This window comes from Numida meleagris, chromosome 21, assembly GCF_002078875.1.
Source record: "Numida meleagris isolate 19003 breed g44 Domestic line chromosome 21, NumMel1.0, whole genome shotgun sequence".
In the NCBI taxonomy this organism is placed as follows: domain Eukaryota; kingdom Metazoa; phylum Chordata; class Aves; order Galliformes; family Numididae; genus Numida; species Numida meleagris.
Window position 1 is genome coordinate 2669627 of NC_034429.1, and position 102385 is coordinate 2772011.

General features: G+C 49.9%; 2 protein-coding genes and 1 long non-coding RNA gene across 7 annotated transcripts; all 3 read right to left on the reverse strand.

The window, feature by feature from the left end:
* Positions 17057–20300, reverse strand: LOC110387219. The gene is made up of 3 exons (XR_002432443.1): positions 20228–20300; positions 19759–19975; positions 17057–19624 (listed from the first exon to the last, which is right to left on the reverse strand). It is a non-coding gene; the product is annotated as an uncharacterized LOC110387219 (long non-coding RNA).
* ZMAT4 (zinc finger matrin-type 4) lies at positions 20613–65475 on the reverse strand. 5 transcript variants are annotated; one of them, XR_002432418.1, is made up of 8 exons: positions 65283–65475; positions 54209–54310; positions 45794–45883; positions 41805–41961; positions 37189–37413; positions 33872–33968; positions 29410–29601; positions 20613–29059 (listed from the first exon to the last, which is right to left on the reverse strand). XR_002432418.1 is itself a non-coding variant. In XM_021375032.1 (7 exons), exons 2-7 carry the CDS (start codon positions 54308–54310, stop codon positions 29586–29588), a joined length of 687 nt encoding a protein of 228 aa, XP_021230707.1. In that variant the 5' UTR covers positions 65283–65475; the 3' UTR covers positions 20613–29585. The 5 variants fall into 5 exon arrangements, 1 of the variants encoding a protein (XP_021230707.1); XR_002432417.1 differs by having other exon boundaries at positions 20613–26202; positions 26819–29601; XR_002432416.1 differs by having other exon boundaries at positions 20613–21157; positions 26009–29601.
* Positions 84650–94014, reverse strand: SFRP1 (secreted frizzled related protein 1). Its single transcript, XM_021375069.1, has 3 exons — positions 93272–94014; positions 90046–90123; positions 84650–86557 (listed from the first exon to the last, which is right to left on the reverse strand). Exons 1-3 carry the CDS (start codon positions 93792–93794, stop codon positions 86235–86237), a joined length of 924 nt encoding a protein of 307 aa, XP_021230744.1. The 5' UTR covers positions 93795–94014; the 3' UTR covers positions 84650–86234.

Genomic DNA, 102385 nt, shown 5'->3' on the forward strand with positions numbered 1-102385 from the left:
TGCTACAGTGCCATTTTGGAGTGATAGATGGAGGCTGTTTAGGAGAAGAAAAGCCTCCAAATGACTGTAGCCAACAGGGGATGGCACGGTTGCCATCTATCTCTGCTAAAAATTAAAAGGAAAACTATGATCAGAATCTTCATATAGGGGATGTCTTTCTGAGACACCATCTTTCCGAAGCAAAGGTGCTTTTATGCCTCAAGGAAGCAGACAAACTGGCATACAAATGTTGTACAGTACTTGACAGAACACAGGGTACCTTCCCAGCCCGCTTGGTTTCTGCTCTGACATTGTGATGTCTATACCAAGGGACCAAGCACTGAATATATGTACTTGAACTGACTAGCATAATCCAAAGGAAAGTAAAAAAAACTGCCAATGCAACATGCTTGTGCATATTCTCCAGCTGGGCCTCCATTCAAAAGTCTCCTGCCATTCCAAATGATAACAAAGTTCGGACCCAGACAGTTCCCCCTCTCCCAAACTGCAGAGCACACGACACCATTTGTCACTCCACAAAGTGCTGGCGAGCCACCTCTCCCTGCCCCTCTGTCAGAGTTTTGGGGAGGCTCTGAATTACACCAACCCCCCCTCGCCTGTGCTGAAGCCCATGTGCAGAATGGCTGCAGGGGGAGGAGAGAGTTCAAGGACAGAGCCAGGACACAAAGCTGTGTCAGAATTCTGCCCTGAGCAAGGGCTGCGGGGCATCAGCCCAGAGAGCTGGAGTTTGTACAGAGGCAAAACCTTGCATGCATTCTGCAGGAAGTGCCACCAAACACACACTGCTTTTACCCCAGTTCCATCAACAAGCCTCTTCCCAAAGCGTTGTCCATTCCAGCTGCAGCAGAAATGCTTCGTGATATTGGAGAGATTTATCAAAGCTAAGAAGCATATTTCCCCAGCTAACTGGCCAGGAAATAAAATAGCTTTTTAATGCTTTGTGTTTGCTTTATCTACCTTGCAAAATTAATTACCTGTGGATCAGATTAAAAAAAAAAAAGTAACCTACACCTCCCCCCCACCATCCACAGGCATTCCTTAGAGACAACAACGTGCAGAGAACATTCTGCTTGCTGTAGCATTCCAGTGTCTTTTAGGGCACGTGTTTTTTGTTTGTTTGTTTGTTTGTTTAATATGGAAAATAGAAAAAGTTATATAAAGCAGCTTGGTAAAAGCGAGGTCTGAAGCCTGCTTGCAGAGCAATCTGAAAGCTCATTGATGATTTACACCTGGAGAAACTGTGTTTGCTGCAAGGTGTGCAGCTGGGAGGAAGCGTACACTGAGCAGAGCGGGGCTGCAGCTCCGGCTCGTGGCTGCACTGCAGCTGCAGGGATGCATGGAGATGTGCAGGGATGCCAAGATGTACAGGAATGCACAGGGATACAGGAGCAGCTCCCCCAGACAAGCCCATGGACACCTTATCTCCCTGCACTCCAAGGTATGGATCACAAAGCATCTGCAATGGGGCTTGAGCCTCAGCATCAGAACATGCGTGTTCACCACGCGGGTGCGTGGCCCAGCAGGAAGGATTGCTTAAGCCATTTGTTCTCTCCAAAGAGAATCCCTCATGCCCAAGAGTACACCGCTGTCTGCCTCCTCAAATCCCTCATTGCAATGGCAGGAAGCAACAGAGCCACGTTCAGAGCTCTGCAAACCTGCACAGCCTCTCTCTAGTTCAGAGAGGCTGCATGCACACCGCTGCATTGCAGATAAACCCTCCCTGCTCCTGCCAGGACATTCCTTACCCTGCTCCCCGCATCACCCCCTCTGTTTTGCTGCACCTACAGCCTCGTGTCACACACCTCTGCACAGCTGATGGGAGGGCTCGAGGTCTGCCATAAGAAAATAAATTAGGTGTAATTTGATATTTAATTGCAAGAACCACTGTTCTGTACGTTACAGCTTCTCAGGTGAGCGCCCAGTAATTGAGCTCAGCGAGGTGCCCGTTAATCCTCAGAACGCAGCGTGGCTCTGCGTGCAGCACACAGTGCACGGGGGGACCCCCACCTCTGCCTTCCCCCACCCAGCACGGGACCACCCCCATCCAAAGGAGGGAGCGCTTCCCCGTGCCCAAATCACTGCCCAGGCGCTGACCTCTTGGAGCGCCGTGTAACAGGTTTCGTCGCTACAATGAGACATTCTCATCCCTTTGTCTCGGGGGAAGCGCTCCCCTCGGCTCTGTTTGTTTTGCTCTCTGTTGCACCACCCTTCTCAGCAGCCCTTGTGCAATCTGCATGCTTGAGCCCTTCTTCGGAAACAGCTCGAACAGGCCCTCAAACCGATTGCTCAAAGTGTCATCCTGTGGGAACCGCGTTTGCAACACGAGCTCTTCCCACACAGCTGCAGATAAAGGACCCGATACCAATGGCAGAGGAAAGCTAGTAAAATAACACCCACTGATTTGGGGGGGATCCCAAGTCCGCACTTGTTTCTCAGGACCTAACTCTCAGGAGCTCAGTCTGACTGCTCCCAGGTTGGCTGTGCACCCATCCTTTGTTCAGCACGCAGGGGTTGCTCGGAAGGACGGGGAGCGATGGGAGCCTGGTCCGGGGTGACAGAGCTTTGACTCAGCAAAGCGGAGTCATCCTTAGCGATCTGAAACTCCCCTGAGCCTGCCCCAGCCCAGCCTTACCCTTACCCAGGCAAAATCCCATTTACCTGAGCCAGAACTCAGGTTACACAGCAGCTGAGCACCGGGTGCTGCAGAGCACAGGAGCAATTGCCCATTTTTGTGCCATTTACACTTTGCATGAGTTCCTCTAAGCCCATGTCTGCGCGCTCCCTCTGCCAGGGCATCCTCGAGCCCTCTCCCAGCACCAGCACTGCTGCACTGCAGAGCACTCAGCAGCCACTCAAACAAGACCCGGTTTTCTATTTCAATTGCTTCTCAAGCTGCTGTAAACACACAGCAAAACAGCCAGCAATGTAAATCTTTCCCTCTCCACAAGAGATTTGATACTGAAAATACTGTTTGCATACGAATGGTGCATTAAGGCAGAGGTCCCGTGTCCCTGCAGTAACTGTGGTCACGGAGAGGTCCCAGGAACAGCCTGTAAATCACTCTGCTTCCCAGCTCCTCCAGCCTTCCTAGCACAGAGTTCCTGCTCTGCTGCAAACTTCGTGACCTTTTGGCCTTCCTTTGATACTCAAAAACTGATTTAGGGGAATAAATCTGGGTTTGAAAGCTCAATTTCCCTCTGCCTCTGGAAGCCGCGCTCAGCGCAGCCCACGCAGCCTACTGAGGGGAGGAAGCGCTGGAAACCTCTCCTGCTTTGCGGTTAGAACTGCTCTGCTGGTAAAGTGAAGTCACCTTGGGACAAACCAAAAAAACCTTTGCAATGAGTTTCCAGAGCACTTGTAGGGGAGTTTTAATATTTTAACAAGAGCTCAACCTGAGCTGCAGATGCTGCGCTGTTTGCAAGCCGTGGTGGCTGTGCACGCAGCTTGCTGTACGCTGCAGACCCCGCTCACAGCACCGCGCTGCTTCGCATCGCTTCGCGTTGCCTGGTGGCATGAGGCAAAGGGGCTGCGTTTGGCACAAGGAGAGCCGACTGTTTTCAGTTCATTTAGGAATCAATTAATTCCCTCCTCTCCTGGGCCTGCCTGACAGCATTACTGTGCTCAGCATCTCGTGCCAGCGCTGTGAAATTTCAGCAGCAGCCCCAAATGCAGCAGCAGAAGCCAGAGTGTGGGGCCAGAAAGCAATCAGCTGCTTTTGGCAATGCGTTTTGGAAGTGCCTCCTGCGTAAAGCAGCCCGTACACGCATACCAAGTGCTCCGGGCAGGTGTTAAAGATCCCGCCCCCCTTCCTTCCTTTTAAGCAGTTTTGTTTTCTACCGAACGCAGCAGTCTGGGCGAGCTGGGAAAGCACTTTTACCGCCCTCCTGTGGTTGCAACACTGATGGAGTTGTAATAAAATCAGCTACAAATGAGATGTGGTAAATTCGCGTTTCTGGCCTCAGCTTTGCTCTGGTCCTGCTGGAGCTCCCAGCTGGCACCTGCACTGCAGCAGCTCAAGGAAGCAGCCTCCAAATGAGAGGTTCCATGCACCACGCGTGCTGAGGACCGCGCTCGCTGCTTGGCTTTGTGTTGCCATAGCAGAAGTTGTGTTCAAGCAAAAACAAACTGTGATTTCCAGCCCTGAGAGAAGAGTTTTTCCAGGCCTCCCTCGTGCAGAAGCAGCCCCCAGCATTGGCAGTTCCTTGTGCTCAGACCACACGCACCCAGGACACTGCTCCTCCCGGCCCCGCGCAGGTCACGCACAGCGCGGGGTTTGCAGGGGAAGGGGATCTGGGACAAATGCTTCACTGAGGTGACTCACCCACATCCGCGGTGCATCCCGGGTTTCCCAGCTGTGCTATGACAACAGCCAGGACAACACATTTTTGTGGGGTGTTTCATGCCGTAACCTTTTGCCAAAGTCGAACTGCTAAGAAACCACGTGGAGCATCACATAGCCAGCACGCAGCAAGGCGATGCACACAGCTAACGGCGCCTTGGGAAACAGCAGAAGGCCACTTTGGTGCAGAGCAGCCAGCAAGGTGTGCTGCCAAACTGCTGCCCCTCCGCGTGCAAAACAGCAGATTTGAACCTGAAGCAAACTCATCTTGGTCGAGAAGGTTTTGACCAAATCTCTGTGGCTCATTTCTTGGCCAGAGAACAGACATTCTGCCACCGTAAAGATTTTGGTACAGCCCAAACTAATTTTGTTTCTGCTGCTGGCTGACTTCAAGCAGAACGCCACTCAGCAAAGGAAAACCAAACATTCACAAATCATACAGCATCAAGTATTCATCTGATCTATGAATCCTTTGTACTGAGAAGGACTAAGCAGAGAGGTGACTTTGTTCGGTAAGAACTGAGCCCCGAGTTTTGCAGAACACTCACACAGCTCTGTGGGCATGCAGCCATCAGAAGTGGGATTCCAGGCAGAGGGAGCTGCTTCATGGCTGCTATCTCAGCTTGTGTTTGTTACCTTTAATGCCAGCAGGGAGTTTATAATCACCCAGGAGCAAAGATGTCTATTTGTTTTCATGCTAGCTTTACTTTTTCCACTTTCAGAAACAAGATTTGTCAAAACAGTACAAAAAACTGGAAAGCATCTGAGCTAACACAGCACTTGGTGGGACCAGGGGGAGGACTTGCTAACACCTGCAGTGCCCACATTCTGCAACAGAGCTGAGAACACCCAGCACTGCCCGATTGCTCTGTGGGTGCTGGTGGAGCTCAGCTAAGGGACTGCCCTGGGTCACCGTGCTGTGCTGCACCAGCACCCAACGCCCAGCAGCATTCCACACTAGGTCAGCATGTGCATGCACACACCATAAACACGCTTCATTAGCCAGCACAGGCCAAGGACTGGCAGCTTCGCAGCTGGAAGCAGCAAGGATTATGCAGCAGCTCTCCAGGAGCATGAGTGCTTTATGGGTATTGTGAGTTGCAAGGGAATTGTGCTGCATCAACACAATCCTGCATGGATTTGGGATTAAAAGCGCACTTGATTCACTTAAAGGGACATGTCAAAGCCTCCCTTAATTGTGATAAATCCCTCTCTTTCATTTGAGAAGGTGACATTTCATGGTAAATAAACCCAAGAAATTGGCTGGAACAAGGAAGAGCTTCCTGTTTTGTGATTCCCTGCAATGAACAAAGCACAGCATGAAAGCAGCAGGCTGCATGCCTGCTGCTGAGGGTTTCTGGAGTCTTTGTTGATCCAGCCCAAGAAGCAAACCAGGGACCAACCCCCCCAGGGAGCCTCCAACCAGAGGGACCAAAGCAATCCCTGGTGCTCTGGGAACAGAGCAGAGCAGGCACCTACCTCAGAGCTGCTCCTCCTCCTGCAGAGGGGATGAATTCTTCATCATTTACCAACCCCAGCACATTCCCACACAGAGGAAAGCGCACTACCCCAATTATTCCCTGCCATTTGTCTGACATTTTCATTATCCCTGATGCAGTACCCATCAAATATCGTCTCGTACCAAAAACCATTTCTGTCAAATTAAGTTGAAAGGAAGGAGCAGGAAACTAAAAGCTCCACATCTAATCCTACCACCTGGAAAATCAGCAGAGAAATATAATTTTGTAGTCTTTCAAATTAAATCAGATTCTGGGCCCTCTACTGATGAGTTAATCCAATGCTGCGTGGAATAGCTCCACTCAACCATGACCAGCCTGAGACACGTCCAATGCACAGCAAAGCAGTGCCAGCTCGGAGACACTGCTTTTATTTGTGTTCTCAAGCTATTTCTTTTAATTTTATAATTTGCCTCAGCTGCTCCCAGTTAAGAAGCCATCAGCAGGAGGTGGCCTTTAATTGCAGAGCTGTGTACTCCCTGAGCCCTGCAGTGGGCTCAGCTGTTGCTGAGCCATCCCTGGGCAATGCTGTACCCAACCCCGGGCCTGGATCCATGGTGGGACCACGAGTCCTAGCTGGAACCAGCTCTGGAGTAGGGCTGGCTCACTTTTACGAGTAGGAAATGTTTATTATTTTCCATTTTTACATTATTTTTCAAGAGTTGCCTCTTGCGACAAGTGTCCATCAGGCTCCTGACTGGAATATTATGAGGATTTACAGCTGCTAGCTAGAGGAACTCAATATTTATCAAGCACGGGGCTTTCAAATTCTGCCTCAAGTTGGAACAATTTGATGGTTGTGCCATTCCTTCTGCTGCAGGGCAGAGCCTGGGGGGACAGCGTGCACCGTGGGGCTGTGACTCAGAGAAGAGAGCTTTTCCCCCAGCACTGCACGGGTTCCTCACTCAGGCCTGAGCGTGCACACAGGGCACGCTGACAGCCCCATTATTTCTGTGGGGCTCCCTGGGTGGCTGTGCTGTGAAATTGCTCTCGGGCTGCTGCTCCCCGGTGCTGTTCCCTCTGTGAGCAGCAGCTCCCACCTCTATTTGATGTTTTATGTAGAATTGACCCGCACACAGTTCTGTGTCGCTTTATTCTCCTTTAAATGTGTGAAGTATAACCAGGAGTCTCTCTCATGCTTTATTTTATTCTAATTTTTTCCCCGTTTAGAAGCCTAGAATGTCACATCTGATCTCTCCTGCAGCTCTTTGGGGAAATCTGATACCAGCTGTTTCAGAAGCAGAAAAATAATTGAAAGTGCCACAGTGCTGAATGTTTAACCAGAGCCTCCCTTCCCCAAAATACAGACTTTGAATTGAGTGCTCTCCTGTCTGTGCCCTGGGGTGGGCACCGTGTCCTGGCGCCGGGCTGCAAAGGTATTCACGAGAAAGCAGAAATGAAGAATTCCTTCAGTTATTAGAAGGGGGAGCATGAATGAACTGGTTCGTTCTGAGTTTTTCTGGTACCAAGAGAGTTAATCCCAGCACAATATGGTGTTTTGGTTTGGTTTCTATTTTGTTTTCTTAATTTACAATGTGTTTTAGCGTCTACGCAAAATATCCCTCAGGCTGCCAATGGCAACAGGACACAGAGCGGTGATCTTATGTAAGAGGAGTCATTTCCATACACCGCATACCCCATGTACCCAAACCCCTCTGCACTGAGGGGTTAAAGCCCTTCCAGATGGGTGCCAACCATCACAGCCATACCTGCACCACGGGAAGCAAGGTGCAGGGAGCAGCCTGACTCAATGGAGGTGGCAGGGGGCGAAGGGGGGGGGCTGAGCACCGCTCCCTTGACCCGAGCCTGAGCTTTTTTCATGTGCAGGGAAAACAGTTTGCGCTGCAGCCCCCCCCTGCAATCACAGAGGCTGCTCGGGAATGGGATGAAGAATTTATCTTCTCCTCTGGGCAGGCGGTGATAGATCATGGCTGGGGCTGTGGAATTTCCCCAGCCCCGATGCAAAATCAATCTCCTGGAAATGTTGTGCTGGCCATACAGAGGGCTATTTGGAAACCGCTGGGTCCTCCAGCGTATGGCTCTACCTGCAATCATCTGGGCTGCAGCGTTTTAATTTGTTTCCTTTAAAGAGACCCAAGGGTACCATCGAGAGACAGTTTCCAAGATTCAAAGGAGACGGCGGAATTTGATCTCTTTCCATGGCCTTGTATGTAATTACTGGAGAGAATGAGGGAGGCAATACAGAAGCAGAGGCTCAGAGAGGTGAAAAGAAGTTACTCAGAGCCAGCAGACGGAAGCATACCTGCCTGGTTTGGTGCGGGCATGCTGGCACTGCTGAGCAGAGAGCAGGGCCAGGGCTGATCACAGCAGTTTTGCGCACTCCCATGGTTGGAAGCATGTTCCTTGGGAGCTGGAAAGGAGCACGTTACTGCCTTCCACCTGCAGCAAGCACAGCCCAAGGCACAGCTCCGTTCATGGCCATGTTTCACTTCCCCCACCCCTCACAAGGCTTTGTAAGGTGTTTCTTCATGCCATATAATTATAGAAGCTATGCAACTTTGGGCACTTGCAATACTCCAAAGCAGTTCATTTCTCTCCTATTGTAATTGTACCTTACATCAGGGCATGACCTTCAGCTAAAAACCCTTGCAGGCTCTTGGCAATGCCAATCTCATCCGTCTGACTGCACAGCTCTGTACTTTAACAGCCTCAGCACTCCTCAGCACCACCACTTTCAGAGAATTTCTTATGTGTCATCTAGTTTTAGTGCCATTCTATTTCATTTGCTACCTTAGCTTAATCATTTTTTAACACTCCTTCAGTTTGCTTTTCTATCTCTTTTCATCATCATCTGTTCCTGAGATTTTATTTTTCCAATAAACTGCGTAATTTAATGGCCCTAATCCCAAGTCTCCTATTTAGAGCAGGGATGTGGAGCTGTGAAAGGAATCCCAATTTAAATCTGTCACTCAAGTGTAATTTAATCCATCTCTTTACATCTAAAACTGCTTCTTGAGATGAAAAGCATGGCTGGCATTCTGTTTACCTTTCAGACATCCAGCTTTACAGCTTCCTAGTGCTCGCTTTCTTACGCGTGGGCTATTAGAAAATGACGAACCCACAGAGGCTTTGCGCAACAGGAAGTCATAACGATTCAGGTCCAGAGGCAATTCCGTGGGTGTTCAAGTGTCCAAGGACACATCCACCTCGGCGTCTGCCAAAAATACCATCTTAGAGTGCTTCTTTACATTTGTTTCAGCATTTGGGTGCCGTGAGGGCAGCCAGAACTCAGCACATGGAACACCATTGGGTTCTCCCCTCTCTCAGCTCCTTCTCGCCCTTCCAGCAGTGCTCAGCCCCGGGCCTTGTGCTCTGCCTGCAGCCCAACCTGCAGCGAGCAGCGTGCCCACGGCTGCTGCTGCTCCTTAATTACCCTTCTGCTCAAGGCCCATCCTAGCAGCGGTATCAGGCAGCAACAGAAAATGTTCAACAAGGCTCTCTGCGCAAGAAGTGAGCCTCTGCAATCAATCTGTGTGAGACAAAGCCGCTAATTACCATGCAGGCATGCGCTGCACCTCTCAGCCCAGGCTCCCACATGCCTTGCAGCTGCCAACACGGGAAGGCTTTTAGGCAGCTCCAGCACTTGGCTTTGGGTTTGTCCTGACCCACGTAAAGGAAAACCCCCCGTCTTCTTCCACTGATGGGTTCAGTGGGTGGGAAGAAGGCTCAGTGAGGAGAGAACCTCTTTCCCCAAAGCACCGAGCGCTGAACAACTGCACTGCGCCCACGAGATGAGCCATGTAACTGAGATGTCACTCACCATGCATAATGAAAAATATTTCATCAAAGTTTTACCAGCAGCTGGATGCTCAGTGAGGGCTGCGCGCTGCCTCCAGAGCTGGCAGCTGAACAGCATAAGGCACAACACAAACAAAAGCGCAGGGCATGCCTCCAAGCACCCCAGAGTCTTGGTGCCATTGGCTCCAAGGATGCACAGTGGATGTTTGGTTCTTCCCCTTTGCTCCACCTTGAAATACAACCATAAATCTCAGGTCCGCATTCTAGCTTCCTGCAGTAATATCTTCCCCATAAATATCTCCTAAATAGCCCCACCCTCAAACATACAGCTAATAAAAGCACTTTTTATGGTTATTAGACAAGTGAAATGTCCCCGGACTGAGCAATTACCTTCAAATATCTGCTCAGAACTGGCTGGGAGTGGAAATCAGTTTTTCTTCCCTAGGTACAAATCCATAATAAGGATTTATTTCTGAAGCGGTGGGAATTAGGTAATCTTTCTCCTTCTTAGAGTGAGATAGGGAGCAAAAAAAACAGAAATAAAGTGATAGAAGTTTATATTGAAGCACCTGGAAAAGCAAATGATTTGCAGGAATACAGGGCAGGAGAGAAGAAATCGTATCACCCGGGAATAGAAAATGTCACCTTCTCTCTGTTCCCCAGCAAAGCTACAGCACATTTGTAGAAGAGCCCTATGGAAATGCAGTGGTTTAAGAAATAGCACAGATTAGGATAAAGGTGGGCATTTATGGGAAACAATTGAGCAAAATGCCCTTTTGTTCTCCTGGGATTTCTGCTCTGTGTTTGCTGATCAGCTCTGCTTGCTTCCAAACCCCTTGGCAGCTCTGTGGTGGGCAGAAGGGGAATTTGTTGATGCTTCAGAAAATGAAGTCCTGCACAGCAGTCAATAGAGAATAATGGATATCAATTACACAGCTGGAACTGCTGACTTGATCAAATTTTATCCGTCTTTACTCTGGGAGTCTTTTTAATAAATCCATGGAGAGAAGTGTCATATCTTTTACAGCAATGTGTTCCCACGTTTTATTTTCTATGAAGAACAACTGGCAGTTTTACAAAACGCTCCTTGGAGTCTCTATGAAGGTATCATAGGTGATGGAAGATGGACACGAGCGATTTGTTCTCTAATGCAGGAACCAGTTCACCATAATGTGAAGAAATCACTGCTGGAAAGCAGATGGATTCCCTTCCTCCTGTTCCAGTCCTGCTCACAGCACCAGGGTAGCACCCTGCGAGTGATTTAGGGGGAACCTTGTAGCAAGGTGCTGAGCAATCTGGTCACCTGAAAGCAAATCACCCACTGAGGAATAGCTCTGGTTTTGCTGCAGTCTGAAAGCAGCACTGCGCCACAGCTGTGCAAGCAGCTGCCCAGAGCAGGGGTAAAACAACACAGCTATCCAAACCAGAATGGAAATTGCATCCAACAGGGAAGATGAATTCACCCTGTGTATCACTCACAGACTTCTATCTGCATTTTTATTTAATCCAGTCCCCATCTCAAGCACAGGAATCTGGAATGCAACCTTCTTGCATGGCATCTTCCCTATGGTAAATCTAATTAAAGAGCCATTAAAATGTGTGTTAGCTTGATGTTATCAAGGTGACCTGGAGCTCCTGCTAAATGTTAATAACAGCATTCCTCGCTCACTGGCATTCAGCAGGCTGTGCCAATTCTATTGATGTTGCCTTCAGACGAGTTATTAAAGCGCTCTGTGTACCAGAGATTCCCAAATAAAAGTGTATCTCATTTCGTGGCAGCTGAAGTGCTCCACGTGCCCTTCGCCCTCCCAGCAATGATGGCATGCTGCTGACTGGTTCCCAGCCATCCCCTGGAGTGACCTCCCTGCTCCCCCCCCGGCTGGACCTGTGGCAGAGGTTCTTCTCATCCTCCCTTCCCAGAATCACATTCATGTGTGCAAAACTCCACAGACTGATCTCCATCTCCTCATCCAGCGCAAGATCTGCTAATGACCAACAACGAAATGTCCTTCTGCAAGCAGGCAGTTTACCCTGTGAAGGTAAATGATCACACAATGCTAATGATCAGAGGGAGAGCTGAGAGCAGTGCCTGCCCACGGCCGCAGTTTTCTATCGTGCACTCCAAGAAGTGTCATCATGTCGAAGAAAATCTTCGCCGTGCAATCAGTCAGAGATCTGCATCTTAAAAACGCCTTCCTCTGGTGGTTACCTCACGTTTGACTTCTACAAGTTCATCCCTTCAGCTGCAGCTGCAGTTCAAAATAGGAAACATCCCACCATGCTGCAAAATAGCTGAACAGGTGGGAAAAGTCTCACCTCCCCCTTGCACATTTCAGCAGAGAGGATTTGGGCATTTGGGCGACATGACTGCATGCAAACCCCTCCTGTCAACAATTAGCAAAGACAGAACTAATTTACAGTCATCTCCAGCCACTTCATGGCATCAGACATGGGGCTCAGAGAGAGACAGTGACAGCTCCTAAAGCATGGCAGGACAGGGGGCCCCGCCTCGGGTCCTGCAGTCTGGGGGTTCCACTCTGTGCTGGAGCCAGGGGTGACATCGTCGTGCAGGGATGCAGCTTCGTTCCGTGGTGGCAATTAAGTTTGAGTCTTACGGCTTCCGGAAGGAACAGAAATCACTTTGCATGATTATGCAAACAATCACCCATGCTAACAGCTGAAAAGACAAACAAATAACCGAGATCAATGCTGAAGGATGGGACGTGGCGCTAATGAACCGGGCTGAGTTCCAGGGTTGTAATGGTGAGCGCCACACAACCATTCCTGCAAGGAAACCTGTGCACAGCTCTGCTTTGCAGGACGGCCAGCAGCACCGCCAGGCGAGTGAAAACAGAGGGATGATGAACCTTAATTGGGTGCAGTGATACAGAAATTAAATAGCGCTAAAAACCAACAAGTAGAAGAGGCAGGCTGTAACACAGAGAGCTGCTGTTCCTCTGGCTTTGGCAGCCCCCGTAGAGGGAAGTGCCTCTTCCAGTGCTCTTTTCACATTTCCTTTTGCGTTTATCCAAAATAGGTTTGCTGCGAGCGCTTTTAGAGTGGTCAGATGTTAAACTGTGCTCAGAAAATGATAAATGCACTTGAACAAAGGATGGCGTGCACCAATTTAACGATAATTCCGCAGTCATCGCTGCAGTCAGTGCGTGCCTCTCCAAGGCAGCTTGTTGAACGCCCTTCCAATGTCAGTGGTCCTCAGGCTGCTGCTGGAGGATTAAGCGGCGTTATCTGCGTCAGAGCGGAGGTTCTGGACGAGGAGTAATCCCAGGGCTCACTTTTAGCCTTCTGAGGCTCACTTTTATCAGGAGCACCATGTGTCCATTGCACTGCAACTTCAGCTTGACCGTTGTAAAAATTTGTGTGTTTCCAGATTTTTGTTGTTCTCTTTCGAGTTGGCGTTTCAATTTTACGCACAAAATTCACTTCACTTTTAAAGCATGCCTTTGTATTAATCCTTCTGCTGTTAAGATAGATCTCTGCTGAGTATGGAGGGTGCAGCAAAACTAATTAAATAGCACCCCATACTCTCAGCACTCCCATTTATTACTATTACAGCAATACATTAAGCTGCAAGATGCTGCTCTTGAAGACTGCCAGCAAAGGGTGCACAGCTCATTTACCACGTGACTGCTGCTTGTGCAGGGGCTGTGGGAAGAGAGTGGGGGCCCAAGGGTGCAGACCTGGACAGCACAGCCACCAAGTGCAGGAAAATACCCATACGTGCAGGGGAGCAATGAGGAGAAGGGAAGGAGGAGAGATGGGATGGGTGTGGAGGATTGCTGTTGAAAGGGACACATGGGAGCTTAACAATCAATTCTATGTGGGAATCCACCAAATTTCACAGGGGTAATGAATTAAATGAAGTGGAAAGCGTAGTGCGAACTGGAGATTTGCTGCAGTGACTAATGTAATTAACCTCTATTGAAATAATTAAGCCTTCCAATTTGTGCTGCACGACCAGCACAACCCAAAGGGCAGGTGGGAGCTGACAGCGAGCAGGGGACACGGGGGAGGGATCACGCTATCTCAGCGTACCCATTCCTGCTCATCCCACCCCACGCCATGCCCAGAGGCCTCAGGTCCCTCTCTCTGTGCTCCTACTCATAGAAGCAGAGGCTCCCCACGTGCAAGCCCAAAGCACAGACTGATGGGCTCCAAATGTGCTGCTCCTCAGCAGGATGTTACTTACAGCTGTGCCACCACAGTAATAAACCACACAGGTTTAGGAGAAAAGACAGCACAGCCCTTTCCCCTTGGGCCTGACCTGTTTGCTCGTAAACTGACGCACTCTCCTTCCCTCAGCAAAGCATTGCTTTATGCTGGCCTGCAAAGTGGGCTTTTGTTGTCTCTAGTTATTAATTTACTTTTATTGGCTGCAGTGCCTTTCCCTGTTTTATTACCAAATAGCTCGCAGTAGCAGAATGACTGTTCTCATAGGTTATCCATAAAGAGTGACTTTCCCAAACAGGCGCCAAGGAGAGGTAAAAGCTTCCCCACCTCCGTGCACACACAGCTCTGCACCCATCACCATTCCCCGCTCAAGGCATGGGATAAAAAGAAGTGTAAGGTTGAGACTGATTCCTTTTCTGTCCTAAATGCACGCTCCCAAGCACTGCCACTGTCAAAGCGTTGCCCTCTGTGGTAAGGAATATTTTTCCTCCACAGCAATTATTTTGAATACTGCTGTTAGATTGAGTGTGCAAACTTGATGGCATCGTGTAAGGTGCTGTGGGTGGGAACTGCGTGGTTGGGAGCTTGGCCACCTCCACGGCCATCCAGCCAACACTCCTCACCCTGCCTGCATCTCCAGGCAGCCCAGGCTGTGCACAGCTCCCATCCTACCCGTGTTCTGCAGCTCTCTATCTTCCATATATTTATTTCGGTTCTTTCTCCGCTCGGGTCTGCAGCCCTGCGATAAGGCATCGTCCCGTCCTTACAGTCTGGATTTTATTGCTTCTGCTTTTCCTCATGGACTTAATTGCCACCTTTTTCAAAGAGGATCTTTTTGCTGATGGCTTTGTGCCACTGTTTGTTTTCTTATAAATATCACTTTTTTGTAAATCATGATATGGGAAGGGCTCCCGGGCAGGGAGATATTATTGATGCAAATATGGCAGCAAGGGGTTTGGAAAAGCAAGCAGCAAATTGCAGATTTCAGGACAGTAAAATACAGCTCAGCCAAAAGAGAAGTTTATAATCGAGATGCGTAGCACTAAGGAGGTTATTTGCATTTAACCTGGACAAGAACATATCACTGAATTTACTACAACGGTTCTCCTGAGATGCAGTGTGCACAGCAGCTCTTCATCTTTGCCTTTGCTGAACTGGGCTGCTACGACAGATGCAGCAGCCGGGCTGATTAGGGTCATTAGCATTCATAGACACTAAGTGGCAAATTAGCATATTCTCAGGGGCCGTGGGGATGGGATGGATGGTCCATCCCGAGGACTGCCGGCACTTGCAAGCAAATGCAAGGGAGCAGTTCTGCTGTGTAATTCCTTCCCTATGGATCACACAGCCGTCATTTTCCTGAGCATTGTTAACAACGAGCATTCACATAACTCATTTCTGTGAGGACGAAGGAGGACATTATTGACGTTTTGTTTCCCCTCACGCGTGTCAGGTATTTTTTGAATGCAAACTTGAATAAGTAGGTGCCACCCAGACACCTCAAGCAGTATTTCACTGTAAACAAAGCACAGGTGCTGCTGTACTCAGAGTAATTTCACAGCATTAAACCCATCAATTGCATATAAATAACGAGGCGGGAGGGATGGGCACCCATTCACAATTAGCAGCGACCCATCCCCAGCTGTGATGTTGGGATGCATCTGCCCCACACAAACCATTCCTGGCAGTTCTGATCTCCCTGGTACTGCACATATTAGGATAATACTAAAGAGTTTTTTTTTTTTTTTTTAAATCTCATTTTCCCCTCTTGGCTTTCTGTTTAAGACTTTTTGGGATGCTTTCCTCCCCAAAACAGACACAAGCCCCGCTGATAACAGCACAGACATGCTCTGCTGTGCTCCCTGCACAGTGCTGGAAGCATTGTCACAGCTGCTCAGTGTGTTTGGAGGACAGCACGCTAAGTGCTGCGAACACACACGTGTGTTTCTCCCATCACCAACAGCCAAGCGCTGCCCACCATGGGAAGTCATCTGTTAGGAGCAACAGGAGGAGCTGTGCTGCCTGGTACAGGAATGCACACACCTGTACCTCAGTGCTTCGCAGGCTCAGTGCAGACCTTGGAGGTTTTATTTCAGGTCTTAAGCAATGCAAGGAATGAGATTTGCTTCCAACTTTGTCTCTTCTGACAGAGCACTTTACTCCACAGCAATATAAACCATCCTGGGAAGCTGCTCTGGTCTTCCTATACCAAATTCTAAAGTTTTTCCTCTCTAAACTGTACTCTTAGAAGAATTTTGGTGTTTTGTTACTGGGGTGTCTTTCTTAAACGCTGTTCTCTGGAATTTACTTCTGTTTGCCCTACGGGGAAATAGGAAGGTGGAGAAGCAATCCACTTAACAGGCAGCGACAACACTCAGCGCAATCCTTAGATCTCAGTAAGTCATTAATTAAGAAATGCAATGGCACGGACTGCAGGAGCAGGGGGGCCTGGCACCAGCAGAATGGACAGGGAAATTCATTAATAACTTAATATCTTTCCCGCAGCCTGCAGACAGCTGGCATTTTAGAAACACAGTATTATTAATCTATTTAAGCATTCTTTAAATGTGGCAAATTTTAAGTAAAAAGGGATATCTAATAAACATGGGAAAACCTTGCTAAACATATTTTAAGGAAGATAAAGGCATACACTTGGAATCAGTAGCACCTCAAATTAATATTGCCATTCCAGGTGACTCCATGGCAGTTGTTTGGGCAGGCTTTGCTTTTACCATGTTCTTTGCTGCTCAGCTCGCCAAATCGTGCCTCAGACGTGTATTCAGTGGGCTGGTAAATGGCACAGTTCATTAGTTCCTGCAGTGCTGCCTTTCACCTGCACCACTCTTCTGCAGACAAAGCAGCACTGGTGTGGTACAGATCTCACACACATACATGGAGACCTCCTTGAGCATTCCCCAGGCAAAGAGGGTCAGGTGGGGGCTGCCCAGCCAACCTCAGCAGCACTTAAACTGTGCTTTGAAAGGTCTCGAGATATGAAGGCTATAAAAGCTCTTGAAAATTGCTCTCATTAAACCTTTTCATAACCTAGAGGAATTAGAAAACGAGAGCGTGAATGCAAGGACTGGCATTTAGCTCCAAGCAGCAGCACACCCTGGGCAGCAGCTCCTTCAGCTGCTCCTGAGCCTCTGTAGCACACCAGTGCTCAACCAACAGGCAGAGCACCAGCCCCAACTCACGCTGCAGGAAACCTTCCCACTGGATCTTGTGCATCTCAGTAAGCAAGGGCTGGATGCAGTAACTCAAGAGTACTTTTTCCAGCACTCGCTGAGCTTTTATTCCTCTCTAACCATTATTTAAATGTGCCCTACCCTTTCACACTTTTCTCATAGGCACACATGATTTCAGTTGAAGGCAGCCATGCTTTTCTCACTTTCTGCAGTGACAAACTGCCAGACTGAGTCATAACGGGAGAGTACACGATTCCTTGGATAAATCACTAATGCATGCAGACACCCTTATAGAATCATTCTGGTGCGGTTGCTCAGAGGTTACAGAGCCCGAGATGCGATCAGCAGCGCTGACACGCGGCCCATTTGTTACATGGGAGAAATGGAACATTTGGTGTAAATCCAGGAGGTGGAGTGCAGTAACGGATGAGCTCAGCCTGCAGAAGAGCCCTCTGGGCAAGGCAGCATATTGATTTCAACATGATGAGGAAATGAAGAAGGATGATATGCTTCGTATCATTGATCCTATCTATTAGCAATAGCAGCGGGTCACTCCATCCTCCCTGCTGCCCTCAGCTACAAGGGAGCGAGGTCTGCATGGAAAAGGGCAGGTAGCCCTGGAGGGGTTTATTCTAAGGCCCTGGGAGGGATTTATTCTAAAGGACACCCAGCTCACATCGTTTCCACAAACTGCATTCAGAGCTGGACCCCTGTACAGCACACCTGTGTTTCCCCCTAGATAAGGGACACAAATACATTCACTCTATTTCCTCCCAGTCCTCTGCAATTTGCTCTCATTTGTTCTGATCATGAGAACCAAGATTTGGAATTGTAACGGACCACAGATCAGAAAACAAGCAAATTGCAGATGGCAAGGTGATTTTTTTTTTTATTTATATACAAGTTACAGTCCATGCACTACAGCTTAATTGCATTTGCCCTCCAGCCTTTCAATTAAAAATAAAACAGAAAATAGCACTTAAAGGATGGAAGTGAGAATGAGAACAAATTCTCCTAAAGAGAAAAGCACTACGTTTGGAGGGGAAGAATAATTACTGCTAATGATATAATGAAGAGGGAAGGTGCATCCTTTGCTTTCGTACCCAGGGGCCAAAAGGGTTTTCCAAACGAGGCCGCACCACAACTGGATGCAGAGAGGAAGGCTGCAGATTGCTGCAGAGCTCGTGGGTCTGCATCATTGTGCCTGAAATCCTGAGACCCAGTGGTGCTTTGGCCACTGACTTCAAGAGCAAAGAGGAAATGAAGCAGCAGCCAAGGAGGCCTCTGTTTGGGGTGCCTCTGCCCTGGGCAGCTTTGCAAGCCAAGAGAGGAGTTCTTGGCAGGGAAAGACATTGACTCAGGGCTCTTTGCTCCTCCGCTGTCTGACAGAGGCTTGCCCACACTGCTTCTTAAGACAAACTGACTCTGTTTCCACTCATGACATGGAACATTCGTTAAATCACACATATTTCCTTCACCCCTGACCTCCTACCAGCAGGGCAGCTGCTCTGCCAGCACCCAGATGGCATTCGTTTCAGACCACTTATCTGTAAAGGAGACACCAGGCTGGGTAAGAGGAAAACAAAAGGGAGCAGCTTTCTGCACAGCAGGATGAATGCGTTTGGGAGTTAAGGGAGACGGGGAGCATTAGTTATAATGGATGGCAGGGGCATGGAACAAAGCACGCTGCAGAACCTCATTGTGCTGCTTGGACAAGATTGGGGCAGATTTGCAAATTTCGATGCCTAGAAACCAGTAAGCATTACTGGGGCTTTCCTATAGCCCAGCACAATTGAAATGAGAATGAAACCAGCAACTCTCAGCTCATTCCTCTAATCTAATCCATATTCTAATTTCACATAGCATTAGAGACCTTATCTACAAGATGGGGGGGTGGGGGGGAAGGCATTTTAAATGTGGTGCCAAAAGCAAAAGCCCCTGCTACTGCAGAGCAGCAAGCAGTATGTGTTAGCAAACAGCTCCATCTCCAAAGCAAAACAAACGAGGTAATTTAGCAAGCATTAAAGACATCTCAGCAAAGCACTTCTAATTGCAGAGGAGAGGCCTGAAGGGGAAACAAACACGGAAAAAACTAGCTGCAAGGAGGATACATTAAAATTCTTAGGTTTGCCACTTAAGATGCTTTTTCCATACAAAATACACATGCACCTGCAGACACTGCATTGCAATGCAGCATTGGACCTTTCCAGCTCATGGTGTCACCAGCAGAGCTCAGGCTGCTGCAGGGGCACCCAGGGCAGAACAGGGGCGAGAAGCAACCAGGTCTTCTGCCTCCTCCTGTGGTAGGGCTTTCTGACCAATTACACAATTCATCCTTAATTAACTTATGATGCTATCAACTCCACCCTCCTAACTGAGCCCCAGTGACCATCTGAGGTTCCACAGTCATTTACTGATGGCAGAGAATGACAAATTAATAAATTCTCCACGCAGGAGTTTCCAAAGTGTTTGTTCGTAGTAGTTCCAGCACAAGCCCAGCAGAACTGCGGGTACCACTAACTGCCTGGAAGACAATCTGTTGTGCAGCTCAGGGGAGATAAGGCAGTTAATGAGCATTTCTTCTCGCAGCCACAGGCATTGCAGCAGTCTCCAGCGAGCCCCAGGCCTTCCTCCTGGGTAATGGGAGCAGAAACTGATGTTATAGAACTGCTGCTTAAAATATTTCTGGCAGAGATTTGGGCTGATTGGGATTGTAAGTACTATTGCAACTATTATAGCAATGCTGAACATGCAAAATAAGCCTCACTTTTCTAAAGCAAAAGCTTTTGAGCTGCTTCCATACAGCACTGAGGAGGGTCACAGCCAGCAGAGCAGGGCAGGAGATCTTTGCTTCTGATCCAGGGTTTACTCCTTGGCAACTCCATCACTCCACAGCATTGGTGCAGAACTCGGCACATCCCTGCTGCACCACTTGAGCATTCAAGGCAACCTCCTTCCAAACAGTGCAGAGCTCCCAGACCCTACTGAAAGCACAGCTCTGCAAACTGCAGCAGCATGGGGTACCCCAGCCCATGCTAATCCAGGGTTGGCCCAACCATCAACCCATCACCGCCATGCCCACCAAACCACATCGCTCAGTGCCACCCATAAACTTGAGCAAACGTTGCTGAGAAATTCCAAATTGTAATCAGAACAGCTCAAGCACAAGGTGCTCACAGACATTAGAGCAACAAGAAAACCAGCAAAACAAACAAACAATAATTCCAGCCACTTACCAGACCTCAACTGCCCAAGTGCATCAACACCACCACCAAGCTTCCCCTGCAAAGAGCCATACTAACACCCCCCAGCAGCTGCACAGCATTGCTGCTAATGAGCCCAGTGCAGCAGCCACCTGCACTCACAGGTGCAGTGATGCCTCATCGGGACAAGGACAACGAGTGGCTCTGCAGGAGCCACAAACACAGCAATGGGGAATTGCAGGAAGAAGCAAGGGTAAGACTGAGGCTGTAGGACAGCAGAGTGAAACAGCTGAGCAGTGCATCATGCACAAAGCCCATCCCACAGCCAGACCTGAGCATCACCACGCTGAATTTCCACCACGCCAAGCACTCCATCCCCTAAGGAAATCCATCTTCCCCAAAAAGAGAAATCCAATCATTCAGTATGAATTTCAAATTATTTATTTTTAACATTCCTTTTGAAATACAATCTCGGATTGTGCTTGCTTCAGAAATGGGACATACACAAATATCCTGTTCTCGGAACAGAAGTGACCGGGTTGGGCATTGCCACGTACAAACGACACGCTGAACAACAACGGAATGCGTTGTACAAAACCCCCACGGGCGGATCACAACGTGTGCAACCCACATCTGCCAAGTGACAGTTCCAATTTGTTTGTCCCTTGCAAAACAATAAATGTATTTTAAATACTGGGAAATTGGGTGGTGGTTGTAACAGGATTTAAATACCCCAGATTTGAAATAATACACAAGGTTTATAACAGCTAATTTTACAGGAGCTTACTGGTATATTTTCCTCCTAACTCTCTAATTTGTTGCCACAATTATGTTAAACTGAAGCTGAATTTTTTCCCAGCCTGAATCTTGCTTGAAGCTTTTTGTTTCTGTTTCAGACCCAGAGAAGTCCTTTGGGGCCTCTTTGCCCTAAAGCTTGTCCATTTCTCAACTGTATTGGATGCTCTAATAAAAAAAAAAAAAAAAAAAAAAGAAGCTGTGCATTTCACTATAAATTCTGTTTTTTACTATAAACCTTAATTTGCCTATATTCTTAGATTACCATCACTACAACTAACACTAATTTACACAGAGCTGATGATGAAGGTGAAAGTCAGCAGGAACTCCCCCAGTCCCTGTTCCCATTATCACAGTCAGAAAGCCTGCAGGTAGAACCCTGCATCCCAGCGGCCCCAGAGCCCGCGTTCCTGGTGTATGAGGCCCCAAAGAAATGCTCAGCACCTGCCAGCCATGCTCCTGCTGATTTTGCCTTCTGGCTTTCAGGACTTGTAGGCACTTATTGTTAAGCGGCCACCAATGTGATGCTGAGGACAACATTCAAAATAAAGATGAGTTTTACCAAAATGTTGGTTTCTACCGGTAAAGAAGGGCTTGACTGCTCGTCTTGTGCACATGATGTAATAGCTTGATGGAGCTTTCTGGGTCACATCAGTGCAGCTGGGATGTATTGGACACTTTGCTGATTTATACCGCCCTGCTGATCATCTGTGCCTCACTGCCACTGAGTAAATTCACTAGGAAAGAGCATGTCATCATCTGGCTCTTCAGCTCTGTTCTGTAAGGATTTATCTCAGTGGTGGCTTTGGTCTCCCCGACAAGTTGCTTTGCTTTAGTTCTTGCATACTTATCCTCCATTTCCATTTGACTTTTCCTCTTTGACTCCATGGAATAACATCCTGTGATCGCCATTTCCCCAACTCATCAGTGTTAAAGCAAAACCTTATGTCATTCAGTTACTGCTTGGTCTTGTTCCATGCAACAGACCCCAAAGCTGGGGCATCACCAGCACAAATGCAATCCTTGGAGCTTGGTGTAGGACTGCACAGTACATGCCAATGCACCCCCCCCCCCCCAAAGCCACTGCCCCCAGCACAATCCATCGCTTCCAGTTGCTCCCCAGTGTCTCTGCAGGAGCCCAGCAGCTGTGTGTCTGCACCAGGCTCCCTTTGGGACCCAGACACGATTTTGAAGAAAATTGGAGCTTCCCTCTGTCTGATTCAAAGACAGAAATGAACCTGAGGAACTGGGGCACGGAGTGGGTGGAGAATGGGGGCTGCTTTTATCAGCGTTGCCATTTTACCGAGGTTCATTTTAATGCATCTCTGCATTAATGATCTAAAAGTGTCTTTGGAAGTGACTCATAGCAGGGCGGGGGGAGGCAGCTGTGGCAGTGGTGGTACAGAGGCATCACCTCAGCTGGGCTTGGGCCAGACCTTGCCAAAGGTGCACACTGCTGAAACCTACAGAAGTGACCGAAGGCATAGATGCGAGCGATCTGCCTCAAGGGCAAGCCGAGGGAAGAGAGCCCCATGGCACCAACAAAAGCAGGAGCCCCCTCCCAGCAGCGGAATCGAAGCACCCAGCAGCACGGGCATCTCCATCCTTCTGCTCTGCAAGGATGAACACACAGCACATCCTTGCAGTGTCCATCCGAGGGCCCCCTCGTCCCCAGCAGGGCACTGTCCATGCACCTGGCTCTGGCTGAGTCGCTTGTTCATTATTTAACGCTGTGCATCTGCTGCATCCTACATTTCCCAACAAAGAAAATAACGCTCTCATTAAGAGAAGCATTGTTATCAATAGCACAAAGCTATAACGGAATTGAGGCCATTCTCCTGTTAAGACCAGCACCAGCCTCATTAAAAGTGTGCACAAGTGGGATATCACGGACAGCACTATTTTGAAGCCACTTTTTACTATTTCTTGCTTTTGGATGGAAGTGCTGCTCTGATCTATTTCTGAATGCAGCTGTCTCCAGACCTTTGAAAGCCCCTCCAGCCCCACAGTTCCAATCTCACCTCACTTTCGGCTGCCACAGCCCTCTGCAAAGAGCCCTGGGACCACCACAGTGGGGTCTGTCCTGCTCTGCCCTGGCTGCAGGGACGCAGCATCCATCCGGCACAGAGCAGAAACCGCACAGGGTGAAGCCCCCACATGACCCCAACCAGGGCAGCAGCTGCTGGGATACACACGTGCTAATTAGGGAGGCTGCTGCTTCGCATGGGGAGACGGACTGTGGCTCTGATGCCCATCTTGGATGCTACTGAAGGTTGAGGGCCAGCACATCCGATAGAAAACAAATTAAGGTCATCCTGGTTATTTGTTGCCGTGGGCTGACAAGGTGCAAAGCAGCCTTTTTGTATTCTCATGATACCATTATTGCTATTATTCCAGCTATGGCAATGCAGCAAAGGGCAAGCTGCCAAACTGCCACATACTTTGATTCAAGCAATTGATTAAAACATGGACTTGTAAGAGGCTTTATGCTTTGGAGAGCAAGAAAAATCACAGAGTATGTTCCTACCTAAATGCCTAAAGGGCTGTTGAAAACACTGTGGGTCTATCTGATGAAATGAAGCAATTCTCCAAGAATTCAGTGTGTACTCACAAAGAATCAGCGTCGTCAAACACTAAATTTGAACTCAATCAGTTATTTACATTTACTGCGATAACAACTGTGATTATATAAATGGATTGAAGCTCTGGAGTGAAACATCCGTCCCACGCCTTTGCTTGGTCTCATTACTCCAGCCACTTTCTCTGCAGCAAACGCTCACGGGGATTTCTCCCACCTCGCAGTACTTTGTCCCGCACGGCAGTGGGTGTCTGCAGGATTCAGCCTCGTTTCAGAGCAGCAGCTGCGCTTCTTTTCTCGTGGAGCCGCCGTGATTGAAAACCCCTAATTCTGCGCTGCCTCCCATCTCGCAGAGAGGTTCCTCTTTCAAAATATTGTCACTCAATATTTACACGGCGCGTGTGTGAGCAGCTCCTGCTCCGCTCCGCAGTTGTGCGCCTGATGCTGCCGCTCTGCACAGCACAGGGGATGCCCCCAGGGGCTCTCCCTGAGCTCTGCTCCTGGCAGGAGGGGCAGGGACCCGCTCCCAGAAGCCGGTGGGATCCAGGACCCCGTGCTGGGCGCTGCTCAGCAAGAACAGCTTTGTTGGCAGAGGGGAACGGATGGAAAACGGAGCTCTGTTCTCCCTCCAAATGCCTTCTGCTGACTGTGTGCTTTGATCTCGGATTAGGAGAGCATGTTGGAAGTTTAGTGATGCTAAAAGCGGACTGGGCTGAACGCTGCTGCTCACTCCCAGCAGCACACAGCAGGCTCCTCGGCACCCAGCCCATGCTGGCCAAAACATTTGCTTTTTCTCCACCTGCCGGGGAGCTCCAATAGCAATTAGAAGGGTCAGGCTGCTGGGGATGCGCTTTTTCCTCTGGATTTTTTTCCTCTGTTTCCAACTTCCTTCATTTCTCTTTTAAATTTCACTCCTTTAACTCTTGGCTTTTTGCCCTCGGGCCGTTTTCCTGCTGAGCCAAGTGGGAAGGGAAGTGAAGAGCAAAACCAACATGCAGAAACTCACCCTCCAAACTCCAGAGCCCTGACAGCATCAGCGTCATCTGACACAGCAGGGGAAGAGCTGAGAAAGGGGATAGGGAAAACAGAAAGAAATCAAGCTTTTGCCATTTTGCAAGTCAAAAATGTCCAGTAGAAATGTGGTATTTAGGCTGGCTTGGAGCTGTCACAACAGCCACAAAATCCTTTTAAATTATGCTTGCTCATAGGGGAAAAAGAAAACAGAAAAAAAAAAAGAACACACCCATCCGAGCTCTTAATGAAAATGAAAGGCAGAGATAAATAGAGACAGAGAATGGTAGATCCTAAAACATGTGCAATTGCACCTCTTATACAATAGATGTGATTTCTTTCTCTCCTCAGCTTGAAGGCTGGGCATGACAGCCGTCTCATCAACAGCACTGTACAATAACATCTCTTTGCTATTAATATGCAAATCGAAATGCACACACTGATTAAAAACATATTAGACAAAAGCTATTGTCAGAGATGTATGAGCACACCGCGAGGCTCTATTAGCAAGCAGTGGACCACGGAGGGACAAGTCTTGCAATAAGCTCAGCGCAGTAATGTAAGTGGGGGACACACACGGATGTTAATGCCTGCTTGCTCTTTCTTCCCTTAGGTCACGAATATTTAACAACCAAATTGGGTCCTCTCTGCCTCTCGCTGCACCAAACGTGGAGGTTCCAACCAGCTCTCACAGTGGGAGAGGACCTTAAGCTGCACGCTCAGGAGCTCAGAAGGACCCAGAGAACCATGGCGAGCTGCTGGCACAGCCTGGAGGAGGGATTTCACCCGCACAACTTGAAGAGTATGGAAGGTGGATCTAAAGGTCAGGGCTAGCTAATGAGGCTGATGCAAGAGGAACTTAACAAAGAAAGTACCGTTTACACACGAGGAGCATTCTTCTCCCATGATTAATTTCTTCGTATTAAGTGGTGTGCCTCAGGGCAGAGTCACTGTACAGACTGTTGCCATAGAGCTCTATTGCCTTAACACAGGAAGCCAGTCAAGAAAACATGCATTATTTGTGCTGTAATGTGTCTGAGCATAGAATGCCACAGGAAAGCAGCTTCTGGCCTTCTGAGACATCACCTGCTGGCTTTGCATCACAGCCCGAGGAACGGTATTGGTGTGTGCTGCAAAACTTGAGCAAAACACATCTACAGGATCACAGCTCTGGTGCTGGAATCACACCTCCAGCCACCAGCAGTGCTCCCGTTAACGCTGCTCCTCAGGAATGCGCATGCATGACGCAGCCAGACTGACAGTTATTATCTTTACAGACTCCTTTATGCAGAATTTTAAGCTGCGAAAATGTTTGAGCGGAACGAAATTACCTCCTGTAACGTATAGCTGTGCTGCGTGAAAAATGCAGCCCCTGTAGTTTTAATGAAGAAATTATAAGCAAAAGTCTTCACCTTTCCATTTAAACTAACCTCAAGGGATGCAAGGGTTTCACTGCATCCATTTCCAAAGATCCCAGATGTATCTGCACAGCATTTAAGCTTGGGATGCTGTACCCGTCTCAACATCAGAGCAAAGCGCGCAGTCTGGAGGCAGATCTGCAGGGATCGCTGACTTCCCACCAGGAGATTTGTCTTTTTATGTCTTGCTTTGAGGGCCTGATGAACTTCAGAAAAGCAAGAGATTAGAAGGATTTAGGGACCAAAGCCCGCAGCCACTGCTTCTGAGCAGGCAGGCAGCACAGCTGGGGAGGACCCGGGCTGCAGGCTGTGTGCTCAGCCCAGCGCACTGCAGCAAGAGCAGAGCTCTCTGCACACCTGCCCGGGAAAAGAAATTGTGTTTGTGCTGTAATTAATTTGCTGCAATTAGCTCATAGCGATTACCTGAGCACACAAGTTAGGCAATTCTTCTTCCTCTTGGCAACATCACCTCTGCAGCACCCTGAGCGCAAGCTGGAAGGAGGAGCAGGGCTGCGGGAGTCTGGGGGGAAGGAGCTCAGAAATTCCGCACCCGCCTGAGTGGTGTGCTCTATTTCTGTGCCACATTCTCTCTGTAAAGAGGCAGTTTACTTTCAGAAACACTGCCTTGCTTTATCACCCAGAACGTGACAAACGAAAGAGCCCCATAGCTATGGAACCCAAGGAGATGCTTACTCATCTGCAAACAGCCCGTCCTCCTGCACACATGAAAGGCATTGATGCAAGAGCACAAATTAATCACATAGAGCTGCTTTAGTACTTTTACTGACCCCAGAGAGTAAACAATTACATTCTGCAGCGTACCCAACCTTTCCCTCTGCACAGCTGAAGGCAGAAGTGCAGCAGCAGTCAGGGAAGAGGACACAGCACCAAGGGGACACGCTGTAACGATGTGCTCGCTGTCCTCCTCAGCAGTGCAGTCATTTTCCTCCACCATGTGAATTTTGTTTCTGTGCCTCCCACTTGTCACAGCTGAAAAAGGGGAGTGGGAGACTTTCCCCCATGTTCTTTGTAATCTCTATGATCAAACACGACGATATTCATCTTTATTCCATCAGCCGTGAGGATGAACAATGGTTTGTCCTGTTTGGTCAAGCAATCAGCCCAGCTCTTGTACGGATGTAGCATGTCCCTTTGATTAAATGCCAAATGAAAATAAAGCACTGATCATTGCCCATTATTTGCCAATAGATTTCATATGACAAAAACAAACGAGCAAAACAAAAAACACACACACACAAGAAACCCGCAATGCAAAACCACAGAGGCCTCATTTATTCTTCGACTGGTGGGGGTCTATTGAGTTTCATTGCTGGCAGGCAAAATAAACACGGCCTTCTGCGGAGCAACATGTATTATTGATCTTCCTCCTGATTTAGGAGAATTATTTCTCTTCTCTCCCAAAGATTTGCAAAGAGTCCTTTAAAAATACATCTGGTGAGTCTGGGCTTTTAATTGCCTTCTCAAGGTAAAATAATCGTTTTCGCCGACAAAAAAAAAAAGGGGTTGTTTTCATCAAACAGGTGACCCTGGTAGCGAGGTAGTGAGGGATTTCAGAGTCCCAGGTGAGACAGTAAATAAAACCAGTGGCACAGCATTGCCAGCAGTGAGGGGAGCCGAGCCCTTTGCTTGCTCCTGCAGCGCCCGTCGGGTGCAGCAGCACGGCCCCGCAGCGAGCACCCCAGGGCAGGAGAGGCACAAAGAGCTTGCAGCTGTCAGACTGTTTTCTGTTCCTCCACGAGCAAGCAGTGCCCACAGCATCCTCTGCTACCGAGCTCGCTGACTTACCAGCAACCATGGTACAGACATACAGTGACAGCAGTGATGCTGTGAACAGATCAAATGACATTTGCACCACAGCCGCAGGTTTCCAGGGGATGTGCCCAACTGCCCCTCATCTGAAGGACAATGCTGCTCCACACCAAAATGCAGAGCAGCACGTTCTTCCTTTGCTTTGATTTATCAGCGTGCAGAGAAGCAGATGGAGGACTCAGATTAATCACCTACGGAAGGTTTGTTCACGTGGCAGAGAATTCACAAACCTGCAGGCCCTCGTGGCAAGCTGGGGGTTAAATTCAGAGTTTCCCAACGCAGAGCCAGCAGCAGTGGGGCACTGCTCTCTTCAAGATGCTGCATTTCTGGTAAATGAACTGATGGAGCTGTAGACATCACCACTCCCTTCCAAAGACACCAGACAGCCTCTAGTTGAGCGTGCTCAAAGAGGAAATGTCAGAGCCTGTTATTTCAGAGACGCAGAAGCAGGGAAATGGCCGGTCTCAGAAGGATTGTGCTACGACAGATACATAAACCAGCCAGATTGCTCTGGAAGAGGTGGTGCTTAATCTCTATCAACATTCGCAAGACAGGTTCGCTGCATGCAAAGTGCACTAAACGAGCTGGTAGAACACAGGGCACAGCAAGGGTTGTTCTGCATTGGTTGTAGGAGATACTTGAAATTTGATCTTGGTTATCACAGTTCTTCGCATTGCAGCAGGCGAGGCAAGAAATCTGGTCTCTCTCTGCTGACTGCAGCAGAAAGCCTAACACCACTGCAAGCCCCCTCATTTCCAGTGGGTAGGTACTCACATCTCACCTCACCCCAGCAGCGGTGAGCAATTCACACCTTGCAGACGAGCTGCAGATGGGGACCCAGCCTGGATCCACACAGCACACCTCTTGGACATCCGAGGGCGTTGCACTGTTTTCTTTCCAAACCTTCGAGGCTTTTTCCTCCCTGTTAGCAAGGACCCAGTCCCTGCCACAGCTGCGCAGCCCTCAGGTTGGACCAGGGGGCTCTCCAGAGCAGCCAGCACTGGGAAGTGTTCCAGCAGGGGTCCTGCCTCCACGTCCTGGAAGCAGCCTCCATGGCAGCATCCCCACCCTGCACCCACCTCCCTGCTGCAGAGCGAGGGGCATTGGGCATCGGTGTGAGTCCAAAGTCAGCAGAGCAGACAGCTCCCGTCCAGCCCTCAGCAGTCCTACCAGCAGGAAAAGGATCCTACGCTTTCATTTTAGCTTTCTCCGCTCAGTGAACCATTTGTTTCTCTGAAGACAAAGAGGAAAGGAAAACATTCATCCGTTATTCAATCCCTGCGATTCACTTTGGGCTGTCAACGTGTCGACACAAACCATGCTGGAGAAGGTGAAGAAAGTATGTTTATTTCTGGTTGAAGACTGATTACATCACTACCGTGGATAATGTAATAGAATATTTTTATGCTCTCGGAAGAAATCTAAGAATAAATATGAAAAAGTAAAATATTTTGTTTCCTCTGTCTCTGACGATGAGTGATGATTAAGCGCCGTATTTACACGATAGTTATCATTCTCTAGACTGTGCTGAATAAATATTATCTTGAAAGGGTAAAAAAATCCATTGAAATATTTTAACTCACCACAAAATTAAAAAAAAATATATATATCCATGTATCTGTCCAAAGCGAGGGTTAGTTACGTGTTAGTCATCGACTCTGCACGGGATCATTGTCCAGGACAGCATCCTTCCTCCCGCCCAGCAGCTGCTCCTGCAGCAGAGCTCTCGGTGCTTTTCCTCGCTCCAGCCCATGTGCTGCTACTGGTTCTTCAGGCTGCAACACAGAAACAGAGCGGGGTCACCCCCAGCCCTGGTATTCCTGGTTCGGGACGCAGGGCCCTGCTGGGTTTTCCTTGGCTGAGGGGTTAACGAGAGCAATGAGGATGGCTCAGTTTAAAAAAAAAAATGTTTTATATTTTAAGCATAGAGCTGGGTTTGGGGAAAGGAAAAGGGCACTTTCCCTGGATCCTCAGTTTAAATGTATGAGACCAGCATCACCTGCAAAACTCACCAGCGGGGCAGCTGTGGCCAACGAGGAGTTCCTCGTTCAGCCCTGGGTGATATCAGACTGATACCAGCAGAAATTGGGCTGTTTATGCTTTGCATTAAAACAATTAATCTATATACCCGGCATCACAAAACCAAGCTGCACCATTCCGGGGCTTTCAAATTATGATCAAAACAGCAGATATCAGAGATACCTTCATTTTCTCTTACTTTAAAGGGAAGGGAGACAATTTAATCCTGTAATGAGAGAAAGTATTACTTGCTGCTCTTTATAGGCAGTGTAATTATTCAACTGATCTCTGGAACCGCTGAAATAATGACAAATTAGAATGCCTTTCAGTTCCATCTACCTTTTATAACTATTCATCCTCTGGAGTTATTAGCACTCCAAAGGCTTCTTCATATTTTAGGCAGTAGCCACCATACATCACAGAAAACACACGGAAAACATTTCTGCTGCCAATGAAAGTTGTCGTCAGTCACAACAGGCTGCAAATATTTGCTTACGCTTTCTGAAATAGACTGAAAAAGATATGGAAATGCAATCACGGTGAAGAGTGACATTTGTCCAGGCACGATATTTACAATATTTTGATTAGCTGCGATTGCTGAATAGCCAAGCAGCTTATGTTAATAAATGCCCCGTTCCAATTAGACATCTGTGTTCTGAATCAGGAAAAAAAAAAAAAGAAATGAGCCCTCGCCAGCACGAAGCCTGCTGTCACTGCTCCTGAACAGCCCATCAGTCAGCTGGGCTTTCCAGCAGCCATGGGAAGGGCTGGCAGGGACCATCCTCAGAGCAGTTCTTCCAACGTGGGCACACCATGCTCAGCCTCAGGTCCCTCTTTCTGGCCCAGGCTTCCTCCTGAACCAATCCTACAGCAGCTCTTTGCACTTTACGTCAAACCACAAAGCATGATGAATCCAGTTCTTTCAACCCACTGCAAGCAGGAAGGAGCAAGGCCAGCACACGGTTTTCTCCCAGTGTTTTGGAGGTGATGTGACCTCGTTCTGCAGTTTCTCACAACCCCACCTTTTGGTTGCCACCACTCCCCATAGAAGTGGAGCACTGGCCACGGCCAGCTGAGCCATGCAATGCTGGGTTTGGGGGAAGGAGGAAGGGAGAAGGGCAGATTTAAAAAACCGCATCTATTTCTGGAAAGTAAGTCGAACAATGACTCAATCACCACTGCACAGTTCATAAATCCCTAATTAAAGGTTTAGAGCTCCTCCCCGCTGCAGATGTTCCAGAGTCCGGCCCCACTGCCTGCACACCATGCCCGCGCACGGCAGCGCCCAGCAGCACAGGGCTGAGCACCACTGATGTTGGCAGAATGGGGACCTTGAAAGAAACATTCTTCTCTATCTGCCTCAAGGGCCAGATTCCTCGCTTTGTTAAAAGATGCGTTTTTGCTTCATTTTCAAATATACAACTTAAAGCATCTGCACCCTGGAGAAAAAGTGGGAACTAGTACTCATGACCTCGCTGTGTAAAATCTTTGATCGGAGGGATAAGGACAAGTTCAATACCAGCTGCCTCCTCCTACATTTGTCATTCAGCACCAAAACACCAACCAAGGCACTTCCAGCTACTTTTTCTCCAGCATCGCGTGAGATGCAAAGGGAGGGCCGAGCCCCACCTCCTGCAGAGCACCGCCTGAGAGCTGCTGTGTGTTGGGTTATTTAAAGCAGCTCCAGCAATGGCCTGGATGTACGGTGCCCTCTGGAGAGCTCTGGAGCTATAATAATATCTGCTCCTCGTCTCAGCCCTCATAAACATTCCCCTCTGCCAAAGCAGCTCTTCAGAGAACTCATCTCCCTGGCACATTATGGGTGCTCCCAGCTTCCAGCCCGCAGTCACCACACTGCCTGTCCCAAGCTAAGCCTCTTCCCTTACAACTCCCTTTTTACGATGTTAAGTATGAGAGCTACATAAAATGTTTTGTTGCCTTGGCAACTGCAAGGCACCAGCTTCAATCTGGGTTATGAGGAAGAGGACAGCCTTGACACTAACCCACAGTAATGAGAACGGCATGAACCAGTGGGCAAGATGCTGGACCAGGCACCGGGAGGAAGGGCCCCCACCGCGCACAGTGCTTTGCTTCCCCGTGCCCATACAGAGGACAATGAAGCTACAAAAATGCCTTTAAACAAAGAGAGCAAAATCTGGTTACGCACTAATTGTAGGGTGGGAAGAGCTTTTGTTTTGCACGAACCCAAGCTGCTGAGCCATTGTCTCCCATTCTTCTGCACTTCCCTACGGTTGTGCAGTGCTTGGATCCTTAGGCTCAAAGATGATTGTATAAGGATGAACAATGGACAGAGGAAATGGAATAATCAGAGCAATTTCCCATAGAAATTGGTCAGACGAATGTCTCTAATTGGCATTCCATTATTACATTTGTAACACACTTTCTTATGAATTTATTACTTTGTTTTTCTTTGTACTGAATGCCCACGAAAATCTCTGGGGACGAGATTCAAATCATTAGCAATGAGCGATAAGAAACTAAATTTAGAAAGATGGATAAGAATATTAATTTGTAAAAGGGGAGGTCCTTGAGAGGAGAGTGGAAGTCCTGCAGCCTTGGAGCTGCTCCCGTGCTCCTTCTGCCCTGACTTTCACTTCAAGCCAAGCATAACAACCCAGCACCCTGCAGCAAACACACTCCGTTAGGCTCCAAATTCAGCTAAGGGAAAAGGAGGAAGCAAAGTGCCTTTGAAGTTTTTGTCAGTTGGAAAGAAACTTTCAGAAAAGCAACAGATGAAAAAGGAATCCTCTTTCTGCAGGAATTGTGTTAAGGCTGGAGATGGGACTCTGCTACCTGCAGGTGACTGGAAAACAAAGCAGAAGGTGTGGGCACCGAACAGGGAATGCAAGGCATTCACTCACTCCATGCTGAACAAAAGTAGTGCATCTTTTCTGCACGTCGTTATTTCCTGTCCATGGGGCTGCTTTGATTTGAAATGAACTCCTTTTTCCTTTGCAATAACAACAGCAGCAATGACAGCAATAATAACACAAACACTGAAAGCCTGGCAGGGGAAGGATAAATTACAGCTCCGTGCCCCAGCAGCACATCGCAGCTGCTCCCACCTCGGGTTTCCAACAGGACGAGCTGTCAGCTCTGCTCTTCAGCAATGGTACTGACACTGATCCATCGGCACCGTCCCTGTGCATAACCCAAAGGGGCAGAGCTGCATCGCACACACTGAGGAGCAGGGAGATAGGGGTGGGGGCTGCCTGGGGCTCCCCATTCCCTGCGCAGCCACCGTGGGCACCCCACAGCTGCCTCCCACGTCCCCCCCCACCCACTCGTGGCAAGGAGCAGGAGGTCGAGCCGCACCACATCGCACCACGCAACATCACCACTTCCTCCCACTAATTAAATGTAAGTCCAGGAAGGGCAGTGTTTGGAATGGTCTGTGAATGAACAGAGTGAATGGCGCAGAGTATCTTTGGAGGTCTAACATCAGCAAGGGAAGGGCTGCACTTGTCTTTTGGTGAGGAGACATTGGTACTTATTGCTGGATCATCACTTAGACCGCCCTTAAAGCTGCCTCAGGTACTTCAGTAACTAATGACATCTTTATGTCCCTCCTCTAATCTGGGCGGCCCTTGGTCCTCCAGCCTGCAACAGTTCCCAAAGCTCACATGTAAGTGTATTAAGAGAGATTAGTTCATTAATCTACTCCTTGGTACCGTGTCTCTTTATCACTTCATTTTAATAATTTGCACTAATTGACAGAGCAGATTCCCTCCTAAACTCAGGAACTTGGCCAGAACATTTGCTGTAAATCACAGCACAATTTCACTTGGAAACGCCTGGTCCTGTCCACCCCCAGTGCCTCTGCTGGGGCTCAGCACGGCAAAGGGCTCCCAGCATGGTGCAACCATGGGTGCCCGCAGCACCCCAATGCACACACAGAGCACCAGCAGCCCCCAGTGAGAAGCATGAAGCAGTGCTTCCTATAGTGCCTCATCACCCAGGTAGGCACAGACGGGCAGAGGGCCCCCGGAGCGCGGCGGTACCCACTTGGTCTGGTGCTTGGAGCCCTTCAGGTGCGCGTGGTACTGCTCTATGGAGTTCAGTGTGACGTTGCAGATGTTGCACGTGTAGCTGCGCTTCAGGCCTGCAAAGAGAAGCCAGGTTTGTTAGTTGTGTACCGGCTGAGCTTGCTGCTGCAGGCTGAGGGCTGTGCAGGGAGAAAAAGCATCTCCGTGCTGCAGGAAACAGCCTGTGCCTGTGCCACACGCTGCCCGGAGTCAACGCAGCAGATGGAGGGTGCCAACATGTGAGTACGGCTGCAGAACCAGAGAAAAGAAAGCATAACCCTTGCCCCTTGCAAGCTTCTAATTAATCAGAAGGCACTCAGATCTCGCGCCTCATTCCCAGCTTCCTAGACTTTTCTCCTTACAGTAACCTCTCTATGTACTTTTCCAGTCTGGGGAACCAAGCGCTGCTGAAGCCTACAGGAGTATTTGCAAAGGCACAGAACCATGCAGGGCTCAGAGGCAGCTGCCCAGGGGCACTGCTGTCCCCACCGCTCTGCCATGGCTCTCACAAAGCATAATTCTGCTCCGAATAATGAGGACCGTGGCCCTACATATTCCCCTGCTTTCTGGTAGCGTGCTCAGGTCGGAGCCGTTCCTCGTTGCGTTCAGAGGCCACACCACCTGGGAGCTTTTTTTTCCAAGAGCACCAACACCTCTATTCAGCTGAGGTCAGCTCCATGGCAGGGGCAGGAGAACCACGCGATGCCGCTGGACCCCGAGGAGCGCGGCAGAGACAGCTCTGCACACAGCCCTGCCAGAACGAAGGGCAGAGCAAAAGCAATTGCTGGTTTCTATAAACGGAGCAAACCTGGCAACAAGACACAGAGGGTCGGTACAACTCGCAGCGCGAGAGTCCCGGGAAAGGACAAGGCTCTCCTCTTTGCAGAGCGCATACAATTTAACTTCGTTATTCTTTCACCTTGGGAAAAGAGTACAGTGGTTGCAAAGAAGAATTACAGAAACAGGCACTCCTGTGCCTCACCTCGCATGTTTGCACTGCAAAGACAGAGTGTGGCTGAATGTGCATTAAACGCCCATTTCCCTCCTGGACACCCTTGAAACAGAGAGGTGGCAATCAGAGCGTTCTGACTGCTGCTATGTAGGGCGAGGCTTGACATAAATTAAGCACATAAATGCAGACCTAAATGTTCCCAATCCCCGATTCTGTTGTCTCTCTTAATAGTCTGCATGTAAGAGACTGGTTTCTGCTCTCCTCCTCTCTTTTGTATTTAACATCCCAAGAATTCCCTGGGCATCATGGGCGGTATTAGCATTGCTGCGTTAAACACACATCAGCATTACAGTAAACCATTGATGCTCAAGTAATTCCGTCCCGTTCTCGTAGAAAATAAAAGGGAATTGTAAATTCCAGAGTCAGGTTTCTGCTTCGCACTGATTCACTTCCATGAAGATCTGAACAGAGCGTTTCAAGCTTAATTGAAGGGCTCAACTTGAAAACACAGAGGTGTGGGATTCCTACCACAGGCTGCACTACACTGTAGGAACAATTTTAATGTGTCCTGTGTGTGTCTTGCTGGCTTTCCACGGCGTTATTTCTGCACTGGTCTCAGCCAGAGCAGGCTGTTAGGAAATTCTGTCCTGTCCATATTCACATTTACTTTGGTGTCCTCGTGACACATCAGCATTCCCTCCCCTGAATCGTGACACGCATTCATGTAAAATTGAATGCACTCATATCCATTCAATAAAATATTAAAGAGTGAAGTCATTAATGTCATTCTGCATAAAATGCATTAAAACACATTCCAGGAGAGCACTTGTTAAATCACATTTTACTAACCAAAATTGACAGCACAGAATGAAAAGTATTTATAAGGCATACGAGGAAATTATGAGCCAGGAAGGAAAATTAAACTCATCTCCTTGCCTGATTTTGCACGATAGCGCCCGCACCTCTGGCAATTCGTCTGCGCACGGAGAATACAAAGGCTCTGGGTGGTGGCATCCCATGCAGCCACTGATTCTGCCCCAGTGCACCTCAGCCCCACACTGTCACCGCTCCTGCTCACCCCGAACAGCCCTCAGGCACTGGGACCGAGCACTCATGGATTGCAGCTACACCGCGTACAGGCGGGAGAAATGGCACTGCTACTGAGGCTCCCTTCTCCTTCCCCCCCACCCCTTTCTCATTTCAAAACAAGACTTCAAAACTGCAGGATGAGCGCTTGGCAAGAAGAATCAATGCTTTTGTTTCCTATAAATATCAGTTGTCCAAAAATATATCTCTATTCTTATTTCTTGAATACACATTCTTATTTATCAATAAATATTTTATTACAGCCATTATCAAAACATCAAAGGCTGCTGAAATGTTGTGCTTCGACTGACACTGCTTGTCCCGGGCTTACATAACGCATCAAATGTTCATCTCCCACAGCAGTCAAAATAGAATTAATATTTCAGTTGTGATGGGAAAGCTGGGGATACATGGAGAGGAAATGAGTTTGCATTCTAGCGAACACTGAGGCTGCAAAATGAGTAGAGGGAGCAGACAGCATGCGGCCATGACCCGACCCTGCAGTGCAGGACACCTGCAGCACTGCCCAAACTGCCAGCACAGCCTAGCTGCCACGGGGCATCCCTGCACACTGCTCTGGGAGCAATGCGCGGCCCCATCTGCCATGCGGAGCCGTCTGCTTGGAAGCACAGATCCTGTCCTGGGCAGGGCACTGTCCTCGGACTGAAGCTCTCCTAAGCAGGAGCCCAGCGATTTGTTTGCGTCACCGTAGGTTTGTTTGCAGCTAATGACATCCCCCGCCACTCCCAGGCTTGGCACTTCCATGTCCCCACGTATTTCCGCACAGCGGTGACTCAGCCACATGAATCATTTACGGCATTTGAGTCACCTCGAGCAGCACCCAGTGGGTCTGGGTAACAGAGCAAGAGATGGAGAAATGCACAGCATACTGCACGGCCATTGGCATTTGTAGGAAAATTGTTTCATTTAGCAAGGAAAAAAAAAGTTGCTTAAAAATGTTAACGCAAGGTGGGCACGCCAGGCTTCTCTCATGCGGTGCTGAAAATCAAACCTGCACTTTGTGCTCAGCACATTTTAGTCAAATACATTCGTGTGCATGCTGGATTGTAATTGGAGACCGCAGAGAACGCTCTTTCAGGAGGCCCTTCCCTCTCCCCCAGTAATTACATCCCTGCACTAAAAAGCAGTTTTGTTCAGCGCTCGGGATGAGGCCACATCCTCAGGTAGCTCAAAGCAGCACATCCCATCCGGGTACACCCGCGGGGCCACGTGAGCCCTATGCAGCCCCATGCTCTCACCTCGCAGCTCACCCAGGTCCAGTGTCTTCCCCAGCTGCTCCAGCAGCTCAGCCCTGGCCGCATTCTTCTTGTGCTTCTTGCCATCGTAGTGCTGCTGGGCCATGACGGGGTTGTTGAACCACGCGGCGCACAGCTGGCAGTAGCGGTCCGAGTCCCTGCGCGGCTGCGGTGGGGATGCTGCCGGGGGCCGGTCCGCGCGGGGCTGCTTCAGGGAGCCCAGGGTCTCTGCAGGAAGAAACATGTGGGCATCAGTGCTGCGCTGCACGAGGGTACCAGACCCCAAGGCAGAGCCCGTGTTGGACACAGCCAGGAATGAGCAGCAGTTATTTCATAGAACAGCTCGGGTTGGAAATGCAGTTACGGCAATGCCATCAGCTGCTCGGGATAGAGAGACAGATTTATGACTATCTCAGGATTATTACTTTTCAATGTGTTTGGTCTTGGAAAGAACACGGAAAGCTGACACAATTTTAGTGTCACAGGTGAAAAAACTGCTCAGTAGTCATTCTGCTCACTCAAACGTCGCATTATGGGTTGACAAGTGCAGGGATGACCTAAATTTGGTCCCATTTCCCTTCAGATTCACTACGAGGCCGTCTGGGATCACAAACGTGACCTGAATAACTCCAAGAGGAAGAAAGGTGATGGGTCCTCACACCACGGAGCAGCCCCTTGCTTGCTGCTGGATTCCTGCTATCTACAACAGAAATCACAAAGCCTTGGAAAAACAGTCTGAAGTACAATATAATGTAGATAACATTGGGATACAAAAATGCACAGCTGGCAATTAATTATCACACCTCATTCAAAAATGCCTTTTTTTGGTACTAAGTTCTTTCCAGATGAGATGTCCAATATCTAAATAATTCACCGCAATCACTCCTTGCTGAGAAGGGCCAACTTCAAGGCTGTGAGCACTGCATTCACCGTCCGCGTGGTTCCAGAGAGTTCACCTTGCTGCAAATCTTCTGCTGACCTGCCTGGAATGCACGTCTATTAACTTTCCTGAAAGAAATAGTATCTTCCATCTAATGTTACTTACAACCTTATCTATTTCCAGGGCTTTATGAGCTTCTATTGTCCTGATGACAGCCACTGGGGTGTCAGGTGCTCACTGCCCGGAGTGCTGCTCATGGTCCTCCTGTCCAGGTCTGCTTTGGAGGAACACCAGGAGGAGAATTTTCTCACTTCCACCAACGTGCCCTGTGGTGCACACAGTGCTGGCAAAATGAACTCTTTGGGCTGTTTGTTAATAAGAAGACTGCCGTAATTGACTCCTGCTGGTGATGTTTGTTCTCCTCGTTCTACCATCCAGCCAACCGCCCACTCACTGCCTTTGGATTTATTTCACCCCCCAAGAGGATTCCTATCCAATCCTCACATGGTGTCTGCGTAACACTGCTCTGCACTGAGAGGTTTCCCTGCTCCGTCACTGCCTTTGGAGCAGCACAGCAGCAGTCATGCAGTGGTCTCAGAGCAATGTGCTCACCATGCTGCTTCCAGCCCTGGGCCATGAAGTTAAATCTGATGGATCCTTTGCTCAGCTTTCTCCCTGTTTGTACGTTAGCTGCCGCCAGAGGGGAACCACGGAGGCTTAACTCCGCAGAGCTGGTGGTGTCGGCAGGAGTTACATCTCCTGCTCGGTAAGGAGACCCAACGGCAGCATCTCCGCTGTGGGCAGCTGCAGGGCTCAGCAGTGCCCCCACCCAGAGCCCCCAGCCCCACACCCACCCAGTGCCGGGGGTCTCCTCTCAGCTCCCACAACACAAAGCATTTTCTCCTCAAGCCACGTTCCTCAGGGCCAGTTTACAGCCCTAAGGGGTGCTGAACCCATCCTGACAGCCACCAGAAACACCCTGCGTGTTCCAAATCCTCCTGCAGACAAACAGATGAAAGCTGACTTCCCACAAAAGTGGATTTATCATTCTGATATCTGGTACATAACAAGAACAGAACAGGAAACATCACCATTCCCCGAGCCGCAACATGAACATTAATAATAAACACTCCCAAGACGTCTAACGTTAAAAATGTTGCTCTGTCCTAACACACAAACATAAAAGCTGTGAGTTTGACTATTTCAAGTATTTCAAATGCTAAACAGCTCACGACAGTCTGCCTTACATTCCCCTGTACTGTGGGAGGGAAGCGAGAAGCCTTACTTTGCTGCATGAAGCAAAATGCAAAGTTAGAAACACTTAGCACTCCGGTGATGAACTAATGTTTGACTTTTTGCATGTACAGTTTTTTATTCATAGCTGTGCGTAAATGGTGCGCAACCTGTCATCACTGCCACTCTCCAAGAACTAAAGGAGAAGGAGAAAGCGGCTGAGCTCCAGCCAAGGGCACTGCATGCTCTGCACGGGGAGGAACAAAGGCAGCAGCTCTTTTCCCCCACAGTCCTCTATAACTCATCCTGGTGCCTGGATGCAAGCTGACGGGTGTCGGACATGGCTGCAGAAATTCATCAGAAATAGCAGTGACATAAAGCCTATGAGGGCTACAACCTCGTACAGGAGCAGCAATGGAAAATCATCACCAGTATTCCCCTGTAGTGATGAGACACTGCCTTCCCATTGTGAGAGCCCTTACGGTTCGGGCCCTCCTCCCTCCTCTGAACGCACCAGCAGAGAAATTGGAGATCTGTGTTTCATCAGGATGATAAAATAGACAGGGAAGGTGTAGCCCCGTAAAGAGGCTGAGAATAAATCTAATTTTCTATGAGATTGATGAGACAAAAACCAGAATATTAAAGAGGGATTTTCTCAGCAGCAGACTGCAGCCATCAGCGTGTGTGCTGAGCATCTGCAGAGCAGAGCTGCAGACCCAGCGGGAGGAATCTCCAGTGCAAGGGCTGGGACAGGGCCCCTGGGGTGTCTGCTGGAGCCTGGGGTCCTGCTGCCTCCAGGAACTTGGTACCGGGAATGGAATTCCAGCCGCAGAAATTTTTCAAATGTTTCGCTTTTGTTGAGTGTATTACCTATTTTTCATTGCACTTTCTTTACTGGAGAACACTGCTCCTCAAAGAGCTCCAGAATTCTGTCTGACTTTCCCTGCAGCTCCAACTGCATTCATTAGTCTTCATTTTGTCCCCTCAGCTCATTCCACTGCCGTGCACCACAGAGACATCTGTACACCCGCGTGGATGAGACGGCTTCCAGAAATACAGATGTGCCAAGAATTTCACAGATTCACTCCTCCCTTTACAATCAGACCGCTCCATTAAGCAAGCGGTCAATCCAGAGTTCTCCAGTGATGTAGGGTAGCAGTGTGCAGGGCCCTGCAAAACTATAAACCAGGCGCTGCCATCTGGAGATTGTTTCCCATTTTGGTGCACTCAGCACCGCCGGGACGGAGCAGGACATGTCCCAGTGGAAACGCATTGTGTCCAATGGGCACATTCCTGAGAACGGCTGGAGAGCAAGAAGGTGCCTATTAGCGTATTCCTGCATCTCAGCTTCATCAGATCAAGTGTCTGGAAGACTTGATGAGTCCTTGAGTTATTCCTTCCCAGTGATTACTGCAGCTGAAGAGCCCATTACTTACAGAGCATGTGGTGCAGCTCACTTACTGCCTCTGTGAGGCTGATTCAGATGATTAGAAAATTAAATGAAAACACAATGCGAAGCTGCAGCTCCCAGAAGCCCCTGCCTCGGGACAGGAGGACTTGCTGCAGTCTGACCATCACCCGTGCATGCGCTTTTCTGCCTGCACTCACTCACTGCAGCCTGGGACCCCCAGATCCACACCTGCGGGCCCAAGAGCCAGCACAGCTCCCAGGTGCACCCCAGGGAACTGCCACACCTGCCCTTAATGAGCCTTCCCAGAGTGTCCTCGTTACTGGGAAGCAGCAAGCCACCCACTAACACAACCCCTGCATCCCCCAGGGAAAGGCCATAGCTCCCCTCAAGCCAATCTTGACAAAGGACAAACGATGCTTTATGCATCAGCATCATCAGTCTGCAAAGTTAAAAACAGCAACAACAAAAGCACACGGATAAATAAAAACCCCTTACATCACCATTTCTGGGATTTCTGCAAACCTCATTAGGCTGGATGTAAAACACACAGCAACATTTATATCCTGCTCCAAACCAAGAGCAGCAATGGAGCACAGAGCTCAGTCTGCAGGACAGTGCAGTGATCCCAGGGCAGGTCCTGCTCGCAGTGTGCTGCTGTTGTGGTCAGGCGCACTCCAGCATGGCCGGGTTATCTGACTGCAACATTTGACTTTTTAAATGTGAAAGTTAATAGGCTCGCATCATTGGAACCACCGCGGAGGAAAGCGTGAATGCCCATCTGGGCGAAAATCAAAAAGTGATCGATCCAAAACGTTTTTAAAGACTGCATTTCCCTCTGAGGTAAAAGCAAATGGGATTCTGCTCCGTGCAGTAACAGGAAAGGTTTATTACATGTATTAGCTGAGCTGTCAAATAACTTCTGATAGTTACAGTGAGGCTGAGCCACTTGCGCCCGGCAGAGCTGCTGCCTTTGAGGGAGCAATTCATAAACACGGAGACAGAGATGGGCAGGAGGGAGGAGGCAGCAGCGATGAGCACCCACCTGCCTGAGCCTAGCAGACAAAGCAGCAGTGTCCCCCCACCACCCCCACCTACCTGTGGCCTTCAGCGCCGGCGGCTCACCTAGCAACAGCTTTAACCTTTTGGCATGGATTTTCCCTTGGTAATGCGATTCAGCCACCACTGCTGAGGTAAAGGACATGTTACATAGTGTGCAGCATTTGTTCTTATCCACCGAGTCACCGTCGCTGCCCTGGAAGGAGACAGAAAACAGGAGAAAGAGGTGCGTCATCCCCAGGCAGCACAGAAAGGGAGGAGGGGGACCTGGGTTAGGTCAGGGTTGTGCTTCCCAAGGGTCCTGCCACCCACACGCTTCTCCCCATACTCACTCCCATACAGCCTGATGGCTGCAGCTTTATTTTTACCAATAAATCCTGGTTTAATGAGAACACTGTCTCCATCAGTCCCTACAGCTACCCAGCAGGAGAAAGAGGTGCATCTACCTACCACAATTATTCAAACCATTCCACAAGAGAAATAGGAATCACCCTTGGGGCCACATGTACGTGGCCTCGCTGTTCAGATCTCAGCATGTCACGGAGCTGCCGACCGCAGTTTCTGAGCGATGGTTTCTGGGAGCACTGCTCTGTGCAGAGCCCTTCCCAGGCTGGGGATGGTGCAGCAGCCATGGCTGTGTGTGCAGCAGTGCTGCCCCAGGGGTGAGCAGGATGGAGGCAGCCGTGCGCTCCTCTCCTTTGTTTTAAACCAGACATTCTTCCAGCTGCTGGCGTATTGTCAGAGCAGCAGATAGTCTGCTTGAGAAGCTGCTATCTTCATTTCACAGCAGCTCCACAAGCAGCTGGCAAATCCCTTCTGCAGTTTGCCCAAATGCAGAGATAGAAGACGACCCAGGCACCGCGGTTGGCCCAGTGCTGGCCACCCAGCAAAGATGCTCTCAAGCACTGGTTCCCTTTGGCAAACCACGGCACCTGAGCCAGCAGCATGGTGACACGGAGCCATGCTCCAGGGCAGTCCCTGAGCCCCAGCAGCCATGGAACCGGGTGGAGGCACTGAGTGGGGACAGCAAGCTGAATGCTGAACCTGCAGCCTAACCTGACCCATATTCAGGGTCATCTTTCCCTAAGAAAGAAGCACAATTAGAAGGACTGATTTTCATCGCTTTTTTGTTGCTGTTATTAACTATAAATCAACTTAAACCTTAGGGAGAAATCTCAAGAGGTGATAAGTACCATTCCGAGCACAATTTGCAGCTCTTTTAAGCAGGATTCTCTCAAGATATTTTACGTCTTCAAAGAGAAATCACTTGAAAGTTAAGAGCAGAGTAAAAAAATTCCCAGCCTCTATTGATCATCAGCAGTGGTAACAAGTACAGAGCCTCCAAAACATCGTTTGAAAACCTGATACACTTCAGTGTGCAGCAATAGTGTCTCTCCTCTTGTTCTGCTCTTTGGCAATGATTCTTTCTTTCCAATCCCATTTCATAGATAGGCTACAGTTAAAAAAAAAGTTATGAAACCTTCAAACAACCCTCGGACCCCTCACCTAGAGCCCAGCTTCACAGCTACACCAACCCAACTTCACTGATGCTTCTGGGAGAGCATTTCAGGGCACGGGTGGGATCTCACCACCAGACGGGAGATGCTGGGAGCATCCCCAGGCACCCACCCCAGCAGCACCTGCACAGCTCCCTGCCCTGCCCCAGCCCTAAAGGGTAATTATGCCTCGGTGCTTTGTCAGCGGCTGTTTTACCTGTAACCAGATGGGCTGGGGGGAACCTGACCCGGTGTCTTTTGTCACCCGCTGAGTGACGCCTCGCTGATGGGATTGTGCAGCCAAGCGGTAAAACAACATCACTTGTCAACCAGGGCACCGAGCCCGGCAGCTCCCCATGGCCTGTGTGCTGGGGGTTCCCTGCAGCTCCCCTCACCCCACTCAGCCCAAAGCACAGCAATCAGGCACCAGCATCTCCATTTAGTCCTGTAGCACCCACAGCAGCCACTGCACACTGCACAAGCTGAGTCCATGTGCAAGGGCTTTTCTTCCTACCATCTGCTACTGTAGCTTTCTCCAGGCAATCCCTCCTCTCCAACCTTTGCAAAGTTGGAGCAGTGATGGGGTAACAACCTCCATCAGCCGCAGCGCAGCACAACACACACAGCCCCAGGAATCAAGTGTCTGCTTCCCAGCACTGACTGCTCTGCAGCGGTGCAGGCCAGCCCAGTGTGCAGGGGCTTCTCTTTGTAACATTACAAACTTCAAAGCAAATCTCGTACATCCAACAGAATTAGCTTCAGCTATTCAGCTGCCTGTTAACAGCTGCTAAAAGGCATAATCCTCACACAGGGCCAGGCAGCGGCAGTGCTTTGCTGGATGTTCCCTAAGAAATCCTCAAGAAAAGTATGGATTTTTAATCTGTAGATACGAATCTGCTGTCTGCATTTCCTAGGTTTTACTGAGAAGAAAAGATTATAGAAACCCTTGAAATACAGCAGTATAAAACATGGCACTCGAGGCGCTGCAAAGTGTCTTACATTTGTGTTAATTTTCTGTACATGAAGAAGGTTCTGCTGCAAACGTGCGAGCAGGAGTGCAGGATATTTTTATACTCCCCAAAAAATAGCAAGTAGAACTCTTCACGCCACTGAGAGGTCAGGTAGCAAGCACTGGAACTCTCTAAGCCTTTTTCATGGAGCATCTACAGCTGCAGAAACCTTTTTTACTGCAATTTGTGGAAGAAAACCAAAGTATTTCAGTTTCGTGGCCTAAAGGATACAACAGAAATGGTCTGCAGCTCTATAGGAGTACAGCACTTGGTGAAAGCAGGCTAATGTTCCCCTTTTAGTGGCAGAAATTCACTTGGTTTGCAAGGATTATTTCTAACATTCATTAAAGTCAGTATGTCATGGCTTGGCTAATATTGGTAGACATCTGAGCTGGGCAATGCAGCTGCATTCTGCAAGCAGTAACGATGTTACCCTGCTGCCTCAGAGATGTCCTAAATATTTCTGTTCCCTTTGCATGCAGAATCTTGGATAAAGCTGATAAGCAGCGGGGCTACTTTGCAAACGCTGAGCTGTAAACATTGGCAGATTTTCCCTTCTACATTTTTATGATATTAATAACTTCAGAACGTAGGTCTCATGCAGCATATCATCCACCTGGTTCATAAGGACTCGCTCAGTTCGGCCCCCATTAAGGGCTGCCCTTGGCACAATCAAGCACTGGGGAACACTGAATTACCTTACTTCTCGCTGTGCCTTTTCATAAAAGAAATGGGAACTCATTCAGCTTTGACTTACTTAAGGCCTATTTGCTTCTGTACTCGCCATCTCCATGTGCTGAGGTGTGTGTGCGGGTCCAGGGTTCGTTACATGTAAAGGAGCTCGTTAAAGAATTATGTTCCAAGTCTATATGTGCATGTCCATTCTATCTTTCACATCCTGTAATTAATCACTCAGTAAAAATAGCGCGAGATCCTGTTGTTATGGGGCAGGCTGCATCTGCAATTACCCTGTGTGCAACATAAAAGTTCTGCTAAAATTTTAATTACTGCGTGAAGGAGCTTTCAGATCCCTTTGGCAACTCTTGCAGGCTTCTGCCTTTAATTAGAAGAAATCTCGCTAAATATTGATAGCACGAAGCCACACGTGGATGCTATCTGCTGGAATCCCAGCAGCAGCTCTCACACAGCCCAGCACACAGGGAGGGACGGATGCATCGTGCACCGATGGCAGCCACACTCCAACCTGTGCCCAGCAGCACACCAGCACACCGAGACCTGGCCGCTGCAGGGCGCTTGGTCTTTGTTAAACTGCATAAATGTCAGATGTTGGCTGCCAACGTATGTTTTTTCCAATGAAAGAGCATTGAAATAACTAAAAATGCAATTACAGCTGCTGATGCACATCATATTTCTTGTACAGTTTACCGAGAATTATTTCCAGTTACTTTGCATTGTGGCTAATCTAAACGTTACCTCTGGGGACCTGATTATCTGCGGCAGTTACAAAAAAGATGCAGAGGCAATGGTTCATGGAGCAAGGAGGGACTGAAGGTATACCCACGTTTTCTGAGCGGAGCTTTTTAGCTGGGCAGCCTCCATCGATGGGGTGAAGCATGTAATAGAGGCGAACTTTGCTGGCGTGTTTCCGACTCTGGAAAATAAAAATGAAAAAGGAAGAAATGAGGTTTCAAAAAGCAAAAGGCTCTACCGCACACAAAACCAAACAGCAGTGACATTTCACATCCCATGAGACGAGAAGGGGGAGAAGACCCAGGTGAAGAACACCCACATCTCACAGAGGTGTCATGGAGCTCTCCCTGAGCCGAACTCACCGTGGGCTCAGGGCACCTGCTGCCTGCAGGAGGAACGTCCACCAGCACTTACAGCTCTGTGCTGCCTGCAGCCCCTGGACAGGGGGAAATACAAGAGGCGAGAGGAGAGAGGTGTTTGTTATCAGCCCATTTCCATTCCAGGAGAGACCGAAGAGGTCAGGAGGAGGTGGGACGGTATCACCAGAGATAAGGTGCATGCACGCAGGCAGAAGCCCACAGTTCCTTCACTTCCAGCAGGATAAAATACATAAAGGGAATAAAATCTCACTCTAGGAAATAAGCCAACCGATACCTGCCAAAGGTTTGAAAGAAATTTCCCCCGCGGGTAAATTACCAGATAATTGTGCATTATGTGAAACCTCCTGCTCTGCTGGGAAGCAGCTGGTGCTGGCCCCATGTCACCCTGCAGCACAGCAGAGCCAGGACCAGGTCCAGCTGCAGCCACAACACGGTGCTGGGGTGCTCTGCGTGCATGGGGCAGGGGATGGGTGCTGCAGGGCGAGCACGGGCACCTCCTGAGCAATAACTCCATCAGAGAGAGCAGCCTGCAGACACTGAATGTGTGCATCCAGGGCCCAGGCGTGCACGGCAGCTATTATTATGCAAATGTTTCTCCCAATCTCCATTTCTGATTGCCTCGCAGAACAACGGCCCCATAATATTATAATTTCAGATCAGAGATTTGCAATTTTAAAATATTAAATTATCATTAGCATGTACTGGAACATTCTTTTTCCTGCAGTGTGAACTTGGAGCTAAATTTGCACAGAGCTAAATTTGAATACATAAATGTGACTACGCGATAATTTTTTTTTAATGGAGCAAATCAGTCAAGATAAATAATGACAAATATCGCTCCCCAACTCCTCTTCCCGCATGCATTTAGGAAACGTCGTTTTTCCCTGGCAGATCTCAGCGCTAAGCCTGCTGCTCTCAGAGCAGGGCACAGGAAACCCCAAAAGCTCCACCTCCCAGTGATTAGCAGCCTGGATGGCAGTGGCATAATTAAGAGATGGCAACAGAAATGTTTGGGAGCTAAGGGACAGGTGTATGCTGACTGTGTGCAGCCACAGACGCTGAACTCACTGGTGGCAAAGTTCTTCTATGTTTTGCTCTGTGTATAAAATGCTTCTCATTTTATTTATGCATTTGTTTGGACTTAAGAATGCCAAGGAAAAGGAATAACTTATGTTTGGCATCATTGTAAACGACATGCTCCTTATGCAGCCTTATTATCCTACGGTTATAAAAGCAGAGCTTAAAATCATCCCTGGCTTTTGCCAGTAAGCACTGAGTATCTCATTCCTTCCGAGGAAGCAGAGGTAGCAGAGCCCATTTGTCAGCCCGCGTTATCTCTGGCCTCCCCTACATTTACATGTGTGTTTATCATTCTAACACCACAGTGAGAGCGAAGCAATGACTCTTGGTGTGCTGCTCGCCAGCAGCCCTGCTGTCTTCTGCTCCCCTCCACAGAGCCACCAAACCCACCGTAGCAATGCTCCACCACAGCGATGCTCCACAGCCACAACCCGAGCTGTGTGGGTTCCTGCCCTGGAGAACAGCTGGGAAGAGCAGCGCTGCTGGTCCAAGGGATGCTCGCCACCCACCCAAGTGCAGGTACCAAAGGAGCAGCCATACAGGAAACACCAGATCGGGATGGGTGGGATCAGGGTTCACAGAGATCCCATTTTCATCCCTCTCACAGCATGCACGAGCCTTAGAAAAGAAAAAACTTTGACACAGACATAAATCCTTGGTCTTCAACGAGAGCATTGCCTTTGAACATGTCTGCTCGTTCATCAATAGGCACCACAACTTCATCTTAAGGGTTTCTGCGCTTCTCAGTGTTCCTTTTGTAGATCTACAAAGCGTTACGCCAAAGGCATTTTCACTTCAATTCTCTGTCTCCAGTGTCTGCAAACTGCTCCTGTAACAGGGAAGTCTATCTCAGCGCTATATGCCTCAAAACCAGCCCTCTCTGTGTGGGGTGGGGGAGCTCAGGATTGAGCTATTTTCACATAGCAACTGCAAGCTTCTGCTCTGCAAGCTCATCTATTGTTGGAAGGCTCATCAATAAAATTAGGCAAATGGATCATTTATATCTATATCAAATCTATTCTAATCCCAAGGACTGTGGCAGAGGCAGCAGCATCCCAGCGATGCAACCTCAACAAACGAAAAGGCAAAGCCCTAAGTTACACTGGGAAATGCAATCTGATTTTGCATAAATCAAGTTTTGCAGCACAGCTCTGTCCTGAGCACGCAGCAGGAGCAGACAATGGGGACTCTGTGGGCAGACAACAGCTGAGGACCCGTGGCTGCAGATGAGCCCTGGGATGGAGTAATGATTTCTGCTTTTGCAGTCAGGACAGGAAGGGATGAGGGGTGAGAGCCTGGGCTTACGGCGGATTTGCTCCCTTGCTGCAGTAACTGAACAGATTTTTGTGTATTTACCAGCAGCAGTGTCCTTGGAAAGGATCTCAGCAGGGTAGGGAGCCTCTGACAGAGACTTTGGCTCAGGGTTTGCTGGGCTGCAGCCCGCAGCAGCCCCAGGGTCTGTTCCCACCCAGCACCACTGACATGAGACAACCTGACAGCCAGAGATATTTCACCAGCTTAGTCCCAGCCACCACACCAGGTTCAAACCGACTGCTCCGCTGCCTTCCTCGAGCTGCGATTGTTTCTGATCCACTTTCTCCAGTCCCACAGTTCACTCACTGCCTGCTCTGCACCCGCTGCTCACAGCCCCGTGCTGTCGGCAGACCCCGGGCACGGACAGGGACAGGAGCAGGAAATGAGAGCAGGAGCTGTGATGGCAGCACTAATGGCTGTGGCATCGCTTCACCTGCAATAAATTCTTCCCCAGAAGCCTGCTGGTTGGCTTTTAATCCTTTTAGTGTGCACCTTTTTTGTATGCTGTCTGCTTCTTAATTAAATCATCACGAAACATGCGGTCATACAATTACATCAACTCTATTATCTGTAAGTGCCCTTCTTGTGACCTCCTCAAAAGAGATGAAGGTCAGCTCCCCAGACCTCATGCAGAATGCCAGCCACGGTGTCCCCATGGAATGGCCCCACAGAGCCCCTCCTGGAGCAGTGCTACCCCCAGGGACCCCTTCCACTGGTCAAGGCCTGGCAGTGGCAGCACTGAGCATGGGGACAGCCCTTTCTGGTCAACTGGGCTGCAAACGACTGGACCAGCTGACTCGGTAATGCAATAGTCTAGATTTCAAAATCTATTTAACAAACCTTCAAATTTCTACTGGAATGGAACCAGCTTCTCCCTCTTTCTGTGATATAACAACATCCTCTGCTTTTTTTAAATAGAGGGCAGAAGTATTTTCAGAAAACTCCTTCCTTTTTTGCCTCCCCTGCCCACACAACAAGTAAACACTATTGTCAGATCCCTGTTGGTCACAGAGACAAACTCCGTCTGTTATTCCAGACGCTGCTGGGTGCCAATGTCCTTTTTCTCTCTTTGTAATTTTTGCAAAGCCTCATTTATAATTGATGGTCATTTCTATCCACTTCCCCTTCTTCCTCCGTGAGTTAATTTTTTAAAATGTGTCTGTTCATACTTGTGACTTTGTAGGCACACAGAGACGTGTCCGAAATTCCCAATTGCATACAACTGAATTTCCACCACCAGGAAATGCTTCCTTATAGCAACAGGTGGACACGCTGCCAGCCTGGACATTAATCTGCTCACACAAAGGCAATTAACTGGTGATCTATTCAACACTTGCTCAGCACATATTCTCTACATTCATGGCCTGCCTGTCAAATCCCGAGCACTCCCTGCTCCTGAGCCCCCCAAGAGCAGCCCTGCTGGGTGCTGTGGGAACCCTCTATGGGTTAACTCCACTGCCAGCACACAGCGATGGTCCTGGCAGCGGGCAGGAAGCAGCACCAGAAGGGTTAACACAACCACAGCATCTCCACACGGAGCTCGCCCAGCACAGTGCTGCGAGCAGCAAACAGCGGCATCGCATCCCCACGTGCTTGAAACAAATCACTTTTAAAGCATGTCAGTGCAAATCGCTGCTCTGCCCCCGTGCAGTACGTGGGCGGACTTTGTCACAACACAGAGACAACTGAAGGCTCTGCTTTCAAACACCTGGAACCCAAATCCAAACATGGCTTGTGAGTTTAAAATATTAAAGAAAAGCAGGAATCGATACCTGGTACAGAGCAATGCCTCCCTGCGCACCATCAGCACAAAGCGACATAGCATCGCCTCCGGCCCAGAGCCACTCCAGCTGCTGGGGATGTCCCTTGGGCTGCTCCGTGACCCCTGCCCCATGAGACCACCCCCCCAGTGCATTTTACTTCTGAGCAACCCAATGAACCTGGGCTGTTTTTAGCCAGAAATGGGACATGCGCAGAGGAGCCATGGAAGGGAGCTGTGTGAGAAGGCTTTATCTGTGTTGCTGCTATTTAGCAATAGATTTGGACACTGGGAGTGCATTAAAAATAATGTTTGGCCATTAATGTTGACAACAGCACAGTAACACAGAGCCTCATAAAGCACCAGCTTAAGCTAAAGAGGTTTCCTGAAGCAGCTCACACTGCACTGGCGAGAACGTACTCATTGCGTGCAGGAAAGGGAAGAGGCATCACAGTGGCCTCGCCATAAATGCTGACACCCGTGCACACCTCCCACGGACACTGCCAGGCCACACGCACCTCACTGTGCCTCCCTCGCTGCTGGCACATGGCACAGAGCGGGGCAGGTGCTGAGGCAATCTGCAGAAGGTCTCTGTGCGCACATACAGGAACAGAACAACACCTACAGCATCTTTGCACCCAAGCCACACAAAAATTCCTTCTTTAGTCTCTTTGTAAAGTTGGAGCAGCCACTAAAAACTATGTCATATACATCCACCTCAGCAAAGCCAATTCTCTGCAGTTGTGGGGAAGGACATAGGTACAATGTTGGGTGCATTCTCTCCTCCTCCAGCCTCTATGAAATCAAAGGATGCTCTCCCGAACGCAAACCCAAGCTTTGCAGTAGGTGCAGGGGCAAGCAGCAATGCTAGCACTATTAGCATTCCCTCACCAGCACACAGCCAGCACCAGCAGGCACCAGTGTGTCTTTTCTGACCCCTCACCCTGGAAATGCCTACAGCATCCCCTGTATGGAGCTCCACCAAGCATAGGACATCCCTGCTCCTGGCTTTCTGCTGCAGCATGTATTTTGTTAACAGGAATACGTGCTCTTAGGTTAATATGTGCGCTGTGTTCATATTTCAGATACAGGATTGGCTTTCTGAGCACACACATCTTGATCCTTAAAGCATCGACGTGCCAACGGTAAACAATGTTTATTATTCCTCCAGACAAGCCATCATTCTATGCAAAGTGTCCTGGAGCAGGACAGCCCCGTGGAAGCAGATTAACTCGGGCACCACGCAGACCAGCAGTATTGACGGGGCTGTCAATACCGCCCGCCCGCTCTGCTCACCGTGACAGGGTGAGAAATTCCAAAGAGCGCTGGGCTCCCGGAGATGAGCCAAAGGGCACGGCTCTGTGTTTGTTCTCTGAGTTTGCTCTGCATTTGAATTTTAATACACCTTGCCTCTGCCCTCCCCCTGCCTCCACAGCAAGCGTCGAAGCAGCGCTCCTTCATTTCACAAGGTGAACCAATAACAGCACATCCACGTGACACGTTCCTGGGCATCTCTTCCTGCCAGCCTGGTGTATTTCTTCATTTTAAATGAAAAAGTGAAGTACCGTCTGAACACCTGAAGCAATAAAGATTACAATGAAGGAAAGTGTTATAGCAGCTTAAGGAGCACTGTAGTGATGAGTATGCAGCTCAAGGTGGAATCTGAGAGCAACTTTGCATATTTGGTAATTTTCCTGCAAGATTTTCAAGGAGAGACTTGAAATTAAATGGTAACATCTTTCTAATGGCTGTGAACACTTCTACGCAGCAATGAGGACTCGGAGCTAACTAAGGAAGCTTATCTTTCTAATTTACAGAGCAGCACACCGGAGGGACTGCTGCAGCCCTCTCTCAAAGACAGAACTGGAAGGAAGTGTTAAATTATGGGTGATTGGATCCAGAAGCACAGAAATCCTCTCTGGAGTAAAGGATTTCAGTCCAGTTACAGCAAATGAACTACATTTCTTCCTCCCTCTACTTGGCACGTTCCACGGCACAGGGCGCTTCCAACGTTACTGCTGTCCTCTGATTTCTCCTACACATGGCACGGCAGCTTCAGAGATGGAAAGGTGAGCAAAGGTGCCACAGATGTATCAGAGAAAGCCAGAGACAGGGCTGCACAAAGCACATAAAATAGGACAGGATTTTGCTATATGTCAGGTTGGAAGCAAAAATATGCTGCAAACACACTGATTCTTTTGTCATTTTTTCCACTACACTTGCCCTTGGAAATAATACCGCTTAATATTGCACGACTGACATCAAATTATTTCTTATTCCTGGCAATGTAGTGCAGCAGAAAAGAAGAGTTATTGGTTGATGACTTGGAGAAGGAGATGAGACAGCGATTGGAACTGACTATTCCTGTATGGCAAGATAAAACATCCCCCTTTCATGGACTGTTTTCCTCTATTTTCTTACAGAGAAATGTCTTATTCTGCACACACAAAGGAGCCAAGATTCCAACGCCTGGCACAAAGGCTGCAGATCTGGGCTGTGCTGGAGAGCCAAGGGCTGAGCTCCCCTTCTCCCTGAGCTCAGTGGGGGTAAGGGCACTGCTGATCAACCCAAACCAACCACGCAGGAGAACGCTCCACAGCCCAGCAGGCAGCACAGGATCGTGGCACTGCTGTGCTGAGCGCCTGCTTGGAAGTCACAGGAGATGACACACAAACACAACACCTCAGACTGGAAATACATAGCAGAAAACCATGTTGTTTTCCATGGTTTGAAAACATCTGCTAGGAATTAACGATTCGGCTCGTACCTACAATTACAGGCACAGAAGAAAAGCGATTGGCTGAGCACCCCACGGTTCGCGCGTCGCTACCGCTGTTCCTGCAGCAATGCTTCTGCCTCCGGTAGAGCAGAACTTGGCAGCTGCTCGCCCGTTGGCCTGGAGCTGGAAGGTGTCCCTGAGCTGCGGCCCTCCTGGCTGCCAGGCTCCGTGCTGCAGAGTGCAGCCAAGGGAGCACTTACAGGAAATGTCTCCAGGAGTTTGCCAAAGCAGATGCATAAAGTGCCTTATAAATAAACGTGCATTATTGTTGTTGTTTACTAATGCAGCAGAGCATCCTTGGACCCTGTGCACCGATTCAGCTTTCCTGCACGTCTCCTGTGGCCGCACGGAGACAAGTGTTTCTTCATTGCTAAACACTCACAGCAAAACTCCGGGGAAACTCCATCTCCAGGGCCTCGTATGACATAGCCTGATTCTGCTGAATTGCTGCAGACACCCTCACTTCAGTACATGCAAAAGCAGGGGCAAGGCGCAGCCCAGCCACTCCACCCCTGCAAATACAGAGACCCTTACCCCCAGGCCCCCCGTGTGTGAGGCTGCAGGGGGGCTCAGACTCACAGCCCCAAGAAGCAGTGTTGTCAGGCAGCAGTTTCCTTTCTTGACGGATGTCACAGCAGCATGCCTTTCAGTAATTTCCTCCCTCATTTAATAGGAATTTATTTAATTTCGTTTTGAAGATATGCAGTGCCGTTAATTGCTGTTCTAACATGTCTCTAATGATATATCCCTTCTAATTGTTTATTGCTTGCCTACCTCTTAAGTGCTTGAATGCATTCACAAATACTAATCTGTTCTCTGCACAATCAGCGATCCCACTCAGCAAAGTACAGTGAAGCACATTTAATACAAAGACTTGCATTTGTTTTGCTGAACTCTACAACAGCCTTCTTGCTAGCTACTTTTCTTTGCAAACTGTCTTTTAGCAGAGGACAGATTGTAGCCTGACTTTGCAGATTTAGGCAGGAAAAAAAGTATGAAGCAAGCAATATTGCAAGTGACATCATTTACATTCATTTGCACCGCCAATGAAAACAGTCTTTTGAATTTTGACTTTTCAGGGAGGAGCTTTGGAGGCTCGTGTACCTACTTTCTAGGAGAACAGCTGAAGCCACGGGTGAGAGAGGCACTGACGGAGGATCACAACCCAACAGTGACGAACAAAGAGCATCCTACCTCGTAGTGGGCCACGCGCTGGGACTCGGATATTAGCTGCGCGCTGCACACTCTGCAGTAACTTTCAGTGAACAACTCCTGGTCAATGTCAGATGATTTCATCTGTTCACAGCGACAAAGAGAAGAGACAACAAACAGATTTAGTTCCAAAGCACAGAAGAACGGTTGTGTTTGATGGAGGTCCCTGAGGAGACGTGGGCCAGCAGTCCTTGGCAGCACAGGAAGCACGCAGTGCCCCGGAACACCCGCGGGGCTCCGGCTCCAACCCCCAGAGCAGAGACCTTCAGTTCTCTGCCCACACCTCCCTCGCCATGCAGGCACCCATAGGCATCAAACCCTGCGCTATAGCCACGCCAGGCAGAGCAAAAATCACCAGAAGGAGCTTCAGAGAGAGGAAATTCAAACCAAACCAAAACAAACACCAGCGCAATTCAAGAGGGAAATAGAGGCCAATGCTTTCTGACTAATGCCAAGATAAAGCATCTATTAATTCATAATCATAACAAACCCAGGCACAATGAAGACTGATAATGTAGTTTTTATCGCATTTATTCTGCTGATTGGGAAGAAAAACAACATGACAATAACAGAGTGATGAGCTCTCATAGCAGGAGGCAGGCAGGGGAGGCCCTGCCAGCTGCAGGAAAAAGCTCCCTTTGGTGCTCTGGGTCTGCCAGGCAAAAGGTACAAACCTCGGAGCTCCCCTCCTGGTGCCCTCGCTCACAGATTCTGCAAATCACTGCTGGTTCACCCCTGTTTCTTCCTAGGTTTAATCTTCGTTTACTCTGTCTAGAATGCTGCTGTATTGGGAAACTTTCAAAGACACCAAAAGAACCTTTTAGGAGTACAAGAAGTGCTGCGAAATTGCATCAAAGGCAAAATAAAGTGGAAGAAACAACCTCTGAAACACAACAGATTGACAGAAGGCAAACCAAAGAATCTTATTAAATCTTAATCCAGCAGCCAAGCAGAGGCATATTGCCTTCATCTGCATGCAGTTTGCAGCACTCACAGTATAAACTCTGACTGCGAAAATCAGAGTAAGTCAAAACTGCTCAGTGTTAGCTGAGCCCTTCCTGCTCTGATAACAGATCCCAGGTCTATTCTGCCTCTAAATTACGTGCATATGAATGGAGCTGTACCACTCCTCCCCTTTATGGCAGCAGGGGCTAAACGGGCTTATCCAGGAATAAGATTTAATGTCTTTTCTCTGAGCAGTAACTTCTGATTCGGGGATAGGATTTGTTAGCTTCAATGTTGTCTGCTCGGTTTTCTGCACCATTGTTACAACATAAGGATGAAATGCATCCCAACAGGTGAGTGCAGTGATTATGCTGACAACGTGAATGCTCTGCAGCTTTGTGGAGTGCTTCATATGTAACTACTCAAGTTCCCTAGTAAAGTCTCACTGGAACAACAGACTCTAAAGCAATGCATCCGGAGCCCATGGCAGACTGTGCGAGACAATTAAATTAGTGTTAAAAGTTAAAGGGAACTTGGTCTGGAAAACCTCTCCCTCAGTCACCATCACCATTCCCCAGTATTTACACCATGTTTGGAAGTGCTGGAAATAGGAATTACCATCACGAGACCACACGTGTGGTCGTGGTTCAGCCAAAATCCTCCACAGTGTTCCCATGCACAAATAAAGCCACAGCTTGAGGAGCATCACTGTCACCCAAAAAGCTAAAATCCATGGCCATCCCTCTGCTCAGCCTCCATCAGCATTCCCCTACCAGCACCCACCTGAACACCTCGCCCTTGCAGAGCTACCACTAAATCCCAGGCAGCCTCAGAACGAGTTTGAACTCAAGTGCCAGCTGCTGGCTTCAGAAAGCAGACTCCTACCCGTCCTGTATCAGTATAACAGGAATGCAAAAATCTCCTCTTCTCACTGTGCTCCTTCATTGCCTCTCTGCTGCCTGAGAGCAGCTCCACGTAGCCTGGAGTGCCATTCTGAGGGCTGACACTTGTGTACTCGGCTGTGCAAGCTGCCAGCTCTGGACACAGCTGTTGTGTTCGGTGGCTGTTCACAGGTTCCTTCGCTTTCCTAAAATATTTATTTTATTTTCCATTCTAGGATAACACGCTATAGCAGTACATCAGAAAGGTGCCAAGGAAACACGCAGCGAAACAAATGCACACACACACACACGCACCTCTACGTCACATAAACAACGCTCCTGCTGCTGCAGGACCCCGGGGACCCTGCACAGTGACTGCTGGACTACGCCAGCACCAACTGGGACCCGGCTGCCTCCTGCAGAGGGGTCTGTATGGAAGTGCCGGTGCCACCGGCTGCATCTGTGCATGGTTTCAAGGGCTCCGTCTGCAGCAAAGGCAGATCCCAGACATGAAGCCTGGGGAAAAAGAAAACAGCTCTGTTGTGTCACTCCCTGACCTAAAAACAGCGCTTTCACGTGCTCCAGAAAGGCCTTTCCTCCCCCTCCTCTCGCTGTGTCTCAGACACACTCTGTATTGTTTTGTGGGTCAATGCCAGCAGTGATTTATTAACTTCCTCCACCTGAGAGTGTCATAAAGGGAGTCCATAAGCAATTAATATTTATGCATTTCTAATCACTTAATTCCTTTTTAACTCTCCCTGCCTACCAGTGCCTGACAGCTCGCAGAACTGCCAGGTCAGGATGATCCTCACCTCCAGCCTTTGCCAGAAGGGAGTGAGGCCATTCCCTGCCAGCAGCCCCAGCACCGTGCTGGAGAAGTGCAGGTGCTGAGCAAGGAGACACCTGTTCCCTGCACGCTCCCAGAGGTTTTCTTGCTGAGAGCTGAGGAATTAATGTGTGATTCACACCCTTCCAGCTAGACTCAGTGAGCAGAAGCACTGGGCTGCACTCCATGGTGCAAGCATCCAAAACTCCTTGTCTCTTCCTCCTCAGGTGGAGACATGGGTGGCGGTGCCCCCACCACAACCACCACCTCTCCTCCTCTCCCCACAGTGGGGTTTATGACTCGTCATTTCCTCGTGTTGGCACTCAAGTGTTGGAGTCCCCCTCCCACTCCGTAACCTCTGCACATATCAGCTCTGCGCCTCCAGGAGTGGCAAACTGTCATGAGAGCCCTCATTCTAAATACCTTCTGCCATATGGCCGTGATTCTTCTCAGCAGTTTCAGTGACTATAACGGCTTAATGAAAATCAACTTGATGGGGCTGACTCCAGTTTTTGGCAACCACCAGAAAGATGCTAAGTTGCATTCAATTCTAGAGGAGAGAAATCAACATATTGACACTAGAGACATCTTAGTGCTCTTTTCCAAACGTAACGGTTCCATGATTCTGTAACATACCCAAAGCCACATTCCTCCTTTAAGGAGGTGTGCTGCACCAGCTAAAACTCAGCAGACGTGGACACGTGCTGTGCCATGCTGGGATGTGAGCGTCCAGTTCTGAGCCATGGAAGTGGTGCTCCATCACTGCTCAGTGTGAGTTTCTGCAGAGGCTCATTTTTCATCTTGTACACCCAAGCACAGGGAAGGCTGTACCAGAGAGCACTGAATTCAGCAACTTCGTTTCTTGCAGTCAAGAGGAAAAAAATGTGGTCCCTTATACAATTTACTCTCAAGGGCCTTAATCACCTTTCCCAGAATTAACAGCTTCCGAAACCTCTGTACTGAAGCACCAGAGAAGTGACGACTGAGCATGTGCACGAGTGCCAAAAGCAAACAAACCAAAAATTAAATGCCCTGATTTTCATTTTATGAATTATTTGTGGCTGTCACTCTCTCATGGATTAACATCTCATGTAACACTTCCTGTTATCTTCAGTTGTTTAATTTGTCTTGCAATAAGAAAAAAAGTCTGTGCTAATAATTAATGTGCTTTCAGCAACTGTGTCACCGCACTTACAAGAAAGCATCTGAAGAAATGCAAAACACTGCCTTTTGAAGTGCTGTATTTCCAGCACTATGACGGGTGGCTGAGCCCATTCCATGAGTTCAGTTCTGCTTGGGCTGCATGCTTGGGGGGTCAGCTTGCCCTGCTCCAAACCAAACCGCTCTGTGTTCCTCCAGCTGTGCTGCACATCTGTCTGCACTCCTTCCACGCTTCACTTTCCCTGCAGTTCTTCCCTGGTTCAGGGTTCATCCACCAACTCCCTCCTTCTCTCTGCTCCCTTGAAATCCTCTCCAGCGTCAATTTGCCTCACTCCTGCCTTCAGTCTTTGATGCATTTTGACACGCTTTATTGGAGCTTTGAAAATCAGAACAAGATTGTGTGTGGCATGTGCTGGAGAGGAGGAGAAATGCTGCACGTGTCTGCTGCATGTGTCAAAACACAGAGGAAAGGCTGAGGGGAGTGACACAGAGGAGACGGAACATGGACTCAACCTGTGCCTCCCAAAAAACAGCACTGCACAACTTCCCCATCCCCAGCAGCTCTGTGCTAGGACCGACCTCAGCAGAAACTCAGACAGCAAAGGAGAGAGTGCGTATGCAGCAGAGAGCAAAACTCAGTGCCATGGATTGCTGCAGGGGTGCCAGAGGTGGGATGCTGCGGGGTTTAAAGGGAGGTACGCTGCAATTTGGAGAGCAGCACCATCCCTACAATGTGTGCAGCTGGTTATACCTACAAATTGTTTTGATCATTCGCACTACATGGTGTGGCAGAATTTAATTGGAAACATGCTGACTTGAATAAAAATATATTTAAAAAGGAGATTGATCTATTGTGACTGATCTAATAAAGTCTGTGGGAACTGCACTAAGAGCAATCGTATTTCGTGTCTCATGGCAGCTGCTCAGTGTCCAGCACACCTCAAGGACGAGGCTTTGGCACTTGCCCCAGAGCAGCCCGGTGGCACGGCTCAGGCTTTGTCAGCAGGGATACCTCAGGAAGGTGCCCAAAAGAAGGAGTTAAAGTAGCCCCTGTGCAAGCTCTGGGGACAAAGGGGATGATGCAGCCAAAGGCAGCAGAAGGGACTCACTCATACCAGGATGCAGGAGCCAGTGGGGGCAGGAAACTGCTGCCCCCAGGGCTGTGCACTGGGGCAGTGCTGCTGCACGGTGGGCATCGCGGGGCTGGCACTGGGTGCCCGGCAGGCTGGCACACTGCAGAGCCAGGGTTACCATGTGATGCTCGTGGTTGCTATGGAAACAGTAGTTTCTTATGGAAAACACGCATCAGTAGTCCCCGTGCCTCCCAGAGCAGGGTGCAGTTGGCACTGCCAGGGTGCGGGCACATGGGTCATGGGCTGCCCGGCACCGGGTGCCAGGGCTGTGCCGCAGAGTGCTGTGCTGCACAGCCCCCATGTGCAGTGCCTACCAGCACAGTGCCACCTCTGTCTCTGGGTAAGCAGGACCTACTTTTTGCCTAATGATGTACAAAGCGTCAGGAAACGAGTCAAGCTGAATCCCGTGCCTGCAGCTCGCAGCCTCTGGTGCTTTGCATAATCAGTGCTTGTCATTCCCCATCAGCTTCAGCTCAGAAACCCAGGAGGCAAAGCCCTGTAAGGTGCCAAAGAGCTTAGAAGAATCCTTTGGAGAACAAATCTGTCCATCACTGATGGGGATTATTTTAATACTGCATTCCTTGATAAAAGTCTGCACGCTGGCCTCGCTGGCTGAGCTAAAGCACCTCTACAGAAAACAGCTTCAGCCTCAACAGCACTAACTCCACATCAGTTTAATGTCACCGCTTGTTTGCTGACAGCACTGAACACCCAACTGCTCAAGGTGGCCCAGTTGCACTGCCCAGAGCCTTCCCCACAGCAATGACCCATGGACTCAGCTCCCTCCAGCTCTGGTCCATTGCTGTAGCAGAGCTTTTCGTAATCAATGAAGTGATTTAGAAACCAGACACCAAGAATGCAAATGCTGCGCATCTCAGTTCCCTCGTTAGCATGGAGCAGCTAAACCTCTGGCCTAATTTAATTGCACTTCCAAATTCCACGGCCTCTAAAGGGTATCAGCAGATTTCATTAAACTTCTTCCCATTATCATGTAATCTGTCAATTAACTTCGCATGCAACAGCAAACAGCAGGGAGATTTATCTTAAGTAAAACATAAAACATTCGAGTTCCTCCTAAAGCCTTTTCTTTTTCTTTGTCTATCATTGATTTTTAAAAAGAGATTCTTGTATTTGCATTTGTATTCTTTGGGATCATCTCACACACTCATCCACTGAAAGAAACAACACACCTCTATTCTCTCCCTCATCACCAGATGAGGGATGAGAAATGGTTAATCAATGCCCATTGTAGTACTCCAGCTCCCCATGTGAAAGGGTCTCCAGAAATGCAAACTCTTCTATTTTCGGAAGGGAGAAATTAGCTGCAGTTGCAGAAGGGCCAGAGCCAGGCGGGCCGCAGGCTGGGCAGACTGACCCGGCACCGGGGCTGGGAAGGTCTCACCTCCCTGCACTGCCCCGGGACTCCCATTCCTATATGATTGATCAGGCATCTCCTGTGGCACTGAGAAGCAATGGAAAGGCATTAAAACAAGTTGATGTATTTTGTGCAATTTTAGTTTTCAAAGTAGGGTTTGTAAATCCTCACAACGGAGCAGCAACCGAACTCACTCAGCTTCAGAACAAAAAGCCCAAAATGCCAACCAGTCCACATTACAGAAAGAGATTGTGAAAATGCCGAAGAGTTGTGTAAATGTGGAACAGCGATGATACCTGCAGATGGCACTGAGCTGATGGCACTGAGCTGGCTGCACCCTGCTTTGCAGTGTGCTTCCTCACTGTGCGGCAGAGCGGTGCCCTGCAAAGCAGCACTGTGTGCCACTCCAGCAGCAAGGATGCCTGGTGGTCCCAGAGGGAAAGCAGCAGGCCCCTGTGCACCAGCACACTCCGATGCAAAGCCAGGGCAAGAGCAGCTCTGCCACCAGCACAGAGTCTGTGCGCATGCACACCAACACGTAGACATTTTTTTGCGTGGTGGGAAGGAACTGCCCCACTGATTGCTCTAATCCCTACTGCTGGCAAAAAGAGCATGGATGCAAAGTACTCTAAGCACAGGGCTCGGCCGCGCTGCAATGAGCAGCACAGCATGCAGTGCAGCAGTGCATGGAGGGCAGGCAGGGCTGCGCCACTGCTGCTAACACCATCAGTTCGCAAGTGCTTATTATATTTCTAATAATAGAGGAGCTCACCCAACATCCTGTACAACAGGGGGGTTAGCTGATTAATTTACAGCTTCAGAAGCCGTGGGTGTTCAATTCCATCCCATTCCGGAGTTTCTGACAAGCTGCTCTGGGTGCTGCAGATCCAGCCTCAGAGCCTTTCCCATTTGCTTTATGTAATTTTGAAACCAATGTGTGCAGAATATTAGCAGCCAGCTGCTGTGCGGTGTGTCTGTAGCTGTACCCTTTACGACAGCCTTAAATACCCATGTCTCACTTTGCCACAAGTCCACCCACTGGTTTTAAGCAGCTGGATCAAATTGAGGAGTAGTTTCAAGTTCATGCTGCAGCTCTCTGCATCTCCAGCATTGGTATCGCCTTCCACAAGGCAGACATGCAGCTCCATTGCACCCAGGACCATGGGCAGGTACGTATACACATACATGATCTATAGGCGGAGAGCCTGGCAGCCAGGCACATTTCCCATGGACACATCAAGGCACAAAGCCATCAGGCACTGCACAACAGGCAAGTTGTAATATTAAGAATATTCATCTCCAGCCATTCCCAGTTAATGGCACAAAACAAACTGTCAAGAAAAATGGGGACATTACAGTAAAAACAACAACAAATTAAATCCTAATGCAATTAGAGAGCAATTAGGGATCTATCCTCTGGGAGCATTTTGGAACTCAGGGTCTTTCTCAAAATCTGATCTCTCTGCAATTCTATTTCTTTCCAATTAATAAAATACAATGCGAGTGGCACAGCATCCCACAGCCCCCGCAGAATGCCATCCTCCTGCTCTGCAGGAGCAGACGGTGGTGGCAGGTAGAAGTGTTCACACCTCTGAGCTCGGGGGAAACGCGGCTGTCAGCAGAATGAGGAGCAAAGGAACAGAAATCTCTCCATGCGGCTGTTGCAAGGTGACCAGGATCACACAGACCCAGATGTTCTCCTGCAAGGACCAGGTGGGTAGGCATGAGCAGAGAGCAGAGCATGAGTGACCACAGATAAAACATTTCCTTCCTATGCACAACTTCTACAAAGGCCATAGTCCGTACAAATATATATTTAATTCCTCTTGACTTTTTAAACTGCCTAGAAATAAGCACACTCTTATCCAAATTGCTCCAGTGTGCTGCAAAAGGAGCAGGACAGCCCTTGGCCATCAGTCTCTGCTGCATCCTGGCCAGGGCATGGGGGACTTCCAGCATCCTCAGTGTCACACAACTGCACTGGCAAGTCTGGGGAGAGCGATCTGTGTGTCCTTCGCCAAGGGACAAGGGACATCGAGCTTGGTGCCAGCACAGTGCCCAAGAAATTACAAACGAACTGAAAGAAAGGGGCAAAGATGCAGCATCCCCCTGAGCCCGCATCCCTCCAGGCTCATCCACAGGCTGCTTGAAGGTCAAAGCTGCAAAACCAACACAGCAACACCTGGCTCTGCTAAACCTTCCTCTGTCAATGCAAATACAGCAAATCTCACTGCAGAGGTGGCAGCGTGGCATGGGGGAAAACCTTCCCTTTGTTTCCTGAAGCTGCTGCTGTTCCCAGGAGAGGTCCTTCCACAGTGCACAGCTCCTGTGCCTGCCAGCAAAGGGCATTTTGCACAAGTTGTAAGGAATAATTAAACTTCCATATGATGCCATCAGGAAGACAATGGCCTCTGCAGCCTGCACTGTGCAATGGAGGGAGATGGGCCCCTGAAATGTATCCATTTCTGCGCGCAAATCCACCCTTGGGAGCATCTGTGGCCAGGTTTTGGCCTAGAAATTGGCCCAGTTCTGATCTCTCAATGTGGTTCTGGGTTTCACATCCCACTCTGCTCCTCAGGAGTTTAACCCAGATATGGCACAGCACTCAAACAAGACCTGGCAGTGCTGGCCTCACTGCGCACTTCAGTCCCAAACCGGTGGGAAGGTAAACCTACAACGACACTGGCCTGGCCACACATGCTCCTAAGGAAATCTCCATGGACAGAGTGCTGTGCAAGTACCAGAGTGAGGTGTCACGTCAGCGGGGATCAGCAGCTGCACTAACCCCACTGCAAAGGGGAAGCAGCAAACAAAACGGATCCTGGCAGGTATCAACAAAACATCTCCCTACACAGAGGAAACCTTTTCAGGAATGGTTAGTGGTTAGTCAGCAATGCTGCGAATTGTTAAGAAAACCTGTTGGGTGGGTGGATGTGCTCTGCAGCACACCTGAGGAAGCAGAGATGCAGTGCTCCAGCTCTTCTGGGCTCTCCATGGCTCCAGTACGGCAGGAAGAGCAGAGCAGGGCAGGAAAACCCGAGGGAGGATTGGGAGGAAAGTTACAACAGAGCAGCACAGAGCAAAGTGAAGTGACTTCTAAAAACATGCACACCCAGGTCGGACAGGTACAGATAGAGGCACTAACTGTTATGCAGGAACAGGGATTAATTACTTGGAGTGACTCAGAAGTGACTAAGACTGATCAGAAGAAATCAGTTTTGGGGGAGGCAGAAAATCAAGTCAGGTTTTGGGCAGCATCCACCCCAGGGAGAGGGATGCAGAAGGCACCAGAGCAGGTGCAGGGGCACCAAGGTCAGGAGGTTTCTGACTGATGGGTCCTCTTCTCCTCTGGGGCAGAGAGCTCTGCTCTCACTGCTTCTGATCAAATGTTGGGGGGAGATCCATTTTCCAGTTTCACCCTAAAAAGCTCCTGCGCATCCCCTCCCTCCTGTCCCTTCCTATGGGAGATGAGTCACTGTCTAGCAACCTGTATCAAAATACCTCTTACGGAATTGTCTATTGCAGTACCAGGGATAGCAGAAGGAGACCCCCACTCACTGTCCCTTTCCCATGCACTGAACTCCTCCTGCCCTGCACCCCAGTGCACCCCACGGCTCAGAGCCGCCCCTTTGTGTTTTGCAGTCGGACAGCACGTGCTTGTGCGAGAGCCAGCAGCACAACCTCCTGCAGAAAATGCAAACTGGGGATTTTTAACTGCCTACTCCAGGCTTTGCAAATCTTGTTCTGCACCCAGTCATGCGCGCTAAGGTCACTCCAGTATCAGGGGATGGAAAAGGAGCATGTGGCTGCCTGAAGGGCAGCACTCGGGCATGTTCCCAGTCAGGTGCTACCAGTCCATGGATAGGGATTGCCGACAATTCAGATGTCCCAGGAGTCATTACAGGAGAGCTCTCAGCCAGCTCAAATGGCAGTGCTCATGCTGCATGAGGACAGCTGTTCTGAGGCTCAGACCTGCGGACAGCTCCGGTGCAACACGTGGAGTCAGCCGGCCCCAGGAGCACACCGAGCCCTCCCCGCCAGCAGCTGCTGCAATTTTGCTGCTGCTTTCCCTGCGGGCTCTTCAGCAGTGCCCTGCTCAGGGCCGGCCAGGGGCAGCCGTCCCACTGCTCAGCTACCGCCCCAAAACCTGCTTTTGCTCTCAGAGCAGTCCTGGCCTGGGAAGTTCTCCAAACTTTACGAGCAGCAGAGACAATATTCTGGTTTCCTGCATCTGCAGACATTAAGTCTGCAGTCCAAGGAGCTTGCTTTCCGAGCAGGGAAAATCCTACACAGAGCCCACTCGGTAAAAGCACCCCTCATTTCTGCTGACCAATCAACGCAGGAGGAAGTCCCCACCGAGGCACCAACTTGACTCTGGTCACCTGCAAACAGGTGGATGTTGCACTCCATAGCACCACTGGAGAGCATCCTGGCACCCGGCAGGCTCTGGGTCACGCACAATGCATGTTGGCCACTTCTGACCTCTGGCACAGCACGAGGGAAGTGCAGCGGTGCTGGTGGGCCCCGCATGCAGGCTGTGTCACAGCAGCAGCACCAAAACGTCCCCAACAGCCCCATACACCTGGCACCACATCCCAGCACCACCACACATCCCTCCCACTGCATGCAGGCAGGCGCTGTCAGTGCACAGCGCTGATTTCCCCATAAACTTTCGTCCAACTCTAAGCAGCAATCGAGCAACAAGCAGCACAAGAGCCGAGAGGAGGGGCAGTACCTTCACGTCGCCGATGTGCAGAGGGTAACGGCCGCTCCTGCGGTGCTGCTGGGGTAGGAGCGCGTTGGAGCCGCAGTCCCAGCTCTCCTCTCCCCACAAACAGATCTCTCAGTCGCCCAGACCAACTGTGCTGGAAAGGCACTCGGTTTCATCTGCTGGAGCTCCAGCTCCACCCCTAGCAGCAGCGATTGGCTCCGTGGTGCTCTGCAAGGCTGCGCTGGCCCCGGCAGCCTCCCTCCAGCTCCAGCTCCTGAGACCATCGGGAGCTTCCCTGAGCAGAAACCAGAGGGGAGCAGTTAACAAGGGGATGGGATGGGTTCATCCCCAGACCAAGAGCTGTCACAGGCTCCTTCAGCCAGGGCCAACAGGATGCAGAAGCTAAGGAGCATATGCTCAAAGCCAGCGGCAGATGAGAGCGTGGCAACAAATGGGGGAAGGAGAAACCAAGGGGGTGCAGAGCCCTGCAAACCACATGCAATGAGGGAACAATCCCTATTGCAGCATCATGCACACAAGTCTGGGAGTCTGTAATGCACAGCCAGGCTTACACTAAACAGCTCTCTGAACCAGGTGATCGGGAAAGGAGAGCGGACATTCATTCTTTCGTGAGGAGCCTCTTTCAGGCACGCCCAGCTCACAGCTCAGGCTGAAAAACCTGGGCACCATGGTAAACACAGGCACAATCTCCTGCATCTTTCCTCTGCCAACACAAAGCCTCAGAGACATCATCTCTCCGCCCTCCTTTCTGCTTCTAACAAAAAAGATGCTGAGGACTGGCTGGGTTCCACCGAGCGTTTCTGTCCCTGTTTGGCAGACTTGGCAGCACCGCCTGTGCCTGCACGTGAGTCCCAGCTGAAGCAGCTGCAATAGGGGCCAGGAGCTGCCCTTCGCCCTGCTGGGACCCACAGGCGGTGCCTGGTGGGTGACCAGCGGCACTGGATGCTCACAGCCCCTGCCTGCAGCTTTGTCTGACTGAGCCCCACCTGTCTGGTTTGGGAGAGGATCAGAGAGCCAAGGATAGGCCTCAAACAGCTGCTTATCCCTCTGCTTTCTCAGCAGCTCATAAATATTCTCTTTGATGCTGTGATAATTCCTCTTGTGTTTCATAGGCCAATTAATTTGGAGACTTAGAAAACACACTTTAAAAATATCAGAAATCTGTTACTATTTTGATTTATACTTAAAACCAGATCTCTTCAGACACACAACAACATTGTAGTGACACTCAGAGAGCACTATGGTTCTCATTTCTGCGTGAAATGCCTCAAGAACCCAAAAACACCTTCTCCTGGCACCCTAGGACAGAATCACTCACAAAGGTGGGGCAAAGATGTTCCAAACCAAGGGATTCTGGTTATGCAAGAAGCAGACTGAACCATACTGCTGCACTTCTGCTGCTGGGCATCTGGAACATTCACTTTAGTGTGAGATGGTCTTTAGATCACCCAGAGGACCTCACTGCCATTTTTTCCGTTCTGTCTGACAGTAACAATTCTACAAAGTGCTTGAGCTGTGATGCTTCCTGATCCTGCCTGGCTCTTTAGCTGCAAATGCTCCTTAGCATTTTTAAGCCTTAAAAACTAAGCATTCTTAGTTTTTAAGCCAGGCATCTAAGCAGACAAAACTGACACAAACTCCTCAGAGCTGCCACCTGCTGAGAGGTGCAGGTTGGACAGTGCTTGCAATGGTGCAGCTGCCATCCAGGGAAGGGAGATTCCTTAAATCTCTTCCTTACTGCCAGCCCCCTAACCCATTCCTCCAACAAAGCTGCCTCCAGGCAGAATTCCCTTTGCAGATGATAACAGCAAATGTGAGTGATGCTGCCCTGCTCTTCTTGGTGCCAAGCAAAGAGGCAGAGATTCCCATAGCTCTCCCTGATAGGTTTGGACAGCCCTGGCTCAGACCAAAGCACAACACTGGAAAATTCAGTTTTTCTCCATCCCAGTGCACTGCCAGGGCTGAGGAATGTGTTTACTGGCCCTGAACTGGGCTAATTACAGAACAACCTGAAATGCCTCAGAATGCGGAGCAGGAAAACAACAGCTGTGATTGATTAATCACAGTAGCGAAGCTGAAGGGTTTGATCGTTCCCAAAAACTCTTTTAATATCTCATTCTCCAAAGAGGGAGAGGCTACTGCAGACACAGAACAAAGCAGAGCTCGGGCCGGGTTCTCTTCCCCCCAGTGGCTCTGAGCAGACTGCGGTGCCTGCAGCAAGAGGAGAGCACAGCACTGCATGAGCAAGCACAAGGGCACTTCGCCCCTCGGAGCAGCCCATCTGGCCAGAGCTGGCCCATCTCTTCAGCGGGCATCCTCTCCTTGTTCCCATTTCTCCTTGCTGCACACTTACAGCAGCAACCCTGCCCATGCCACTGAATGGTGATGGGTCGGGCATGTGCCCACTGCTCCATCAGCACCAGGACCTGGCAGTGCCCAGCACTGCAGGGCACATGCAGAGATTCCAGCTGCAAAGGACATCTGTCACTGCTACCTCAGCTCGAGGTACAAAGCTCCCTTTGCTCACAGAGAGAAGCCAACAACCTTGCAGCCTGGTGAATAATGTAATTTCCCTTCAAATCATCCTGTCCAGAGGAGCTCACCCTTCCTCCTGTACACATTACAGCAGGGTGGCTATGAAATTCTCAGACTCCTTGCATATTTATGCAAGTGCTCCCCTCCTCAGGGTCAAGTTCCTTGCTCTGTGGAACCCTCTGAGCAGATCTTGTGCACGCAGAGACCAGAGGTGCAGAGCACAGCTGACCTGAAATCCCAGCTCAGGGTGCTTGGCACCACTGTGATCAAATTTTGGGCACCCATCATCTTCTGCTCTCAGTGCCACTGCCAGATTTGTGACCTGCCAAGAAGCAGAAACCAGATTTTTCCTAAAGAAACCCCAGGTCCAACTGTCTGCTGCCAATGCAGTTCTCTGTGGTGACATTCAGCTCCCGAGGCACTGCATAGCTCAGTGAATAATTATAAAAATCTCCAGAAATAAACAAGATTTTTGTCACAGTTGTAAGCACAGCCTCCTGTTGCTTTCTGCCCAGGAGAGCAAACCAAACCATTGTTTTGCTTCTCCTTCATGCTGGGACTACACATCAGCATTATGGCAAGCAAGCAATCGTAACTCACAGCACCGCACGGCCACACCATCAACCCATCCCCAGTGCCACCGCTCCCATAGCTCAGCTCTTTCCCCTTTCCCCAATGGAGAAAAAAAAGAAACCAGTTCTTTTCAAAGTCATTTTGTTAATAAGCAACGCTGCACAGATCAAGGGGCATGGCAGAGGCACTAGATGGAAGGGAAATAGCCAAAGTACCCGTACCTGTTTTTTTATTTCAGAAGGCTCAGCTCACAGCTCAGTGCCTGCACAGCAGAGCATGTCAAAGGACACTGCACAATCTGCCTGAGCGCATCGTGACCGGGGCCAGCAAGGTGTAGGTCACCTTGTCAGACAGAAGGGGAATCTCTGGAAGTAGATTTATGTTACACTTTAAAAATCTCTCACATTCCAGTGAAACAATTGGCATGTGAGAATGCTCTGCTGTCCAGGGGACTCAGAGTGAATGCTGGAGAGAAGATAGATGGTGCTCTGCTGTGCATTGCAGCAACATCTGCTGCTCTTCTAGGTGCTCACTGTTTCCCTTCCCTTCTTTGAGCTACTCTGTACTGTCCATGCTCTATTTTCTGAGCTGGCAAGCATGGAGGAGTTAAGAAGAGAGAAACTTTAGGCAAAGGCACAGGCATCTGTTCATTGGTTAGAGAGAGCCTTGCAGCAAACTCTGCCCGAACTGGAAACTCATCTCCAGCGAGACAGGGCACAAATAAAGCAGCTGACCCTCACTCCAGCACTGTTAAACATGCTGGTAGGATGTCCCTGGATAGCTTACTCTGGTTTTGTTAGTTCATCCTCAACCACAGTTTTTAATCCAGGGGGATAACAAAAGGCTGAACTCCCTGAGCCCCAACTCTGGCAGAGCATCCTCAGCTCCGTGCATAAGAACTGCAGCACCCAGGGAGCTTAAACAAAGAACCCCAGGCAGTCCCAGTCTGAAACACTGGGAACAGTGCCATCCTGCTCAGACAGGATCCTGCTCAGACAGTATTTGGAAATGTAATTTCTGAGGTCACCTTTTATCATCCAGGCAAACTGTGTGCATAGCGCAGAGCGCAAGCGCTGTTTTGCTGTGCTGAAGGCAGCACTGGTGATTTCCCACAGCTCCAGGGCACTATCAGTCTCTGATGTGGGTCCTGCACTATGTATGGCACCATGAGCCATTTCCCACCCACCCTGGATCCGTATTGCAGGGCACTGCATGTCTGCCTGGCTATGAATAGTTTGTAGCACTACTGAGCAAGGATTAATAACTTTTCTAATTATACCACATCAGTTGGTGACAGTGGGCTTAGCATTCTGAGCCCACTCAGTGCATGGCTGCATTGCTGCCTGCAGAGCATACCTGTGCATCGCCTCATGGTTCCAAGGAATCTCATGTCACAAGCACAGCAAATGAAGAAGGACATGCTTTAATATTAAAGAGGACGTCAGGAATCCATGCCTGCTCTAAGTTTACGAAAAGGAACCTTAACAGCTTTGAGAGGCACCTCAGAGCTGTGCTTGCACAAACATTATCAGTGATTCTTTCCATCTCACATGGCTCTCTGCATATGCAGGAGAGCTGTTCCATATCAGCTTCCCAATTAACCCTTGGGTTTAAATTGGCCCTCCTTGTTTACGAGGCAGCTGCTCACTTTGACCTCCTGGAAAGGAGCATTTTCCACATCTTGCACTGCCACAACTGATCCCTGTGCTGCTGCACAGCTGCTCACGTTTCACCAGCTCACAGCAGTCGCTGCGTTTCTCTGCAAGAGCCATCAGAAGAGAAGGCATCAGGCAAGTTATTTTGTCCAGCCATCTGGAAACAATACAAGGCAATGCTTGCAGCAGAGATCCTGGTCTTTGTCAGGTTTCATTTAAGGTCTCACAGGGTAACAATTCTATCAGCTCCACAGACAGCACCTCGGGCTGCTCTGTTAGGGGTAAAGGAACGCTGGGGACCAGGAGCTGCAGGAATGGCTTTCCAGCTGATGAGTTACATCTCCCCCGGCCAAAGCGACCAAACACGAGGAAACAACCAACCTCTGTTTGGTTGCCAAGGTTTCTCATTTTTATGTATAAGGATGTATATTTATTTATAGTGCCCCTTGCTATCAAAAATGAGTAAAGGGAACAGCAGATAAGACAGCTCGGCAGAATTGTTTCTCAACAAAATGTGTTTCACTTTTCCATGAGGCATCAGCAGCTCTTTAAAGTCTTTTTATTACACTCTGCATTAGATGCAAAACCATATTTCAAAGACACTTTCACTTTGAAAAACAAAATGCAGATTCTGTTCCATGCCACCTGCAAACAGCAGAGCCGTGACCCACATTAGGAGCTTCCCACAGAGGAGGGAGCTCCGGGGATGAGAGCGGTCCATTTAAAACACTTTAAAAATAAAAGGTCATGGGGAAATTGCTGCCTCCCTAATTATAGCCGTCGCTCTCGTGTTACACGGCCACAACTCGGGTTCCTAATTTAAATTATCATCAAGCCTTGCTGCAGGCCCCGTAGCTTAATGAATTTTGTGATGATAGCCTGCTCTCCACCAAGAGATTAAGAGCACATTCGTATCAGAGACAGCTGAGGAAAAACAACACATGGAGCTAAATAAGGAGCAAAATCACAGCACATCTCCAGGCTGCCCTCCCTTTTTCACAGGGTCTTGGATTGATACATGATGCCTACGCAACATGCTGGGTTTTTTTCATTTTATTTTGGTCTGCATTTGTGGCTGCCCCAAGGGGCAGCTTGTAGCCCAGATTGGTTGTGCCATAACGAGGCACTGTCCTACTTGGGCCAGGATGGAGTCTGACTGCTGCACCTGATACAGCCAAACAGGACGTGTGCAAAACTCAGAAGCAGCATCGCAGCCCTCTCAGCAGACATCCTTTTACACATTATTATCCAGGACTTGCAAAGCGCTGCTTCAAGCATTTTGATTTAAAAATGCAGACATTCAGGCAAATTAATCCTGCTGATATTCTCTCAGGATTTGCAATTAAAAATATATTTTAAAAAAAATTAAAAAAAAAAAAAATTGTTAAGGCCCCGAGCTGAGGGAAGAACGACGTTAGAAGCCCCGGAGCACGGCCGGAGCAGCGCCAGGGCAGCGCTGCAGCGGAGCTGGGCTCAGCGCCGCGCTCGGACCCCCCCGTTCGTGGGCGAACCGCGCCACCGCGCGGCTCCCGGCGCACGCGGGCACGGGGCCGGGGAGCCCCGCACGTCCCCGCGCTGCAACACTGCGAGCAGCGGGACCCCCCCCGCGCGGGGCCGGGCCGGGCTCTGAGCGCTGCCCCCGCCGCGCCGAACTCCCCATGCCCCAAGAAGGGCGAGCTGCGGGGAATTCAGCTTGGGCTCCATCCCGGAGCCGAAAGCAGCAGCAAATCGAGTGTTTGTGCCGCTCTGGGAGACACGGCGGTGCTTTTCTGAGGCTGAACTGAAGAAATTGTACTTGATAAACAATGACCGTCATATTTTGCATGTTGCTGTCCCCATCTCCCCTTAATTTAGTTGTGAAATCGCAGACAATGCGGCTTACAGACTGTAATCTGATATTTGCACAACAGTGATGCAGGTATCCTGCATGAATCCTGCCCATTCACGTGTTACGAGATGCTCAACAAAGAGCCGGACCTCTGTGTCCCAGCTATTCTGCCAGAAAGGGCAGGGACCCCCAGTGTGGGGAAGGACAGCTGTTGGCCAGAGGGAGTGGACAATGACCTTCTCCTTTCCAGAAGCACCTCAGCCTGTGCCCACCATGCCCAGCAGAGCCGAAGGATTGGCTCACGGGCACTGAGGAGCCTAGGTGAGACAGAGAAGGTGCAATCACAGGCACGGAGGAGCTCTGAGGATCAGATGTGGGAAGGGAATTGTGCTGGAGGGATGTGGGGAGCAAGTCAAGATGTCTGTGGGACTGACCTGACTTCTCCTGTATATTTCAGTTATCAGATGTAGCATTTCATCTGCACGTGGAACAGAACAACCACTCGGGAAAAATGAGGGGAAAGTGGTTTTGCAGTTCCCTCACTGTATAAACCCCCTCAATCTCACAGATCTTCTGAGAAGGCAAGAACCAGTTTCAGAGGTTTGGGAAGGCATTTTGTGTACAGAGAGGTCAGCAGAAACAATGCACAATTTTACAGTCATAAATAGAACAAGAAAAATCCATAGCCCGTGCTGTGCTGGGACTTGTGCAGCCATTCTGTCAAGGAGGGAAACAATAGCTTCCAACTCGCCAGCACAGTATGAGTTCCAGACTGCCACCTGGGAATGGGCACCGTGCTGTAAACAGCTACGGAGCAAGAATTATCCACTGAAAGCTTTCACCAGCAATCTGGGAGAGCAAACACACTGCATTGCTTCCAACGGCGTGAGGTAAAGAGCAAAAATAATGTTCAGTGTCACTGGGTTTGTTATTCACTTGAGTTGCAGGTTCTAGGATGCAGGAGCTGCTCTGAGACAAAATCCTGCACTTGGCCCCAGCTCCACCATGAGTGGGAGCAGACCCCCACCCCAGCCTCACAGCGTGGGGATTTCATGCCTCAGCATAAAAGTGATGAATAGGACTCTGTGCAGGGCAGATTGGGTTCAGTTATTGATGATGCACATTCCAGCTTTGGGAAGTCCTTGGAAGCCTGGTATTCATATTTCAGCTGAGATTTACAACCGGGAGAACAATGCTCTGCTATAGGAGGGCTTCGCTCGCCCACCCGCACCAGTAATTCTCAGCAGCTTTTCCTTAGCTCTGTTCTGGCTCCCCACTTTGAGTCATTGTCTATTGTTGCACATCTGTCAGGCGTAACAAGGAAAGCTGTGTACATGCCTTATCCACTGCAAGGGAGTTCCTTTATGCATTGAAATTCCAGCGCTCCACTTCCTTAACCCCTACACTGCCATGCATATGTTCAGAGAAGACATGGTGAAAACCAAAGCAAGGCAAGCAGACATTTCTCTGCCTCCTTTCCGCAGTCCCTGCTTAGATGCAAAATCTCTTAAAAGGCATTAGCGTGCTTATATACCACATCACTGCATAACCAGAGCAGTGCAACATTGCACAGTGCAGCTACAGATGGATCCCCAGTGGCACCTACCTGGGCTGCTCCTGCCCTTGGTTTTCCCTATTTAGCCGCTCACACCAGGGAGGCTGTGATCAGCAGCAAGCCCTCAGCAGCCAGGACACGTTCACATCTCTGACTTCATCAGAGGACCCCGAGTGTTCGTGGGACCACGGCCAAAGGGAGCACTGAGTTCAGTTACCCCATCAGTGGTTTACAGCAAGTAAAAGGGATCCAGGAAGATGTTTTCCTGTGAGTGAATTATTGCAAAAAGCTGGCTGTAAACACAGTGTTTGCACGCCAGCTAGCAGAAAGCCTAATGTTACCTGTCACAATAAATTGCCAACCTTTGTCTGTATGTTCTGTGCAAAGCTGGAGGGGGAGCAGACACCTGGAGCGCTGTTGTTTGGGCATACAACCATGATAATTCTTCTAAAGGAGAGCAGAGACTGCAGCCCTCTGCTATTTGGAAAGAATAACATGCAGACAAATCACAGAGCTTTTCTTAATGCTGCCATGATATACAAATAAGAGGCTTAAGTATAATTATAGGTTGTGTAATCAGTATGAATAAAGAAACATGTAGTAATTTATGCCATATTTTATAAATATCCTAACTGTTTAAGAAACTGAAAATGTTTTCAAAAGAAATACGTTAGTGTAATGATTATAAAGCCCTTTAATGTGAGCGAGTTGCTTTCTGAAGCCAGTTTTTGACTCAGTCTCATGAACATAAATAGAGTTAATTGCCCTTCTGCACAAGCTGGATGTTAGCACATTCCAGCAGAGTGTGTATTTTCCAAAGTGCCGATTCCAACACATTCCACCTTGTGCAATATCTGCCTTTTTGTGCACAGCACATAAAACGCACACATCTGGGCAAGGGTGCTGACGGTCACAAGATATCAACTGCCTGCCCCCATGTTCTGTGAATATTCAGGTGCAGCCCCACTGTGACCCCTCCAGGCTGCAGTAATTTTGGTGAGGGACATCCCTGCCCCACGCCATGCGCTTTCTCAAGCACAAAGTTCACTTTCTCTGAATGACACACGTACCAAGTTATAGATGAAAAATGCAAATGTAAACACAACACGATTCTATCAAGAGACCTCACAGAAACAAAGCATTTCTATCTCCAAAAGGAAGCGATACCTCAGATTTGGCCCTCCAGGGTGAATATAGGGCATGCTTCGTAAGTAACACTAAAAATAATCAAAATGTCCCAGTTTGGATGTGGATTCAGGGCACAGCACAATGCTCTTTCACAAGTGCCAAATCACTGCTGCTGCCACATTTTCACAGATGACCAATTGCAGAGGGCTGCCCCAGAGCACAGGGCTCCTGGGGCTTGGGTTTCCACATCAAATGAGCTGGTGATGAGTGAGCCCTCCCTCAGTCACAGCCTTCTCCCTAGAGCTAGGCAGAACCATTTTAAGTCTAATTTCCTCTTACAGATTTTCTGCAGCTGGGAGTGAAGCACACTGCTGAACAAGCAGAAGTCCTGGCTCCACACCACAGCCCTACCACTCAACTCAGGCATCTGTCACCAGGTGCCCAGGCAGGCAAGAGGTGGTTCAATGCACCTCTGCTTCCCTGTGGCTCCATTCCACCTCTGTAGCTGCCAAACACATCACATCCTGCTGCAATCCCCTTTCCTCTTGCAAATGAGGTACACTGCTGTTAGCACTCCCCACCCAGTCAGCGTCACATGTCTCTTGTGTGCTCTGCCACAGCCAGGGACGTGCTGAAGACAGCCCTATGCCCACTAATTGCTTTGGCATGTGGGCAGTGGGAAGATGACCAGGCTCTGAATTGAATTAAGCAATTGCTTCTCTCTCTTTGGAGTCATGCTCTTGTCTCTGTGCCTTCACAGTAGCCCTTCTGCAGCAACACATGAAGGACTCATTGCTGTGCTCATTGTACATCTCAAGTGTAATATCTGCTGTTGCTAAATGGTACATCCCAAGTGCAACTGTTCCTCCAGAGCCAGTTTCCATGCTCCTAAAGGACACTGTGAAAGCCAGGGCCGCAGCGCAGCCATATAGCTGCTGCTCAGCATCTTGGAGCTAAAGGTTGCCTGCTCACATGTGCATCTTGAGCACCTTTCTCAGTCTTTTAAAGCAGACACAATGCAGTCAGCAACTGGAGCACTCTGTGCTGCTCCAGTTCTGCTGTTGCTATCCTTACTGCTGGACCACTCTGGACCTGAGCAAGGGTTTGTGTTTTTGGTCCTGCAATTTAGAAAGGACAACGCTGCATTTGGCTCCATGCCTGAGCTAAATGCTGCCCCATCCATCAGCAGTCTGCTTTCTCCTCTGTGTGATGGGCTTGATCTTGAAACCATCTGTTTCCCCTTAGCTTGCATCCAGCTTTCACTTGGACAGCAGAGCCCTTTCCAGCTACAGCCCCTGGGCACCAAGGTGGGAAATCATCTCCCTCTGTGCTCTCTGCAGCTAAAAAGCGAGTTTGGCTGCAAATACATGCCAATGAACCTGAACAAACAGACTCTGGATTCTGTCACCAAGGGGCTCCAAAGGTGATAGTTGTGTCTTGGGCCTTCTCTGGGATCTAACTCCTAGAAGCCAGCTCCAAAAATCCTCCTAATGAACTGCATAATCCTGCGTGCCCTTTGTGCCACAGACGGGAAGGAAGAGCATTTCCTGCAGACGTTTCTCATTCACTGGGACAAATTTAGACCTGGCATGAACCAGTGCAGTGCATAGAGGAGAGACATCAGAAATCGCCTCCCATGCTGACAGCAAGCACAGAACTCCTGCCCAGCCTGCGGGGACACCACGTGGTGCTCCTTCGCTCTCCCGGCAGCTTGCAGTGCCAAGTTCGCAGAGCAGGTGAGGTACCACATAGTGACGATAACGAAAACCATCTGCCACGGAAGTGTCTGGAGACAGCAGCCAACTGTCAGGCTCAGGATAAGCAGCTCCTAGAGCACGGAGACAAGATAGCTGCATCGCTGGGAGGGTCCTGCAGAGGTCATTTTGCAGGAATGGATACGGAGATGTTCGTGTTAACCCTTTGGTGGATTTGAAACTGCACACGGTTCAAGCCCTGATTATTACCAGCAAGCTAAACACCGTCCACCCTCTGAAAGAGCGCCTGGGGCTGCACCTGCACCCGCCCCCCAGCGCGCACCTCCTGCCTCGAGGGACGGAGCAACCGCTCGTGCGGAGCCCGGGGCTCGTGGCGGCTCCGCTGCGCTGCGGGCACCGTGCGGGCCACGCGCGGCCACAGCCGCAGGGGACGACGCCGCAGGACGCGGTGGCGGTGCGGGGAGCAGCGGTGCCGCCAGGTGGCAGCCGCCGCCCGCGTGCGGGGCTCGGCCGCGTTTCCCCCCTCCCCGCCGCCCCGATCCCCGCCGCGAGGGCCCGGAGCCGGGCAGGAGCAAACCGCGGAGAAAGCGGACGTTAAACGCGCTTCGCTCGGAGCCCACGAGAGGGGAACCACCAGCCCCGGCTAATTATTGTATAAAACTTCCTGTGAAATTACCAACGAAAAGATCAATGTGAACTAATTAGATTCGTTGCTCCTGGGCCCTGCAGGAAGCTGGCTGGCTGCAACACGTACGCTGTCCTTCTGCCTCTGTATTATTTTTAAAAGTAGCATTAAATATTTATTTTACTTTATTTTTGTAAACAGGTCGGTGATGCTGAACAGAAATAATTATGCCAGTGAATCACAAATCAATGTAGAGCAGATATTATACACAAGACAGCCCAGACTCATAATGCCTCCACTGTCATCTGAGTCCTGGGGGATTTATGACTGCCAACACAAATAGCATATTCCTACGGGAGCTCAGTCAGAGGCTGTCAGTGCTGCTGCTGGGAAGTCTCCTCGCTGTATTACTGCATCAGCCGTGATCGTGGGCAGGGAACGAGCGGGGTGGCACCGCCAGGGCATTGCACAGCCACAGCCACTGCCTGCTCAGGTAGCACAACTCCAGCCTCCCCAGCACAGAGCATCGGCTTCATGCTCGCCTCTTGCACCTTCTCTGCCTCCACCGGGTGCTCAGCAACAGCTTTCCCTTTCCCCTGTCCTTTTCCTCTGGTCTCACTGCACTTTTTTGAATCCTAATATCCCATTGCTGCAACACACCAGTGATTTTCAACATCTGCTCTCAGAAAGGCACTGCCATTTCTTGCCTAGCTCACAGCATTTCTGCCTTTCCAAAACCAGCTGCCAGCATCTGCTGCGTGATGCTTCCGAGCAGGGACTTGCCTTGTGTTGGCTTTATCCCCATGCAGCAACACCGGAAGAGCAAAGAGAACAAAAGCCCTTAGGTGCAAGCACATCAAATTTCTCTTCTTTGCTGCCCGCATCCCAGTACTGGTGGCACCGTCCTCTGCTTGCAGGTGACAGTGGACACTCCCCAGGTTCTGCATTGCAAGGCAACGACTCTGGGCTGCACTGCAAACACTTTTCAACCTCCAGATGCATTTGGGATCATCCAAGGGGCTGCTGCTGGCACAGAGCCCGGTGGTTTGGCAGATACCGTTCTAAAGAAAAAGGGGAGGGGGAATGGTGAAAAAACGTCCCCACCGGTCCTTGCATTGAATTAAACCACATGTATATTTTTAAAATACAGTGCAAAGGAACAACACTCCGGCACATGTTCAAGAGCAGAGTCTTATTTCAGACATTTCAAAAAATTAGTGGCTGAACGCTGAAACAATATAGCCTTTAGAGGAAGGCATTTGGAAATGATTAAAGCGCCTGAACTCATGCGTCCAAAATAAAAAAAATAAATAAATTAGTGCCTCACGTTGGTAGCAACTGTCAGCTACTAAAAATCAGAGGAAGGGGGAACCCGAACCCCCGCCGCCCCAGGGGGGCAGGCACCCAGACCGTGCAGCACGCAGAGCCCCAGCAGAGCTCCCGGGAGCACGAGGGGCTGCGCAGCGGGGCGGGGGCTGAGGGGAATCGCACCTCGAGCCCAGCAAAGCTGCTCTACTGCCTTTTGAGGGGAAGGGGAAATAAAGCAGCCCTGCGGCCAAGCACTTAGCAAACTAATTGCTCGTTAATGATCTTCCAACAAGCTCATGAAAAAGGCTTTGAATTTCCATAGCTCCACACATCTGGGCCAGCAGTTTAACGGCACATCCGTGCGTGTGAAACCTGATGAACGGACTGCAGATAGGGGGAGATTTCCTGGATCCCGCATCGCTGTCCTACAGTGCCTCTGCCCTGTGCAGAGATGAAGCCAGCTGGATTCTTCTTTCCAAGCCCAAGTGTCCGAATTTCCGCTAAGATCACAGTGAAATCCAGCTTTTGCCTTAGGTTTTGCAACGTGGTTTACAGCCACGTGGAGATTTGGAGAGCTGCTGTGCTGCTGGGAATATGCCATCCTCCCCCCACAGGCACAGCCGAGGTCTGGGTGCTCCTGGCCGCCCACCCCAGCCCAGAACCCTGCAGACACGGACAGAGCAGTCAGCTATGGAGCCATACCATGACACGGCCCTGCCAGCCCAGGGCTGCTCTGCACGTTGGTCACAAGCTGCACGGACAGGAACTTCCCTGTGCCTCATGTCTGGGACCTTAAAGAGAAAGAGGTGTCTTCAATTTGCTTCAGTAGGAAGAAACATTGGTAACACGACAAACATCTGGCAGCTTGAAACGAAACCAGGCTGTACCTCCTGTGCAAGGGACAAACATCCTCGGCTTGGGGTGCTGGCAGCCAGTGTCACCGAGCAGCAGGGCCAAGGGGACACGCCATGGCTCCTATCCCATGCCAACAGCCGCAGCCTGAGGGCAGCTGCCTCGGAAATGGGATACAGCCCTGAACTTGCCCGGGCTGCACACCCTGCCATGCACTTCCTCCCTGCCTTAGCCAAGACTTGGCTCCTTCATCAACACCCAGAAACGCATGGCATTTTAGAAATGAGCTCAGGATTTTCCATCCTTCCCACTCCTCTGCTCTGTTCCCAAGTCTGTCTGCACCGCTTGCCACTTTGCTGGTTTTCCCGGGGCCGCGAGTTTTAAATGAAATATATTCATTTGTATGACACAAGGAATTACGAACCGATAAAGACTTCCCATTATCGTTTAACATCTACCACACCAATCCTTCAGCATGGCGGTACCTTAATTGCAAGCAGATGTCTTTCTCTGCTGACACATTAAATAGAAGCAGGAAGGCCCACTGCTATCTCCCATCAACAATTTGCACAAGAGCAGAGAACAGATTTTCAAAGAACAGAACCTCTAGAGGAGAGGGGAGATTAAGTTCCTGCACACCAGGCTCAGAGCAGCACAGCAAAACAAGGCACAGCTTGGGGAACAATGAGCCCTAACAGCCCCTAATCTCAAATAACCAAAAGCTTTTGTGAAGAAAAAATGAATTTGCTGAAGTTAATACTGCACGAGCACACAGAGAGCTTGGAGATGGAGGCCATGCGGTGCAGAGATGACCCAACTGGCAGCACTGTGTGCCAGCTCCACTGCTCTGTGGTGCCCTGTGCAGTGCCCACCTGGGACAGGGGAGCACTGAGCTACTTGCCCAGGGACATGGGGCTGATGGGGAGGGTGGGAGCAGCCAGCATCCCACTGCAAAGCTCTGGGGCAGAGCAGGACCCGGGAATTCTCAATAGAAGTGGAAGTGACAGGGTGTTTAGCAAACATTAAACCCAGAAAGCTTAAAAGGTCTTCCAGGATTATTAAATAAACATTTAGGGTGAGTGAGAGGGAAGAATAGGGAATGGTGAAGAAACTGTAAACACTGGAGTAGGCAGTTAGGGGCTACAGTAATTCAGCTGGGCAGCTCCGTGCTTAATAATTAAAGTAGTATCACGTGTAATTACCCCTCAGCTGTCTGGCAACCATTAATCTGGGGGAGACATTTTTATAAACATTTAGCCCAATATTCATTTTTTTTTTTTTTTTTAAGACCATTTAACATGGAACATTGAATATATCACCTCGGCAGCTGCCCCCAGTTGCTCCCTCACCCCCAGCCTGGGCTCTGGAGAATGCTGAGATCTCACTGCCATGGGTGCTCAGCAGTGGCACTGCAGGTGGGGAGGACAGTGCAGCCACCAGCACCTCACACACGGCCGCACGCTGAATTACTCTGGAACTGCCACAAACAATGCTCAGTCTTCTCCAGATCAGTGGTTTACCCCAATTGTGCAATAGCAGAGGAGATTGCCCCGGCTGGGTGCAATTACCCAGCTGCTTTAAGGCACCAACGGTGCAAATTGCTTTGGCTAAGGGAATTGCAGTTCATCATTGGTGCAGCTTAATGAAGTTCTGAGCACTGCGTGTGAGAGCTGTGCATGTGCTTGCTCTCCTGGCAAAGACAAATGCCTTCTAGCAAATTAATCTCTCAGCCACGTTAATAACTGAGGAGTTCGGTGAGGGTCACACTGAGCAGCGGCAGCACTGTGTCCCAGGTGTGGTTCATCCAGCCACACCCCGGCTTTCCCACGTCTCCTTGCTAGGGCAAGGACTTGGCACACGTCTCCAGCAGAAAAATGTTACTGACAGCATTTCCAGGCTGTGCACATTTCTGCAGAGAAGTGGGACTGTTTGCTGGCTCCTCACAGCTCCCTGGATCCTGGAAGCCTGCTCTGTGCAGTAGAGCTGATGACCCCGTGGGCACTGTCACCCTGCGCTGCAGAGCTGGGCACACGGGGGAACTTACATTGCCCCCAGGACAGCTTGTGGCAGACAGCTGGCCCAGAGGAGCTTCCAGCCTTCGCCGGGAAGGTCTTGGAACAGAGTTCTCATTTTCCAGAGACTGGGAGGCTTCTGCAGCACAGCTGGCCAACCTGACAGGCCGACCCGTGGCTCCTGGCCCGGCTCTGTCCATGGAAGCCACACGCTTGCAGGGCCCCCGGCCCCACGCATAGAGCATGGGAGCCAGCCAGGCTCCCAAAAAGGGCACTGAAACGTGACTTTGTCACCTCCAGACTAGCAGAGGGGAGCAACTCAGCCAACAGGTCGGATGCTCAGAGGCTCAGATGGTGTTACTAGAGAAGAAATGACAATAAAATTAGTCTGAGCCCTCACAAAACAGAGACTTTTACAGCACTTGCTGTAGATCCTAGGAGATTTTTCCCTCCCTCAGTCTCATGGAGGACTTTCTTTGCACTGATGTTGAAGCAGAGCAGAGCTTCCCATGTCCTCATGCCCTGCAGCTTTGGGCACACTCAGAGCAGAGAGCTTTGCATCCCTTGATCCTTGATGGATCTTTTTTCCACAAAAGCGTCTGAAAGGAAGTATTTCTTTCCCACTTCCTGTTCTGTTCTTCATCGTGGGACATTACAAACTCCCTGTTTTCCTCTGTGCATCTCTTTCTGTCTATGCTTTGTGTGGCCTCATGCAGCAAGGCACCCTTTGCTTTACAGAGTTAGGGCATAAACGTCATTCCCAACTGTGGAAACAGCCACACAGTTACCTGCCACTCCTGTAGGACATCAGACCCCCAGGCAGCAGCGTGAAGAGGGGCAGCTGGCATTCTGCAATTCTATGCTACAACTTCAGCACGTGTCGTAGCAAAGCTGAACATCACCAGAGCAGAGGAGGGCTTTGGTGGGAGCTGCTGTTACACTGTGCCCAGACAGCAGCAGCACTGCGCCAGGAGCAGGTAAACACAGGAAGTGTTTCCCTTGCAGACATGTCACCAGGCTCCGAGCAGCTGGGGTGCATCACCCCCCCCCCACCTCCACCCCAAAGAACATTAATAGAGCTCCTCGTCAGACACACCAGGCTGGTATCTGCTCTTCTCCAAGAGAAACCGTCCCTAATTGCTCACAGTTTCCAGCCCTGCATTCCCCAGCAGGGGTCAAAGAAGAACACAGACTGCCAAGGACAAGAAATTAATTGTGGGATGGAAGATGACTTTTGTATAGCATGAAAGAAAACTGTATTTATTTAAAGCTTAACTGTGAACTGGAGACCAGAAACTCAATTAACAAACGATACTCAACAGAAAGAATGCTGGAGCAAATAAACATTACTGGGAGGATCAACTGAGTCACAAGAGGATGATATTTTATTTTATGCAGGATTCAGACAAGCCCAGGGCAGGCTGCTGGCAAGGCTGAGCATCCTTGTCCTGCCAGATCAGCTGCTACACCCTCACACAAGCTAGAAGCAGTTTTCTAAGGGGCACAGCCCACAGACACCGTGCACTCACTGCTGGGCAGTACTCACCCATCACCAAACCTTACTCTCAGCCTCCTTGCATTGTGAAGCCAGACTCAGAGCTCAACACAGGAACCTGAAGCAAAACGCATTCAGGATCAGCTGTGGGTCAGCAAAGAGCTGCACCTCTCCCCTAACTTTGGGTATTTCTTTGCACCCCCAGGATCTAAGCACACACCTCACTTTACACAGTTACATACATGCACATGAAAATCGCCCCCAACATATTACACAGCAGAACTCATAAAGGTCTTGGTTTAGAATGAGCATTTATGTGAACACTGCATAAATAGAACACACAAGTATTTGAACCAAGTATAGCATATTATATTCTTGAGCTGTTCTTACCTCCTCTCATGGCACCACATGCTGTTGCTGATGTCCCTGGCCAGGGGCACTGGAGGGTAGAAGCTCCCCAGTTTCCCCACTATCAAACCTTCCCCCTGCACTTGAGACCTAGTCCAGGCTGTGCTCACACCCATTGGCCATCTCTCAAAGGATGGGTGATTGCTCTCGTTGGAATAACCTGAGAGCTAGAGCCAGGGCTGGCCAAGGGGCAGGGGTTTCAGGTGTGTGCCTGCTTTCCTTGCAATCAGTGACACCAACAACATTCTCTAGGAAATAACAGGAAGACAATTCCTGCAGACAATGCTGTTTGCTATAAGGAGCTTATTGCCTAATTGCCTTTGTTTGCACTGGTGTGAGCTAGCTGGTGTGCAATAGGGGTATTAGTGTACAGATAAAGCACTCTCCAGCAGCAGCAGCCCGACAGCACTTCTCTGTCTCAGCACTGTGGATCTATGGTTTAAGCTCTTAAGCAACTGATATGGAAAAGGCAACAATAAAAATAACTTTGAAAGAAAGGGGGAAAAAAAAAACATTTTATTGAGAGGTTTTCTTGCTCCAATCATGTAAGAGAGAACAGAAGCCATAATGTGTTTATATCAACCACAAGTTTAAAACAAAGCAAAACGATCAAGTACAGATTTCTTTGTCAAAATACACTATGAGAAAAGCAAGCAGTGCTCTGCTATAATGCATTGTGCTCACGTGAGAGGTTCCCACAGCAGCACAGACTCCTTGCACAGCTCTGGGTCGCGCCTGCTCCAGAGCACTCACACAACATCCATGCTCTTCGTGCACTTCTACACGCTCTGTCACAATTACATTTGGAGCATTTGTCCTTCAAAAACTATTTGATGTGTAGCTTGGGCTGCTCCCCTCGTGCCTCAGGAGTAAATAAAGCAGGTGGAGTCCTCAAAGCCCACTGCAACTCTGTGCCCTGCTCCTTGTCCTGCATGACTCCCACGTGGCTCTCACACCTCAGACATCTTTGCGGAGTGCATGGGCTGCACTGCAAGACGATTTCTGGGCTCTTACAGCAGGGATGCACCACTGGGGAGCACTAGGCTTGGCTGTGAGAAGCATCGCCCTCTTGCCCAAAAAGCTGCAGCACGTCCAGCCCAGCCATCCCCAGCATCACATCATATCCCACTGCATCACATTGCATCAGCTGCTCTGCAGCCACCTGACAGCACCAACGTGGAACAGAAAACAACGTCTGTATAAAAACTGGGAGGGGGAATCACGTTGTCGTTGATTAATTTAGCAATTTTAGTTATGAGATTAATGATACGTGGAAGACAAAGCATAAAGAACTGGTATTAAATTTGAAAATAAACGTAAGCTCTAACATCAAAACCAATTGCTAAAATCACGTGCCATGAGCACACTGCTGCAGTTTGCTGGCTGCAGGGTGCTGAACACCTTCACTGCATCTGAGGCTTTCACCCACACCAGGGAAGCAGATGCTGATCTGGCTCTGCAGCCTCAGGGTTGTCACTGTGGGCCTGGACCACAGCCCCGGTGCTGGGTCACCCCGAGAGCCCCCGCACGCTGGGGCTGGGTGGGAGCACAGGGGACACGGGCAGCAGCTGCAGCTCTGATTTGGGGCTGCCACACACGTTCTAAATTAATGATCTAAAATTACATTAAACCAAAATGTAAATATATCTTGCCTACAACATGATGTTACATCAAACGTATCTCTTTTAGTGCTGTTATTTTTTTATTAAAAACTTCCATATACAAAGAGAGCATAAAGGAAGCAATGATGCACAAGGGCTCTGCCTGCTCGACCTGCACAGAACTGCTGGCAGATCCCACAGCCGTTTGGCAGCAGAGCAGTACAGTGACCATCCAGGTATATGGAGATGTCCAGCGCACCGTGTCTGAAACATTACACACAGATCAGCTCAGCAGCCCTGAGCTGCTTCTAAAGCTTAGGGTGGATCTTTGTGGTTTTGCTTTTTTTTTTTTTTTTTTTTAATTCACTGATAAAGTACATTATCTACAATGATTAACTTTGCATCACAGTAACAATGCTAATACACACTGTGGTCTAAGACACTTAGTGGGATTTTCTAAAGAGTTCACATCCTAAATCCATCTCTCTGCTAGTTTTGAAGCAGCATTCATCAGGGTGCTTGGCGTATTTACGGATTTATCTACAATAACGTCCATGTTCAATCATGAAAGAAAGACACAGCACTCCCGAGCCAGACAACAATTCACTTACCAGATTTGAGCAGGGTTAACTGCTATACAACGGGATTATCTCAAGTTTTAAGATGGTCATTCTCTTAGAGTAATCGTGATTGATGAGAATGATGAATAGAAGCAGGATAGTGTAATTAATGCGGAGCAATATGGGACTATGGAGAAAAGAACATGTCCAATTAACAGAATAATGAATTTCAGCCTGGTCAATCAGTGTAGTCATTTGGATGCGATGTTCATTGTCTTTCATAAAACGACTTGACCTCACACTAACATGACATTCTGATTACAGAAAAAAAAAAACAGAATGATACAAAGCCAAGTTGTCACACATCAAATGGGCCAAAACCCGGACAACAATCAGCCCCACAGCAACTGCAGGAAGAGGAGCACAGAGATGATGCCATCCCGTGGTGCTCCACAGGGACCACTCCTTGCCCTTCTGCAGTCCGATACAGAAGAAACTATGAAATATTGGTGGCAAAATGAGCAATGACACAAGCCAGCAAGCAGTGCCTCACTGAGGGCAAGGGATGTAGTCAGGTGAATGGGATCATGCGAAGGTTGGGAATGAGGCCCAGCAGATCAGGGCACCATGAGGTCCCAGGGCTGAGACTCAACCCAAAGGCACTCAGACCGGAATACTGGTCGGTTTGTATTTATGATGAGGGCAATTAGCTACCAGGAGGTTTTATCAGGGGGTTGATGGATACTGCTTCACTTGTTTATTAACTTTTACTGTGAGGATGGAATATTTTTCCAATAGGCTGGCCCCAGTCCTGTAGGAACTTACTCGGGTGCTCCTGCAGCCGTGAACACAGGAGGAAGGTGGTCACGAGGGTCATGTCCAACATCACACGGTCTTACACCCCTCTGCCTGCCCTCTGTACCTGATCATTGCTACTTCCATGAACTCATAGCAATGTGTCTTTGGCTATTGGAGATGCATGTGGTCCGTGACCTCGGGGTCTGCTCAGTGCTCACTCTGGGAAATGCTGGCAGGGGGCAGGAGGCGGGGCTGGGGGGAGCTCCAAGGACGAGGAGGAAAGGGAGGGAGTTGGCACCCACGGGGGTCACTTGAAGACGGATGGGAACGTGGGGCAGTCCGGAGCCTTCACCTTCTTCATGAACTTCTTGAACTCTTTGTTCTTCTTGTCCCACTTGTAGATGGCTGTCAGAAGGTGCTGGGTCTTCACCTGGCGGCCCATGATAAGGAAGTGGTGGCCAAGGTTGTCCAGCTGGTGGCAGGGGCAGTCAGCCCCGTTCTTCAGGAGCAGCACCAGCTTCTTCAGGTTCTTCTTGCGGATGGGCCCCAGCTTCAGCGCCTTCCTCTTCCGTGGAATGATCACCTTGTCCCCATTCTCCTTTTTCACCTCCTTGATGGTCATCTTAAGAGCTGAAAAACAAGCCAAGGAGAAGGGAAAAACAGAAAAGTTCTCAGCACAAAACATGGCAGTTTTAATTGAGAAGGAAATTTGTTCAGCAGCACAACGCATGATTTGCTAGCAAAATGTTAGCTGAGCAACGACACAATGTCCCTACTTCAGCAGCAGAGGGAGACTCTTAAGAGGTCAACTCAGCTCCTCAAACATTTGCTTTCAGGCTCTCCTGGCCTCAGGCAGCTGCAGAACACATTCTGAGCACTGAATATTGCTATGGGTGAGCTGGCAGGGTCCAGGTGACCCCAGACCAGGGTGTGGGTATCTCCCAGAGAACAGGGCCAACCCCACCCCATACCAACAGAAGTATTCTCCTCTTTGGGTTCAGTGCCTTCCTGACTAAATAGCAACCCAAATAAAAGAAAAATTAATGTTCATTTGCCATGACCATGAACAGGAATTTACTAAGCACGGGAAAAATGTTGGAAATGTGTTGTACATTAAAGTACCACTTCTGTGCCATTTGGCTCTGCCTCATTTTTGAGGAAAAGCACATACAGCCAAAAATGACTAACATATTTCCATCATTTGGGGCTTCACTTCAGAGCCGCAGATAAATAATGCTCAGATATGTGATTGTCTGCTGTTCCTTCCCATTTGATTCTTAGATGTGTGAGCAGCAGATAGCACAGCAGAAACCATGGGCTCTGGCAGGGAAAGGAGGTCCCCTGCATCATTGCTCCTTGAAGTTCTGCCCTGCTGGAACTTGTAGCAATAAATACATGTTGTATTCAGGTCACCACTCCAGACACACATGGCAGCAGGACAGTGATGACAGTCTCAAGAAGGCAGCACAGTCTGTGTGCTACCCTTGTGCTCCCAGCCACTGCACTGGCAACAAGAATAATGGTATTTGTCTGCACAAGTGCCAAAAACGGCTGTTGTGTTTGCCAAGAGCCCTGTTGTGTTATACTATTACTGTACAGGAAAGCAATCCAGGGCTGGAAACTAAAGGGAAGCTTTCTTTCTATCTGCTTTCCAAATTCAGGATGCTCAGGGAGTTAGAGATGCAAGCTTTACAGAGCTGGAGACACCAAACCAGCTCAGTCTGCACCGAGCCATGGAACACTGTGAGGCACAGGAACACGACCCCGAGATCGCCCCCGACCCCAGGTGCACCCCAGCCCACACCACCTGGCTCCATCCCAGTGCTTCCCCACATGTCAGGGCCTCACACCAGCACCCCCAGGGGCAGGGAAGGGAACGTGAGAGAGTGGAAAGCTCTGCTGTTCCTGCAGCCCCATTGCTCCTTCCTTCAGGAATCACACAGAAGAAGGAAACCTGCCAGAAGACACATTAGGGCTGTAACTGGAGAAGGCTGCAGGCAAGGAGCTGTCAGTCAAGGGGAAAAATAAACAGCATGTATTGATTGTACTGCAGTCCCAGTTCAGCAAGAGCCCGTTCGGCAGGATCCCTCAGACCCCAGGGGAAGGGCAGAAATGATAAACACAACCACCAAGAGAAATAGAGAGAGCACCAGCACACCAGGGCTGCCCCAACCCCAAGCTGCAATGAGCAGGCAGAGCACTTACGCAGCCCAGTGGATGTGCAAGAGCCCTGCAACAATGGCACCATGTGAACTAGGGAAGAGCAGTGAGCAGAGCCCACCACCAGCTGCCCCTCACAGTACACGTAGTTTAAACATTTACAGTACATGTCTGGCTGTGATGAGGTTCTGTAACCTGTCAGCTGCCGGTGTTTACCTTGCTGGATGTGCATGAGAAACCTCAGTCGGAGGGGACGGGAGTTTATGTTAGTGCCAGATAAACAGCTCTCCATGAGAAATCGCCCCCATGACAGTAACCCCTGAAGACTAAACAGAGATCTAAGGATCCTGTGCTGTGCTGGGAGAGCACTTCCTGGGGCTGACCCATCACTCACCAGCTGCTCCCCATTGCTAGGTGTCCCCAGAGCATCCTGCCCATGTCCTTCTGCCCCAGCTCCCAGCACACCGGAGCGTCGGGAGGGACTGCTCCTCAATGGAGGAGGAAAAACACAGTGACAGAAGGAAGAAGTGCCAAAAGCAGCTGCTTGAAACCTACACCACTGAGAATCCATGCAAATGAACTTTTTCCACTGCTATTTATTATGGTGACAAGGGAGGAAGAGGAGAACAAAAGGCAACCCAAAATGCAACCAGCTTTCCATTGTGAGGAAAGAATGATGCCTCACACGCAGCACACACCAGTTATGTCCTGCTCAGCTGCTCTGGACTCCTCTCCAGGAGGAAGTCATCTCATTTTCACATGAAAACTCCTGGGCCACAGACGAGGAGCTCAGGGCAGGCAGCTCCCAACCACATTGAATTCCTGCACGCTGGGAGCACGCACATTCCTGAGGAACTATTACATGGGTGTTCCTGTGGATGCTTTTCCCTGTTAGAAGAAGTCTGCACTGAACTTAGGCCTTTTGGCATACCAAACCTGCAGGAGAGTGGGGAATTCATTTCCAGCAGAAGGGGTAAAGCACCAGCACACAGAGCAGGTTGAGGTTTGCACAGCGCACTCCAGCACAGGGCACATTCAAGTGCTAATCCCCACGGAATGCACACCTTGCTCAATGCTCCTTTAATAGCTTTTCAGGAAAGTTACATACACCAGCAAGGATGTCAAAACCAGTTAATTCTGGGCTTGATCTGAAAAAGCTCATATTTTTCCCTGCAACAGTTTTTTGTTGTTGTTTCTTTGTGGGTTTTTTTTTTTTTAAATGAAGCTCTGTTTCCCTATGATCGTCTGACTCACTTATGAGCCATAATGGACTAAGGACACTGCTTTCCAACAGCACTGTGTTTTTTCCCCTCACTCCTCAACCTTAGCAAGGCAAGGGCTGGCTTTTGGGTTCAACACCCAGACTCAGCAAGAAGAGCAGAACTCTCCTAACAAGAGACCCAGGGGTGCCAGCAGCCTGGGCAGCAGACACCCAGCACCTCCCTCCTGAGCTGCCGTGGGGCCATGCAGCTTCAAGACCCCACTCCCCACCAGACACATTCCACACACTGCTGCCACCACGCATCAACACTGACATCTAGAGGCATGCTTGCCCCCAGGAAAGGAGAGGCTGCCTGCAGGCCATGGGACTGTATCGCTGACCCGTGTCAACCACGAGGGTGGTGGGAATCCAGTGGTCCAGGATCCAGCCCATGCAGAGCTGCCCTGCCCTGCATAGTCCAGGAAGCCTCCCAGCACCCCAAGAACACCTCCAAGCGCACAACAAGGCAGCCCCAGCTTGCCTTGGTAGTATAGTGGTTGCTGAGCATCCGTGGCACCCTGTGGTGCCCTACTCCCTGAACAGGGAGATGCCCTCCCGGCATCAAGCACCTAGCCTGCTGCCCCAGGCACAGCTGGAAGGGAAGCAGGATGCTTTGGAGCCAGGGCACTAAGTGCCTTCTCCTCTCCAGACTGCAGAACCGTGTCAGTGAGGAACAGCAGCAGGAATGCTTCCTTACCAAACTCGCTGGCACACAGATGCTCAACAATGGCCTCTGACTTCATCTCGTTGTCACACGGGGGACACACAGTGGTTCCTGGTGAGAGGAGAGAACAGGTAATGAGGAGCAAGCTCAAGAGCATCACAATCCCAGGAAGGCCAAAAGCAGTCTGGAGCCCTGCCCTGGGGTCCCAGGCCCAGCGCAGCCTCCTGCCAGCCCTGCTCCCCCCAGGCCAGGTGCAGGCAGCTGCCACGCAGAGGACAGAGCTCACGCAGACTGGGGTTTTCAGGGCCAGGCTCCCAGCTGCGGAAGCTGCATGCCACAGGGCATGGTGAGCAGCCTGCTGATGCTGCGTCCCATGGCACACCAAGCTGGCACAAGGTACCTGCACAGGTATGGCAGGAAGGCTCACACAAGGGTAGCCACCCCAGAGCCAGACTGGGTTCAGAACAGGCACAACCCAGCTCATCAGGAGAACTCCTCTCATCCAGAGGATAGTGAACTGCTTCCAGGTTCCTGCCTCCAGCCAGCAGAGACCACCCAGCAGCACAGACAGAGGTTTGTGCTACTGACGGATGAATTTATTGAGCAGGGAGATGCTCTCGGTCCAGCAGAATGAAGGGCTCTTTCCCACACACGAGCTGTTCTCTGGAGCTGCACTGCAGTGCAACAACTGCCAGTCTCCACATGCAGATGGAGCCTGGCCCCGCAGCACGGGAGCTACCAGCAGCAGGGTGCAAAGCCGCACACACACCTAGTGCAGACCGCAGTGCCGCCGCCTCGTCCGCAGACGCCCCATGGGACTCCCAGCCAGACACTCATTCCTGTGCCCTGCTTTTCCCCTCCCACCACCCAATCTGCTTTCTGCCAAACTCTCATTCCTGGGGTCATAAGCCATGCCTTTATTAATCACACATGCAGAGCAATTGGCCTTCCAATTGTCCCAGTTTGCCAGCAACAAGGTAATCCTCACTGCATCCAGGAGCAGCCCTAGAAATGCCATTCCTGGTGTGTATGAGCTGGGTGACATCCCATTCCAACACCCTACCAATGCCACAGTCACTTTACCAGCTTAGCTTACAGAGACACAGTGAGAAGACAGCTTCTGGGACATGATGACAGCCCAAACACTTTATTTTTAAATGAGCGGTCAGAATCTTTCCATACTGCCTGTATATTTAATGAGCTCACGGCAAGCGGATTCTGGCGAGAGGACCCCACACTGTTTCTGCTGCCACAAGGAGAGCAGCTGTGCTGTGGACCACCCGAGCCCATACCCTGGGAGCAGAGGGGTACCCCTCATCATCAGCTTATCTCACAGCCAGAGCGCACACCAAGAGGTCAAGCCCACACAGGGCAGATAGCCAGCAAGAAAGCCACCGCAATGCCCAACCTACAAGCTTCCCAAGCTCCCCAAAAAGTAAAATAAAACTCACTGTTCCCTGGTGAAAAGTCAGGCTTTGTTTTAACTGTGTGCATAGCCCCAGGGATGCTGTAGCACACCCACGATGCGAGCAGGGGCCGCTGCAGTGCACCCTGGGCAGCACAGGGACCCCAGCCCAGCCCCCCAGCACCCTGCGGGCACCCAATGGTCCGAGCTCTGACCGTCTCCCAGCCTACAACAGCTGGGATTGAGCCCACATTCTGCATTTGACAGCTTCACTCCGAGCACAACCTCAGCCTGTTTCTAGTTTGTTTTCTCCCTGCTGACCATTTTCTAATGCCTGGCTTTAGAGCTGGCTTACTCCAGGGGCAGGAGAAGGAATGTGTAATGCTATATTAATCTGCAACTCCCCTGATGCATCCTGTGGGCCTGCAGGCTTTACTGCCTAATGCTTAAGGAGAAAGGAATTCAGCAGGTCAGCTCTTTGAGAGGCAGAAACAAATTCCAATTTTAAGGTGTTAATGGGGAAAAATACTGAAAAGACTCATTCTTATTATTAATGCCCAGAGAATGGGGGGGGAATGGGGGGGGACACACTCCTGGGCTCTGACCTTCTTTGAATCAATAGGAAACACCCCAGAGCCTGAAACCCAAGGGGCACCGGGAACGCACACCAGCAGAAGACTGCACATGGCCACGCGCAGCAGCGGGGCTTTGCTGTAACAAAGTCACTGCAGTGATGTGAGTGACAGTGTGGTACCTGAACATCATGCTGCTGTGCAGCACCAAAAGAAAGCAGTGCTGTCCTATCCGCCTAAACAGGTCTGAAAGTTCATCACAAAGATGGCTGTTGAACCACACTGGGGGAAGACTGGCAGATGCTGCTTGCTTACAAGGGTGACTCCAGGTCTGGAGCTACTAAAGCCTCTGAAGACATTGACCTGCACACAGCCCCAGAGCAGGGGCAGCTCTGCAGGCTGCAGTTCTGGTCTGCTTGGCTGCAACTCCCTGAGGAATAAAAGCAACCTTTGTACCTGTTCACAGGACACGGCAGCAGACTGGACCAAGGGTCTGGGTTCACCCAGAGCAGAGATCTTAGAGCCTCCCCTGAAAACAAAGAGCTCCTTCCAGCAATTGCTTCAGTAAGCGCTGTGCTCTCCTATAGCCTCCTGTCTTCTCCCTCTGCAAACACCTCTCAGTAGCTTTTCAAAGTGCTTTAACAGAGAATGCCTACCTTACACCAGAATGTTTATTTGATTATTTTAAAAGTTTCCAGCAACAAACCAGACTCATTGCAACTCAATGTGGGCAAGCCAGTCTGACACAGGCAGGCCTGCAGAGCGCAATCCAGGAAAATAAGAAACACATCTTCTTTCCCCAGTTACTTCTTGATGGACACCTTGCCTGCAGCCTCCCTCCACCATACAGCCCTCCACCATACAGGAAGGCAGGGCTGCTTTTCCACATGCGCACATCCTCCTCCACTGCATGCCTCCACTCGGGCAGACTACTGAGCCTCAGCACCGCCTGGGAAGCATGGTGGTCTGTTGGGACCACTGCCACCACCTACTCCAGACAGACATTTCTGCCACGTGTAAGCACACATCCGACTGCATCTGAGGAGCGGCTCCCCAGGAACCAAGCACGAGAGAGAAACACTTCCCAAGAGGATAGGCTCAGAGCTGAGCCCTAATACACAGATCAGTGCACTACATCTCCCCAGGCTCCACCTGCTCCATGATTCCTGCTCCAAGAGTGGCAAGGAGCAGGCAGCACATCCTTCCTGCTTGGGGACAAGGATACAGCCTTTCCTGGGCTGACATCTGTCCCCCCCCTCCCCCAGCTCCAGCTATGCCTTACCTTTAGGCCTGGAGACTTCGGTGGCATTGGGAGCTGTCATGGCAATGCAGACATCATCCTGTGGAAACTGGTCACACTTGAGCATCTCCGGCCAGAAGAAGCCAAAGAACTGCATGACGGGCTCGCAGGAGTCACGCACAGCCTCGCAGAGCCAGCGGCACGGGTAGACCGGCCGGTCCAGGCAGACAGGGGCAAAGAGGGAGCAGAGGAAGACCTGGGTGCCCATGTGGCAGTTCTTGTTGAGCAGCGGCACCCAGCTGCTCGCCTGGTGCTTCACCTCGGCCATGGTCTCGTGGTCCAGCAGGTTGGGCAGCACCATCTTATCATAGCCCACGCTGTGACAGAGCCGCAGGTCGGCAGGGATGGCCACGCACTGGTGGGGCTTGGTGTAGAAGCGCCCCCCAGGGTAGGGGCCCAGGTCGGACTGGTAGCTCACGTAGTCGTACTCGCTGGCGCCGCCGCACGCCAGCAGCCCCGCGGCCAGCGACAGCAGCGCCCGCAGCGCGCCCCGCACCCTGCCCATGGCCGCGCCGACGGCCGCCCCGACGGCACCGCCCGCGGCACCGCCACTCCCCGCAGCTTCTCCCGGAGCCCCCCGCGCTTTTCCCAGGGACCCCTTCCCGGGACTCCCGCCCGGTGCTTGGTGGCCCCTCCCGCCAGATGCCCACCGCTGCCCCGCACAGAGCCGCCCGCTCCCGCCTCGGCCCCGGCCCCAGTCTGGCCCCACCGCCCCGCGCCGCGGGTTTGTGAGCCCCCGGCAGCCAATCACGGCGGTACCGCCCGCCGCGCGCTCGCCCGCCGATGTCAATCAGCGGCACCGGGAGCCAATCGCGCCTCGGCCCGGCCGCCCCCGCACCGCTCCGCACCGCCCCAGGCGAGCCCCGACGGCGCCGCGGTCCGGCGGAGGAGTTCCGTGCCCAGGAGCGGGAGGGCGTACGCGCCACCTGTGACACTAGACTGGTGTTCAGGGAGGGCGAAAGCGCGGGGAGGCTCGCCTGGGCTTGGACACGTGGGGACGGCCGTAGGTCCTGCGTCCTCCCCGGGAGAGCTGGGAAGGTACCGGGGGCACCCGGTGCAGGGAGCTGGAGCAGCTCTGCAAGGCCCTGGTGCTCCTGAGCAGCTTTTCCAAGGTTGTGAATGTTTCTGAGAACCTGGAGTGGACCGTGCAGATCTCATTTCCCTATGGACAAATTCCAACCCAAACTATGGTATTTGCAGGGAAAAAAAAAAAAAAGAGAGAAAGAGTAGGTCTGTTTCTTAAAGAGGAATTACGCCTGGAAGCCTGCCCACAGTCCTGGAGCCATGCAGCAGCAGCACCCAATGCCTCTCCACCACCACGCGTGGGCAGAGCAGGGCCCCTCAGCTCTGGGCGTGCACCTCAGCCACCATGTGTGCAGGGGTTGGCCATCAAGCAGACCCTGTGCTCCCCTAAGCCCCTTCCCCTGGCCCTACACTAAGCTCAGTTACTGCTGCTGCCTTTTGCTTGAACAGCTTGTGATATTTAAAGCAGGAACTACACCTCATTGAGAGGTAAATGGAAGAGGTTCTGCAGCCTGCAAGCGTGAAAGAGCCACTTGAGGCCCAGTAGAAGAGAGCAGCCTGTTAGCACTGCTAACGAAGTGGAGAATTCAGCAGTAAACAAGAGAAGTCTTCGCCATAAGGTGCTGGTTACTGAATGAAAAAGCAATGGGATGGAGCAGGCCCTTCCCTGCTGCCTGGGTTCAGGGAACGGCAGTGGAACCCTGATTGCTGTTTGCACAAAGAAACAGCTGCAAAATGGGCTTTCCATTGCTGAGGAAATCCTGACATCCTAGAATTTGCGTTTACCAGCATCCGTTAAGAAACACTGAAACATCTCGTAGAACATAGAATATATTGCAAAGTCCAAGTAGCATGCCGCAGTGCAGCACAAAACAGAACATGGATCTGCTTAGGGCTGTTAGGCTGCATTTCTCTCAAGAATCTTTATTCACAGCCAAGTACTATGCCCTCAGGCACTAGTGTCTGGTCCTGAACATAGTCCCCTGCTCTTCTGGGTGCTCAGAACCACACTTTGCAAGCAGCACTCCAATTTTAACTGCAACGGCCCCAGAAAGTCGTAGAGCTCTCCATCAGAGCTGGTTATGCCCACCTCAACAAATACCAGAGGGAGAAACAAAGCCATTCCCGAGATGCACTGCATCATGTACCCAGAGCATCCCACACTGGTTCCTGGGCTGGCTGCATCCTGAGGCACAGCACTGCATCTCCCAGGGCTGCCCATCCCAGCTCAGCCCTCCCCATCCCAGCAGAATGCTGCGGGCCAGTTGCTCTGGCTCTGAAGCATCCCACAGGCTGCTCTGTCCTCAGCCCTAGAAACAGCTTTGATGGTGCCCTTCTGTATTTGGTACCCACATTCATGGCAGATGCACCTGCATGGGAATTCATGAGTGAATTGCTGGCTGAAGTAGAATTGCCTGGCAAAAAAGAAAAAAAGAAGAATAAGAAAAATCTAGCAGCTCTGATCTAGACTGCTACATTGCATAGCACACAGTATAAGCAGTATATATAGCAGTGCCCAAGGAGGACTGCTCTTTCAATAAATCCTTTCCAAATTGGGCATTTACTTTTCTAAATGCCTGTGCAGCCATTTCCATTCACAATTATGTAGCCTTCTGCTGCTTCCTAAGTTTCTGCAATGTCATCATTTAACTTTACTTTACAGCCATTTATTGTTGCCTCTCCCACAGGGGCTGGCGTATCCTCACTGAATAACAAAATGCCTTGCAACATGCACCCTTCTGGTTATCCTGAGTCCTCTCTGCCCTGTGACTAGCCCGGCCCAATTAAGCATGCTTATTTCAGTCTCCGTTGTTTGTCCTGCAGACTGTGAGACCCCGCAGGACTGCTTGCTCTGCTGCTCGGGTGCTCCCATCCATGCAGTAGATGGGCATGCAGTGTTGAAGGCTCGGCATGGTCAGCACACTCCAGCAAACTGCAGCCCCTGAGCTATGCCCACTGTGCCCCATCCTTTCTGGCCCCGCTGTCCTGCTCGCAGCACTTGGACGCTGGGACTGGAATGCGCCTTTCCCTCCATGTTGTCCGGGAACAGGCAGGCATGGGATAATAGAATATATTAGCCCTGAGCCCATTCAGCCCCAGGCTCTTTACGAACAATGGCTGCTAACTGAGCTGATTTTTGCCAAATGACTGCCTTTCGTGCATGAGCAGCAAAGTGGAGCCCCCAAATAGAGTCCCATGCAACAATCCAGTGAGCACTATTGCCCAGGGCCCATTGTTCCACTGCTGCGTTTGAGGGCATGGAGGAGTCATGGCCTCGCCTGCCCTGGCATTTCTTCCCCAGTTTCCCACCACCGTGCCTGCCCCATCCCAACCCCAGTGGGGCAGCGGTGACATAACAGCCACCAGCAGTGACAAGGCTGGCAGCAACTGTTCCATCCCCATCCCCATCCCCATCTCCATCCCATTCCCATCCTTGACCCCGTCCCCACCCCCATCCCCATCTTTGTGCAGGGACCCTGCCGTGCCACCTCCTGCAGAGGGGCAGCTCCTGGAAAATGCAGGGAATATTTGCTTTAGCTCAGACCCCCCTGGCAGCCAGAAGCGATAGCCCCTGCTGGGGTCAGGCTGCCGTGGAGGATGTTAGCTTTGCTGTGTTTGTTTTCTGGTTTTGCTCAGCAGATAGCTCAGAGCTTTCATTAGCACCAAAGCAGCCATGAATGTGCCCTCACCCTCATGCATGGGGACCTGCGCATGGAGTTCTGCAGCTGGACAGCCCTGTGCTGCTGCCTGCATGGAGAGGGCACCCTGGCATGCAGCAGCCCATGCCCAGCTGGGTTCAAGGCATGCACAGCTCCAGCTGACATCTCCCTATAGTGTGAAATTAGCACCATTAAGTTCTATAACTAAATAGAATCAGCAAAGGGTTTACTAGCTGAGATAACACATAAAGAACTACAAGGGCACTGCTGAAAACTCTGACCGTCTGCCTCTAATCCCAAGAGGGAACCCATGGCAAATATTTACAGGCGCTTATAAATATTTACCCCATAATAACTTGCTGCATTACAGCACATTTTTCTCCAGGAGGCTCAGCTTTGCCCTGGACCAGGTGCAGGCTGCTGTAGCATATATAAAGTTTGTCTCAATAACATACAGCGAGTGCTGGCATTCAATAAAATAGCAGCAGCTGAGCAGCTCATGTGAAATGCACTTCAAGTCATTTCTACCCAACAAAAGAAAAATGTGGCTTGGCAGCACAGGTGTGCAGACATCTCAGTGTGGTGCAAGCCCTTCTGTGCTGCCAGTGCCCAGGAGATCAGCAGGGAGCCATGGATTTGCAGTTTGTCCAAAGCTTTTCCCAAATAAAAGCATCTCTCTGCTCCTTCCCAGCCCTCCATGCAGCACAGCAAGGTAGGGTGGCACTGTGCACTACCCCAAGCAGCGCTCCTCATCTGCTGCATGGAGCAAACCTGACTCACTCAGCAGCAAAGAGAGCCCAGCATTTTGTTGTGGTGGTGTTTCATTTGTTTGGAAACCAGACACTTATCTTCCCTCTAATAATTTATTGAGCTGTCTGTCCGTTTATTTATTTATCTTTCTCATGCTTGATGATTTGCAAGAGCACCAGCAGCCTGTGGTTTGGAAACCATGCTTCAGCCTCTCTGAGCACTGGAGATGGAGCTCTGAACTACTTTCTAACATAGATAAACAAACAGCATGGAAAGGCTCCATTGTGTATATTCTAGGTTGCTATTTTCTTAACCCCATCTCATTAAGATGGATGGAGTTTCTGCTTATTAGTAATTTGGCAAGTTCTTCTTTGTGTACATTCTGCTCTTCTCACTAATGATGCTCTGCTTCAGTGATTAACAAAAGAGACTTCCAACCTAGACGGGGAAAACACAGCCCTGCACTCGGGGCACTCGGACAGAAACCTGATGTTCTGGAGATGTGGTTCGTGGAAGACATGAAACTGCAGGGAACCCAGAAAGGGAAAAGCTGTGGTCATAAAACCTCTCCTGACATCCAAATAATTTTGACCTAAGGACATTGGCTCTTTGATTTACATGCACAATTGCAGAGCTGACAGAGCCTATAACAAAGTGATTCAGAGTCCTTACGCTGCCGTTCTGAGACATGTCCAATGGAGTTGGAGTTGGCACTGCTACCGTCTGGATTTACAGCTGGCCATTAAAGCATGTTTACAAGCCTTTAGTACAGTGTACACATCTGGTAAATCATTGATCGAACAAATAGCTCCTGGTGTCATGCTCCCACTGTCAGCTTTTTACACAACCACCTTACCCAGCACAGACCCATCCACACCAGACCCCCCTATGCCCCTGTGATCATGTGTCCCTGTGGTCCCAGTGTTGGCAGATACAGCCACCAACCACACACCTATACAGCTCTGTGACACGCGCAGATGTGTGTCACATAGGGCAGGAACAGAGAGAGGTGCACGGGAGAAGGGAAAGCAATCAGGAGATAAATCCTGCAGTGGTGTAGAGCAAGCCCAGGAGCTGCACCGTGGTCTCGTTGTGCTGCTGTGGGATCATCTGCCCAGCTGTGCAGTGATCTGTGGCCAAACCCTGCCTCTCTGACCACAAAGGTGGGCAAAGGCCAAAGGGTAAAGGGCAAAGCGGGGCAGCAGAAACAAAGCTGGGTCAGCTCATTCACGCAACGCTTTTCAAGAGGCTTTGGACGGATGGACAGACAGACATGGGAGAGCAGAATGTGCCATGAATAGCAGCAGCAATTGTTGTGGCATCCGCACTGCCAGCCCGGCATCCATTTTTTGTCCTGGTCCATGGTTGTGGAGACTGAGGGATGCATGAATGGGAAAAACCAGCACAAAACCACTCCGAGCTGAGGCTGATTCTCTCCTGGGCCTGATGATATTGCACATGGGCAAGCATAGCTGCCACAAACAATTTTGAAACAACAAAAAAATGCCGTCAGATTTAACTGTTAGCCATAACCTCTTAACACAGCAGCTCATTAGCCCCAGTGCCATATCCACCAGTGCCACAGTCCACTTCACCGAGAGGCCTCCAGAGCATCCTGGATGCTGAGGTCTTGCTCAACTTTTCTGAATAACAGCTTTTTAATTTTCCAGAAAAGTGCTTGCAGGGCAGCAACAGCCCTGCTCCTGTGTCGTTTTCTAAAAGGGGTGGGAAAACGTGGTGGCTGTGCCCTAGGGCAGCTATGCCTGGGGTGTAGGGAAGAGAAGGGTTCTCTCCCCCAGCCCTACTGCACCCAGCTGGGAGGTGTTGGCTTCAGATGGGTTTTCTGGGGCACAGCAGTCCCCAGATTTCAATTTTTTTAATGGCAATGTATCCTGGAGGGATGAGAGGGAAACAGACTTTTCCTTCTCCCATAAATAGTTTTATGGAAGATTTTAAGACAGAATAACCTCTTCCCTTCTCCACTACACTGTGCATTTCAAACCGTTTGCAGAAGGGAATTAATTAACACAGCAGCAGAGCCCAGAGTTGTGCAGCTCTGAACAATGGAGATCTGAATTCTTCTCCCCTGCCTGTGAAACACAAGCCCCAAATCCAAGTCCATAATTTTTTTCTAACCCGATTCATTTTGTAGATTGATGGAGAAAATCCATAGCAAATATTTATGACTTTGCAATAAATAACCCTTGCAGAAGTCACAAGGAGCTCTGGTGAGTCTCAAGGTAACTTTCAGTGAGTGCCAGGGGTCAGGGCAGATCGGGATACGCAGTCTGCAGTGTACAGCCTTGGCTCATCTGTTTTGAATTATTGGTATTACCCAAGCAAGCAGCGCTCTCAATGGAGTGGCTGTGCCGTGATTCCACGCCGTATTTTACTTCTGTGGTGGGAGAGGGGCTTCAGCACTTAGGAGCTGCAGCCAGCGGAACTCAGGATGGGTCGGGGCAGGGTCTGAGCACCGTGCCGGCGCCGCGGAACGGCCCCGAGCCATCCCGAGCCCCATCCCGAGCCCCGCAGCGCAAGGACAGCGCGATGAACGCCGGCTCTCGCTGCCAGAGAAGTTCCCCGGGAAGCAGCACAACCTTTGTTTGGTCATTAAAGCAGGAAAAAGAGAGAGGGAATCCGAGGAAATGCTTGAAGCGATTAGGTGATCTTAACTCCGAGGCGCTAAACAAATGCAAAGCGGTTCCCCCCCCTCAGCCCCTCGTGCGGCTGCAGAATGTAATCTCATTTCTAAACACACAATTACAGAAAATAAAAAGAAAAGAAAAGAATAATTAATTTCTGCTTCCTCATGCAAATCCTCTGACCAATCATTTAGGGATCAGGGGCAATTCAGCTTCTTGTGCAAATTCCAAGCTGAAGGCCTGAAAAAAAGCAAGTGAATGGATTTACTTTTCTAAGAACCAGAATTAACAAAGGTTCCATTTTCCACGGTTATGTGGCTGGCCAGACAGCCCTTGCTGACAAGCTCTCAAAAAACATGTGTTGGCCTGTTGAAAAGGCCCCAGTGTTGACTGACAGACAATCGAAGTGACAAATTGTTTCATTGTACTTGGCAGGGAGAGCGCGGTATTAGATAATTACAGCGAAGGGGGAAGCGGCAGGTCGCAGGTCAGAAGACACGTCTGACCCCGTTTTCTGAAAGCCCTGAAAGGAGCCTGCTCCCGGGAGAGCTCCCCGCGCCCGGCGGTGATTAAGAGCTAACGAAGGCGGAGGGCAGCAGGGATCGCCCGTCCCGACTATGGGTCGGGTCTCAGCCCTCAGACCCAGCTGGCAGCATCACCCCAGGAGACGCATTGCAGGCAGCACAGATGCAAAATGGCAAGAAAAAAAACTCTTATTTTTAATGCAACACCCTTCAAACTTCTCACTTGCTCTATCAGTAGGTGTGTGGAACTTTATTCCAAAATAATATGAGATAGATACCTCTGTTTTCAGGTATTCATCATCTTCATTTTGGGGGCAGACATGGATTATTTTGCTGGAAAGCACTGCAGAAGTGTTGCGTGGCCTCTGCTCAGCGACAGACGTATTGCATGAGAACCCCTCCAAACTGCTCTCCAAAATGCCGCTCTCCAAGCTTAATTCAAACCATACAGGGAGCCCCGACGTAGAATCTTTCAGGCCTATAAAATGAAACAAATTGGCTTTGCGAGCATATCTCCCAATCTGAGCTATGCCTGTAAATTCATTTTGTCCTCTTGGATCCATACTGCATTAGGTGGCCTGAAAGGCTCCTTTGTTCCTGAGTCCTCCCATCCCCTCCGCCAGCCCAGGTGCTGCTCTCTGTCACATTGGGATGGAGGAGGCTCTGTGGCCCCTGACCCCAGTGGGTTCCTGCATGCAGCAGCCTCAGAGATGCACCCAGCAGCCCAGGACCAAGGGAAGGGGAACAGCAGCGATGTTTGGTGTTTCTCAGAGGCAGGATCTGCAGCTGGTTTGATTTACCAATAACAAACACAATCCTGTTCCTTGCGCTTGCCTTTTCTGTGTAAACACTGAGCGTGGTATCCACCGGCACAGGTTCAAATTACCTTCCTGGGGCACAGGAACCTCCTCCCGCATGTGCCTGGTGTCCCAGGGGGAACACGGCAGCCTGGGACATGCCAGGGGCTGGCTAGCTGCTCCTCATGCAGGTTTCCCCTTGGCACCCCAAGGTGCAGGCCACGGAAGCACCAAGGTCTCGCTTGAGCCTGGAAGACACAGCTTCTGCTCCCAAATAAGATGATTTATTGCTTTTCTTTATTATTTCATGCACACTTGCTATATAATTTTAATGGGCTTATTCTGATTCAAAGATGGTGAATTGGAATAAGCCTGTTAAAATTATGAACTGCTTATGCTTGGTGTCATAAAACACTGAAACAATGAATGCGTCTTTCAGAAACAGACACATTACATGGCTACCATTTCCAGGTTCAGCCTTTGCGTTAGCACAGCAAACCCAGGAGGTTCCCTCTGGTCAGAGCTTTTGCCAACTTGTCTATTCCAAAAGCTCAACAGTGGATATCTTTAAGTGAAGATCTATTAAGCTCCATTTACCTTTATCCTCACTGGGAGATAAACTCAGCAAGGCAGTGCACTGAATCTTCATCTTGAGCTCTTCCGTTGTATTTTCAGTGTCCGATTCAAATCCATTGATGCC

Bases quoted from the DNA above. Each gene is read 5' to 3' on its own strand.
- ZMAT4 (XM_021375032.1), bottom strand. From the start codon at position 54,310: ATGAAATCATCTGACATTGACCAGGAGTTGTTCACTGAAAGTTACTGC. The intron at 41,962-45,793 runs GTGGGTATACCT...GTCTCCTTCCAG, and splicing joins AAAAGCTCCGCTCAGAAAAC to GGCAGCGACGGTGACTCGGT. The intron at 37,414-41,804 runs GTAGGTGGGGGT...TTCTTCCTGCAG, and splicing joins GCCGGCGCTGAAGGCCACAG to AGACCCTGGGCTCCCTGAAG.
- SFRP1 (XM_021375069.1), bottom strand. From the start codon at position 93,794: ATGGGCAGGGTGCGGGGCGCGCTGCGGGCGCTGCTGTCGCTGGCCGCG. The intron at 90,124-93,271 runs GTAAGGCATAGC...TCCTCTCACCAG, and splicing joins CGAAGTCTCCAGGCCTAAAG to GAACCACTGTGTGTCCCCCG. The intron at 86,558-90,045 runs GTAAGGAAGCAT...CTTGTTTTTCAG, and splicing joins TCTGTGTGCCAGCGAGTTTG to CTCTTAAGATGACCATCAAG.